This window comes from Hemitrygon akajei, chromosome 14, assembly GCF_048418815.1.
Source record: "Hemitrygon akajei chromosome 14, sHemAka1.3, whole genome shotgun sequence".
NCBI classification, from domain to species: Eukaryota; Metazoa; Chordata; class Chondrichthyes; order Myliobatiformes; family Dasyatidae; genus Hemitrygon; species Hemitrygon akajei.
This window is the reverse complement of record NC_133137.1, coordinates 36,718,623-36,862,801: the sequence shown is the minus strand read 5'-3', so window position 1 is coordinate 36,862,801 and position 144,179 is coordinate 36,718,623. Positions and strand designations below refer to the sequence as shown.

Sequence of the window (144,179 nt, the reverse complement as noted above, 5' to 3'; positions counted from 1 at the left end):
TTCAAACCTCCAAAACAAGTTAGAGTTAGTTGCAGAACTCTGTAGGTAAAGTTATACAAGAATAAAAATAGATTACACACACACCAAATCCCGGGAGAGATTGTCAACGGCCCTTAAAGTTTCAATGAATAATGTCCGAGTGATTCAAGTGAATTCCGAGTCCAGAGAAAGTAATTTTACTACGAGGAGTACTTATCCACCATTTTATGAGGTCCGATCAGATTCCGAAGATGGCTGGATAGCCGGAAGACTTGCCACAAACGCTTCAGCTTCCTTTGCTGATTTGAACCACTTATATTTCCCGGTATTAAGCTTGATTCGTAGATCAGCAGGGTTACGAAGGGAAGGTTTGAAACCACGATCAAAAAGCACTTTCATTGCGCCTTTAAACTCAGCGCGCATCTTTAAGGTCTGGGGTGCAAAATCTTCCACAAAGCGAATGGTTGTATCCTTGAAGGGAAGCGACCCCCTGCGACGCGCCTCCACAATCAGACTGTGTTTTACCTGGTATTGATGGAAACACAAGATTACTGGTCGCGGGCGGGAGCCCAGAATTCCGGGGGGAACGTAAACTCTGTGTGCCCGTTCGAGCTCGGGTGGCTTCGGAAGCAAATCTTTCCCGAATAACTCACAGAGAAACTCGGCGAAAAACTTCACAGTTGATCCCTTTTCAGTCGCCTCTGGTAATCCCAGAATTCTGATGTTACAGCGTCTGCTACGATTTTCGAGATCCACCATTTTGGAAAGAAGTTTATTAGATTTTTCCTCTAAGCTGGAACAGAGAGTCTCCAAGTATCGAACACGACTTTCTAAATCTTCAGAAGTCGAATCGATGCGAGATAAGTGTTCAGCATGTTTGTCCACTTTCTCGTTGATCCGATCCAGTTTGTCTTCTAACTGTTTGACAGCGGTTTTAAATTCCTTTAAGATTTCGTCTCGGAGCTTTCCAAGCGCGACCAGCGTCTCGTCCAACGGGGTCACGGCTTCTTTTCTCCCGGATTTAGAACTCTTGCTAGACATTGTAAGTTAGATATATTCACAGGCAAGTAAGAGATACCGAAATAATTCCTAACTAAGGTTTAAAAAATGGAGACATTTAGTGCAAAGGTAGCGACAGTAACGGAACAAAAGTTCGGAGCAGCTAAACAATCGCCATCTTACCGGAAGTCCCATTGTTTTCTAATTATTTTTTTAAACCCTCTATGATTGATGTGGCTTTTAAAGAATGGGATAGATTAGGTATTAAATGCTTTCAGGACGTGTTTGCAGAGGGAAGTCTCTTTTCGTTTGAACAACTGTCAACTAAATATAGTTTACCCAAAACTCATTTTTCTTGATACCTACAAATAAGAGATTTTTTATGGTCTCAAATAAGTACGTTTCCTCAAAGTCCTGATAAGAACTTACTAGATGTAATTTTTAATTTGAAACCTTTTTATAATGGATCTATATCTAATATTTATAATATGCTGTTGGGAATGAGAAGTGTTCCTTTAGGTGTAATTAAAAATCTTTGGGAACAAGATTTACAGACTTCAATTTTTGAGGAAACTTGGAATCAAATTTTTTAATTGGTTAACACTTCATCATTATGCGCCCGCCACTCTCTCTTACAATTTAAAGTGGTCCATAGGGCCCATATGACCAAGGATAAGTTGTCTGTTTTTTATTTAGATATATCTCCGTATTACAACAAATGTAATAATGGAGAAGCTTCACTCATTCATATGTATTGGTCATGTCCAAGTCTTGGAAAATATTGGAAAGAAGTATTTCAAACTTTCTTGATACTTTTCAAAGTAAACCTTAAGCCTAATCCTTTGACCGCTTTATTTGGTATTGTCGGAGGAAAGGATGTTATTTTGGAGTCATCTGACTTGCACATTTTGGCTTTTATTTCTCTTATGGCCAGACCGACGCTCTTGCTTAAATGAAAAGATGCAGCCCCCCCCCCCCCATGCAGGCCCAATGGTTATGTGATGTGATGTCATGTTTAAATTTAGAGAAGATTTGATCTTCAATCTCTGAATCTGCTCAAGACTTTCAAACATTGTGGGGACCTATTCTGAATTATTTTCAAAACCTTTGATTTGCACAGATGATGACTAATATATATATTTTCCTTTTTTTCTTTACTAATCAGCTTTGGTCTTGGTAGTGGGTTAGATTTTTTTATATAATAAAATTACTATATTTCAATGTTACGAACTAATCAACCTGTATGAATATAGGGTAAGGAGTCTTTATATGTGATTTAGTATAATGTATTGATATACAAACGTTTGTATATATATTTTTTTCTTGTACTCTGTAATCTTATATGTAAATTAATAGAAATATTGGAAAAGAAAAGAAAAAGAATGTTCAATGAGTCAAACTAGGAAAGAAGGACTTTTGTTCTGCAGTCATTCCATAACTGTTCAGTACACGTTTGATACTTGTTTGATCCTGAGGCGCCAGGTGTCTGCACCAGCGGTGCGTCGCAGGTTTTTGCCAGTCAGTTTACAATTGACACTCATGTGCTACAGAGTTGTGCTTTGTTCGTCCTTTGTGAACATTTGCAGTTCTGTACTTTTTTGAAAATTAAGCCTTGTTTTTACATTCAGTTACCCATCACAGTGCAAACGAAAAGCAGAAAGTGATAGTAAGCGTGAATTCAATGAACAGTGGGAAAATGAGTTCTTATTTATAGTGGGTCCCTCGGGAAAACCATTGTGCATTGTTAGTGAAAACACTTTCTCACATAATAGAACACATGATCTTAATAGACACTATAAGACACAATATCAGACTGAAATAGAAGGAAAACTGAAGCTAGTGTTTGGGTCTGAGTTACGGAAAGAATATGTGATTAAGAAAAAGGAAGAAATCAAAAGAAGACAAAATATATTTGTTAAAAGTCTCATGAAGGTAAGTAATGTTTATCTTGTTTTTATATTAAATCAATATATTGTGGCGGTCCGCACACACGGGACTCAGACCGCCATCGGGAGCCGCAGGCAGACGCGGGGCCTACACGGGGCGGATCTTCCGGGGACGGTCACGTCCGCTCTGGTGGTCGCAGGGACCCATGGGAGGGGAGATTTAAGCGTGCGAGTTTGAATCAGTAAAGTCATTCCGAGTTCAGCTCTCTCTGCCTCCAGTGTTCCTTTTGTAGCCCTTCGCGCGCGACTACGTTGGTGACCCTGACGTTCCAGACGGCATCTGGAACCAGCGACTCTGCAACCAGCCATGAATCTGAGCAATTCGCACAGCGCAGTCTCTCTGAAGCTCCCGACTTTCTGGGCCACTCAGCCCCACATTTGGTTCGAGCAGGCTGAGGCCCAGTTCAATATCAGAGACGTTACAGCCGACGCTACGCGGTACCACTACATGGTCAGCACGCCCAACCAGGAGACGGCAGGCCGGATCATCGACTTCCTACGCCAACCACCAACGGAGGACAGGTACACTAAGCTTAAGGCGCTCCTGATCCGTACCTTCGGACTCTCCCGCCGTGAACGGGCCGCGCGGCTCCTACACATGGACAGCCTGGGCGACTGCATACCATCCGAGCTCATGAATGATATGCTGGTGCTCATGGACGGCCATGAGCCGTGCCTTTTATTTGAACACTTGTTCCTCGAGCAAATGCCAGAGGACACTTGCCTCCTCCTCGCGAGTGAGGATTTCAGCGACCCACGCAGGGTCGTGGCTAAAGCAGACGTCCTTTGGCAGAGCAAGCAACGTGGAGCAGCCTCCATGGGCCTAGCCATGATTGCACGCCCCAAAGCACCAGCCCCACAACCGAAGCCGCCAAGACCCATGGGGGAAAATGACGAAAGTTCGGAACAATGGTGTTTCTATCACTGAAGATGGGGCTCAGGCGCGTGCTGTTGCCGTCCACCACGTGCTTTTCCGGGAAACGCCGGGGCCAGCCGTCGCTAATGGCTACGACGGCTGGCCACCGAGACAGCTTCCTGTACCTCTGGGACCAGCATTCCAGGCACGCGCTTCCTGGTAGACACTGGGGCCAAAGTCAGTGTACTCCCCCCCTCGAACATGGACACTCGTAACGCGGTCCCAGGCCCTGAACTCACGGCCACAAATGGCACCAGTATTTGGACGTACAACCTGCGAACTATCTCACTGTATTTCGGGTCCAGCCATTTCACTTTGACTTTCACGTTGGCAGCAGTGTCACAGCCACTACTAGGGGCAGATTTCCTATGAGCTAACTGCCTCCTGGTCAACTTGAAAGGCCGGCGTTTGGTCTACGCCGAGACGTTCCAGACTTTCCAGCTCGGAGAAGCCAAGCCTCCAGCCCTCCACCTGGACTCTGTGACCCTCTCGGGTAACGAATTTGCCAGGGTGTTGGCGGAATTCCCCTCCATAGTCATCCCACAGTTCTCTATGGCTGACCCCAAGCACGGCGTGCAGCACCACATCCCCACACAAGGACCGCCGCTGCACGCCCGAGCTCGCAGGCTCCCACCCGACAAGCTCCACCTCGCCAAGGAGGATGATGGAAGAGCTGGGAATCGTACGCCGCTCAGACAGCCTGTGGGCATCCCCGCTGCACATGGTGCCCAAGTCCGCAGGAGGATGGAGGCCCTGCGGAGACCACAGAAGGCTCAACGATGCCACAACCGCCGACAGATACCCGGTACCCCACATCCAGGACTTCACGGCGAACCTGCATGGAGCAACCATCTTCTCCAAAATCGATCTGGTCAGGGGATACCATCAGATCCCAGTGCACCCTGATGACGTGCCCAAGACAGCCCTCATCACCCCGTTCAGCTTGTTCAAATTCCTGAGAATGCCTTTCAGTCTCAAGAATACAGCCCAAACTTTCCATAGGCTTATGGACTTGGTGGGACGTGGCCTGGATTTTGTTTTCATTTACTTGGACGATATCCTGGTGGCCAGCAGTTCGCACCAAGAGCGCGTGGTACATTTGTGCCAGCTCTGCCAACACCTGAGCGACCACGGACTGGCAATCAATCCGGTGAAGGGCTAGTTCCAGCTGACGGAGATCGACTTCTTGGGTCACAGAGTCAACCGACATGGCGCAGTTCCCCTACCGGACAAGGTCCAGGCCATCTGCCAGTTCCCCAAGCCCAGCACGGTCAAGGGCCTGCAGGAGTTCGTAGGAATGGTCAACTTTTATCATTGGTTCGTGCCGCTGGCAGCCCGCATCATGAGACCCTTGTTCCACCTGATGGCCGGCAAGGCCGAAGGAGTGGAATGAGACATGGAGTCCACGGAGGCGTTCGAGCAGACCAAGGAGGCGCTGGCAAAGGCGGCCCTCCTAGTGCACCCGAGAGTCGATGTACCCACGGCACTCACAGTCAACGCTTCCGACACGGCAGCTGGCGGAGTCCTGGAGCAGCTCGTCGAGGATCAGTGGTGACCACTCGCTTTCTTCAGCCGGCACCTACGGCCACCAGAGGTGAAGTACAGCACCTTCGACAGAGTTGCTAGCGCTCTACCTGGCTGTCCGGTACTTCCTCGAGGGAAGGGAGTTCACCGTGTATACGGACCACAAGCCCCTCACTTCGCACTGGCCAAGGTATCGGACCCATGGTCGGTTCGGCAGCAGAGGCACCTGTCCTTTATTTCAGAATTCACCACGGACGTCCGCCACATTGCAGGGAAGAACAACATCATCGTCGACACACTGTCTCGCCCCTGCCTCCTGTATCGTCCTCAGGAATAGACTACGCAGCACTGGCGGAAGCACAATGGTCGGACACCGAGATCTCGGCTTACCGCACCGCCGTTTCAGGGCTCCAGTTGGAGGACATCTCCATCGGCCCGGCAGCGGATCAACTCCTGTGCGACGTGTCTACCGGCAAACCCTGACCCGTGGTACCAGTGGCATGGAGGCACTGGGTGTTCAACATGTTGCACGACCTGGCCCACCCGTCCATCCGGGCGTCCATCAAGCTGGTAGCAGACAGATTCATCTGGCACGGTTTGCGCAAACAGGTCAGACACTGGGCCAGGACCTGTGTACACTGCCAGACCGCCAAAGTCCAGCGGCACATGAAGTATCCCCTCCAGCAGTTCCAGCCGACGCACAGGAGGTTCCAACACATCCATGTGGACACCGTCAGCCCCCTGCCAGTCTCTCGGGGCGCCAGGTATATCTTTACCATGGTGGACAGGTTCACCAGATGGCTGGAAGCCGTACCGCTCACAGACACGTCCACTGAGTCCTGCGCCAGGACGCTCATTGCGAACTGGATCACCAGGTTCGGCCTCCCAACGGACATCTCCTCCGACAGAGGGGCACAGTTCACGTCTGGTTTGTGGACAGCTCTGGCGCAGCTCCTGGACACCCAGCTGCATCACACCACAGCGTACCATCCCCAGTCCAACGGTTTGGTAGAGCGATTCCACCGGCATCTCAAGTCGGCCCTGATGGTGTTGGAGTATAAAATATTATGGAGTATAAAACTTAATGCTGACAAACTATGTGGAATACTAGATAAAACTTAATGCTGAAAACTATGTGGAATACTAGATAAAACTTAATGCTGAAAACTATGTGGAATACTAGAGACAATGGTGTGTCTAGGGAGAGGTCGCCAGCTTTGAAGTTGGCTATGTGCTAAACTTGTCGGCTGTGTAACTACAGCTATGTAGGAGACAATATGTGTTAATAAAAAGTAGCTAAGAGATATTTTGCTTTGAACTTGTCTGCTGTGTAATTAAAGCTATGTAGTCAAGACTAGAACATGAATAAGTCAATAGGTAAAAACAATAGTAACGGATGTACTGTGATATGCACCGCTTGGATATGTTAATGCAGCTAAACCAGGTTTGCTTTAAAAAGCGGTTGTATCCGAGAATCGGGAGGCAGTCAGCGACCAGCTCAATGACTGTCTCAGCTTTGATTTGCAATTTAAAGTTTAACCCTTCTTGAAGAATCTTCTGCGTCTCCTGGTCATTTGAAAAGCACGAAAAACCACGACATAATTGGCGTCACGAACAGGATCGGGCAGAGACCCGCGGAAGGGAAACGGCAGATTGGGAACGCTTCCCGGTCCTCTAGGGACCCCCACAAGGCTAACAGAATTAAGGGTGCACCCAAAACAAAAGGAAAGCGCTTTTTGCGACAATTTGGACTAAGAATTCTGTTGGCTTTGAGGAGGTCTTGGAGTCTCGGAAGTGTGGAACCGCTGCCAAAGGGTCTCTCCGGTCCAAAGAATCTGGCAGAATTGGGGGTTAACGGAGGAGGCTCAGAGGATTGCTCAAGAACACTGCAGTGAGGGTAAGTACAAATAAGTTAATACGTTAAGAAAAAGTCCTCGCGGTTACCGCCTTAAGACAGAAGGGTCTGCTCGGGCGAGGTGTTAGAATAGAATTAAGAAAAAGTCCTCGCGGTTACCGCCTTAAGACAGAAGGGTCTGCTCGGGCGAGGTGTTAGAATAGAATTAGGGAAAAAGTCCTCGCGGTTACCGCCTTAAGACAGAAGGGTCTGCTCGGGCGAGGTGTTAGAATAGAATTAGGGGAAAAAAAGTCCTCGTGGTTACCGCCTTAAGAGAAGAAGGGTCTGCTCGGGCGAGGTGTTAGAATAGGTGTAGAATTAGAGTAAATAATATTATCCAGTAAACAAACTGTGAATCTCTGAAATACATTAACAAGAGAGAATAACATGACAGGTAAAGGAACAGCAGTAGAGATTCTGAGCAAAAAATTCCCATTTTTTCAAAATGAGATCACAAAAACTTCAGAAAAATGGGAAAAAAGAACCAAAAACCTGGTCACAAAGTGGCCAAAAGAAGGAACATTTGATGTAAGTTTGTGCGAAGAAATGGAGGAACTAATTAAAAAGTACAAATCAAAAGATAAATCTAAGAAAAGAGAGCAAAAAAGAGAACAAGAAATGGAAGTGCTAAAACTCTTTAGAACGGAGGGAGAAAGGCTGAGGAGGACAGGTAGAATATTGATTACAAGTGAGAAAGATACAGAGGTGCTGGAGAAACAGCCTGTTAGAGAGAAAGAGAGAGAGAGAGAGAGAGAGAGAGAGAGAGAGAGAGAGAGAGAGAGAGAGAGAGAGAGAGAGAGAGAAAGGTACAGTGAGAAGCTGGCTTCAGCTCCATACCCGGATGCGAAAGAAACAGAAAACCCTCCTCCCTATAATGAGGAAGGAACCCCTAAGCAGTGCCCCCTGCTAACGGGAACAGTAAACATGCAGGGAGAAGTACAGGTTTGGGATAATGAGGAGGAGAAAAAACGATATGAGAAGGAAAAAGCGGCGATATGGCAGGAGATACAGGCAGAAAAGATAAAGATTGAACAGGTACAGAGAGAAATGCAAGAACAGATTGAACGGATGAAATACTTGAGGGAGGCGAAGGAATATGAAGAGTATCGATTATACCATAGAAATAAACAGACTAGAGAAGGTGACTCATTGGAGGAGCAAGAGTTAAGTGAAGAGAGAGAGGATGCGAGAATTTATGGGGAAGAGGTAGGGGGCAGAAGCCTAGAAGGACAGAAGGAGGCAGTAGGGGAGCGGCTTGCGGAAGTAGAGAGAGAGAGGGTGTGAGAATTTATGGGGAAGAGGTAGGGGGCAGAAGCCTAGAAGGACAGAAGGAGGCAGTAGGGGAGCGGCTTGCGGAAGTAGAGAGAGAGTCAGGTAAGGTACAAAAAGGGGATTGCCAGGAGAGATGCGAAAAATATTCAAGGGGCCAACCAGGTAATGAATCAAGACAGAAAGGAAGGACTCCACAGGGAGACCGAGGGAAGAGCAGAACCCCAGAGACATTTGTGTGGGAGGCAGTAAAGACATACCCTGAGACAGATGGGGAGTCAGGTGAGGAGGAAAGCCAGGGCAGGTGGGAAGGAGGAGGAAGAATGATGCCGTTGCTAGTTAAAGGATCAGGACAAGTACAGTATATCCCTTGGGGATCCCAGGACCTAGAAGGGCTGAAAAACACTCTGCCCAATTTACATGAAGGAGCAGGGAAATGGATTAGAGCCTTTGAGGAAGAAACAGCAGGACGATTATTGGCTATGGGAGATTTGAAGGCACTGTTGATAAGGTTGATGGGAACCTCCAAATTTAACGAACTAATGGAAATGGCTGGCATAGTAAACTCGAACGACCCAAGAACTGATGGAGACGGGTTTGACAGAGTGAGGCAGAGGGTATGGCAGGCCCTCAGAAAGCTTTATCCACCCAAAGTGGACCCCAAAGCCTTAAAAGGGGATCCACTGGGAGACACTGAAAACTCAGCAGCCTACGTAGAAAACCAGTTGAAAAGGTGGAGACTGGAGACTGAGCAAGAGGTGGAGAACAGCTTATTTATGACCTCACTGTTCCGACATAGCATTTTGGATGCAATGCCGCCACAAGTAAAATCCAAACTGGAGGAGGTGGTTGGGCTAACGTCAAAGACCCCACAAGAATTTAGAGACCACGTAGTCCATGCGGTTGAGAAATACCGGAAAGACAAACAAAGGTTGGCTGAGCAGCAGGAAGAGTTGCAAAGAAAGTTAACACAAATGCAGCTCGAAGAACTCAAAAAGAAGGAAAAAGAGAAAAATAAAAAGATGCTGCCAACAACCACCGGTTCGAGTACAGCCATCGAACTGGACAAAACACTGCTATATGGAGGGGCCGATCATACTGTAAGACAAGGGCTGGAAAACCCCATGCCAATAATTAACTTTGAGGGAGCAGCCCCACAAATGTTCTATCAGGAACAAACTAAATTCAAACAGCCCAGACAGGACTGGAAGTCCCAAGGAGGGGGACAGAGGAGCTATGGGCAAAGGAGACCAGTGAGAAGACAGTGGGAAAGAGAGGTAGAGAGATTGTGCTGGGAATGTAATCAGCCAGGTCACATGAGAAGAGATTGTCCGTTTATACCATGGCCTGCCACATACCAGCAGGAACCGATAAGAAGGGAACTAAAGTTTAGCCAAGGACTAGCCCCCACCGGCCCAAGCGGACCTGTGAACCCCTATGCGAGGTATTAGGGGTGCCCCGAGAACTTGAGTGGGAAGGGACATTACCCAATGATAACAAGGGAGGCAGACGAGGAACCCATTGTTCAGGTTATGTTAGAAGGGCAACTGACACCAATGATGATAGATACTGGAGCCACGTACACTTGCGTACAGCCACAGTATGCCCTTCACCTTCCCATGTCAGGAAAGTTTATTAAGACGGTAGGGTTCTCGGGGAAAACACAGTTAACACAGTGCACGGCTCCAGTGCGGTTGAGAATGGGAAATAAAGAAATTGTTTTGCCGGTGCTAGTATTTAAAGGGACTCCGATTAATTTGTTAGGCAGAGATGCCTTGTTGAAACTGGAATTAAAACTAGAATGCACCAGAAATGGGCTGAGTGTGAAAAGAGCAGGGGCTCAATTGATAGTGCAAGAAGACAAGAAGGCTAATGTCTTTTGGATAGGAGACATCGCAGACCAGATTCAGGAAACCTGGGAAAAATGGAAAAAGGGCGTGCAGGCTGTATTACCTAGGGCTGTAATGCCCAAATCTGAGCTACATTGTACAGTGATTTTTGACGAGACTCAGAACAGGGAGAAATGGCACCTAGAGGCATGTACCCAGCAGCACCTGGAAGGGGGAGGCTGTGATAATTGGAAAGCAAGGGGCAGCTTTACAAGTTAAGTGGAACACCTTTTTAGAAAAATGGTACAGGATACCGGAGGCGGCGCCCCACGTAACGTTGGTGATAAATAAGGGACATCAGTCTAAAGACTTAGGACCCTTAGTTAAGAGTGCTGAAACCGTAACAGTGTGGAGAAAAATCACGCCAGAGGTGTGGATATCAGAAGACAACAATTGTATTAAAATAATGGTAAGTGTAGATATGGTAGGGACAGTGAGAGAGGTCGAAATAACTCCCCACCCACACATGCCCGTGCTGGGAAAGGAAAGAGGCCAGCAGAAAGATAAAAGGTTAGATGAGTTGCTGTCTATTCTGTGGTCACAGCATGACGCGGACGTAGGGAAAATAAAAACAGCTAGTCCGGTGGAAATAAAGCTGAAAAGGGGAGCAATTCCACCCAGGAGACCACAATACCATCTAAGACCAGAAAATAAAGAAGGAATAGCGTCGACAGTGCAGGGGTTGCTTAAAATAGGAGTGCTTCGGATTTGTTTGCATTTACCTACAGAGGTGCTCAGTATACCTATACCAGAATGCCGCAAGGATTTAAACATTCACCACACATTTTTAATCAGGTATTGAAGGCAGACCTAGAGGGCATGCCATTGGAAAGTACATTGTTACAATATGTGAATGACCTGTTGATTTGCTCCCACAGCGAGGAACAGTGTAAGCAGGACACTGTAACTCTGTTAGAGAAGCTAGCGCACGGAGGACATAAAGTATCCAAAAAGAAACTGCAATTTTGCACGCAGCAAGTGGAGTACTTAGGCAGGGTAATATCCAAGGGAGTGAAGGCGATAGCACCAGATCAGATTGAGGCAATAGCTAAGGCCCCAAAACCCCAGACTGTAGGGCAGATGATGACATTTTTGGGAATGGCAGGGTACAGCTCAGATTGGATAGGAGAATATGCTGAGATTGTGGCACCTTTAAGAAAGATAATGAAAGAAGCAGGACATACAAATTTGAAGAACGGCTTACAGTGGAATGGAGAGGCGGAGATAGCTTTCAGTACTATTAAGCAGGAATTGCAGTCAGCACCACAAAGTAGCAGAACTGCTGGACAAAGGGAAATTTGTGCTGACGCCAGCCAGGATAGCAGCGTATCAGATGCTATTGACATTTCCAGACATAACTATACAGAGATGCACTACCAGTAATATAGCCGATTTTATCCCTTTAGACTATGAAGGAGAACCCCATGATTGTGTAGGGAAGACGATGGCATTTGCAAAATTGAGAGCAGATTTACGGTCAGAACCACTAGAGGAGATGGATAAAAAGGTTCTGTTCGTGGATGGCCCTTGTTATAGGGATTATGATGGAAATCACGCAGGATTCTCAGTGGTGCAACAGGATCAGTCGAGCTATAAGGTTATTAGGATGGAGTCCTGTCCCCAACCGTGTTCCGCCCAAGAAAGTAGACACCTATACTGATTCAGCATATGCTCACGGAGTATGCCATTTGTTCGGGGCAGTGTGGAAGCAGAGAGGTTTTAAAAAAAAAGTAGCGGAGATCCCATACAACATTGTCAGCAAATTCTAGACTTAATAAAAGCCATAATGAAACCTAAAGTATTGGCTATAGTAAAATGCCAGGCACATAAAAAGGGAAATTATGTAATAACAAAGGGAAATCAAGCTGCAGACGAGGCAGCTAGAAAAGCGTCTGGATGTACATCAGCCGTCATTGCCCCCCAGGTAAGCCTAACTCCAGAACCTGACGTGGAGGACCTAATTGAAATATAAGGTAAGGCAACTTTGGCAGAACAGACAATGTGGAGAAAAAGGGGGGCCAAGCAGAACCCGGAAGGCTTGTGGAGCACAGAAGACGGTTTGTTGGTAGCGCCCACCCCTCTACTGACGATTCTGATTTCAGAAGCGCATGGGATGGACCATTGTGCAAAGGGGGAAGTGATAAGGAAAATAAAGAAGGACGGTTTTTGGTCACCTTTATTTACAGGCTTCAGTGGACTTTGTCTTATCACAGTGCGAGGTATGCGCACAAAATAATGTTCGGAAGGGAATTACAACCCCAATAGGCCACATTCCTGTACCTGAAGGACCATTTAAACATTTAGTGATCGATTACGTAGACATGATAAAGCCAGTGAGAGGGAAAAGATACATGCTGGTAGTAATTGATAGATTTAGCAGATGGGTGGAAGCGGTACCTTCAAGAGATCAAGGGGCAAAGACAGTGGTAAAATTCCTGACAAATGAAGTGATCCCAAGGTTTGGAATACCTTACAGAAGTTAGTTCAGACAATGGTTCAGCTTTTATCCAGAAAGTGGTCAAACTGGTACTACAGGCGCTGAGGATAAAGCAAAGGTTTGGATGTGTATACCACCCTCAATCGCAGGGCATGGTGGAGAGAATTAATGGAACCCTGAAAGCCAAACTAAACAAAATTTGTGCAGATACTAAACTTAATTGGGTCGATGCTTTACCGTTAGCATTGATGAGTTACCGCATGCAAACTAATCGAATAACATGCCTGACACCGCACGAGATGCTCACTGGGAAGCTATCATACCTGTGATAGGGGTGAGCAAAAATGTTGAATGGATAAACTGTATATACTATAATCAACAGAGGTTCAACAACTACACCGATGATGCACTGGAGGCCTTAGGGCAACAGCTAGATGCAACTAGCAGGGTGGCGTGGCAAAACAGGTACTGGTTTGGCTTATGGCAGAGAAAGGGGGTGTGTGTGTAATGTTTGGAGAACAATGCTGCACTTTCATACCGAACAATACTAGCCCAGAAGGGTCTTTCACCAGAGCAATGAATAAGTTAAGGCATCTGCGGACGGAGGTCAAACAGAATGCAGGGTTCGGACATCAGTTCTTTGATTGGTTAGAAAGTAGACTCGGAGGATGGGGAGCATGGATGACTAAAGTAGCAATAACTGTCAGTATTGTATTGTTGAGCTGTGTGCTTGTGCTGTGCTGTTTTCTTCCTTGTCTCAAATCTCTTGTAGTGCGTGCTGCAACCAAACAATTTCCGATGCTCGTGACGATTGCCGGAGCTAGCGTAGTAGAGACAGAAACACCAAAAATGTATCGTTACAGCCTACAACACCTGCAGGATGAACAGGAGCAAAACGACAGTGTGGGAGTAGATTGTACGGGCTTTTGAGTCTTTTTCCCTGTCTCAGGTACAAAGGGACAGGTTTTTGGCTCAGCGGCCCAGGGTAACAGGGAGAGAATACTTTGAGGTCTTGGCGCAGGAAATTTTAGTTTAACCCGAGATTTGGGAATAAGCTGACAAACTATGTGGAATACTAGATAAAACTTAATGCTGAAAACTATGTGGAATACTAGATAAAACTTAATGCTGAAAACTATGTGGAATACTAGAGACAATGGTGTGTCTAGGGAGAGGTCGCCAGCTTTGAAGTTGGCTATGTGCTAAACTTGTCGGCTGTGTAACTACAGCTATGTAGGAGACAATATGTGTTAATAAAAAGTAGCTAAGAGATATTTTGCTTTGAACTTGTCTGCTGTGTAATTAAAGCTATGTAGTCAAGACTAGAACATGAATAAGTCAATAGGTAAAAACAATAGTAACGGATATACTGTGATATGCACCGCTTGGATATGTTAATGCAGCTAAACCAGGTTTGCTTTAAAAAGCAGCTGTATCCGAGAATCGGGAGGCAGTCAGCGACCAGCTCAATGACTGTCTCAGCTTTGATTTGCAAATTAAAGTTTAACCCTTCTTGAAGAATCTTCTGCATCTCCTGGTCATTTGAAAAGCATGAAAAACCACGACAATGGCACGCCTCAGGGGCCCCAACTGGACAGACGAGCTTCCCTGGGTCCTACTGGGCATCCGCACAGCCCCCAAGGAGGACCTGGACACCTCCTCAGCGGAATTGGTCTACGGCGCTCCCCCCGACGGTCCCAGGCGAGTTCGTACCAGAGACATACCAGGCGAGGTTCAGAAGAAACTCCAGCAGTGGTGCTCACTAGGCTGTGGGACAAGGTAGGGACCCTGGCACCGGTCCCGACCTCCAGACATGGTCCCACGCCATCCTTCACCCCTAAAGACCTCCGAGACTGTGAGTATGTTTTTATTCACAGGGGCATGCACAGGTCACCTCTACAGCGGCTGTACGAGGAACCCTTCAGGGTGATCCGGCACAATGGAACCATGTGTGTCGTGGAGGTGGGTGGCCGGGAAGAGACTTTTACAGTGGACCGGCTCAAACCAGCGCACTTGGACATTGAGCAACCAGTGAGGGTACCCACACTGCGCTGGCGAGGCCAGCCACCCAGGCAAGCCATACAGACTGGGGGCTCCACTCCCCCGATGGATGTTTCTGAGGGAGGGTGGGGTGTGGCAGTTCGCACACACGGGACTCGAACCGCCATCGGGAGCCTCAGGCTCACATCTGCCTCACTGGTCGCAGGGACCCATGGGAGGGGAGATTTAAGCGCACAAGTTTGAATCAGTAAAGTCATTCCGAGTTCAGCTCTCTCTGCCTCCGGTGTTCCTTTCATAGCGCTTTGCGTGTGACTACGATAACATGTAAAAATGCTAAATATGTCTATATTAACATATTTTTACAAGAATTGAATGGGGGTACAAGAGTTGTACGGCACATCTGAACTTGTGTGTGAAAAAATTGACGCCTGGAATGTAAAAGGTTGGCCACCCCTGCCCTAAAGGTTAGTCTCCAGGTTGAGTCGGTGGTGAAGAAGGCAAATGCAATGTTGGCATTCATTTCTAGAGGTACAGAATATAAGAGCAGGGATGTGATGTTGAGGCTCTATAAGGTACTGGTGAGACCCCACTTGGAGTATTGTGTGCAGTTTTGGGCTCCTTATTTTAGAAAGGATATACTAGCATCGGAGAGGGTTCAAAGAAGATTCATGAGAATGATTCCAGGAATGAAAGGGTTACCATATGAGGAACATTTGGCAGCTCTTGGGCTGTATTCCCTGAAGTTCAGGAGAATGAGGGGGATCTCATAGAAATATTCTGAATGTTAAAAGGCCTGAGCAGATTAGATATGGCAAAGTTATTTCCCATGGTAGGGGAGTCTAGGACAAGAGGGCACGACTTCAGGATTGAAAGATGTCCATTTAGAAAAGAGATGCGGAGAAACTACTTTAGTCAGAGGGTGGTAAATCTGTGGAATTTGTTGCCATGAGCAGGTGTGGAGGCCAAGTCATCAGGTGTATTTAAGGCAGAGATAAATAGGTTCTTGATTAGCCAGGGCATCAAAGGGTATGGGGAGAAGGCAGTAGAGTGGGGATGACTGGAAGAATTGGATCAGCCCAAGACTGAATGGTGGAGCAGACATGATGGGCTGAATGGCCTACTTCTGCCCCTATATCTTATGGTCTTACTTTTCTCAAACCTAAGAGACCTGCTGTAGATATCCAGGTCTCAGTTTGGGTTCAGATCCTGCAGACCTTGTGCATTGTCTCCCTCCTGGCCTTTTTACCCACTACCAGCTTTGTTCTAATCACCATTTCCTGAGCCTTATCACCTGGGTTCACTTTAAAAGTTGATTTACACAAAGTCATTTTGTTTTGCAAGCATGTTCTGCCAATCACAGCTCACCTGTGTCTAATTCTTTTTCCCACATGCCTTAATCTATCACCTTCACCATTGAGAAATGAATTCTAGACTTTCTATTCTCCTGAAACCTGTGTTTTTAAGTTTCATTCATTAAAGACGTATTCTAATTTTTTGGCTTTTCCTTCTATTGTAGATTCCTTAATCAGCGCTTATCGTGTACATCTCCTTCATCGGTACCCTGTAATATTGAAATTGTTAATCTAATTTATTTTAATCTAAATTTAGTTATATAGAAAAGCAGTTGGATGGTAGGGTGGAGATATATCTCTACCAAAGGAGGTGTAAGGTGCTCCTTCCCTCTGCTACCTGGCAGGTCACCCGTGGACAAGGTGTAGCACCTGCTTAGCCCCCCAATTAGGGTCACATGAAGCCATGGGAGTAGGTGGTGGATGGTCGTATGTGCAGCCGGTGCATATCACAAGTCCTGGTTATGCAACCACTGATGCCAGGCAGACAGTCTCTGAAGAGTATTGATAATGACTGGGGTCACATGTCTGGTAAAGAGACTGCCAGGAGAAGGCAATGGCAAACCACTTCTGTAGAAACATTTGCCAAGAATAATCATGGTCATGGAAGGACTATGATCACCTATGTTATACAACAAGGTATATAATGAACGAATGAGAATGGCAAATTGGTCTTGTTACTGAACTAATAATTCTAAGGAATGAGCTAGTGATTCAGAGACATACGTTTAAATCCCATTTCGACATCCGTGAGATGTAAATTAAGTTAATTAAATAAACTGGAATGAAGTTGTCACTGAAAGACTGCAGGATTCTCATAAAAGCCCATCTGGTTCACAGCAGGATATTTGGAGAACAAATTTTCCACCTGTTCCTGGTCAGGCCTCCGTGTAATTCTGCAACCACTGTGGTTAGCTTTTAACTCACTGTGGAATTCCCTGGCAACCCACAGTTAAAGGAATGAACAATAAATTCTGACCTTGCATCAAGTTACAGAAATGTAGTCTAATTTATTCTTTGGAGCTAAGAAGGGAGATTCAGGAAGATATCAGGAACCTCGAGGCTGGAGAGCAGCAGTACATAAAGGCCCGGAGCAGAGGGAAGAGCACTCCACATCATTCACTCACCCGTCCCATGAATTACCACCTGCCCCATCTGTGGAAGGGTGAGCATTTCCCACACTGGACTCAATAGGAACCCCCAAACCCACAAAACTGAGTCTTCCTTAATTCCTGTGGTGCCACAGTAGCGTAGCCAGCAGTTAGCACAGCTCTATAATAGCTTCAGGCGTCAGAGTTCGGAATTCAATTCCAACGTCATCTGCAAAGAGTCTGTACGTCCTCCCCTTGGAATGTGTGGCTTTTCTCTGGGTGCACCGGTTTCCTCCCACATTCCAAAGACGTACCGGTTGGTAGATTAATTGATCATTGTAAATTGTCCTTTGATTAGGTTTAAATTGGGGGTGGCTTGGTGGCATGGATCTAAGGGCCGGAATGGCCTATTCTGCACTGTATCTTAACAAAAATAAATATTATCCTCTTGGTAAATCTAATCTGTTTTCTCTCTAGGGTTAATATATATATTAAGAAGTGGTGTCTAGAATTGTTCTCACCACCTCAGTTGCGGTCTACCCAGAAAGTGTCCTTATTTTCACACACTCATCACTCTTGATCACAATGCAGCTTTTTTTCACAACTCCCAGACATCTCCCAATACTCTACAATTCCCAGTTAACACTTTCTCAAGAACACCATCAGTAGAAGATTGCAACCTCTCAAAGCAATTAGGTACTCTAATTAAATGCATTGTTCATAACCCCAAAACAAATCATAAATAATAACCACTGTTTCCTCTAAGTTGCGTGGGTGCACGGCTGTGCAGCAACTGAAATGCTCCCATGCTGCACAACTGGAATTTTCTTTTAAATTATGCTAATATAATTTTGAAATCTAACTTAATATTGTGAAATACTCTAATTAATTGTGTATTAATGAATGTAATACACATAATGAATATAATATATAATGAATATAATCCACAAATTTTCTAAATAATAAACGTATCACAATCTTTACTTTGAAACATTTCAGAGCTTCAATGTATTTACATTGTCAGTGTTTCAAGCTACAACACTATTAAAAATTGGAACAATAGACACAGAATGGAAAGTAGTAGCTCATTATTAATGAACCGCCAGCCCACTAAACACTGGAGCTATCTAAGTGTGTGATTTTTCACTTTTCATTCTAAATGTTCATTCCGAAGTTCATTTGCTCCCACCAGATTTACAGTCTTGCTCTCCGCTCCACATTGACATATACATTACTGTGCAAAAGTCTTTGGCACCCTAGTTATATATATGTGCATCACAGTTTTGCACAGTACTGCAACTTTATGATTTTATGACTTGGTCTTGTCAGAATCCAGTCTATAATTTATAAAGAGTCTCTAAACCAAAAATTTCAGCTCAGCAACTCCAAAATAATTGTTGAGTTATTTTGGAGGAACTCAGCAAGTCAGCACCTGCAGGTTCTCTCGTGATTATGATTTTATGATTTTTTTTTGTGGAACAATTCAGAAATGCAGGTAATTATTTCTGAATAGAGAAGTTTTGTTATTTGGCTGCAGTGTTTTTTTTTGTTACGCCAAGAAGCATTAAACCCAAATGGCTTCCTGGGAAATGCTGCAATACTAAACCATGGAATTTGGAAGGCTCTCAGCTCCTCAATAGGAATCGGCAGGGTGGTGTTGTTATAACACTGCAAAGTTCAGTTGTGTAACCACAATGAGTTGGTTTTCAAATTACTTATCACAGTTCAATAATTTCTTTTTGGAAATGGTTGCGTGGACTCATGGATGAAGTTGGAGCAGGGGTTCCCAATGTGGGATCCACAGACCCTCGGTTAATGGTAGTGGTCCTTGGAATAAAAAGGATCGGGAACCCCTGAGTTGAAGCCATATTTTATAACAATTCAAAATTTGATTCAGAACATTTCCGATAATTCATTACAGCCTTTTGATGTAAAGGGAATTAAGAAAGTATATAATTTGTGTGGGAATATAATTTCCTGACGCTCAAAAATTAAAAGACATTGCATACTAAGTTGTGTCTTACCTGGCCTAAAGAGAAATATGTGTGGTTGTTGTAGGTCAGTTTTCACAACCAGTCAATATTCTATTGTAGATCCACAGACAGTGTACGAGACCAGTACCATTTTCAAATGTTTTTTCAATGAGCTGCCCTGTGTCACAGTGTCAGACGGGGTTGTCTGCCCTGCCCTGTGTTACGGAGTCAGACACGGGGGTGTCTGCCCTGCCCTGCCCTGTGTCACAGTGTCAGACATGGGGGTGTCTGCCCTGCCCTGTCTCACAGTGCCAGACATGGGCTTTTCTGCCCTGCCCTGTGTCACAGTGCCAGACACGGGGTATCTCCCCTGCCCTGTGTCATGCTGCCAGACACGGTGGTGTCTGCTCTGCCCTGTGTCACACTATCAGACATGGGGGTGTCTGCCCTGCCCTGTGTTACAGTGTCAGACATGGGGGTGTCTGTCCTGCCCTGTGTCACAGTGCCAGATATGGGGCTGTCTGCCTTGTCCTGTGTCACGGTGTCAGATACAGGCGTGTCTGCCCTGCCCTGTGTCACAGTTTCAGGCACTGGGGTGTCTGCCCTGCTCTGGGTCACAGTGTCAGGCACGGGGGTATCTGTGTCTGCCCTGTCCTGTGTCACTGTGTCAGACACGGGGCAGTCTGCATCTGCCCTGCCCTGCCCAGTGTCACAGTGTCAGGCACGGGGGTATCTGTGTCTGCACTGTCCTGTGTCACTGTGTCAGACATGGGGCAGTCTGCATCTGCCCTGCCCTGCCCTGTGTCACAGTGTCAGACTTCGAATGTCTGTTCTGCTTTGTTTTACAATGTCAGAAATGGGGGTGTCTGCCCTGCCCTGTGTCACAGTGCCAGACATGGGGGAGTCTGCCCCGCCCTGTCTCACAGTGTGAGACCCAGGGGTGTCTGCCCTGACCTGTGTCATAGTGTCAGGCTCAGAGGTGTCTGCACTCCCCTGTGTCACAGTGTCAGACACGGGGGTGTCTGTGTCTTCCCTGTCCTGTGTCACAGTGCCAGATATGGGGGAGTCTGCCCTGCCCTGTCTCACAGTGCCAGACACGGGGGTGTCTGCCCTGCACTGTGTCACAGTGTCAGACATGGGGGTATCTGCCCTGCCCTGTGTCATGCTGCCAGACACGGCGGTGTCTGCTCTGCCCTGTGTCACACTATCAGACATGGGGCTGTCTGCCCTGCCCTGTGTCACGGTGTCAGATACGGGTGTGTGTGCCCTGCCCTGTGTCACAGTGCTAGATGCAGGGGTGTCTGCCCTGTCCTGTGGCATGGTGTCAGACACAGGCGTGTCTGCCCTGCCCTGTGTCACAGTGTCAGACATGGGGGTGTCTGCTCTGCCCTGTCTCACAGTGCCAGACATGGGCTTTTCTGACCTGCCCTGTGTCACAGTGTCAGACATGGGGGTGTCTGCTCTGCCCTGTCTCACAGTGCCAGACATGGGCTTTTCTGCCCTGCCCTGTCTCACAGTGCCAGACATGGGGGTGTCTGCCCTGCCCTGTGTCACAGTGCCAGACACGGGGGTATCTCCCCTGCCCTGTGTCATGCTGCCAGACACGGTGATGTCTGCTCTGCCCTGTGTCACACTAGCAGACATGGGGGTGTCTGCCCTGCCCTGTGTCACAGTGTCAGACATGGGGCTGTCTGCCCTGCCCTGTGTCACAGTGCTAGACGCAAGGGGTGTTTACCCTGTCCTGTGTCACGGTGTCAGATACGGGTGTGTCTGCCCTGCCCTGTGTCACAGTGTCAGACATGGGGGTGTGTGCCCTGCCCTGTGTCACAGTGTCAGACATGGGGGTGTGTGCCCTGCCCTGTGTCACAGTGCTAGACGCAAGGGGTGTCTACCCTGTCCTGTGTCACGGTGTCAGATACAGGTGTGTCTGCCCTGCCCTGTGTCACAGTTTCAGGCACTGGGGTGTCTGCCCTGCTCTGTGTCACAGTGTCAGGCACAGGGGTATGTGTGTCTGCCCTGTCCTTTGTCACTGTGTCAGTCACGGGGCAGTCTGCATCTGCCCTGCCCTGCCCAGTGTCACAGTGTCAGGCACGGGGGTATCTGTGTCTGCCCTGTCCTGTGTCACTGTGTCAGACATGGGGCAGTCTGCCCTGTCCTGTGTCACGGTGTCAGATACAGGCGTGTCTGCCCTGCCCTGTGTCACAGTTTCAGGCACTGGGGTGTCTGCCCTGCTCTGTGTCACAGTGTCAGGCACGGGGGTATCTGTGTCTGCCCTGTCCTGTGTCACTGTGTCAGACTTTGAATGTCTGTTCTGCTTTGTTTTACAATGTCAGAAATGGGGGTGTCTGCCCTGCCCTGTGTCACAGTGCCAGACATGGGGGAGTCTGCCCTGCCCTGTGTCACAGTGTGAGACCCAGGGGTGTCTGCCCTGACCTGTGTCATAGTGTCAGGCTCAGAGGTGTCTGCACTCCCCTGTGTCACAGTGTCAGACACGGGGGTGTCTGTGTCTTCCCTGTCCTGTGTCACAGTGTCAGAGACGGGGCTGTCTGCGTCTGCCCTGCCCTGCCCTGCCCTGTGTCACAGTGTCAGACAGCGGATGTCTGCTCTGACTTGCGTCACAATGTCAGACACGGGGGTGTCTGCCCTGCCTTGTGTCACAGTGTCAGACACGGGGGTGTCTGCCCTGCCCTGTGTCACAGTGCCAGACATGGGCATTTCTGCCCTGCCCTGTGTCACAGTGCCAGACACGGGGGTGTCTGCCCTGCCCTGTCTCACAGTGCCAGACATGGGCTTTTCTGCCCTTCCCTGTGTCACAGTGCCAGACACGGGGGTGTCTGCCCTGCCCTGTGTCATGCTGCCAGACACAGTGGTGTCTGCTCTGCCCTGTGTCACAGTATCAGACATGGGGGTGTCTGCCCTGCCCTGTGTCATAGTGTCAGGCTCAGAGGTGTCTGCACTCCCCTGTGTCACAGTGTCAGACACGGGGGTATCTGTGTCTTCCCTGTCCTGTGTCACACTGTCAGAGACGGGGCTGTCTGCGTCTGCCCTGCCCTGCCCTGTGTCACAGTGTCAGACAGCGGATGTCTGCTCTGCCTTGCGTCACAATGTCAGACACGGGGGTGTCTGCCCTGCCTTGGGTCACAGTGTCAGGCATGGGGGTGTCTGCCCTGCCCTGTGTCACAGTGCCAGACACGGGGATGTCTGCCCTGCCCTGTGACATGCTGCCAGACACGTTGGTGTCTGCCCTGCCCGGTGTCACAGTGCCAGACAGGGGAGTGTCTGTCCTGCCCTGTGTCACAGTGTCAGACATGGGGGTGTCTGCCCTTCCCTGTGTCATGGCGTCAGACATATGGGTGTCTGCCATTCCCTGTTTCAGGGCATCTGACATGGGGGCGTCTGCCCTGTCTAGTGTCACAGTCAGACATGGGGTTGTCTGCCCTGCCCTGTGTCACAGTGACAGACATGGGCTTTTCTGCCCTTCCCTGTGTCATGGGGTCTGACACGGGGGTGTCTGTCCTGTCCTGTGTCACATTGTCAGACATGGGGGTGTCTGCTCTGCCCTGTGTCACACTATCAGACATGGGGATGTCTGCCCTGCCCTGTGTCACAGTTTCAGGCACTGGGGTGTCTGCCCTGCTCTGTGTCACAGTGTCAGGCACGGGGGTATCTGTGTCTGCCCTGTCCTGTGTCACTGTGTCAGACACGGGGCAGTCTGCATCTGCCCTGCCCTGCCCTGTGTCACAGTGTCAGACACCAGATGTCTGTTCTGCCTTGTGTTACAATGTCAGACATGGGGATGTCTGCCCTGCCCTGTGTCACAGTGTCAGACACCAGATGTCTGTTCTGCCTTGTGTTACAATGTCAGAGATGGGGATGTCTGTCCTGCCCTGTGTCACAGTGTCAGACACCAGATGTCTGTTCTGCCTTGTGTTACAATGTCAGACATGGGGGTATCTGCCCTGCCCTGTGTCACAGTGCCAGACACGGGAGTGTCTGCCCTGCCCTGTGACACAGTGTCAGACACGGGGGCGTCTGCCCTGCCCTGTGTCACAGTGCCAGACGGGAGTGTCTGCCCTGCCCTGTGTCACTGTGTCAGACATGGGGCTGTCTGCCGTGTTCTGTGTCACAGTGTCAGACATGGGGGTGTCTGTCCTTCCTTGCGTCATGGCATTTGACACGGGGGTGTCTGCCCTGTTCTGTGTCACAGTGTCAGACATGGGGGTGTCTGCCCTGCCCTGTGTCACAGTGCCAGACACGGGGGTATCTGCCCTGCCCTGTGTCATGCTGCCAGACACGGTGGTGTCTGCTCTGCCCTGTGTCACACTATCAGACATGGGGGTGTCTGCCCTGCCCTGTATCACAGTGCCAGATGTGGGGCTGTCTGCCCTTCCCTGTGTCACAGTGTCAGACATGGGGGTGTGTGCCCTGCCCTGTGTCACAGTGCCAGACACGGGGTTGTCTGCCCTGCCCTGTGTCATGCTGCCAGACACGGTGGTGTCTGCTCTGCCCTGTGTCACAGTTTCAGACATGGGGGTGTCTGCCCTGCCCTGTGTCACAGTGCCAGACAGGGGAGTGTCTGCCCTGCCCTGTGTCACAGTGTCAGACATGGGGCTGTCTGCCGTGTCCTGTGTCACAGTGTCAGACATGGTGGTGTCTGCCCTTCCCAGTGTCACAGTGTCAGACATGGGGGTTTCTGCCCTGCCCTGTGTTACAGTGCCAGACAGGGGAGTGTCTGTCCTGCCCTGTATCACAGTGTCAGACATGGGACTGTCTGCCCTGCCCTGTCTCACAGTGCCAGACATGGGGGTGTCTGCCCTGCCCTGTGTCACAGTGCCAGACACGGGGGTATCTCCCCTGCCCTGTGTCATGCTGCCAGACACGGTGATGTCTGCTCTGCCCTGTGTCACACTATCAGACATGGGGGTGTCTGCCCTGCCCTGTGTCACAGTGCTAGACGCAAGGGGTGGTTACCCTGTCCTGTGTCACGGTGTCAGATACGGGTGTGTCTGCCCTGCCCTGTGTCACAGTGTCAGACATGGGGGTGTGTGCCCTGCCCTGTGTCACAGTGTCAGACATGGGGGTGTGTGCCCTGCCCTGTGTCACAGTGCTAGACGCAAGGGGTGTCTACCCTGTCCTGTGTCACGGTGTCAGATACAGGTGTGTCTGCCCTGCCCTGTGTCACAGTTTCAGGCACTGGGGTGTCTGCCCTGCTCTGTGTCACAGTGTCAGGCACGGGGGTATGTGTGTCTGCCCTGTCCTTTGTCACTGTGTCAGTCACGGGGCAGTCTGCATCTGCCCTGCCCTGCCCCGTGTCACAGTGTCAGACTTCGAATGTCTGTTCTGCTTTGTTTTACAATGTCAGAAATGGGGGTATCTGCCCTGCCCTGTGTCACAGTGCCAGACACGGGGGTATCTCCCCTGCCCTGTGTCATGCTGCCAGACACGGTGATGTCTGCTCTGCCCTGTGTCACACTATCAGACATGGGGGTGTCTGCCCTGCCCTGTGTCATAGTGTCAGGCTCAGAGGTGTCTGCACTCCCCTGTGTCACAGTGTCAGACACGGGGGTATCTGTGTCTTCCCTGTCCTGTGTCACACTGTCAGAGACGGGGCTGTCTGCGTCTGCCCTGCCCTGCCCTGTGTCACAGTGTCAGACAGCGGATGTCTGCTCTGTCCTGTGTCACGGTGTCAGATACAGGCGTGTCTGCCCTGCCCTGTGTCACAGTTTCAGGCACTGGGGTGTCTGCCCTGCTCTGTGTCACAGTGTCAGGCACGGGGGTATCTGTGTCTGCCCTGTCCTGTGTCACTGTGGCAGACACGGGGCAGTCTGCATCTGCCCTGCCCTGCCCAGTGTCACAGTGTCAGGCACGGGGGTATCTGTGTCTGCCCTGTCCTGTGTCACTGTGTCAGACATGGGGCAGTCTGCCCTGTCCTGTGTCACGGAGTCAGATACAGGCGTGTCTGCCCTGCCCTGTGTCACAGTTTCAGGCACTGGGGTGTCTGCCCTGCTCTGTGTCACAGTGTCAGGCACGGGGGTATCTGTGTCTGCCCTGTCCTGTGTCACTGTGGCAGACACGGGGCAGTCTGCATCTGCCCTGCCCTGCCCAGTGTCACAGTGTCAGGCACGGGGGTATCTGTGTCTGCCCTGTCCTGTGTCACTGTGTCAGACATGGGGCAGTCTGCCCTGTCCTGTGTCACGGTGTCAGATACAGGCGTGTCTGCCCTGCCCTGTGTCACAGTTTCAGGCACTGGGGTGTCTGCCCTGCTCTGTGTCACAGTGTCAGGCACGGGGGTATCTGTGTCTGCCCTGTCCTGTGTCACTGTGTCAGACTTTGAATGTCTGTTCTGCTTTGTTTTACAATGTCAGAAATGGGGGTGTCTGCCCTGCCCTGTGTCACAGTGCCAGACACGGGGGTATCTCCCCTGCCCTGTGTCATGCTGCCAGACACGGTGATGTCTGCTCTGCCCTGTGTCACACTATCAGACATGGGGGTGTCTGCCCTGCCCTGTGTCACAGTGTCAGATACGGGTGTGTGTGCCCTGCTCTGTGTCACAGTGCTAGATGCAGGGGTGTCTGCCCTGTCCTGTGGCATGGTGTCAGACACAGGCGTGTCTGCCCTGCCCTGTGTCACAGTGTCAGACATGGGGGTGTCTGCTCTGCCCTGTCTCACAGTGCCAGACACAGGGATGTCTGCCCTGTCCTGTGTCACAGTGCCAGACACGGGGGTATCTCCCCTGCCCTGTGTCATGCTGCCAGACACGGTGATGTCTGCTCTGCCCTGTGTCACACTATCAGACATGGGGGTGTGTGCCCTGCCCTGTGTCACAGTGCTAGACGCAAGGGGTGTTTACCCTGTCCTGTGTCACGGTGTCAGATACGGGTGTGTCTGCCCTGCCCTGTGTCACAGTTTCAGGCACTGGGGTATCTGTGTCTTCCCTGTCCTGTGTCACACTGTCAGAGACGGGGCTGTCTGCATCTGCCCTGCCCTGCCCTGTGTCACAGTGTTAGACAGCGGATGTCTGCTCTGCCTTGCGTCACAATGTCAGACACGGGGATGTCTGCCCTGCCCTGTGACATGCTGCCAGACACGGTGGTGTCTGCCCTGCCCGGTGTCACAGTGCCAGACAGGGGAGTGTCTGCCCTGCCCCGTGTCACAGTGTCAGACATGGGGGTGTCTGCCCTTCCCTGTGTCATGGCGTCAGACATATGGGTGTCTGCCATTCCCTGTTTCAGGGCATCTGACATGGGGGCATCTGCCCTGACTAGTGTCACAGTCAGACATGGGGTTGTCTGCCCTGCCCTGTGTCACAGTGACAGACATGGGCTTTTCTGCCCTGCCCTGTGTCACAGTGCCAGACATGGGGGTGTCTGCCCTTCCCTGTGTCACGGTGTCAGACACCAGATGTCTGTTCTGCCTTGTGTTACAATGTCAGACATGGGGATGTCTGCCCTGCCCTGTGTCATGCTGCCAGACACGGTGGTGTCTGCCCTGCCCTGTGACACAGTGTCAGACACGGGGGCGTCTGCCCTGCCCTGTGTCACAGTGCCAGACGGGAGTGTCTGCCCTGCCCTGTGTCACAGTGTCAGACATGGGACTGTCTGCCCTGCCCTGTGTCACAGTGCTAGATATGGGGCTGTCTGCCCTGCCCTGTGTCACAGTGCTAGATGCAGGGGTGTCTACCCTGTCCTGTGTCACGGTGTCAGATACAGGCGTGTCTGCCCTGCCCTGTGTCACAGTTTCAGGCACTGGGGTGTCTGCCCTGCTCTGTGTCACAGTGTCAGGCACGGGGGTATCTGTGTCTGCCCTGTCCTGTGTCACTGTGGCAGACACGGGGCAGTCTGCATCTGCCCTGCCCTGCCCAGTGTCACAGTGTCAGGCACGGGGGTATCTGTGTCTGCCCTGTCCTGTGTCACTGTGTCAGACATGGGGCAGTCTGCCCTGTCCTGTGTCACGGTGTCAGATACAGGCGTGTCTGCCCTGCCCTGTGTCACAGTTTCAGGCACTGGGGTGTCTGCCCTGCTCTGTGTCACAGTGTCAGGCACGGGGGTATCTGTGTCTGCCCTGTCCTGTGTCACTGTGGCAGACACGGGGCAGTCTGCATCTGCCCTGCCCTGCCCAGTGTCACAGTGTCAGGCACGGGGGTATCTGTGTCTGCCCTGTCCTGTGTCACTGTGTCAGACATGGGGCAGTCTGCCCTGTCCTGTGTCACGGTGTCAGATACAGGCGTGTCTGCCCTGCCCTGTGTCACAGTTTCAGGCACTGGGGTGTCTGCCCTGCTCTGTGTCACAGTGTCAGACACGGGGGTGTCTGTGTCTTCCCTGTCCTGTGTCACAGTGTCAGAGACGGGGCTGTCTGCGTCTGCCCTGCCCTGCCCTGCCCTGTGTCACAGTGTCAGACAGCGGATGTCTGCTCTGACTTGCGTCACAATGTCAGACACGGGGGTGTCTGCCCTGCCTTGTGTCACAGTGTCAGACACGGGGGGTGTCTGCCCTGCCCTGTGTCACAGTGCCAGACATGGGCATTTCTGCCCTGCCCTGTGTCACAGTGCCAGACACGGGGGTGTCTGCCCTGCCCTGTCTCACAGTGCCAGACATGGGCTTTTCTGCCCTTCCCTGTGTCACAGTGCCAGACACGGGGGTGTCTGCCCTGCCCTGTGTCATGCTGCCAGACACAGTGGTGTCTGCTCTGCCCTGTGTCACACTATCAGACATGGGGGTGTCTGCCCTGCCCTGTGTCATAGTGTCAGGCTCAGAGGTGTCTGCACTCCTCTGTGTCACAGTGTCAGACACGGGGGTATCTGTGTCTTCCCTGTCCTGTGTCACACTGTCAGAGACGGGGCTGTCTGCGTCTGCCCTGCCCTGCCCTGTGTCACAGTGTCAGACATGGGGGTGTCTGCTCTGCCCTGTCTCACAGTGCCAGACACAGGGATGTCTGCCCTGTCCTGTGTCACAGTGCCAGACACGGGGGTATCTCCCCTGCCCTGTGTCATGCTGCCAGACACGGTGATGTCTGCTCTGCCCTGTGTCACACTATCAGACATGGGGGTGTGTGCCCTGCCCTGTGTCACACTATCAGACATGGGGGTGTGTGCCCTGCCCTGTGTCACAGTGCTAGACGCAAGGGGTGTTTACCCTGTCCTGTGTCACGGTGTCAGATACGGGTGTGTCTGCCCTGCCCTGTGTCACAGTGCTAGATGCAGGGGTGTCTACCCTGTCCTGTGTCACGGTGTCAGATACGGGTGTGTCTGCCCTGCCCTGTGTCACAGTGCTAGATGCAGGGGTGTCTACCCTGTCCTGTGTCACGGTGTCAGATACAGGCGTGTCTGCCCTGCCCTGTGTCACAGTTTCAGGCACTGGGGTGTCTGCCCTGCTCTGTGTCACAGTGTCAGGCACGGGGGTATCTGTGTCTGCCCTGTCCTGTGTCACTGTGGCAGACACGGGGCAGTCTGCATCTGCCCTGCCCTGCCCAGTGTCACAGTGTCAGGCACGGGGGTATCTGTGTCTGCCCTGTCCTGTGTCACTGTGTCAGACATGGGGCAGTCTGCCCTGTCCTGTGTCACGGTGTCAGATACAGGCGTGTCTGCCCTGCCCTGTGTCACAGTTTCAGGCACTGGGGTGTCTGCCCTGCTCTGTGTCACAGTGTCAGGCACGGGGGTATCTGTGTCTGCCCTGTCCTGTGTCACTGTGGCAGACACGGGGCAGTCTGCATCTGCCCTGCCCTGCCCAGTGTCACAGTGTCAGGCACGGGGGTATCTGTGTCTGCCCTGTCCTGTGTCACTGTGTCAGACATGGGGCAGTCTGCCCTGTCCTGTGTCACGGTGTCAGATACAGGCGTGTCTGCCCTGCCCTGTGTCACAGTTTCAGGCACTGGGGTGTCTGCCCTGCTCTGTGTCACAGTGTCAGACACGGGGGTGTCTGTGTCTTCCCTGTCCTGTGTCACAGTGTCAGAGACGGGGCTGTCTGCGTCTGCCCTGCCCTGCCCTGCCCTGTGTCACAGTGTCAGACAGCGGATGTCTGCTCTGACTTGCGTCACAATGTCAGACACGGGGGTGTCTGCCCTGCCTTGTGTCACAGTGTCAGACACGGGGGGTGTCTGCCCTGCCCTGTGTCACAGTGCCAGACATGGGCATTTCTGCCCTGCCCTGTGTCACAGTGCCAGACACGGGGGTGTCTGCCCTGCCCTGTCTCACAGTGCCAGACATGGGCTTTTCTGCCCTTCCCTGTGTCACAGTGCCAGACACGGGGGTGTCTGCCCTGCCCTGTGTCATGCTGCCAGACACAGTGGTGTCTGCTCTGCCCTGTGTCACACTATCAGACATGGGGGTGTCTGCCCTGCCCTGTGTCATAGTGTCAGGCTCAGAGGTGTCTGCACTCCTCTGTGTCACAGTGTCAGACACGGGGGTATCTGTGTCTTCCCTGTCCTGTGTCACACTGTCAGAGACGGGGCTGTCTGCGTCTGCCCTGCCCTGCCCTGTGTCACAGTGTCAGACATGGGGGTGTCTGCTCTGCCCTGTCTCACAGTGCCAGACACAGGGATGTCTGCCCTGTCCTGTGTCACAGTGCCAGACACGGGGGTATCTCCCCTGCCCTGTGTCATGCTGCCAGACACGGTGATGTCTGCTCTGCCCTGTGTCACACTATCAGACATGGGGGTGTGTGCCCTGCCCTGTGTCACACTATCAGACATGAGGGTGTGTGCCCTGCCCTGTGTCACAGTGCTAGACGCAAGGGGTGTTTACCCTGTCCTGTGTCACGGTGTCAGATACGGGTGTGTCTGCCCTGCCCTGTGTCACAGTTTCAGGCACTGGGGTATCTGTGTCTTCCCTGTCCTGTGTCACACTGTCAGAGACGGGGCTGTCTGCATCTGCCCTGCCCTGCCCTGTGTCACAGTGTTAGACAGCGGATGTCTGCTCTGCCTTGCGTCACAATGTCAGACACGGGGATGTCTGCCCTGCCCTGTGACATGCTGCCAGACACGGTGGTGTCTGCCCTGCCCGGTGTCACAGTGCCAGACAGGGGAGTGTCTGCCCTGCCCCGTGTCACAGTGTCAGACATGGGGGTGTCTGCCCTTCCCTGTGTCATGGCGTCAGACATATGGGTGTCTGCCATTCCCTGTTTCAGGGCATCTGACATGGGGGCATCTGCCCTGACTAGTGTCACAGTCAGACATGGGGTTGTCTGCCCTGCCCTGTGTCACAGTGACAGACATGGGCTTTTCTGCCCTGCCCTGTGTCACAGTGCCAGACATGGGGGTGTCTGCCCTTCCCTGTGTCACGGTGTCAGACACCAGATGTCTGTTCTGCCTTGTGTTACAATGTCAGACATGGGGATGTCTGCCCTGCCCTGTGTCATGCTGCCAGACACGGTGGTGTCTGCCCTGCCCTGTGACACAGTGTCAGACACGGGGGCGTCTGCCCTGCCCTGTGTCACAGTGCCAGACGGGAGTGTCTGCCCTGCCCTGTGTCACAGTGTCAGACATGGGACTGTCTGCCCTGCCCTGTGTCACAGTGCTAGATGCAGGGGTGTCTACCCTGTCCTGTGTCACGGTGTCAGATACAGGCGTGTCTGCCCTGCCCTGTGTCACAGTTTCAGGCACTGGGGTGTCTGCCCTGCTCTGTGTCACAGTGTCAGGCACGGGGGTATCTGTGTCTGCCCTGTCCTGTGTCACTGTGGCAGACACGGGGCAGTCTGCATCTGCCCTGCCCTGCCCAGTGTCACAGTGTCAGGCACGGGGGTATCTGTGTCTGCCCTGTCCTGTGTCACTGTGTCAGACATGGGGCAGTCTGCCCTGTCCTGTGTCACGGTGTCAGATACAGGCGTGTCTGCCCTGCCCTGTGTCACAGTTTCAGGCACTGGGGTGTCTGCCCTGCTCTGTGTCACAGTGTCAGGCACGGGGGTATCTGTGTCTGCCCTGTCCTGTGTCACTGTGGCAGACACGGGGCAGTCTGCATCTGCCCTGCCCTGCCCAGTGTCACAGTGTCAGGCACGGGGGTATCTGTGTCTGCCCTGTCCTGTGTCACTGTGTCAGACATGGGGCAGTCTGCCCTGTCCTGTGTCACGGTGTCAGATACAGGCGTGTCTGCCCTGCCCTGTGTCACAGTTTCAGGCACTGGGGTGTCTGCCCTGCTCTGTGTCACAGTGTCAGACACGGGGGTGTCTGTGTCTTCCCTGTCCTGTGTCACAGTGTCAGAGACGGGGCTGTCTGCGTCTGCCCTGCCCTGCCCTGCCCTGTGTCACAGTGTCAGACAGCGGATGTCTGCTCTGACTTGCGTCACAATGTCAGACACGGGGGTGTCTGCCCTGCCTTGTGTCACAGTGTCAGACACGGGGGGTGTCTGCCCTGCCCTGTGTCACAGTGCCAGACATGGGCATTTCTGCCCTGCCCTGTGTCACAGTGCCAGACACGGGGGTGTCTGCCCTGCCCTGTCTCACAGTGCCAGACATGGGCTTTTCTGCCCTTCCCTGTGTCACAGTGCCAGACACGGGGGTGTCTGCCCTGCCCTGTGTCATGCTGCCAGACACAGTGGTGTCTGCTCTGCCCTGTGTCACACTATCAGACATGGGGGTGTCTGCCCTGCCCTGTGTCATAGTGTCAGGCTCAGAGGTGTCTGCACTCCTCTGTGTCACAGTGTCAGACACGGGGGTATCTGTGTCTTCCCTGTCCTGTGTCACACTGTCAGAGACGGGGCTGTCTGCGTCTGCCCTGCCCTGCCCTGTGTCACAGTGTCAGACATGGGGGTGTCTGCTCTGCCCTGTCTCACAGTGCCAGACACAGGGATGTCTGCCCTGTCCTGTGTCACAGTGCCAGACACGGGGGTATCTCCCCTGCCCTGTGTCATGCTGCCAGACATGGTGATGTCTGCTCTGCCCTGTGTCACACTATCAGACATGGGGGTGTGTGCCCTGCCCTGTGTCACACTATCAGACATGGGGGTGTGTGCCCTGCCCTGTGTCACAGTGCTAGACGCAAGGGGTGTTTACCCTGTCCTGTGTCACGGTGTCAGATACGGGTGTGTCTGCCCTGCCCTGTGTCACAGTGCTAGATGCAGGGGTGTCTACCCTGTCCTGTGTCACGGTGTCAGATACGGGTGTGTCTGCCCTGCCCTGTGTCACAGTGCTAGATGCAGGCGTGTCTGCCCTGTCCTGTGTCACAGTTTCAGGCACTGGGGTGTCTGCCCTGCTCTGTGTCACAGTGTCAGGCACGGGGGTATCTGTGTCTGCCCTGTCCTGTGTCACTGTGGCAGACACGGGGCAGTCTGCATCTGCCCTGCCCTGCCCTGTGTCACACTATCAGACATGGGGGTGTGTGCCCTGCCCTGTGTCACAGTGCTAGACGCAAGGGGTGTTTACCCTGTCCTGTGTCACGGTGTCAGATACGGGTGTGTCTGCCCTGCCCTGTGTCACAGTGCTAGATGCAGGGGTGTCTACCCTGTCCTGTGTCACGGTGTCAGATACGGGTGTGTCTGCCCTGCCCTGTGTCACAGTGCTAGATGCAGGGGTGTCTACCCTGTCCTGTGTCACGGTGTCAGATACAGGCGTGTCTGCCCTGCCCTGTGTCACAGTTTCATGCACTGGGATGTCTGCCCTGCTCTGTGTCACAGTGTCAGGCACGGGGGTATCTGTGTCTGCCCTGTCCTGTGTCACTGTGGCAGACACGGGGCAGTCTGCATCTGCCCTGCCCTGCCCAGTGTCACAGTGTCAGGCACGGGGGTATCTGTGTCTGCCCTGTCCTGTGTCACTGTGTCAGACATGGGGCAGTCTGCCCTGTCCTGTGTCACGGTGTCAGATACAGGCGTGTCTGCCCTGCCCTGTGTCACAGTTTCAGGCACTGGGGTGTCTGCCCTGCTCTGTGTCACAGTGTCAGGCACGGGGGTATCTGTGTCTGCCCTGTCCTGTGTCACTGTGGCAGACACGGGGCAGTCTGCATCTGCCCTGCCCTGCCCAGTGTCACAGTGTCAGGCACGGGGGTATCTGTGTCTGCCCTGTCCTGTGTCACTGTGTCAGACATGGGGCAGTCTGCCCTGTCCTGTGTCACGGTGTCAGATACAGGCGTGTCTGCCCTGCCCTGTGTCACAGTTTCAGGCACTGGGGTGTCTGCCCTGCTCTGTGTCACAGTGTCAGACACGGGGGTGTCTGTGTCTTCCCTGTCCTGTGTCACAGTGTCAGAGACGGGGCTGTCTGCGTCTGCCCTGCCCTGCCCTGCCCTGTGTCACAGTGTCAGACAGCGGATGTCTGCTCTGACTTGCGTCACAATGTCAGACACGGGGGTGTCTGCCCTGCCTTGTGTCACAGTGTCAGACACGGGGGGTGTCTGCCCTGCCCTGTGTCACAGTGCCAGACATGGGCATTTCTGCCCTGCCCTGTGTCACAGTGCCAGACACGGGGGTGTCTGCCCTGCCCTGTCTCACAGTGCCAGACATGGGCTTTTCTGCCCTTCCCTGTGTCACAGTGCCAGACACGGGGGTGTCTGCCCTGCCCTGTGTCATGCTGCCAGACACAGTGGTGTCTGCTCTGCCCTGTGTCACACTATCAGACATGGGGGTGTCTGCCCTGCCCTGTGTCATAGTGTCAGGCTCAGAGGTGTCTGCACTCCTCTGTGTCACAGTGTCAGACACGGGGGTATCTGTGTCTTCCCTGTCCTGTGTCACACTGTCAGAGACGGGGCTGTCTGCGTCTGCCCTGCCCTGCCCTGTGTCACAGTGTCAGACATGGGGGTGTCTGCTCTGCCCTGTCTCACAGTGCCAGACACAGGGATGTCTGCCCTGTCCTGTGTCACAGTGCCAGACACGGGGGTATCTCCCCTGCCCTGTGTCATGCTGCCAGACACGGTGATGTCTGCTCTGCCCTGTGTCACACTATCAGACATGGGGGTGTGTGCCCTGCCCTGTGTCACACTATCAGACATGGGGGTGTGTGCCCTGCCCTGTGTCACAGTGCTAGACGCAAGGGGTGTTTACCCTGTCCTGTGTCACGGTGTCAGATACGGGTGTGTCTGCCCTGCCCTGTGTCACAGTGCTAGATGCAGGGGTGTCTACCCTGTCCTGTGTCACGGTGTCAGATACGGGTGTGTCTGCCCTGCCCTGTGTCACAGTGCTAGATGCAGGGGTGTCTACCCTGTCCTGTGTCACGGTGTCAGATACAGGCGTGTCTGCCCTGCCCTGTGTCACAGTTTCAGGCACTGGGGTGTCTGCCCTGCTCTGTGTCACAGTGTCAGGCACGGGGGTATCTGTGTCTGCCCTGTCCTGTGTCACTGTGGCAGACACGGGGCAGTCTGCATCTGCCCTGCCCTGCCCAGTGTCACAGTGTCAGGCACGGGGGTATCTGTGTCTGCCCTGTCCTGTGTCACTGTGTCAGACATGGGGCAGTCTGCCCTGTCCTGTGTCACGGTGTCAGATACAGGCGTGTCTGCCCTGCCCTGTGTCACAGTTTCAGGCACTGGGGTGTCTGCCCTGCTCTGTGTCACAGTGTCAGGCACGGGGGTATCTGTGTCTGCCCTGTCCTGTGTCACTGTGGCAGACACGGGGCAGTCTGCATCTGCCCTGCCCTGCCCAGTGTCACAGTGTCAGGCACGGGGGTATCTGTGTCTGCCCTGTCCTGTGTCACTGTGTCAGACATGGGGCAGTCTGCCCTGTCCTGTGTCACGGTGTCAGATACAGGCGTGTCTGCCCTGCCCTGTGTCACAGTTTCAGGCACTGGGGTGTCTGCCCTGCTCTGTGTCACAGTGTCAGACACGGGGGTGTCTGTGTCTTCCCTGTCCTGTGTCACAGTGTCAGAGACGGGGCTGTCTGCGTCTGCCCTGCCCTGCCCTGCCCTGTGTCACAGTGTCAGACAGCGGATGTCTGCTCTGACTTGCGTCACAATGTCAGACACGGGGGTGTCTGCCCTGCCTTGTGTCACAGTGTCAGACACGGGGGGTGTCTGCCCTGCCCTGTGTCACAGTGCCAGACATGGGCATTTCTGCCCTGCCCTGTGTCACAGTGCCAGACACGGGGGTGTCTGCCCTGCCCTGTCTCACAGTGCCAGACATGGGCTTTTCTGCCCTTCCCTGTGTCACAGTGCCAGACACGGGGGTGTCTGCCCTGCCCTGTGTCATGCTGCCAGACACAGTGGTGTCTGCTCTGCCCTGTGTCACACTATCAGACATGGGGGTGTCTGCCCTGCCCTGTGTCATAGTGTCAGGCTCAGAGGTGTCTGCACTCCTCTGTGTCACAGTGTCAGACACGGGGGTATCTGTGTCTTCCCTGTCCTGTGTCACACTGTCAGAGACGGGGCTGTCTGCGTCTGCCCTGCCCTGCCCTGTGTCACAGTGTCAGACATGGGGGTGTCTGCTCTGCCCTGTCTCACAGTGCCAGACACAGGGATGTCTGCCCTGTCCTGTGTCACAGTGCCAGACACGGGGGTATCTCCCCTGCCCTGTGTCATGCTGCCAGACACGGTGATGTCTGCTCTGCCCTGTGTCACACTATCAGACATGGGGGTGTGTGCCCTGCCCTGTGTCACACTATCAGACATGGGGGTGTGTGCCCTGCCCTGTGTCACAGTGCTAGACGCAAGGGGTGTTTACCCTGTCCTGTGTCACGGTGTCAGATACGGGTGTGTCTGCCCTGCCCTGTGTCACAGTGCTAGATGCAGGGGTGTCTACCCTGTCCTGTGTCACGGTGTCAGATACGGGTGTGTCTGCCCTGCCCTGTGTCACAGTGCTAGATGCAGGGGTGTCTACCCTGTCCTGTGTCACGGTGTCAGATACAGGCGTGTCTGCCCTGCCCTGTGTCACAGTTTCAGGCACTGGGGTGTCTGCCCTGCTCTGTGTCACAGTGTCAGGCACGGGGGTATCTGTGTCTGCCCTGTCCTGTGTCACTGTGGCAGACACGGGGCAGTCTGCATCTGCCCTGCCCTGCCCAGTGTCACAGTGTCAGGCACGGGGGTATCTGTGTCTGCCCTGTCCTGTGTCACTGTGTCAGACATGGGGCAGTCTGCCCTGTCCTGTGTCACGGTGTCAGATACAGGCGTGTCTGCCCTGCCCTGTGTCACAGTTTCAGGCACTGGGGTGTCTGCCCTGCTCTGTGTCACAGTGTCAGGCACGGGGGTATCTGTGTCTGCCCTGTCCTGTGTCACTGTGGCAGACACGGGGCAGTCTGCATCTGCCCTGCCCTGCCCAGTGTCACAGTGCCAGACACAGGGATGTCTGCCCTGTCCTGTGTCACAGTGCCAGACACGGGGGTATCTCCCCTGCCCTGTGTCATGCTGCCAGACACGGTGATGTCTGCTCTGCCCTGTGTCACACTATCAGACATGGGGGTGTGTGCCCTGCCCTGTGTCACACTATCAGACATGGGGGTGTGTGCCCTGCCCTGTGTCACAGTGCTAGACGCAAGGGGTGTTTACCCTGTCCTGTGTCACGGTGTCAGATACGGGTGTGTCTGCCCTGCCCTGTGTCACAGTGCTAGATGCAGGGGTGTCTACCCTGTCCTGTGTCACGGTGTCAGATACGGGTGTGTCTGCCCTGCCCTGTGTCACAGTGCTAGATGCAGGGGTGTCTACCCTGTCCTGTGTCACGGTGTCAGATACAGGCGTGTCTGCCCTGCCCTGTGTCACAGTTTCAGGCACTGGGGTGTCTGCCCTGCTCTGTGTCACAGTGTCAGGCACGGGGGTATCTGTGTCTGCCCTGTCCTGTGTCACTGTGGCAGACACGGGGCAGTCTGCATCTGCCCTGCCCTGCCCAGTGTCACAGTGTCAGGCACGGGGGTATCTGTGTCTGCCCTGTCCTGTGTCACTGTGTCAGACATGGGGCAGTCTGCCCTGTCCTGTGTCACGGTGTCAGATACAGGCGTGTCTGCCCTGCCCTGTGTCACAGTTTCAGGCACTGGGGTGTCTGCCCTGCTCTGTGTCACAGTGTCAGGCACGGGGGTATCTGTGTCTGCCCTGTCCTGTGTCACTGTGGCAGACACGGGGCAGTCTGCATCTGCCCTGCCCTGCCCAGTGTCACAGTGTCAGGCACGGGGGTATCTGTGTCTGCCCTGTCCTGTGTCACTGTGTCAGACATGGGGCAGTCTGCCCTGTCCTGTGTCACGGTGTCAGATACAGGCGTGTCTGCCCTGCCCTGTGTCACAGTTTCAGGCACTGGGGTGTCTGCCCTGCTCTGTGTCACAGTGTCAGACACGGGGGTGTCTGTGTCTTCCCTGTCCTGTGTCACAGTGTCAGAGACGGGGCTGTCTGCGTCTGCCCTGCCCTGCCCTGCCCTGTGTCACAGTGTCAGACAGCGGATGTCTGCTCTGACTTGCGTCACAATGTCAGACACGGGGGTGTCTGCCCTGCCTTGTGTCACAGTGTCAGACACGGGGGGTGTCTGCCCTGCCCTGTGTCACAGTGCCAGACATGGGCATTTCTGCCCTGCCCTGTGTCACAGTGCCAGACACGGGGGTGTCTGCCCTGCCCTGTCTCACAGTGCCAGACATGGGCTTTTCTGCCCTTCCCTGTGTCACAGTGCCAGACACGGGGGTGTCTGCCCTGCCCTGTGTCATGCTGCCAGACACAGTGGTGTCTGCTCTGCCCTGTGTCACACTATCAGACATGGGGGTGTCTGCCCTGCCCTGTGTCATAGTGTCAGGCTCAGAGGTGTCTGCACTCCTCTGTGTCACAGTGTCAGACACGGGGGTATCTGTGTCTTCGCTGTCCTGTGTCACACTGTCAGAGACGGGGCTGTCTGCGTCTGCCCTGCCCTGCCCTGTGTCACAGTGTCAGACATGGGGGTGTCTGCTCTGCCCTGTCTCACAGTGCCAGACACAGGGATGTCTGCCCTGTCCTGTGTCACAGTGCCAGACACGGGGGTATCTCCCCTGCCCTGTGTCATGCTGCCAGACACGGTGATGTCTGCTCTGCCCTGTGTCACACTATCAGACATGGGGGTGTGTGCCCTGCCCTGTGTCACACTATCAGACATGGGGGTGTGTGCCCTGCCCTGTGTCACAGTGCTAGACGCAAGGGGTGTTTACCCTGTCCTGTGTCACGGTGTCAGATACGGGTGTGTCTGCCCTGCCCTGTGTCACAGTGCTAGATGCAGGGGTGTCTACCCTGTCCTGTGTCACGGTGTCAGATACGGGTGTGTCTGCCCTGCCCTGTGTCACAGTGCTAGATGCAGGGGTGTCTACCCTGTCCTGTGTCACGGTGTCAGATACAGGCGTGTCTGCCCTGCCCTGTGTCACAGTTTCAGGCACTGGGGTGTCTGCCCTGCTCTGTGTCACAGTGTCAGGCACGGGGGTATCTGTGTCTGCCCTGTCCTGTGTCACTGTGGCAGACACGGGGCAGTCTGCATCTGCCCTGCCCTGCCCAGTGTCACAGTGTCAGGCACGGGGGTATCTGTGTCTGCCCTGTCCTGTGTCACTGTGTCAGACATGGGGCAGTCTGCCCTGTCCTGTGTCACGGTGTCAGATACAGGCGTGTCTGCCCTGCCCTGTGTCACAGTTTCAGGCACTGGGGTGTCTGCCCTGCTCTGTGTCACAGTGTCAGGCACGGGGGTATCTGTGTCTGCCCTGTCCTGTGTCACTGTGGCAGACACGGGGCAGTCTGCATCTGCCCTGCCCTGCCCAGTGTCACAGTGTCAGGCACGGGGGTATCTGTGTCTGCCCTGTCCTGTGTCACTGTGTCAGACATGGGGCAGTCTGCCCTGTCCTGTGTCACGGTGTCAGATACAGGCGTGTCTGCCCTGCCCTGTGTCACAGTTTCAGGCACTGGGGTGTCTGCCCTGCTCTGTGTCACAGTGTCAGACACGGGGGTGTCTGTGTCTTCCCTGTCCTGTGTCACAGTGTCAGAGACGGGGCTGTCTGCGTCTGCCCTGCCCTGCCCTGCCCTGTGTCACAGTGTCAGACAGCGGATGTCTGCTCTGACTTGCGTCACAATGTCAGACACGGGGGTGTCTGCCCTGCCTTGTGTCACAGTGTCAGACACGGGGGGTGTCTGCCCTGCCCTGTGTCACAGTGCCAGACATGGGCATTTCTGCCCTGCCCTGTGTCACAGTGCCAGACACGGGGGTGTCTGCCCTGCCCTGTCTCACAGTGCCAGACATGGGCTTTTCTGCCCTTCCCTGTGTCACAGTGCCAGACACGGGGGTGTCTGCCCTGCCCTGTGTCATGCTGCCAGACACAGTGGTGTCTGCTCTGCCCTGTGTCACACTATCAGACATGGGGGTGTCTGCCCTGCCCTGTGTCATAGTGTCAGGCTCAGAGGTGTCTGCACTCCTCTGTGTCACAGTGTCAGACACGGGGGTATCTGTGTCTTCGCTGTCCTGTGTCACACTGTCAGAGACGGGGCTGTCTGCGTCTGCCCTGCCCTGCCCTGTGTCACAGTGTCAGACATGGGGGTGTCTGCTCTGCCCTGTCTCACAGTGCCAGACACAGGGATGTCTGCCCTGTCCTGTGTCACAGTGCCAGACACGGGGGTATCTCCCCTGCCCTGTGTCATGCTGCCAGACACGGTGATGTCTGCTCTGCCCTGTGTCACACTATCAGACATGGGGGTGTGTGCCCTGCCCTGTGTCACACTATCAGACATGGGGGTGTGTGCCCTGCCCTGTGTCACAGTGCTAGACGCAAGGGGTGTTTACCCTGTCCTGTGTCACGGTGTCAGATACGGGTGTGTCTGCCCTGCCCTGTGTCACAGTGCTAGATGCAGGGGTGTCTACCCTGTCCTGTGTCACGGTGTCAGATACGGGTGTGTCTGCCCTGCCCTGTGTCACAGTGCTAGATGCAGGGGTGTCTACCCTGTCCTGTGTCACGGTGTCAGATACAGGCGTGTCTGCCCTGCCCTGTGTCACAGTTTCAGGCACTGGGGTGTCTGCCCTGCTCTGTGTCACAGTGTCAGGCACGGGGGTATCTGTGTCTGCCCTGTCCTGTGTCACTGTGGCAGACACGGGGCAGTCTGCATCTGCCCTGCCCTGCCCAGTGTCACAGTGTCAGGCACGGGGGTATCTGTGTCTGCCCTGTCCTGTGTCACTGTGTCAGACATGGGGCAGTCTGCCCTGTCCTGTGTCACGGTGTCAGATACAGGCGTGTCTGCCCTGCCCTGTGTCACAGTTTCAGGCACTGGGGTGTCTGCCCTGCTCTGTGTCACAGTGTCAGGCACGGGGGTATCTGTGTCTGCCCTGTCCTGTGTCACTGTGGCAGACACGGGGCAGTCTGCATCTGCCCTGCCCTGCCCAGTGTCACAGTGTCAGGCACGGGGGTATCTGTGTCTGCCCTGTCCTGTGTCACTGTGTCAGACATGGGGCAGTCTGCCCTGTCCTGTGTCACGGTGTCAGATACAGGCGTGTCTGCCCTGCCCTGTGTCACAGTTTCAGGCACTGGGGTGTCTGCCCTGCTCTGTGTCACAGTGTCAGGCACGGGGGTATCTGTGTCTGCCCTGTCCTGTGTCACTGTGGCAGACACGGGGCAGTCTGCATCTGCCCTGCCCTGCCCAGTGTCACAGTGTCAGGCACGGGGGTATCTGTGTCTGCCCTGTCCTGTGTCACTGTGTCAGACATGGGGCAGTCTGCCCTGTCCTGTGTCACGGTGTCAGATACAGGCGTGTCTGCCCTGCCCTGTGTCACAGTTTCAGGCACTGGGGTGTCTGCCCTGCTCTGTGTCACAGTGTCAGACACGGGGGTGTCTGTGTCTTCCCTGTCCTGTGTCACAGTGTCAGAGACGGGGCTGTCTGCGTCTGCCCTGCCCTGCCCTGCCCTGTGTCACAGTGTCAGACAGCGGATGTCTGCTCTGACTTGCGTCACAATGTCAGACACGGGGGTGTCTGCCCTGCCTTGTGTCACAGTGTCAGACACGGGGGGTGTCTGCCCTGCCCTGTGTCACAGTGCCAGACATGGGCATTTCTGCCCTGCCCTGTGTCACAGTGCCAGACACGGGGGTGTCTGCCCTGCCCTGTCTCACAGTGCCAGACATGGGCTTTTCTGCCCTTCCCTGTGTCACAGTGCCAGACACGGGGGTGTCTGCCCTGCCCTGTGTCATGCTGCCAGACACAGTGGTGTCTGCTCTGCCCTGTGTCACACTATCAGACATGGGGGTGTCTGCCCTGCCCTGTGTCATAGTGTCAGGCTCAGAGGTGTCTGCACTCCTCTGTGTCACAGTGTCAGACACGGGGGTATCTGTGTCTTCCCTGTCCTGTGTCACACTGTCAGAGACGGGGCTGTCTGCGTCTGCCCTGCCCTGCCCTGTGTCACAGTGTCAGACATGGGGGTGTCTGCTCTGCCCTGTCTCACAGTGCCAGACACAGGGATGTCTGCCCTGTCCTGTGTCACAGTGCCAGACACGGGGGTATCTCCCCTGCCCTGTGTCATGCTGCCAGACACGGTGATGTCTGCTCTGCCCTGTGTCACACTATCAGACATGGGGGTGTGTGCCCTGCCCTGTGTCACACTATCAGACATGGGGGTGTGTGCCCTGCCCTGTGTCACAGTGCTAGACGCAAGGGGTGTTTACCCTGTCCTGTGTCACGGTGTCAGATACGGGTGTGTCTGCCCTGCCCTGTGTCACAGTTTCAGGCACTGGGGTATCTGTGTCTTCCCTGTCCTGTGTCACACTGTCAGAGACGGGGCTGTCTGCATCTGCCCTGCCCTGCCCTGTGTCACAGTGTTAGACAGCGGATGTCTGCTCTGCCTTGCGTCACAATGTCAGACACGGGGATGTCTGCCCTGCCCTGTGACATGCTGCCAGACACGGTGGTGTCTGCCCTGCCCGGTGTCACAGTGCCAGACAGGGGAGTGTCTGCCCTGCCCCGTGTCACAGTGTCAGACATGGGGGTGTCTGCCCTTCCCTGTGTCATGGCGTCAGACATATGGGTGTCTGCCATTCCCTGTTTCAGGGCATCTGACATGGGGGCATCTGCCCTGACTAGTGTCACAGTCAGACATGGGGTTGTCTGCCCTGCCCTGTGTCACAGTGACAGACATGGGCTTTTCTGCCCTGCCCTGTGTCACAGTGCCAGACATGGGGGTGTCTGCCCTTCCCTGTGTCACGGTGTCAGACACCAGATGTCTGTTCTGCCTTGTGTTACAATGTCAGACATGGGGATGTCTGCCCTGCCCTGTGTCATGCTGCCAGACACGGTGGTGTCTGCCCTGCCCTGTGACACAGTGTCAGACACGGGGGCGTCTGCCCTGCCCTGTGTCACAGTGCCAGACGGGAGTGTCTGCCCTGCCCTGTGTCACAGTGTCAGACATGGGACTGTCTGCCCTGCCCTGTGTCACAGTGCTAGATATGGGGCTGTCTGCCCTGCCCTGTGTCACAGTGCTAGATGCAGGGGTGTCTACCCTGTCCTGTGTCACGGTGTCAGATACAGGCGTGTCTGCCCTGCCCTGTGTCACAGTTTCAGGCACTGGGGTGTCTGCCCTGCTCTGTGTCACAGTGTCAGGCACGGGGGTATCTGTGTCTGCCCTGTCCTGTGTCACTGTGGCAGACACGGGGCAGTCTGCATCTGCCCTGCCCTGCCCAGTGTCACAGTGTCAGGCACGGGGGTATCTGTGTCTGCCCTGTCCTGTGTCACTGTGTCAGACATGGGGCAGTCTGCCCTGTCCTGTGTCACGGTGTCAGATACAGGCGTGTCTGCCCTGCCCTGTGTCACAGTTTCAGGCACTGGGGTGTCTGCCCTGCTCTGTGTCACAGTGTCAGGCACGGGGGTATCTGTGTCTGCCCTGTCCTGTGTCACTGTGGCAGACACGGGGCAGTCTGCATCTGCCCTGCCCTGCCCAGTGTCACAGTGTCAGGCACGGGGGTATCTGTGTCTGCCCTGTCCTGTGTCACTGTGTCAGACATGGGGCAGTCTGCCCTGTCCTGTGTCACGGTGTCAGATACAGGCGTGTCTGCCCTGCCCTGTGTCACAGTTTCAGGCACTGGGGTGTCTGCCCTGCTCTGTGTCACAGTGTCAGACACGGGGGTGTCTGTGTCTTCCCTGTCCTGTGTCACAGTGTCAGAGACGGGGCTGTCTGCGTCTGCCCTGCCCTGCCCTGCCCTGTGTCACAGTGTCAGACAGCGGATGTCTGCTCTGACTTGCGTCACAATGTCAGACACGGGGGTGTCTGCCCTGCCTTGTGTCACAGTGTCAGACACGGGGGTGTCTGCCCTGCCCTGTGTCACAGTGCCAGACATGGGCATTTCTGCCCTGCCCTGTGTCACAGTGCCAGACACGGGGGTGTCTGCCCTGCCCTGTCTCACAGTGCCAGACATGGGCTTTTCTGCCCTTCCCTGTGTCACAGTGCCAGACACGGGGGTGTCTGCCCTGCCCTGTGTCATGCTGCCAGACACAGTGGTGTCTGCTCTGCCCTGTGTCACACTATCAGACATGGGGGTGTCTGCCCTGCCCTGTGTCATAGTGTCAGGCTCAGAGGTGTCTGCACTCCCCTGTGTCACAGTGTCAGACACGGGGGTATCTGTGTCTTCCCTGTCCTGTGTCACACTGTCAGAGACGGGGCTGTCTGCGTCTGCCCTGCCCTGCCCTGTGTCACAGTGTCAGACAGCGGATGTCTGCTCTGTCCTGTGTCACGGTGTCAGATACAGGCGTGTCTGCCCTGCCCTGTGTCACAGTTTCAGGCACTGGGGTGTCTGCCCTGCTCTGTGTCACAGTGTCAGGCACGGGGGTATCTGTGTCTGCCCTGTCCTGTGTCACTGTGGCAGACACGGGGCAGTCTGCATCTGCCCTGCCCTGCCCAGTGTCACAGTGTCAGGCACGGGGGTATCTGTGTCTGCCCTGTCCTGTGTCACTGTGTCAGACATGGGGCAGTCTGCCCTGTCCTGTGTCACGGAGTCAGATACAGGCGTGTCTGCCCTGCCCTGTGTCACAGTTTCAGGCACTGGGGTGTCTGCCCTGCTCTGTGTCACAGTGTCAGGCACGGGGGTATCTGTGTCTGCCCTGTCCTGTGTCACTGTGGCAGACACGGGGCAGTCTGCATCTGCCCTGCCCTGCCCAGTGTCACAGTGTCAGGCACGGGGGTATCTGTGTCTGCCCTGTCCTGTGTCACTGTGTCAGACATGGGGCAGTCTGCCCTGTCCTGTGTCACGGTGTCAGATACAGGCGTGTCTGCCCTGCCCTGTGTCACAGTTTCAGGCACTGGGGTGTCTGCCCTGCTCTGTGTCACAGTGTCAGGCACGGGGGTATCTGTGTCTGCCCTGTCCTGTGTCACTGTGTCAGACTTTGAATGTCTGTTCTGCTTTGTTTTACAATGTCAGAAATGGGGGTGTCTGCCCTGCCCTGTGTCACAGTGCCAGACACGGGGGTATCTCCCCTGCCCTGTGTCATGCTGCCAGACACGGTGATGTCTGCTCTGCCCTGTGTCACACTATCAGACATGGGGGTGTCTGCCCTGCCCTGTGTCACAGTGTCAGATACGGGTGTGTGTGCCCTGCTCTGTGTCACAGTGCTAGATGCAGGGGTGTCTGCCCTGTCCTGTGGCATGGTGTCAGACACAGGCGTGTCTGCCCTGCCCTGTGTCACAGTGTCAGACATGGGGGTGTCTGCTCTGCCCTGTCTCACAGTGCCAGACACAGGGATGTCTGCCCTGTCCTGTGTCACAGTGCCAGACACGGGGGTATCTCCCCTGCCCTGTGTCATGCTGCCAGACACGGTGATGTCTGCTCTGCCCTGTGTCACACTATCAGACATGGGGGTGTGTGCCCTGCCCTGTGTCACAGTGCTAGACGCAAGGGGTGTTTACCCTGTCCTGTGTCACGGTGTCAGATACGGGTGTGTCTGCCCTGCCCTGTGTCACAGTTTCAGGCACTGGGGTATCTGTGTCTTCCCTGTCCTGTGTCACACTGTCAGAGACGGGGCTGTCTGCATCTGCCCTGCCCTGCCCTGTGTCACAGTGTTAGACAGCGGATGTCTGCTCTGCCTTGCGTCACAATGTCAGACACGGGGATGTCTGCCCTGCCCTGTGACATGCTGCCAGACACGGTGGTGTCTGCCCTGCCCGGTGTCACAGTGCCAGACAGGGGAGTGTCTGCCCTGCCCCGTGTCACAGTGTCAGACATGGGGGTGTCTGCCCTTCCCTGTGTCATGGCGTCAGACATATGGGTGTCTGCCATTCCCTGTTTCAGGGCATCTGACATGGGGGCATCTGCCCTGACTAGTGTCACAGTCAGACATGGGGTTGTCTGCCCTGCCCTGTGTCACAGTGACAGACATGGGCTTTTCTGCCCTGCCCTGTGTCACAGTGCCAGACATGGGGGTGTCTGCCCTTCCCTGTGTCACGGTGTCAGACACCAGATGTCTGTTCTGCCTTGTGTTACAATGTCAGACATGGGGATGTCTGCCCTGCCCTGTGTCATGCTGCCAGACACGGTGGTGTCTGCCCTGCCCTGTGACACAGTGTCAGACACGGGGGCGTCTGCCCTGCCCTGTGTCACAGTGCCAGACGGGAGTGTCTGCCCTGCCCTGTGTCACAGTGTCAGACATGGGACTGTCTGCCCTGCCCTGTGTCACAGTGCTAGATATGGGGCTGTCTGCCCTGCCCTGTGTCACAGTGCTAGATGCAGGGGTGTCTACCCTGTCCTGTGTCACGGTGTCAGATACAGGCGTGTCTGCCCTGCCCTGTGTCACAGTTTCAGGCACTGGGGTGTCTGCCCTGCTCTGTGTCACAGTGTCAGGCACGGGGGTATCTGTGTCTGCCCTGTCCTGTGTCACTGTGGCAGACACGGGGCAGTCTGCATCTGCCCTGCCCTGCCCAGTGTCACAGTGTCAGGCACGGGGGTATCTGTGTCTGCCCTGTCCTGTGTCACTGTGTCAGACATGGGGCAGTCTGCCCTGTCCTGTGTCACGGTGTCAGATACAGGCGTGTCTGCCCTGCCCTGTGTCACAGTTTCAGGCACTGGGGTGTCTGCCCTGCTCTGTGTCACAGTGTCAGGCACGGGGGTATCTGTGTCTGCCCTGTCCTGTGTCACTGTGGCAGACACGGGGCAGTCTGCATCTGCCCTGCCCTGCCCAGTGTCACAGTGTCAGGCACGGGGGTATCTGTGTCTGCCCTGTCCTGTGTCACTGTGTCAGACATGGGGCAGTCTGCCCTGTCCTGTGTCACGGTGTCAGATACAGGCGTGTCTGCCCTGCCCTGTGTCACAGTTTCAGGCACTGGGGTGTCTGCCCTGCTCTGTGTCACAGTGTCAGACACGGGGGTGTCTGTGTCTTCCCTGTCCTGTGTCACAGTGTCAGAGACGGGGCTGTCTGCGTCTGCCCTGCCCTGCCCTGCCCTGTGTCACAGTGTCAGACAGCGGATGTCTGCTCTGACTTGCGTCACAATGTCAGACACGGGGGTGTCTGCCCTGCCTTGTGTCACAGTGTCAGACACGGGGGGTGTCTGCCCTGCCCTGTGTCACAGTGCCAGACATGGGCATTTCTGCCCTGCCCTGTGTCACAGTGCCAGACACGGGGGTGTCTGCCCTGCCCTGTCTCACAGTGCCAGACATGGGCTTTTCTGCCCTTCCCTGTGTCACAGTGCCAGACACGGGGGTGTCTGCCCTGCCCTGTGTCATGCTGCCAGACACAGTGGTGTCTGCTCTGCCCTGTGTCACACTATCAGACATGGGGGTGTCTGCCCTGCCCTGTGTCATAGTGTCAGGCTCAGAGGTGTCTGCACTCCCCTGTGTCACAGTGTCAGACACGGGGGTATCTGTGTCTTCCCTGTCCTGTGTCACTGTGTCAGACAGCGGATGTCTGCTCTGTCCTGTGTCACGGTGTCAGATACAGGCGTGTCTGCCCTGCCCTGTGTCACAGTTTCAGGCACTGGGGTGTCTGCCCTGCTCTGTGTCACAGTGTCAGGCACGGGGGTATCTGTGTCTGCCCTGTCCTGTGTCACTGTGGCAGACACGGGGCAGTCTGCATCTGCCCTGCCCTGCCCAGTGTCACAGTGTCAGGCACGGGGGTATCTGTGTCTGCCCTGTCCTGTGTCACTGTGTCAGACATGGGGCAGTCTGCCCTGTCCTGTGTCACGGAGTCAGATACAGGCGTGTCTGCCCTGCCCTGTGTCACAGTTTCAGGCACTGGGGTGTCTGCCCTGCCTTGTGTCACAGTGTCAGACACGGGGGTGTCTGCCCTGCCCTGTGTCACAGTGCCAGACATGGGCATTTCTGCCCTGCCCTGTGTCACAGTGCCAGACACGGGGGTGTCTGCCCTGCCCTGTCTCACAGTGCCAGACATGGGCTTTTCTGCCCTTCCCTGTGTCACAGTGTCAGACACGGGGGTGTCTGCCCTGCCCTGTGTCATGCTGCCAGACACAGTGGTGTCTGCTCTGCCCTGTGTCACACTATCAGACATGGGGGTGTCTGCCCTGCCCTGTGTCATAGTGTCAGGCTCAGAGGTGTCTGCACTCCCCTGTGTCACAGTGTCAGACACGGGGGTATCTGTGTCTTCCCTGTCCTGTGTCACACTGTCAGAGACGGGGCTGTCTGCGTCTGCCCTGCCCTGCCCTGTGTCACAGTGTCAGACAGCGGATGTCTGCTCTGTCCTGTGTCACGGTGTCAGATACAGGCGTGTCTGCCCTGCCCTGTGTCACAGTTTCAGGCACTGGGGTGTCTGCCCTGCTCTGTGTCACAGTGTCAGGCACGGGGGTATCTGTGTCTGCCCTGTCCTGTGTCACTGTGGCAGACACGGGGCAGTCTGCATCTGCCCTGCCCTGCCCAGTGTCACAGTGTCAGGCACGGGGGTATCTGTGTCTGCCCTGTCCTGTGTCACTGTGTCAGACATGGGGCAGTCTGCCCTGTCCTGTGTCACGGAGTCAGATACAGGCGTGTCTGCCCTGCCCTGTGTCACAGTTTCAGGCACTGGGGTGTCTGCCCTGCTCTGTGTCACAGTGTCAGGCACGGGGGTATCTGTGTCTGCCCTGTCCTGTGTCACTGTGGCAGACACGGGGCAGTCTGCATCTGCCCTGCCCTGCCCAGTGTCACAGTGTCAGGCACGGGGGTATCTGTGTCTGCCCTGTCCTGTGTCACTGTGTCAGACATGGGGCAGTCTGCCCTGTCCTGTGTCACGGTGTCAGATACAGGCGTGTCTGCCCTGCCCTGTGTCACAGTTTCAGGCACTGGGGTGTCTGCCCTGCTCTGTGTCACAGTGTCAGGCACGGGGGTATCTGTGTCTGCCCTGTCCTGTGTCACTGTGTCAGACTTTGAATGTCTGTTCTGCTTTGTTTTACAATGTCAGAAATGGGGGTGTCTGCCCTGCCCTGTGTCACAGTGCCAGACACGGGGGTATCTCCCCTGCCCTGTGTCATGCTGCCAGACACGGTGATGTCTGCTCTGCCCTGTGTCACACTATCAGACATGGGGGTGTCTGCCCTGCCCTGTGTCACAGTGTCAGATACGGGTGTGTGTGCCCTGCTCTGTGTCACAGTGCTAGATGCAGGGGTGTCTGCCCTGTCCTGTGGCATGGTGTCAGACACAGGCGTGTCTGCCCTGCCCTGTGTCACAGTGTCAGACATGGGGGTGTCTGCTCTGCCCTGTCTCACAGTGCCAGACACAGGGATGTCTGCCCTGTCCTGTGTCACAGTGCCAGACACGGGGGTATCTCCCCTGCCCTGTGTCATGCTGCCAGACACGGTGATGTCTGCTCTGCCCTGTGTCACACTATCAGACATGGGGGTGTGTGCCCTGCCCTGTGTCACAGTGCTAGACGCAAGGGGTGTTTACCCTGTCCTGTGTCACGGTGTCAGATACGGGTGTGTCTGCCCTGCCCTGTGTCACAGTTTCAGGCACTGGGGTATCTGTGTCTTCCCTGTCCTGTGTCACACTGTCAGAGACGGGGCTGTCTGCATCTGCCCTGCCCTGCCCTGTGTCACAGTGTTAGACAGCGGATGTCTGCTCTGCCTTGCGTCACAGTGCCAGACAGGGAAGTGTCTGTCCTGCCCTGTGTCACAGTGTCAGACATGGGGGTGTCTGCCCTTCCCTGTGTCATGGCGTCAGACATATGGGTGTCTGCCATTCCCTGTTTCAGGGCATCTGACATGGGGGCGTCTGCCCTGTCTAGTGTCACAGTCAGACATGGGGTTGTCTGCCCTGCCCTGTGTCACAGTGACAGACATGGGCTTTTCTGCCCTTCCCTGTGTCATGGGGTCTGACACGGGGGTGTCTGTCCTGTCCTGTGTCACATTGTCAGACATGGGCTTTTCTGCCCTGCCCTGTTTCACAGTGCCAGACACGGGGGTATCTCCCCTGCCCTGTGTCATGCTGCCAGACATGGTGGTGTCTGCTCTGCCCTGTGTCACACTATCAGACATGGGGATGTCTGCCCTGCCCTGTGTCACAGTTTCAGGCACTGGGGTGTCTGCCCTGCTCTGTGTCACAGTGTCAGGCACGGGGGTATCTGTGTCTGCCCTGTCCTGTGTCACTGTGTCAGACACGGGGCAGTCTGCATCTGCCCTGCCCTGCCCTGTGTCACAGTGTCAGACACCAGATGTCTGTTCTGCCTTGTGTTACAATGTCAGAGATGGGGATGTCTGTCCTGCCCTGTGTCACAGTGTCAGACACCAGATGTCTGTTCTGCCTTGTGTTACAATGTCAGACATGGGGGTATCTGCCCTGCCCTGTGTCACAGTGCCAGACACGGGAGTGTCTGCCCTGCCCTGTGACACAGTGTCAGACACGGGGGCGTCTGCCCTGCCCTGTGTCACAGTGCCAGACGGGAGTGTCTGCCCTGCCCTGTGTCACTGTGTCAGACATGGGGCTGTCTGCCGTGTTCTGTGTCACAGTGTCAGACATGGGGGTGTCTGTCCTTCCTTGCGTCATGGCATTTGACACGGGGGTGTCTGCCCTGTTCTGTGTCACAGTGTCAGACATGGGGGTGTCTGCCCTGCCCTGTGTCACAGTGCCAGACACTGGGGTATCTGCCCTGCCCTGTGTCATGCTGCCAGACACGGTGGTGTCTGCTCTGCCCTGTGTCACACTATCAGACATGGGGGTGTCTGCCCTGCCCTGTATCACAGTGCCAGATGTGGGGCTGTCTGCCCTTCCCTGTGTCACAGTGTCAGACATGGGGGTGTGTGCCCTGCCCTGTGTCACAGTGCCAGACACGGGGTTGTCTGCCCTGCCCTGTGTCATGCTGCCAGACACGGTGGTGTCTGCTCTGCCCTGTGTCACAGTTTCAGACATGGGGGTGTCTGCCCTGCCCTGTGTCACAGTGCCAGACAGGGGAGTGTCTGCCCTGCCCTGTGTCACAGTGTCAGACATGGGGCTGTCTGCCGTGTCCTGTGTCACAGTGTCAGACATGGTGGTGTCTGCCCTTCCCAGTGTCACAGTGTCAGACATGGGGGTTTCTGCCCTGCCCTGTGTTACAGTGCCAGACAGGGGAGTGTCTGTCCTGCCCTGTATCACAGTGTCAGACATGGGGGTGTCTGCTCTTCCCTGTTTCAGGGTGTCTGACACGGGGGTGTCTATCCTGTCCTGTGTCACAGTGTCAGACATGTGGGTGTCTGCCCTGCCCTGCCCTGTGTCACAGTGCCAGACACGGGGGTATCTGCCCTGCCCTGTGTCATGCTGCCAGACACGGTGGTGTCTGCTCTGCACTGTTTCACAGTATCAGACATGGGGCTGTCTGCCCTGCCCTGTGTCATGGCGTCTGACACTGGGGTGTCTGTCCTGTCCTGCGTCACAGTGTCAGACATGGGGGTGTCTGCTCTGCCCTGTGTCACAGTATTAGACATGGGGGTGACTGCCCTGCCCTGTGTCATGCTGCCAGACATGGGAGTGTCTGCCCTGCCCTGTGTCACAGTGCCAGACATGGGGCTGTCTGCCGTGTCCTGTGTCACAGTTTCAGACATGGGGGTGTCTGTCCTGCCCTGTGTCACAGTGACAGACATGGGCTTTTCTGTCCTGCCCTGTGTCACAGTGACAGACATGGGCTTTTCTGCCCTGCCCTGTGTCACAGTGCCAGACATGGGGGTGTCTGCCCTGCCCTGTGTCATGGCGTTTGACACGGGGGTATCTGTCCTGTCCTGTGTATCAGTGTCAGACTTGGGGGTGTCTGCTCTGCCCTGTGTCACTGTATTAGACATGAGGGTGACTGCCCTGCCCTATGTCATGCTGCCAGACATGGGAGTGTCTGCCCTGCCCTGTGTCACAGTGCCAGACACAGCGGTGATTGCTCTTCCCTGTTCAATCCTGCCAGATACGAGTGTGTCTGCCCTCCTCTGTGTCACAGTGTCAGGCTCGGGGTTGTCTGTGTCTGCCCTGCCCTGCCTTGTGTCACAGTGTTAGGCATGGGGGTCTCTGCCCTGCTCTGTATCACGGTGTCAGACGCAGGGCAGTCTGCGTCTCCTCTGCCCTGCCCTGTGTCACAGTGTCAGACACCGGATGTCTGTTCTGCCTTGTGATACAATGTCAGACATGGGGATGTCTGCCCTGCCCTGTGTCACAGTGTCAGACACCAGATGTCTGTTCTGCCTTGTGTTACAATGTCAGACATGGGGATGTCTGCCCTGCTCTGTGTCATGCTGCCAGACACGGTGGTGTCTGCCCTGCCCTGTGACACAGTGTCAGACACGGGGGCGTCTGCCCTGCCCTGTGTCACAGTGCCAGACGGGAGTGTCTGCCCTGCCCTGTGTCACAGTGTCAGACATGGTGGTGTCTGCCCTGCCCTGTGTCACAGTGTCAGATACAGGCGTGTCTGCCCTGCCCTGTGTCACAGTTTCAGGCACTGGGGTGTCTGCCCTGCTCTGTGTCACAGTGTCAGGCACGGGGGTATCTGTGTCTGCCCTGTCCTGTGTCACTGTGGCAGACACGGGGCAGTCTGCATCTGCCCTGCCCTGCCCTGTGTCACAGTGTCAGACTTTGAATGTCTGTTCTGCTTTGTTTTACAATGTCAGAAATGGGGGTGTCTGCCCTGCCCTGTGTCACAGTGCCAGACATGGGGGAGTCTGCCCTGCCCTGTGTCACAGTGTGAGACCCAGGGGTGTCTGCCCTGACCTGTGTCATAGTGTCAGGCTCAGAGGTGTCTGCACTCCCCTGTGTCACAGTGTCAGACACGGGGGTGTCTGTGTCTTCCCTGTCCTGTGTCACAGTGTCAGAGACGGGGCTGTCTGCGTCTGCCCTGCCCTGCCCTGCCCTGTGTCACAGTGTCAGACAGCGGATGTCTGCTCTGACTTGCGTCACAATGTCAGACACGGGGGTGTCTGCCCTGCCTTGTGTCACAGTGTCAGACACGGGGGTGTCTGCCCTGCCCTGTCTCACAGTGCCAGACATGGGCATTTCTGCCCTGCCCTGTGTCACAGTGCCAGACACGGGGGTGACTGCCCTGCCCTGTGTCATGCTGCCAGACACAGTGGTGTCTGCTCTGCCCTGTGTCACACTATCAGACATGGGGGTGTCTGCCCTGCCCTGTATCACAGTGCCAGATATGGTGCTCTCTGCCCTTCCCTGTGTCACAGTGTCAGACATGGGGGTGTGTGCCCTGCCCTGTGTCACAGTGCTAAACACAGGGGTGTCTGCCCTGTCCTGTGTCACGGTGTCAGACATGGGCTTTCCTGCCCTGCCCTGTGTCATGCTGCCAGACACAGTGGTGTCTGCTCTTCCCTGTGTCACACTATCAGACAGGTGGGGTGTCTGCTCTGCCCTGTGTCACAGTGCCAGACACGGGGGTATCTGTGTCTTCCCTGCCCTGTGTCATGCTGCCAGACATGGGAGTGTCTGCCCTGCCCTGTGTCACAGTGCCAGACATGGGGCTGTCTGCCGTGTCCTGTGTCACAGTGTCAGACATGGGGGTATCTGTCCTGCCCTGTGTCACAGTGACAGACATGGGCTTTTCTGCCCTGCCCTGTGTCACAGTGACAGACATGGGCTTTTCTGCCCTGCCCTGTGTCACAGTGCCAGACATGGGGGTGTCTGCCCTGCCCTGTGTCATGGCGTTTGACACGGTGGTATCTGTCCTGTCCTGTGTATCAGTGTCAGACTTGGGGGTGTCTGCTCTGCCCTGTATCACTGTATTAGACATGAGGGTGACTGCCCTGCCCTATGTCATGCTGCCAGACATGGGAGTGTCTGCCCTGCCCTGTGTCACAGTGCCAGACACAGCGGTGATTGCTCTTCCCTGTTCAATCCTGCCAGATACGAGTGTGTCTGCCCTCCTCTGTGTCACAGTGTCAGGCTCGGGGTTGTCTGTGTCTGCCCTGCCCTGCCTTGTGTCACAGTGTTAGGCATGGGGGTCTCTGCCCTGCTCTGTATCACGGTGTCAGACGCAGGGCAGTCTGCGTCTCCTCTGCCCTGCCCTGTGTCACAGTGTCAGACACCGGATGTCTGTTCTGCCTTGTGATACAATGTCAGACATGGGGATGTCTGCCCTGCCCTGTGTCACAGTGTCAGACACCGGATGTCTGTTCTGCCTTGTGTTACAATGTCAGAGATGGGGATGTCTGCCCTGCCCTGTGTCATAGTGCCAGACACGGTGGTGTCTGCCCTGCCCTGTGTCACAGTGTCAGACACCAGATGTCTGTTCTGCCTTGTGTTACAATGTCAGACATGGGGATGTCTGCCCTGCTCTGTGTCATGCTGCCAGACACGGTGGTGTCTGCCCTGCCCTGTGACACAGTGTCAGACACGGGGGCGTCTGCCCTGCCCTGTGTCACAGTGCCAGACGGGAGTGTCTGCCCTGCCCTGTGTCACAGTGTCAGACATGGTGGTGTCTGCCCTGCCCTGTGTCACAGTGTCAGATACAGGCGTGTCTGCCCTGCCCTGTGTCACAGTTTCAGGCACTGGGGTGTCTGCCCTGCTCTGTGTCACAGTGTCAGGCACGGGGGTATCTGTGTCTGCCCTGTCCTGTGTCACTGTGGCAGACACGGGGCAGTCTGCATCTGCCCTGCCCTGCCCAGTGTCACAGTGTCAGGCACGGGGGTATCTGTGTCTGCCCTGTCCTGTGTCACTGTGTCAGACACGGGGCAGTCTGCATCTGCCCTGCCCTGCCCTGTGTCACAGTGTCAGACTTTGAATGTCTGTTCTGCTTTGTTTTACAATGTCAGAAATGGGGGTGTCTGCCCTGCCCTGTGTCACAGTGCCAGACATGGGGGAGTCTGCCCTGCCCTGTGTCACAGTGTCAGACAGCGGATGTCTGCTCTGACTTGTGTCATAGTGTCAGGCTCAGAGGTGTCTGCACTCCCCTGTGTCACAGTGTCAGACACGGGGGTGTCTGCCCTGCCCTGTCTCACAGTGCCAGACATGGGCATTTCTGCCCTGCCCTGTGTCACAGTGCCAGACACGGGGGTGTCTGCCCTGCCCTGTGTCATGCTGCCAGACACAGTGGTGTCTGCTCTGCCCTGTGTCACACTATCAGACATGGGGGTGTCTGCCCTGCCCTGTATCACAGTGCCAGATATGGTGCTCTCTGCCCTTCCCTGTGTCACAGTGTCAGACATGGGGGTGTGTGCCCTGCCCTGTGTCACAGTGCTAAACACAGGGGTGTCTGCCCTGTCCTGTGTCACGGTGTCAGACATGGGCTTTCCTGCCCTGCCCTGTGTCATGCTGCCAGACACAGTGGTGTCTGCTCTTCCCTGTGTCACACTATCAGACAGGTGGGGTGTCTGCTCTGCCCTGTGTCACAGTGCCAGACACGGGGGTATCTGTGTCTTCCCTGTCCTGTGTCACAGTGTCAGAGACGGGGCTGTCTGGGTCTCCCCTGCCCTGCCCTGTGTCAGACATGGGTGTGTCTGCCCTGCCCTGTGTCACAGTGTCAGACACCGGATGTCTGTTCTGCCTTGGGTTACAATGTTAGACATGGGGGTGTCTGCCCTGCCCTTTGTCACAGTGTCAGGCATGGGGCTGTCTGTGTCTGCCCTGCCCTGTGTCACATTGTTAGTCACGGGGGTGTCTGCCCTGTCCTGTGTCATGGCGTCAGACATGGGGCGTCTGCCCTGTCCTGTGTCATGCTGCCAGACACGGGCAGTCTACATCTGCCCTGCCTTGCCCTGTGTCACAGTGTCAGACATCGGACGTCTGTTCTGCTTTGTTTTACATTGTCATACTCGGGGATGTCTGGCCTGCTCTGTCTCATGGTGCTAGACATGGGGAATTCTGCCCTGTCTCACAGTGCGAGACCCAGGGGTGTCTGCCCTGACCTGTGTCATAGTGTCAGGCTCAGAGGTGTCTGCACTACCCTGTGTCACAGTGTCAGACACGGGGGTATCTGTGTCTTCTCTGTCCTGTGTCACAGTGTTAGAGACGGGGCTGTCTGCGTCTCCCCTGCCCTGCCCTATGTCACAGTGTCAGACACCAGATGTCTGTTCTGCCTTGGGTTACAATGTTAGACATGGGGGTGTCTGCCCTGCCCTTTGTCACGGTGTCAGGGATGGGGCTGTCTGTGTCTGCCCTGCCCTGTGTCACATTGTTAGTCACGGGGGTGTCTGCCCTGTCCTGTGTCACGGTGTCAGGCATGGGGCTGTCTGTGTCTGCCCTGCCCTGTGTCACATTGTTAGACACAGGGGTGTCTGCCCTGCCCTGTGTCACATTGTTAGTCACGGGGGTGTCTGCCCTGTTCTGTGTCACTGTGTCAGACACGTGGCTGTCTGTGTCTGCGTCTGCCCTGCCCTGCCCTGTGTCACATTGTTAGACATGGGTGTGTCTGCCCTGCCCTGTGTCACAGTGTCAGACATGTGGTTGTCTGCCCTGCCCTCTATCACATTGTCAGACTCGGGGATGTCTATTCTGCTTTGTGTCACAGTGTCAGACACGGGGGTATCTGTGTCTTCTCTGTCCTGTGTCACAGTGTTAGAGACGGGGCTGTCTGCGTCTCCCCTGCCCTGCCCTATGTCACAGTGTCAGACACCAGATGTCTGTTCTGCCTTGGGTTACAATGTTAGACATGGGGGTGTCTGCCCTGCCCTTTGTCACGGTGTCAGGGATGGGGCTGTCTGTGTCTGCCCTGCCCTGTGTCACATTGTTAGTCACGGGGGTGTCTGCCCTGTCCTGTGTCACGGTGTCAGGCATGGGGCTGTCTGTGTCTGCCCTGCCCTGTGTCACATTGTTAGACACAGGGGTGTCTGCCCTGCCCTGTGTCACATTGTTAGACACAGGGGTGTCTGCCCTGTTCTGTGTCACTGTGTCAGACACGTGGCTGTCTGTGTCTGCGTCTGCCCTGCCCTGCCCTGTGTCACATTGTTAGACGTGGGTGTGTCTGCCCTGCCCTGTGTCACAGTGTCAGACATGTGGTTGTCTGCCCTGCCCTCTATCACATTGTCAGACTCGGGGATGTCTGTTCTGCTTTGTGTATCAATGTTAGTCACGGGGGTGTCTTCCCTGTCCTGTGTCACAGTGTCAGAGACTGGGCTGTCTGGGTCTCCCCTGCCTTGCCCTGTGTCAGACATGGGTGTGTCTGCCCTGCCCTGTGTCACAGTGTCAGACACGGGGGTGTCTGCCCTACTCTGTGTCACAGTGTCAGACATGGGGGTGTCGACCCTGCCCTGTGTCACAGTGTCAGACATGGGGGTGTCTGCCCTTCCCTGTGTCATGGCGTGAGACATGGGGGTGTCTGCCCTGCCCTGTGTCACAGTTTCAGACATGGGGGTTTCTGCCCTGTCCTGTGTCACTGTGCCAGATATGGTAGTGTCTGCCCTGCCCTGTCCTGTGTCACAGTCAGTCATGGGGGTGTCTGCTCTGTCCTGTGTCACAGTTTCAGACATGGGTGTGTCTGCTCTGCCCTGTGTCACAGTATCAGACATGGGGGTATCTGCCCTGCCCTGTGTCACAGTGCCAGACATGGGGGTGTCTGCCCTGTCCTGTGTCATGCTGCCAGACACGGTGGTGTCTGCTCTGCCCTGTGTCACAGTATTAGACATGGGGGTGTTTGCCCTGCCCTGTGTCACATTGTCAGAGACGGGATGTCTTTTCTGCTTTGTGTTACTATGTCAGACATGGGGATGTCTGCTGATCTCACATTTGAAACTATGTTTAAAAGGCATGAAACAATTTTCACCAAGTCTCAGCATATATTTAGATATGGTTTGAAAAGCGGCAAGTAACAACAGACTGTGTGATTTTTATGAATGACCTGGATGAGGAAGTGGAGGGATGGGTTAGTAAATTTGCTGATGACACAAAGATTGGGGATGGTGTGGATATTCTGGAGCGCTGTCAGAGGTTACAGCGGGACATTGATAGAATACAAAACTGGGCTGAGAAGTGGCAGATGGAGTTCAACCCAGATAAGTGAGAGGTGGTTCAGTTTGGTAGGTCAAATATGATGGCCAAATATAGTATTAATGTTAAGACTCTTGGCAGTGTGGAGGATCAGAGCGATTGTGTGGTCGAAGTCCATAGGACACTCAAAGCTGCTGCACAGGTTGACTCTGTGGTTAAGAAGGCATATGGTGTATTGGCCTTCATAAATCATGGGATTGAGTTTAAGAGCCGAGACGTAATGTTGCAGCTATATAGGGCCCTGGTCAGACCCCATTTGGAGTACAGTGTTCAATTCTGGTCACCTCACTACAGGAAGGATGTGCAAGGATGCAGAGGAGATGTACAAGGATGTTGCCTGGGTTGGGGAGCATGCCTTATGAGAATAGCTTGAGTGAACACGGACTTTTCTCCTTGGAGCATTGGAGGATGAGAGGTGACCTGATAGAGGTGTACAAGATAATGAGAGGCATTGATCGTGTGCATAGTCAGAGGCTTTTTCCCAGGGCGGAAATGGTTGCCACAAGAGGACACAGGTTTAAGGTGCTGGGGAGTAGGTACAGAGGAGATGTCAGGGTAAGTTTTTTTACGCAGAGTGGTGAGCGCGTGGAATGGGCTGCTGGTGGTGGTGGTGGAGGTGGAAATGATAGGGTCTTTTAAGAGACTCCTGGTTGGCTACATGGAGCTTAGGAAAATAGAGGGCTATGGGAAAAGCCCAGGTAGTTCTAAGGTAAGGATATGTTCGGCACAGCTTTGTGGGCTGAAGAGCTTGTATTGTGCTGTAGGTTAACTACAGTTATTCATCAAGGTTACTACCATAGTACGTCACAGTCCCCCAACCTCTACCAATGAGAGGAACAAGGAAGCAGGAATATGGAACAGAAACAGCAGCAGGATCCCTTTCAAGTAAAATATCATTCTAACTTAGAAATATAGAGGTACCTTAACTGCAAAGTCTGCAGAATTTAAGAAGTCAGTTTGCCTGCATTAGCTCAGTGAGTATTAGTGATGAGCAACAAGTAATGGCCAAATCCCATGTATCCTATTGAGAGGCTCACAGCTTGTTCACAAAATAATCTGAACCCACTTCAAATGTTGTCTATTGGAGACCTTTATAAAACATATTTATCAAAAACCACACTCAAGGCGGGTGTATTCAAATTACACTTTACATATAAAACACAAGGCTGTTGGAGGTTCACCTATATCTTACAACAGTGAGATATAACCAATTGTCACTACATTTTATTCTGTACTTTGGAATGTTGACAACAAGGGGAATGATAAGGTTTAACCAGATACAATCTTCAAAGTTACAAACATTATATCTGTTATCTTACAAAATCGTAGTTAAAAATAATCACAACCTTCGATGTTTCTTTAAGAACTTATTTGCAAAAAAACAGCATCTTACTTGTGTTAGTCTGTACAAACATGCACAAATACAATGTTTTGAACTTCGTAACTGTTTAGAGACTTTAAAATCATAAAATAAGGTACTTTGAACTCATTCAAATCAACAAGTTATATTCACTATATCCTTATTCCCCTTATTATTTGGATGTATTCGCAGTGGCTGTTAAAATGGGACTTCATGCTCACGTAGAGATGAGCACAACTTTACAATACCGGTGACAGTACCGCGCGCGGTTTGTACATTCTCCCCGTGACTGCATGGGTTTCCTCTGGGTGCTCCTGTTCCCTCACACAGTCCAAAGACCTACCATTTAATAGGTTAATTGGTCATTGTAACTTGTCCCATGATTAGATTAGGGTTAAATCGAGGTTGCTGGCCGGCATGGTTCAAAGGGCCAGGAATCTGTTCCACGCTGTATCTCAGTAAATAAATAATAGGTCATTTGTAGATTAAATATTTTAACTTTTATTATTCCTTCTTTCAGAACTTTTATTGGGTTCATTGATGCAGCATCTTACCCAAGTAGCTGTGTTTCACATCCGAATCAAAACAGGAACAATTTGATAACTAATTTATTTGGGAGCAAAATGCAAGAAACAAATCCTGAGGTTGTCTGATGTAATATCATTGTCCAACCACCAGGTGACAGTACTGTACTTTAAACCCACATTTTGAGGGCACTTGGCTCGGCTGTGGGTTTGAACTTTGGGGTCTGACGGGTTTTGGGGTCTGACTTCAACTTGCATTTCAGATTTCTCACTCAAGTTCTCTATGTGTGATTTGGGATTAGGAAGGAATGAAAAAGGCGGAAGGAAAATATAAGACAAAAGGACGTGGAAAGGATGTTTCCAACAGTGGGAGAGTCTAGGACCAGAAGGCAGAGCCTCAAAATAAAAGAACCCCCCCTTTAGAACAGAGGAATGTCTTTAGCCAAAGGACATAGAAAATAGAATAGTACAGAATGGTGAAACTGGAATTTATATTTAAAGTGGGGACTAATAGGTTATTGATTTGTCAAAGGTTACTGGGAAAAGGCAGGAGAATGGGGTTGAGAGAGAAAATAAATCAGCCATGATCGAATGCCGGTGGACTGAATAGCCAAAGTTTGCTCCTATTTCTTATGATCTAAAAGGAATAAGGATTTAAGGTTGGTAGAAGTTACAATAGAAAGAGCGAAATATCATTGGGAGAATAGGACAGTCTAGAAACAGACCTTAGCTCTCGTTTTATTCAATACATTTCACACAATTCTTCTTGGAAACTTATCTTGGGGTTTTCTTGTGTGGGTGCATTTATGTTTATAGTGTCAAAGCTTTCAGTCTCACGTGTCACAGTCAAGGGTGATTTGGTCTTCATTTGAGAACAAATTGTGTCCTTTGCTAATGGCTAGTGAATAGCCCATGAAGAGGTGGTGAAGTTTGGGTAGGGAAGAAGACTTCATCACCCTAGCTGAAATCAGTTAACCCACTACAGTTCAGGGATTGAATTTGGTATCTTCCTAGTTTCAATGGATCTATGTAACAAACTGAATGACTGAATCTTTTGAGAAGTTATCAGGGACCCCCACCACCCAGGTCATCCTCTTTTCTCACTGCTGCCATCAGGAAGAAGGTACAGGAGCCTCAAGACCCACACCACCAGGTTCAGGAACAGTTATTACTCCTCAACCATCAGGGTCTTGAACCAAAGGCAATAACTTCACTTGTCCCATTATTGAAATGTCCCTACAAACTTACTTTCAAGGACTCTTCATCTCATGTTCTCGATATTTATTGCTTATTTATTTATTATTATTTCTTCCTTTTAGTATTTGCACAGTTTTTTTGTCTTTGAACACTGGTTGAACATGGTTATTAGTATATGGATTTATTGAGTAGGCCCACAAGGAAACTAATTCTCAGGATTGTATATGGTTACATATATGTACTTTGCTAATAAATTTACACTGAACATTAAACACATTTTGAATTACTTCACTATATGCATCTGACAGTTTGGATCTGCAAGAGGTTGTCTTCAGTTGACAACACCAAATCAATGGCCCCTGGTGCATTAATGTCAAATCTAAATATTGTCAACTGAAAGACTTGTGTTGAATCCAAGTTATAAAGCATCTGTGAGCTTTACATTGATATTCGAAAATGAAACAAAGGAGAAAACACCAGCTGTCTGCTGAACTCACAGTCATCTGCCTTCCCTGCAAGCTCAGGACCAGTTCAGGTACTCCTTTCAGATAAACCGTTTACGAGGAAAAAAAACTTAGTGTTATTTGTATTGGAAGGTTTTGTTACTAAAAGCACTTCTACAGTATAACATGGTCTTTAAATTCTGTAATATTCAAATCTCTAGAGGAAGGATACTCTGATTTTAAAAAAGCTCAAGTGGCAAAAGCTATCTTAAATTTTGAACACTTGGTTACAAGTGAAAATTTTTCATGACACTTTCAGTTGAAATAGCAAAATATTCTTTTTTGCACCACGAAAATAACAAAGGGACGAGGTGAAAGGTCATGCTGTGTGAATTACTGGTAATGCATTCTTTTCTGAACCTTCTCCAGATTTCCGCGATCCACTTTATACTTTTGTTCTTACCGGAACTGGAGCGTTAACTGTAGTAACACTATTTTCCAAATCCCACAAGTCCTGTAATGGACTTTTAAACATTTCCATACAAATCCTAACACTAAGCTTTGATATATGTGTACAGGGAATTATGGAATGGTATTCATACAGAGGGAGTCAGGCTTCTGGTCTTTGACTGTCTTCTCTGGACGAATGCAGACTGCGAGGCGCTGTGTAGAGAAAATAATATTTAACTTATGATAAAAGTGGTAAAGTATCTAGAAGGTTTGCTTCTTTAGGTTAATATTAGAACCTTGTACAGAACAATGGATCATACAGTGCAAGTAGCTGACATTGGTAATAGGGATAGAGTTTCAGTGGAATAAGTAATTTTGGAAACGGGAGTAAATGTAAAATAATTTCCCTGTGGGCTATGAAAGCCATGTTTTTGGCTTGAAAATCTTCTACAATCTAGGGCAGGGCTGGTGAACATTTTTAAGAGCATGTGCCTAAATTGGCTATTCATTATGGTTCATTCATTATGTGCCGTGCCATGTTGTGTTGGTGATCGTGGTCCTTCCATGACCATGATTGTTCTTGGCAAGTTTTTCTACAGAAGTGGTTTGCCATTGCCTTCTTCTGGGCAGTGTCTTTACAAAATGGGTGACCCCAGCCATTATCAATACTCTTCAGAGACTGTCTGCCTGGTGTCAGGTATTGCATAACCAGCACCACCTGTCCTTACAACCATCCACCATCTGCCCGATGGCTTCACGTGACCCTGATCGGGGGGAAGGCTAAGCAGGTGCTTCACCTTGCCCAAGGATGACCTGCAGGCCAGTGGAGGGAAGGAGCACCTAGCATTTCCTTTGGGCCAGATGTATCTCCACCCCACCACCCTAAAAATCCTCTCATGTAGCAATGTAGTTTTGAACAGAGATTATAATTGATCAATGAATTAGTGACAATAATTATGGACTTTTTAAGGAAAAAAGATGTTTTCATTGTTTACTATTAATAAAAGTATAACAGAGACAGATTGAAATAAATTAGCCATTTAAGATCTGTTCAAAATTATTAATATTAATCTTTTTAAAATAAGTGTAAAATCATTTCTAAATAGTATTGTCACCGTGTGAGTTGGGGTGGAGATATGTCTCTACCCAAGGGGATGTAAAGTGTTCTTTCCCTCCGCTAGCGTGCAGATCACCCCTGGGCAATGTGTAGCACCTGCTTTGCCCCCATCCCCTCCCCACCGATCAGGGTCACATGAAGCCATGGGAGCAGGTAGTGGATGGTCATATGAGCAGCTGCTCGTATCACAGGTTCTGGTTATGTGACCACTGACACCAGGCAGACAGTCTCTGAAGAGTATTGATAATGGCTGAGGTCACCCATCTTGTAAAGACACTGCCCAGAAGAAGACAATGGCAAACCACTTCCGTAGAAAAATTTGCCAAGAACAATCATGGTCATGGAAAGACCATGATCACCTACGTCATACGACACGGCACATAACGAATGAATGATTTGTTATTGTTACTGTTTACTGTCCAAATACTGATGTGTACACCAGGTCTGTGAGGATTTCAAAACATATCATCCAAGGTCATGTATTCTTGTAAACATCTAGCTGCTGCCTGGGCAGCGTGAGGCATTTCCTGCAAAAGCATCTCACTCTTGGGTTCTACAAAATCACTCACTGCTTCATCTGGCAGTAAAGGCAATCATTATGTATCTTTTAATTATAATAGGGGGTTTAAAGAACTGAGGGCAACACTGCATGCCATGTGCCAACAAAATGTGTGCACATTGGGCACATATTCCATAGGATATTTGTGTTGTCTCTGTACATTTCCAATAGGAAAAGCTTGTGTGCAATAGAATAGAGTGAGGGGTAGAGTTTAAAGGTGAGTGGGGGGGGGGGCTGAGAGAGAGAAGCACAAGGTGATAAGGTGAATCTGGAAGTGAAGTAAAGAGCTGGGAAGTTGATTGGTGAAAGAGATACAGAGCTGGAGAAGGGGAGTCTGATAGAAGAGGACAGAGGGCCATGGAAGAAAGAAAAGGGGTTGGAGCACCAGAGCGTGGCAATAGACAGGCAAGGGATAAAACGAGAGAGGGAAATGGGAATGGGGAATGGTGAAGGGGGGCATTACCGGAAGTTTGAGAAGTCCATGTTCATGCCATCAGGTTGGAGGCTACTCAGATGGAATATAAGGTGTTGCTCCTCCAACCTGAGTGTGGCCTCAGTAGAGAAGGACTGACATGTCAGAATGGGAATGGGAAGTGGAGTTAAAATGGGTGGCCTCTGGGAAATCCTGCTTTTTTTGGTGGACAGAGCGTAGGTGCTCAGCAAAGCGGTCTCCCAATCTACTTTGGGTCTCACCGATATACAGGAGGCCACACCAGGAGCACTAGACACAGTATATGACCCCAACAGACTCACAGGTGAAGTGTCACTTCATCTGGAAGGACTGTTTGGGGCCCTGAATGGTAGTGAGGGAGGAGGTTCAAGGATAAGTGCCAGGAGGGAGATCAGTGAGTGGGGAGGGACAAATGGACAAGGGAATCACGTAGGGAGCGATCCCTGTGGACAGCAGTAAGTTGGCGGGAGGGGTAAGACATGTTTGGTTGTTGAATCCCGTTGGAGATGGTGGAAGTTACAGAGAGCAATGCGCTGGACACGGAGGCTGATGGGATGGTAGGTGAGGACAAGAGGAACCCTATCCCTGGTGTGGTGGAGGGAGGCTGGGGTGAGGGCTGATGTGCGCAAAGTGAAAGAGATGCAGGTGAGGGCAGCATTGATGGTGGAGGAAGGGAAGCCCCCGTTTTTTTTGAAGGAGGAGAACAGCTGGAATGAAAAGCCTCATCCTGAGAGCAGATGTGGTGGAGACGGAGGAATTGAGAGAATGGGATGGCATTTTTACAAGTGGTAGGTTGGAAAGAGGTATAGTCCAGGTAGCTGTGAGAGTCAGTTGGTTTATAATAGACATAAGTAGATAAGCCATCTCCAGAGACAGAGAGATCAAGAAAGGGGAGGGAGGTGTCAGAAATGGACCAGTTAAATTTGAGGGCAGGATGAGAGTTGGAGGCAAAGTTGATGAAGTCGACGAGTTCAGCATGGGTACAGGAAGCAGCACCAATGCGGTCATCAATGTAATGAAGGAAAAGTAGGGGAAACTTTAAATTTTGTTTATTTATGAAGAGTATAGGAGCTTAAATCAAATAAATATCTTACTTTAACACATATGATGTATTTCATATACAGAGACATTTTAAGTTACTCAAATGGGAGAAATAGTGGAAATTCTGATCAGCTTCTATAGTCTGCACATTGCATTGTAAATATTATATACATAGTATCACACATATTCTATATACATACTATTTCCTCTGCAGTAGAGCAGAGAATATATTTGATTGAAAATCCTCGCACTAATAAAGAGCACAGAAGCAGTATGAGTAATTGTGAATTTATGAATGATTGACTCTAAGATTAGTTAGGTTGGCTTGTGTGCACCAGATAAGACCGATCGAAGAAAGTTCAATGATGTTCAGGTCCAGGGGGAGAAAGGAACATAGAAGTCTCAGTTTTATCAATCTGAACAAGGTGAACTTGGAGTTTGTGCATTTTGCTCACTTTGAGAGAACGGTGATAAGGACTTTCAGGAGCTTGTTGTTGAAAGAATACAGAGAAAATTGACAACGATGTTTCTGGGTCTAGGCGTCCTGAGTTATAAGGAAAGATCAAATAGAATTGGACTTTATTCCTTGGAATGTAGAAGATTGAGAGGAGATTTGATAGAGGTATATAAAATTATGTATTATAGGAGAGTAAATGCAGGCAGGCTTCTTCCACTGAGGCTGGGTAGGAGTACAACTAGAGGTCATGAGATAAGGGTGAAAGGTGAAAAGTTTAAGGGAAGCATGAGGTTAAAATGCTTTACGCAGAGGGTCATGAGAGTGTGGAACGAGCTACCAGTGCAAGTGGTGCATGTGAGCTCAATTTCAATGTTTAAGAGATGTTTGGATAAGCACATGGATGGTAGGGGTATGGAGGATTAATGTCCTGATAGAGGTCAATGGGAGTTTAAATGGCTCAGCATGGACTAGATGGGCAGAAGAGCCAGTTTCTGTGCTGTACTTTTCTATGACCCTATGACTATATTTGCCTCAGTATAAAGAAAGAGCAGCAAGTGAGTTAGAAGCTTATGTTTGATATTCTTACCTGCTTAAGAGATCCCGGTGTCCACACCAGTTTATACACCATGTATATTGGGATCCATATAAAGGATGAAGCTCCAATCAGATAACCCACTGTTATACTCCAGTTCGGATAATCATAGCCAAATAGACTGAGAGGGGGCTGGTACACAATTGAGCTCACTGTGATGAACTGAAATCAGATAGAAAATGGATGTGGTAGATCCAAATTATTTCAATAAATACATGTCAATAGCAAGGTGCTTAGGGTTTTCTTGTTTTACTGCTTTATAGATCTTTTTAAGCAACTTCTCTTTCAGACAAAGAACATCATCTGCTGTTCCTAACCTGCCAGCAATTGCTCTTTCAAATGGACTCTCCTGTGGAGTGACCCTTTGTGGATATATTGGAGTTGGACGCTGGACAATAAATACTGGAGTGGAGTTAAAGCTTTACTTGCTGCTCAAAATGAGGTAATGCATGGATGAGTTCCCTACCTGAACTTCTCTAACATTGAATTTATGTATAAAACTGACCACCATGTACGAGTAATGCATCACAACCTTGCTATTACTGCCTAGCTGTCTAGAATGATTTTTGAACAGTCTGGTGTGATCTGCTGTCTCATCTTTCCCTCAAATCTGTGCGGAGTTGCTGACCATTTTCTTGATTTCTTTGAGACTTTGATTATAAACAATACTATAGTTGACTTAGAAAATCAATTTAATAGGAAGCACATCAATAACTTAAATATGAAAAAAAAGAAATTTGATTTTCAAAATTGTTTATTCATTCTCTGTGAGGTTTTGCATGTGTCTCCAAGCCCAGTATCCATACCCTGGTTTCTGACTTTGCAATAAATAGATCCTTCAGAAAGGTGGAAAGAAAGGGTTTTCTTCCTTTATAGGAAGTACAGTGCATCCCTGTTAATTGTGACACCTCCAGGACCAGGACATTTGGCCCAATTGACTCTCTGTCCCAATTAGCTGAAGTTTCATGAAAATAATTTAAAAAGTAAAAAAAGACAAACTACCATTTAACTGAGTAACAAGTTATGTATTTAAATAAAATACGGAACAAATTAGAATACTATTGACACTACTACAGAACTATAAAAGTATATATTAGTTCCTAATATAGTTATTGACGGAGGAATTCAGTGTATGTTGCTGTGTTGACTGTAAAATGAACAAAATCAGTGCAAACACCTTGTGTAGATAATGGACTGCCTTCATACAATGCTATCAATGATTGCGTCCTCCAAATCTTCATTTTCATTTTAACATTCAAAATGATTTTTGATACCTTCAAATTCTTTGTAGTTCGCAACCTGTTGAAGTAGTGAAATTGTTTTCATTTTCACTCCCAGCAGTGTCTATCATCTCCATGACTTAAGATATAGGAGCAAAGTTTCCAAGTTTGAATGCTTGAAACCACAGTGAGCAAAACAGTTGTGGAAAACTGTTTTTTCTCGCCAACTATCAGTGTCAAAAATCACTGACTTTTGAACACAAGCACATGCAATTGACACTGTTTAATAACTGTTTGCTCTGGACAGTGTCATATCTAACAGCCACACAAGTGCACATGTCTGACGCTAGTTAGAAACTGTTCCGCAACAGTTTTCTGCCCCAATTAAGCGGCACAGTGTCCCAAATAAACAAAGTGAATCCGGGCTATTTTCCCAATAAATTTTTGTTCTTTAAGAGTTGGCCCAAACAAGCAGCTGTCCTGATTAACCAATGGCCCAATTAACCAGAATCCTATATATACACACATACATACAGTGCCTAAAGAAAGTATTCACCACCCTTGGAAGTTTTCACATTTTATTGTTTTACACCATTAAATCACAGTGGATTTAATTTGGCTTTTTTGACACTGATCAACAGAAAAAGACATTTTCGTGTCAAAAGTAAAAACAGATCTCTACAAAGTGATCTAAATTAATTACAAATATAAAATACAAAATAATTGATTGCATAATTTGCCCTCGTCAAGTCAATATTTAGTAGATGCACCTTTGGCAGCAATTAAAGCCTTGAACCTGTGTGGATAGGTCTCTATCAGCTTTGTACATCTGGACACTGCAATTTCCCCCCATTCTTCTTTACAAAGATGCCCAGCCTCTGTCAGATTGCATGGGGATCATGAGTGAACAGCCCTTTTCAAGTCCAGCCACAAATTCTCAAATGGATTGAGGTCTGGACTTGGCCATTCCAGGACACTAACTTTGTTGTTTTTAAGCCATTCCTGTGTAGCTTTGGCTTTATGCTTGGGGTTATTGTCTTGCTGGAAAACAAGTCTTCTCCCAAGTCACAGTTCTCTTGCAGACTGCATTAGGTTTTCCTTCAGGATTCCCTGTATTTTGCTCCATTCATTTTACCCTCTACCTTCACAAGCCTTCCAGGGCCTGCTGCAGTGAAGCATCCCCACAACATGATGCAGTCACCACCATGCTTCATGGTAGGGATGGTGTGTTTTTGATGATGTGCAGTGTTTGGCTTATGCCAAATATAGTATTTAGTCTGATAGCCAAAAAGCTCAATTTTTGTTTAATCAGATCAAAGAACCTTCTTCCAGCTGACTTCAGAGTTTCCCACGCAAACTCTAGCTGAGATTTCATGTGAGTTCTTTTCATGTGGCTTTCTCTTTGCCACTCTCCCATAAAGCTGTGGTTGGTGAAGCACCGGGCAACAGTTATTGTATGTGCAGTCTCTCCCATGTCAGCCGATGAATCTTGTAACTCCTCCAGAGTTGTCGTAGGTCTCTTGGTGGCCTCCTCAGTAGTCCCCTACTTGCACGGTCACTCAGTTTTTGAGGACGACCAGCTCTAGGCAGATCTACAGCCGTGACATATTCTTTCCATTTCTTGATGATTGACAAGGGATATTCAGTGACTTGGAAATTTCTTGTATCCATCTCCTGACTTGTGCTTTTCAATAACCTTTTTATAGAGTTGCCTGGAGTGCTCTTTTGTCTTCATGGTGTAGTTTTTGCCAGGATACTAATTCACCAGCAGCTGGACCTTCCAAATACAGGTGTATTTTTACTACAATCAATTGAAACACCTCAACTGCACACAGGTCTCCATTGAACTAGTTACGTGACTTCCAAAACCAATTGGCTGCACCAGTAATGATATGGTATCATCATTTTAAAGGCGGGGATGGATACTTATGCAATCAATTATTTTGTGTTTTATATTTGTAACTAATTTAGATCACTTTGTAGAGATCTGTTTTCACTTTGACACAAAAAAGTCTTTTTCTGTTGATCAGTGTCGAAAAAGCCAAATTAAATCGACTGTGATTCAATGTATTGTAATTTATTGTAAAACAATAAAACATAAAAACTCCCGGGGGGGGGGGGGTTGATACTTTTTTTTTATAGGCACTGTATATAATATAGTAGTGGTTTCTAGTAGTTATGTATCTGCAGAATATACCTGGACCTGGTTTAGAGGGCATGTACAGTCATGAGAGGCTGGATAAACTTGGGTTGTTTACTTTGGGGCGGTGGAGGCTGAGGGGAGATCTGACAGTGGTTCATAAGATTATGAGAGGCAGGATAGAGTAGACAGGGAAAACCTGTTTCCCAGGGTAAAAATGTCTAATACCAGACAGCAGGCATTAAAGATGAGAGGGGGTAGGTTCAAAGGGGATATTATGGGTAAGTATTTTTACTCAGAGAGAGGTGGATGCCTGATATGGTGGTAGAGGCAAATACATTAGAGACTTTTTAGAGACATTGAGATAGGCACGTGAATGTGAGGAAGATGGAGGGATATGGGCATTGTGCAGGTAGGAGGGATTAGTATTGGGGGGTTTGATTCACTTTTAAACTGGTTTGGCACAACTTTGTGGGCTGAAGGGCCTGTTCCTGTGCTGTATTGTTTATGTTTGTAATGCCCTGGGAAAGGTTTCACTGCTGATGTTATGGTTTCTGTGTAGCAGCGGTGTTTGGGTTGTGACTAGAGATAACAGGGGCTTTGGAACGTGTGCCGTTGTGAGGAGGATGTTTTTCTTTCTTGTGTGCCCGAGAGCGAGGAATTTGCGGGCTTTTGTTGGCGGAAGATGGAGAGAGAAGATGCCAGAATGGAGAGATTGTAGATCACAGGACTGAGTGGATGAGAATGGGGTTGAGAGTTGGGGGGAAATCAATGAAGAATGAACAGACAGGAAAACCATGAGCTCCAATGTGCACTTTAGACTGATTCATTAAAATGGGTCTTTTTTTGTTTCTTTTACTAACCCAATAGTCAAATAAAGAATTATAAAACTAAATTGTTTGATTGCGTATTGTGTACTGTTTGTTATTTCGTGGTACTGATTTGTAACGGGAAAACATCACGCAGCATCCACACAAACGAGATTTCACAAGTTTGGCGGGCCAGTGAGGGTCTTCCCCTCTAACGCCACCAGCCAAACTTAGGGTTACATGTTAAATTACCATGCTTTGAATAGCAGTGTCATGTTGTGTGCCTACTTTGTAACAATTTAACAATGATACTGACTGAAACCAGCGGTATTGGCTTTTCAAGTAAGATTCTCTCTTGACTTAATATACTGTAACCTTAGATATTTAAAATTGGTAATAGCCCAAAGTACTGGAGGAGAAAATGAACAGTCAACGTTTCAGGTGAAGACCCTTCATCATGAGTCTTGTAACATTAATTGTTCATTTTCATCAATAGGTGATGCCTGACCCGCTAAATTCCTCCAGCATTTTGAGCGTCACTCCAGATTTCCAGAATCCGCAGTTCTCTTGTATCTCTAGGATAAAACTATATTGATGGACCTTGCTGTTATAATTTGTAACTCCAAAACACAAAACTAATTGAAAGCTAATCACAAAGTCAGGAATGCATGTCTAGTTTCATTCTTACTTCTAACAAGACACACGTGTATAATGTGGTGTTGTGCTGTCTTATGCCATTCACATACTATTAATTATAACCCATAATGAATCATTTAAACAAAAAATGCTTAATCAAACAGTATATTTACAATATTATTAAAATATTAAATACACAACACTCCTCCCTACAAACTCCAACTCAATATAGAATGTATCTCAATTCAAATATGTAAGATATTGTTTTGTATTAGTGTGCGTATGTGTGTGTGTACACACAAATACACAGACACGCGTGCACACACACATGCAGTACACTACATAATACAAGGATTATATACAAATATCCACAGCATGGTAAATTTTACATCGTCCCATTCAGGCTTAAAGATTTAATTGCTGTGGAGGATTTCTTACTTTTGTGTGGTTACGCCTTGCCTGATTGGGGGGGGAGGGGTCACTGCTTGGCAGGTGAGACTCATGGCTGTGAAACAACCTCAGGTTCCACGGCCTCCTCCATGGTGGTTGCAGAAGTTGACTCTGGGACTGCAGGATGTGGTTCTGACAGCACTGGACACCTTTCTTCTCTGACACTTGACTCTGCTCTCCTCAACTGATCGATGTGTCATTTCCAGATGACACTAAATCCAATCTCCATCGTGTAGGATAGTGGTCTAGTTCTGTCTTTAATCTTTCCAAGTACCCCCTTTTGATTATCCCTCTGTAGTCCCTGTTTGTCCAGCAGTGAAACATTAAACCTCCTTGTTTGAAGAGCCTTCAACTCGTCTCAGCTGTTTGTCCTGAGTACTCCTTCTGAGATTGGGTTTGAAGAGATCCAAGCGTGAGCGCAAGGGACAACCCAGTGTGGTGAACTACATATACCTGTCTGGACACGCCCCCCGCTGACTGCTCCTGTGGCTCCTCCCACAGACCCCCCGCTGACTGCTCCTGTGGCTCCTCCCACAGACCCCCCCCCCCGCTGACTGCTCCTGTGGCTCCTCCCACAGACCCCCCCCCCACTGACTGCTCCTGTGGCTCCTCCCACAGACCCCCCCCCCCCGCTGACTGCTCCTGTGGCTCCTCCCACTGACCCCGGTATAAAGGCGATTGGGGCCTCTCAGTCTCCAGGATGTAGCATGGTGGTCAATTGCTGCTTGTTCTTTCTTCCAGTCAATAAAAGCCGATATCTCGCCTCCCGTCTCGGAGAGTTATTGATGGTACATCACCCAGGAACATTGTCGTTGGTGAGTTGTTGGTTGTGGAGTGTGCTGCATTGCAGTGGAATTGGAGAGCTTCTGACTTAGCATTAGTGTAGCGTGTTCTGCTGACATTGTTCGCAATGCATTCTTTGGGCTTCGGACAAACCTCTCCACCAAGCCTTTTGTAGCTGGGTGGTACGGTGCAGATGTAATATGTCTTATTCCATTCATTTTCAGGAATGACTGAAACTGTTCCACAACAAACTGTGATCCATTGTCACTGACTAAGTGATCTGGAACATCAGTCCTTGAGAAGAGGCTTCTCAACACATCAACAGTGTGCAGAGTTATGGTGGAGGCTGTTGGGAACACTTCTGGCCACTTTGTAGCTGCATCCACTACCACCAGGAAACTTGTGTCCATGAATGGTCCGGCAAAATCTACATGAATCCTCTGCCAGGACAATGCGGACCATTCCCAGGGATGAAGTGGCATTGCTCTTGGCATCTTCTGCATATGTTGGCATCTCAAACAGTGCATGGCAAGCTACTCAATCTACTGATCTATGCCAGGCCACCAGACAAAGCTTCAAGTCAATGCTTTCATTTTGACTATGGCATGTAGCTCCTCCAACACTTTATCTCTCAGCCTGGATGGTACAACAACTCCCAATCCCCTCATGAGGCAACATCTGTGAAGGGTCAGATCACCCTGGGCTGGTAAAAATGGGGGAACTGGAGTTTCTGCTGCTCATTCCAGCCAATTTTGGTGGCCATCTACACCTGAGACAGTGGGATCATTTCTGGTTTCTCTTTGGATCATTTCTGCCATTACAGGAAGATTTTCGATTTGCATTTAGGAGAATACTTCAAGAGGAGTGTCCTCTATAAATTTTTCAGGTATTTCCTTTTCCAGGGGTAAACATGACAGTACATCAGCATTTCCATGATTAGTCCTATTGAATTTGATCTTGTAATGGTGTCCTCTAAGCAACAGAAACCATTTCTGTATTCATGCTGCTGCTGTTAATGGAATGCCCTTCTGTGGATTGAAAGTGAATACCAGTATTTGATGATTAGTAATGAGGGTAACCTCTCTCTCATGTAGGTATTGGTTGAAATGTTTTACACCCCAAACCAGACTCAAGGCCTCTTTGTTAATTTGTGCATGTTTTCTCTGTAGCAGTAAGGGAACATGATGCAAAGACTATGGGGTGTTCACTTCCATCACTCATAACACTTGGCATGACTGCACCTATACCATAAGCTGAGGTGTCAGAGGCAAGCTTCACTGGATGATATGGATCACAATGTGTGAGTACGGTGTCTGACATCATTGCTTCCTTTGCTCCCAATCTGTAGTAATGAGTTCAAGGGGTTGATCACAGTAGTCAGGTATGTCAAGAACCTACTATGGTAACTGACAGATCCTAAAAAGAATCACAACCCATGACAGGTCCTTTGACTTGGGGCTTCCACCACTGCTTGAATTTTCTCAGCACACTCGTGTAATTCTTGTGCATTAATGGTGTGACCACAATAAGTGATGTTTAGTTTAAATAAATCACACTTGTTGCATCATGCTCATAATCATTTTAACACTGTCTTTAGATCATCCTTACCGGGTATTGCTAAGTGCCTGAGCAGCCTTGCAGCACTTGGTCTGTAGCTTTCTGCCAGAGTGCGGGTGCAGATGCTGCTCCAAAAATAAACCGATTATTGCAATAAAGCTCTTAATGAATGTTTATGGTGAGAAGCAATCTTCATCTGTAGGTAAGCCTTGGCGAAGTTAATTTTGCTGAAGTGTTTCCTTCCAGAAGGTTTTGCAAAGATATCCACTATCCTGGACAGAGGGTGTTGATCTACTTTCAGTACTGGGTTGATCATGACCTTAAAATTACTATAGATCATGACAGACCCAACCTTCTTGGCTTCTGCCTGAAATGATCTTTGTATGCGTCCTACCTTATTGCAGTTTCTGCTAGTTAACCTTTAAACTTGCATTGGTCTAGGATACGTGAACCCCTGCCACAACATAAATTACCAGGCTTGGCAAACCTCCATCTAGAAGCTGCAATTTTGCTCATGCTCACTTTTATTCCTGAACACAACTCAATTGCATCCCTGGCTGCTGTTTCCATCGATACAGCAATTTCAACTGCTCTTTTAAATGTGAGTGTGCTTCAATGTGCAGCCATCTTTGAATGCTTTCTAGTAAGATTCCACAAACTAAACAATCTCTCAGTGTATCACTAGGACCATCGCTGAACTGACAATGCTCAGACAATCCCTCAAATTCAGCCACATATGCTGAAATGGACTCCCCTTTCCATTAGATATAGGAGCAGAATTAGGCTATTTGGCCCATCAAGTCTGCTCCACTGTTTCATCATGGCTGAAAAAGCGCCATTCTCCTGCCTTCTCCCCATATCCCTTCATTCCCTGACTAATCAAGAATCTATCAAACTCTGCCTTAAATATACCCAATGACTTGGCCTCCATAGCTGCCTGTGGCAGCAAATTCCACAGATTCACCACTGTCTGGCTAAAGAATTTTCTCCTCATCACTCTAAAAGGATGTCCTTCTGTTCTGAAGTTGTGTCCTCTAGTCTTAGACTCTCCCAATATAGGAAGCATCCACATCCACTCTGTTGAGGCCTTTCAACATTCAATAGGTTTCAATGAGGTCACCAATCTTCTGACTTCCAGTGAGTAGAGGCCCAGAGCCATCAAATGCTCTTCATATGCAAGCTTTGCAATCCCAGAATCATTTTTGTGAACGTCCTTTGAACCTTCTCCAAAGTTAGCACCACCTTTCTTAGATAAGGGGCCTAAAACTGCTCACAATACTCCAAGTGAGGCCTCACCAGTGCCTTATAAATCCCCAACATTACATCCTTGTTTTTATATTCTAGTACTCTCAAAATGAATGCTAACATTGTATTTGCCTTCCTCATCACAGATTCAACTGCAAATTAACCTTTAGATATTCCTGCAGAAGGACTCCCAAGTCCCTTTGCACCTCATATTTTTGAATTTTCTCTCAATTTAGAAAATAGTCTACCCTTTCATTTCTTCTACCAAAGTGCATGACCCTACTTATGACACTGTATTCCATTTGACACTTCTTTGCCCATTCTTTGGGCAATCAGCCACTGCTTTATACATGCTAGTATCTTTCCTGTAATTCCATTGTCTCTTAATTTGTTAAGCAGCCTCATGTGTGGTACTTTGTCAAAAGCCTCCTGAAAATCCAAGTACACAACATCCACTGAGTCTCCTTTGTCCATCCTACCTGCTATTTCTACAAAGAATTCCAACAGATTTGTCAGACAAGGTTTTCCCTTAAGGAAACAATGCTGACTTCGGCCTATTTTATCATGTGTCTCCAAGTACCATGCAACCACATCCTTAACAATTGACTCCAACAGCTGCCCAACTATTGAGGTCAGATTAGCTGGCCTATAGTTTCCTTTATTCTGCCTCTCTCCCTTCTTGACATTTATAATTTTCCATCCCATCCATACTATCCTATGGTGTTAACAGTCACATATTTACAAATATCGATTGCAATGTTGCAATCAATATCAGTTAGTATGTGACTGTTAAGACCAAAAGATAGGATGGATAGATTTGTTAACTAGTCATAAAGCTTCTGTAGTCAATTTTCCATTCCTCCAGAACCATGCCAGAATCAGCTGGTTCTTGAAAGATCATTACTAATACCTCTACAATTTCTTCAGCCACTTTTTCCAGAACCCCGGAGTGTACACCACCTGGCCCAGGTGACTTATCTACCTTCAGACCTTTCAGTTCCCCAAGAACCTTTTCCCTAGAAATGGCAATTTCACACACTTCTGCCCCCTGATACTCTCGAACTTTGGGCATGCTGCTCGTCTCTTCCACAGTGAACACTAATGCAAAATACTTATTCAGTTCATCTTCCATTTCCTTGTCCCCCATTACTGCCTCTCCAGCATAATTTTCCAGTGGCCAATATTTGTTTTTACCTCTCTTTTACATTTCATGTATCTAAAAAAAACTTCTGGTATCCTCTTTAATATTATTGGCTAGCTACCTTTGCATTCTATCTTTTCCTTCTTAATTACTTTTTTTTGTTGCCTTCTGTTGGTTTATACAAGCTTTCTAATACTCTAGCTTCCCACTATTTTTTGCTGTATTATATGTTCTCTCTTTGGCTTTTACATTGGCTTTAACTTCTCTTGTTAGCCATGGTTGTGTCCTCCTGCCTTTAGAATGCTTCTTCCTCTTTGGGATATATATATCCTGCCCCTTCCAGATTGCTCCCAGAAATTCCAGCCTTTGCTGCTCTGCTGCCTTTTCTTTTGATTCCACTCATGAAACCTAAAGTGTTCTCCAATCAACAATGGTTTGGGTTCTAAGTGTTCCCTCATTAATAACACAATATCAGCAAAGCACATTTCAGTTGGGTTGGCTGGAGCAGTTAAACTTCTAAGCAAACTGTATAGTCTTCCACCCAATGCACTTGGCAGAACTGGCACTTGCTTCTCATTGGCTATTTCATTTGCTTCAAAATACCACTCAGTATACAATAACCTGATATTGCTTGTGCAGTTGAATTCATCTATTTTTCAATGTAGCCAGCCGTTTTTGATTTTTTTAAGTTTATGATTATCATCAGTCAGTACTCACCATTTATGAACCTGTGAATTCAACAATTTCCTGCCTTTTTTAAAAAAGCTCAAATGCCTCACTACATTAAAAAAAAATTTCAATGTCTCTCTGTGCTTCAACAGGTAGGTAGTTGTCTCAGGTTCATTTTAAACTTCCTCATCACCACTGTTATGTTTTGTAACTCCTAATCATAAAACTAATTGAAACACAGCCGTGAATACATGTCTAGTTTTGTTTTTACTTCTAGCGAGATGCGCATGTATAACTGTATAACCGTGGCGTGATACCGTATGTCATTCACGTACTATTAGATAAAAATGAATTCTTTAAACAAAGAATGCTTAATCAAACATATTTACAATATTACTGAAATATTAAATACACAACAATTGCTGAGTGTAAGTTGACAAATTTTTGATGCTTTTTATACCAAAACTTTTTCCACAATATTTTCCTGCAGCCATCCACTTGAAACCTTTTTGTATGCTTTTGCAGATTCCAGAGAAAATGCAGAACACATCTAGATAAGGCAGCAAGAGACAGCATTCCATTGCACGTACTGAGTTCAGCTTTCACTTTTGAATGCGAATGGAACAACATGTTGCCCCAGCAGCCTAAATGATCAACTTCAGAATGCATTACGTAACTACGTAGTATATCAAAATGAATTGATAAGATATTCACATCATTGTGGATGCTGAAGGAGAAGATTATTACACAAGAGACTAAAATGGGATATGTGTGCACTACTGACATCAGAAACCTATGGCACTCTGTCAAGTCTTAACAAGCTGGAAGTTTTATTTAATGCTGTTTATTTATTAATGTAGAGTTACAGTTCAGTAACAGGCCCTTTCAGGGTGGTATGGGCTTGTCAGGCTGTCAGCCTGTGGGGTTGTCAGCCTGTGCTGCCCAATTATATTAATCTTAATCACACCATGCAACCAATTAACTTACTAACCTATCCACCTTTGAGATTTGGGGAGAAACCAGTGCACCCGGAGGAAATCTGTGTGGTCACGGGGAGGAAGTACAAACTCCTCACAGATAGCAGCGGGAATTGAACCTGGGTCATTTGCACTGTAAAGCGTTACGCTAACCACTATGCTACCGTGCCACCCTGTGCAGAAATTATAAGATAAAATGAACCCAAAGTTGTTAAACATTGTTGAAAGCTATTTATTGAGTTCAACAGCCAAAAGCAGGATGAGGCAATTAATTAATGTATTGTTTAATTAAGGAACTTGATCTTGCTTGGCTATTTTGGTGCCTTTTGAGATTGTACCTAATGAAAATAGTTTGCTTGGGACTTGATGATCAAGAAAATCAGTTAATGCTGTTAAGCATTCAGAAGGAGACATCCAAACTGGTTTGTAAAATTGCTGTCTGAGTAGTGTCTGAGAACAGTGTTGGAATAGTGTCTGAGAATTCCACCAAATTTCATCCACCTCAAACAACTACCGTAGTATAGTTGTGGTTGACCCGTCGGAGCCAAAGGGAAGTGTAGGATTACAGAACTATGACTAAGACTAAAACTATGACTGGTTGCAGTTCGGTCAGTTGCTATTGTTGTAATAGCCACCACTCACCACATCCTTCAGTTTGCTACAGCCCAGGGTATCTATTGCTAAGGGGAAGGTTACATTTCAACAGCCTGCAAATTCAAGGAACCAAAGCAGTTTCAGTGACAATTTTGAACAATAGAGAGGAAGATGTCATAGTTTTGAAGCCCATTCAGACAATGAGGAAATGGGAAATTGATGCCTCTAACATTAATGGCAGCAAAGAGACAAGCCAGCATATTCACATACAAATTAATGTTCGTGTAAACAACTTGAGAATGAGTTATGAGATTCAGCCTGATATCATCATCACTCTGAAAACCTGTTCTACAATCACTAGGGTAAATGGAGGACATGAAAATAGTTCAACTTTAATGAGAATGGAAGTGTGTCTGTGCAACTACGTATCACCTAAATAAAGGCACGCATGCAGAGGTGGCTTTAACTGGCATATTCACATTGCAGAGAGAGAGAACAGATGAAAGCGCATGTGTAGACGACAGATCATTGCACATCGGTACGTTCTCAGTCCATAATTAGTGCTAAGGGGAGTCATTGCTCCAAAAGAAATAGATCCATGCATTACACTTCATGCTCCTTTAGATTAATGTAACATAAAATTGTATATGTAACAAAACTATTTCCCTTTAACAACCCATATTCAAGTAAATGTGCTTTCACAATAACAGTCTGTAACTAAATTCTATTTCCTAAAAATTCAGTCTTTTGAGTACAGCTCTGTTTCTTTCAGAATCAGTGGAGTGGCATCAGGTTTGGCAAGTGTCTTGTGAAAGACAACTTCCTCTGTTGGGTCATTTCTTGGTTCTCGTAGTATTTCAGAATTTGTTACCAGCAACTGGCCCACCAATGCTGTGTGGAACACCTCTGCTGGGTCACAGTATGAAGACTTTTCTTCTTCAGTTGCCAACAGTGGAAGACATGAAAAGCCATCAGCATTGGTTTTTTTTTGTGCAAAGTAAATTGTAGTTACCCTGCTGACTAGCATTTTTATTTTGTTTGGTTCCCTTGAGCTCTATGTCACAAGAATGGGCTCCTAGGCAAGGTGCTCAATGTTGCAACCGTGTAGCAGACATCACTGGAATGAAAATGGACACAAAGGGCTGGGGGCCTGTCACTGGAGTAATTTTTTGTCCATGGAGGTAATGGTGGAACTTCTTTATTCCCTATACTAGAATAAGGGCCTCTCGGTCGGTCTGTGCGTAATTGCGTTCTGCGCTCATTAGTGATCTTGAAGCAAATGCAATCAGATGGTCAGATCCATCTTCCATCGTGTGTGACAAAATGGTTCAATTGCCATAAGAGGACACATCGCATGCCAGTCTGGTGGACAGAGACGGATCATAATGGGTGAGCAATTCATCGGATGTTATTTCCTTGAATGCTCCTTCAGATCTTTCTGTCCATTCCCACTTTGCTCCTGTCTGTAACAGTGCATTCAATGGGTGCAGCACTGCAGCACTGTTTGGGAGAAACCGGTAGTACTAGTTTACAAGGCCCTAGTATGACCTGAGTTGCAACACATTTTCTGGTTTGGGCGCCTGTGGCGCTGCTTCAGTCTTCCTTTGTGACTTATGTAAGCCAGGCTTTCATAACATCTCCATATTATGAAATTTCATTCTTGAAAAACTCATTTGTGTCTTTGCAAGCAGACCGTACTCCCTCAGCCTGATAAACACTTTACCAAGTTTCTGGAAGTGCTCTTCATCACTCTTGCCAGTCACGATGATGTCATCAGGGTAACATTGTTTTCCTGGGATATCTTGGAGCACTTGGTCCATTGCTCTTTGCCAAATTGCTGGAGCTAATGTGACACCAAAAACGAGACGATTTTACTGGAACAATCCTTTGTGAGTGTTGATTGTGAGGAACTTCCTGCTTGACGACTCAATCTCCATTTACAAATAGACTTGTGACAAATCAATCTTTGAAAACCTCTCCCCGCATGCCAAAGATGCAAAAATGTCTTCTGTTCGTGGCAGGGTAGATCGTGGCTGCATAGTGTGCAGCACTGGGATGATGCTCACCTTGAAATCCACACAAATGAGAACGACTCTGGCCTACTCTTTCTTGATCCCTGGGACATTGGGCATGGCCCAATTATTCTACTCAGCCTTGGAGAGAATGCCAGATGCCTCCAGGCTCTGCAGTTTAGTATCCACTTTAGGATGTAGTGCGTAAGGCACTGGGTGCACTTTATGGAATTTTAGTGTTGCTGTTTCATCCATTTCAGTTCTGGCCTTCATGCCTTTGAGTTTACCAATCCACTTCTCAAACACCTTCTCATTAATATTAAGCAGCTGTGATAGTCTGTGGTTAGTGACTGCAGTTGCCTGTTGATGACACAGTGAGAGCTTTGATCGTTTGCCAGTCCAGTTGGATTTTTCTTAACCATTCATGTCCAATAAGTGTTGGCCCTTCACTTTTCAACACATAGAGTTCTAACTGCTGTGTTTTGCTTCTGCACATCACATTCACTTTCAGTTTTCTTTTCGGAGACACTTTTTTGCCTGTGTAGGTCTTTAGGATCTCCGACGTCTTTTCTTATGGTAGCTTAGAAAACAGTCTGTTGTAGTCAGCCTCTGAAATTATAGACAAAGTTGACCCTGTATCCAGCTCCATTTTCGGTTTTGCACCAGACACTTCCATTGTGATCCAGATGATTTTGTGATCTGCTTCAGTTATACTGTACAGCTCGAGGCATGACAGCTCACCTTTGTCAGGCTCTGTGTTACCTGATTCTGTCACTTTATGCATTTGTGCGGTTTTGTGTTTGAAACTTTTCACTCTGTGCGGTTTTCCTTTTCTGGTTGTGCTTTTTAATCTGACTTGAACACTCTCTCTATGTGGCCTTGCTGTCACACTTTCTGCAAACTTTTTCTTTGAACCAACAGTCATTTGCATCATGGGAGAATTTGCCACATTAATAACTTTTTTGGCTTTTTACACCATTCAGGGACATTTTGTGCGTTTCACATTCTAAGCTCTTGCTGTAGTTCTACTGCATCCTTTGCTGCAGCCTCTAACGATATTGCAATAGTTAATACCTGTTCTAAGGTTAGGTCTCTTTCTGACAGTAGCCTCTTGGGTGCTTTGAATATGCATGGCACACACAAGCCTGCCCCTCAACGTATCAGAAAGTCCGTCTCTAAGGTCACAGTATTGGGAAAGTTTGTTCAGTTATGCAATGTATTCAGAAACACTTTCATCCTTTGACTGGTTCCTTTTGTGAAATCAAAATCTCTCAGCTATTTCTAGTGGTTTTGAGCTCAAGTGATTTCGTAAAATTGCAACAACTTCATTGAACATCTTGCTTGCTGGCTTTTCAGGAGTTGCGTAAAAGCCTGTACATTTTAGCACCTATTAAACTAAGAAGCGTAGAGGCTTTCTTTTCCTCATCGACATCATCTGTATTACAATACAGCTCAACACTCTCAATATGTGGCTCCCAGTCCTCATTAGCACGATCAAATTCATCAACTTTCCCAACTAAGGCCAATGTCACATTACTTTCACTTTAACTTTGCTAGTCGTGTGACTCTCACTGTGTACCGTGCACTATTACTCACACATCCCTTTGTTCGTGTGTGTGTGTTGGCCTTCTCCATACTGTTTAACTCTTTTCTCTCACCGTCTCTCTCCCTTCCTCTGAATTCTGTGATCCCACAAATGTCAGCGCAGTTGGTGATATCCCCTGACATTCAGGTTCATACTCATCACCAGTTTGTTGTGTCTGTGCATCTACATATCAAATAAAGGCACATACACAGAGGTGACTTTAACTGGTGTATTCGCATTGCAGCGGAAGAGAACAGATCAACGCACATGCGTAGACAACTGATCATTGCGCATAAGTAAGTTATCAGTCCATAATCAGTACTAAGGGGGGTCTAAAAGAAACAGATGCATACGTTACAGGAGTGACTGAGGTAACCCAAGTTTAGATTGAAAGGCCATTCACAGAGTTGAAAGTTCAAAGTTACATTTTGTAATATTATTAGAAAGGTAATTTGTTGGGAGACAGTTTCACCAAGTGTACACATTGGCATCAGACCAGATGCAAAGCCAATGGATTTCAAACCTGAATCAGTCAGACCAGATGGTAGTTGTTGGAATTATCTGCATCCGTGGATGCAAAAGTATAATCAATGTTTTGGGCCAAGCATCAGGATCTGTCTTGACCTGAAATGTTAACTATCCCTTTTCCTCCATGGAGCCCTCCTGACCACTGAGTTCCTCCAGAAATTTGCATTTTACTTCAAACCAGTCCTTAGGGCCAAGGAAAGGAACTGGACAGTCTGGAACATCACAGTGAAAACCATCAAGAATTGAATGATTCATGTCAATAGGATGTCAGCAATACAGCAGGGGAATTGCCCTTAATAGGAAACAAAAGGACACTTTCTTGTGATATATAAACCAGTTTGACAACAGCATTGTTACTCACAGCAAGAAAGGCAGGGCTAATGCCCACCCAACAGACTCTCCAGAACAGCCCCGGAGCAAATCCCAACATTGTCCGGATATCATTGCAGAATTGCTGGACTCCTGGAAGTAAATCAAGGAGAAAGAGTTGTAATTACAAGAACAAGAGAGAATAAAATATTCTCAGAGCTTCTGGGCAATGGTGATGTGCATTTTGAAACAGCTTCAATGAACTAAATATATACTTAAGTTTTGTACATTTGTTTCAGGGTAGGGGTGGAAATGGGTCTGAATCTTGCAATATTACATGGCATAGATGTATGGGAAAATCAGAGTAATCTCACTTTGATATGTAATGGGCATATTCATATCACTTGTCATGAATTTCTGCCCTGTATTAATATTAATCTAAAACCATTTTTTAAGATTATACTTTCTCCTTTATATTTTCCATAGCTCAAATACTTGGTGGAGTCAAGCCAACAATATCTTTTGGTGCTTTATATGTGTGGCCAACTTTCATGAGGTCAATTGAAATGAATTTTTTGTTGTACAAACGAAGAGCATCTAACACAGCACAGAATGGTGATCAAACAGAAACAGAGGAACTAGACTTTAATTACTTGTGGAAGTATAATTATACATTTGGAACAATTTTTAAGAGTATTGTTTTCATTTTTTTTTCAAAATTTCATTTTGTGGTTCATGATAATAGTTGAAAAATTAATTAAAGTTGTATTTTATGCTCTTCCTCTCTCATGGTTAATTGCCTCTCATTATTTCTCTCTCCCCTTCCCCCTCCCCCTCCCTGCTTCCCCTTCTTCCTCCCTCTCCCTCTCTCCCATTGAATAATTCTGTCCTCACTCAGACAATATAAATCAAGGCAATAGAAACTGATGTACAATAAGGCCAATTGGATGTAAAATAGGCACACACTAACAGGTTTAGTGGTAGGACAATCAGATTGGTGTCAGATCACAAGAGAGGGAATTTGTTGAGTGTCTACCAGATGGCCTTTTAGAGCAGCTTGTGTTCAAGCCTACTAAGGGAAAGGTTATTCTTAGATTAGGTGCTGTGTATTAACCCAAATTTTATTATTCAGCTTAATGTAAAGGAACCCTTAGGAGGCAGTGATCATATCATGATTAAATTCATGCTGCAGTTTGAGAGGGAGAAACACAAGTCACATGTATCAATATTGCAATGGAATAAAGGGAATTACAGAGGCACGAGAAAAGAGCTTGCCCAGGTGGATTGGAGGAGGATACTGGCAGGGATGATGGCAGAGCAGAGGTGGCTGAAATTCCTGGAAATAGTTCACAAGGCACAGAATAGATTGGTGCTACAGAAGTAGTTACTCTCAAATGGCTGGGCTAGACAACTGTGGCTGATAAGGGAAGTTGAGGACTATGCAAAAGCCAAGGAAAAGGCATATAAGGTAGCAAAAGTGAGTGGGAAGTTGGATGATTGGGAAGCTTTTAAAATCCAACAAAGGTAACTAAAAGCCCTAGAAGAAGGGAAAAGATTAAATTTGAGGGCAAACTAGTCAATAATATAATCCGTTATATAAAGGATAAAAGGGAGGCATGAGTTGATATTGGACCACTGGAAAATGGTGCTGGTGAGGTAGTAATGGTGGACAAAGAAATAGCAGGTGAACTTAGTAAATACTTTGCTTCTGTCTTTACTGTGGAAGACACTAGCTGTATGCCAGAGGTCCGTGACTGTCAGGAAGCAGGAGAGGGTGCCATTGCCAATACAAAGGAAAAAGTGTTATACAAACTCAAAGGTGTTAAGCTGGACAAGTCACCCAGATCAGATGGATTACATCCCAGCATCCTGAAAGAGGTTGCTGAAGAGATAATTGGTCATGATCTTTCAAGAATCACTTGATTCTGGCATGGTCCCAGAGGACTGGAAGATTGCAAATGTCACCCCACTCTTTAAGAAGGGAGGAAGGCAAAAGAAAGAACATTATAGGCCAGTTAATCTAACCTCAGAGCCTGGGAAATTATTGGAGTCCATTATTAAAGATGAGGTTTCAGGGTACTTGGAGACCAATGATAAAATAAGTCAAAGTCGGCATGGTTTCTGTAAAGGGAAATCTTGCCTGAAAAATCTGTTAGAACTCTTCAAGCAAGTAACAAGCAGGGTGGACAAACGAGAGGCAGTGGATGTCATTTACTTAGATTTTCAGAAGGCATTTGATAAGGTGCCTCACATGAGGATGCTTAACCAGATGAATTCTATGGTGTTACAGGAAATATTCTAGCATAGATAGCCGAATAGCTGAAGAAAGGAGGAAATGAGTGGGAATAGAGGGGTCCTTTTTTGGTTGGCTGCCAGTGATTAGTGATGTTCCTCAGGGGTCAGTACTGGGACCGCTACTTTTTACATTGCTTGTCATTGATTTAGATAGTGGAATTGATGGCTTTATGGCAAAGTTTATGGATAATACAAAGATAGGTGGAGCAGTAGGTAGTGCTGAGGAAGCAATGCAATTGCAGAAAGACTTAGACAAATTGGAAGAGTGGGCAAAAAAGCGGCAGATGGAATACAGTGTTGGGGAATGTAAGACAATGCATTTTGGTAAAAGGAACAATGGTGCAGACTATTACCTGGGGAGAAAAGTCAAACATCAGAGGGGCAATGGGACTTAGGAGTCCCAGAAGGTGCAAGACTGCCAGAAGGTTAACTTACAGGTTGAGTCTGTGGTAAAGAAGGCAAATGCAATGTTGCCATTTATTTCAAGGGGAATAGAATATAAAAACAAAGAGATAATGCTGAAGCTTTATAAGACACCAGTCAGGCAGCACTTGGAGTATTGTTAACAGTTTTGGGCCTCTTATCTCAGAAAGGATGTAGTGTCATTGGAGAGAGTCCAGAGGAGGTTCATGAGGATGATTCTGGGAATAAAGAGGTTAACATATGAGGAGCATTTGAGCCTGTACTCACTGGAATTTAGAAGAATGCATGGGGACCTCATTGAAACCTACTGAATGTTGAACGGCAAACACGAGGGAATCTGTAGATGCTGGAAATTCAAACAACAACACACACAAAATGCTGGTGGAACACAGCAGGCCAGGCAGCATCTATAGGGCGAAGCGCTGTCGACATTTCGGGTCCTGACGAAGGGTCTCGGCCCGAAACGTTGACAGCGCTTCTCCCTATAGATGCTGCCTGGCCTGCTGTGTTCCACCAGCATTTTGTGTGTGAATGTTGAACGGACTAGATAAGGTGGATGTGGAGAGCATGTTCCCTCTGGTGGGGGTGGGGGTGTATCCAGAACTAGAGAGCATAGCCTCAAAATTGAGGGGTGACCTTTTAGAACAAAAGTAAGGAGGAGTTTTTTTAGCCAAAGAGTGGTGAATCTATGGAATGCTCTGCCACAGACTGCAGTGGAGACCAACTCTGTGGGCATATTCAAAGCGGATGTTGATAGACCCTTGATTGGTTGGAGCATCAAGGGATATGGTGAAAGGGCAGGTATATGGGGTTGAATGGGATCCGGGATCAGCTATGATGAAATGGCGGAGTGGACTCGATGGGCTGAATGGCCTAATTCTGCTCCTACATCTTATGGTCTTATGGACAAGCTGCTTCTATCAGTGTATTGCAATTTAGGAGCCTAATATCAGCCCTGAGAACTACCTGGTCAGTTCTGCTGAAAAGGACATTCTTTTGGCTTCACAAGTGCCACTATTGAAGATATTAGCATTATATTTTAATAGGCCAGTAGTCTTTCTGCCAGTTCCACAGTACCCCTAATAACATGCATGCGTGCTCCCTCCCTCCTACTCGAGGACAAAACAGTATGTGCAAGAATCAACTTCCTGCAACATTTTTCGCATCGCTTCATAAACTTTTATCTAACGTAACGAAGAATGTGGCTACCTTACCATAAAACCAAGAAACTGCTATAGATTCTAGTAATACCACAGCAATAAGGCAGGAACCAGATCCAAAATCTTCCATCAGCTTGACCACATATGCTCCTCCCTGAAAGATTGAAAAACATTTCATATCAGCCAGTACTTCAAATAACAATCTCAATAAGGGATTGAGAGACAGTTTGTTAATGCACTGTTATTTCTACTGAGACGAAACCTTGAATGCAGCGCATTCTGACAGCCCTGTGTTGTTGCTGCTGGCTATAAGTGCCCCATGTGGAAATATTTCAATACTTTTGGCACAAATACAGTATAGTTGTAGCTAGTTCCACACTAATTGCCAATCCCACACAAGAAGCCTTAAAGAATGAATATTGTTGGAAACTAAAGATGGCACAGTGATATGGAAAAATAAAGACACCGAGTTATGCAAATGGTCAGCTTTCCTGTAAACCTTACTAGGACTAGACCTGACTTGACAGTGGTTTAGATTTTCACTAATGTGAGTGTTAGGCAAGTTATCAGTTTACTGCAACTGCCAGTTGTCTGAAAATCTTAGCCCAAGACCACTTCTGTGTGTATTTCATTAGAGGGTGGTGAAATGGATGACCTCAGAGATTGCTCACTGCTGCAATATTGGGAAAGTGTCTAACTCACTTCCAAGTCAGAAGATAGATCCATGAGGGAGGTGAACTATCCTGAGTGACAAGGGGACCATAAACCAGAAGAGTAATGGCCTGGAGTTGAGTGTTAAGTGTTTTAATTGTCCACAAGAACTCTCCTGCTCTTTCCATTAGCCATTTCTGCCTCTTCAACAGTGCCCATCCAAAATTCTCACTCATTGGTGGGGAAAAAAATCACCTTTTGGTTGTTAGAACAAATCCATGTGAGACCATTGCACGTTGGTAGCACTTGTGTCCCAGCAGTCAGTTCTGTTTCAATAGAACTGAATGGAAAAGGTGAATAAACTGTTTGTAATTACCTCAATCCTCCAGGAGGACCTCAAACTTGTCATAGGGTTTGGAGGCTTGCATGCCTCAATGAGCTATGTTGGCTGGAGTCAGGACTTTATGCTTTGGCTCTTGGTAGGGTCACCCATGCAAAACAGGTCAAAGGATAGAGGCCAAACCAAGGGTGGTCCACCAGTCCTCCAGGATGAGGGGTTCAGCCTAGAGCCAACAACCCTGACTGGACAACACAATTTGTTACAGAAACAAGCAATGAAGAATCCTATATCTGTGTGAGACAGACAAAGATGGAGAACCTTCTTTGCTGCCCTAAACGCCAGCAGCAGAACAGCCTTTTAATGATGAAATTTACCCCAATGTGGGTAGGTGACAGGGATAGTTATGGGACGAATGTTGATGGTCATGTGAAAGAAAGCAGCTTTTGGATAGTTACTGTAGGAGAGGTGAAAAATCTGTCTGTTTCCTCCTATGGGAATGATGCACCATCAATAACACACTCTGAGACGTAAAGGCGAGGTATCGGCTTTTATTGACTGGAAGAAGGAACAAGCAGTGATTGACCACCATACTACATCCTGGAGACAGAGAGGCCGGGCTCAGACCTCCATCACCTTTATACAGGGGTCTGTGGGAGGAGCCACAGGAGCAGTCATCAGGGGGCGTGTCCAGACAGGTATATGTAGTTCACCACAGGGAAACATAGTTATTTATAGCCTACTGAATGAATCAACTTGAATCAGGAACAGTACTCCTATCTTTGGGACATAAGATCTTTTGTTCAGTATGATTGGTGCTGAGATACATCCTAGGATGCGCAGGGGCACATCATCAGTGATGTAACCTGGGTCATCAGCTGTTTCAAGTCTTTCAACATCAGACGCTCTCGCCCAGGCGACCCAGCCAGGGTTGACCGGGACCCGGCTTGTGTCCCAGCAGCATCGGTCCACGGGTCACACCACTTGATCCACAGCCATCTGGAGGCTCACTCAGCAATCCTGATGGGTCAGATAATTTGAAAGTCATTTCCTTACGGGAGTGAGAGAGCGCTTAATTTGGGGAGTGGCATTTTTTAGACCACAATTAAACCAAGGTCCTATTTGTCTTTACATATTGTCTTTAATGATCCAACAGCAATATTTGAAGGAATACAGTCATGTCTTGATTTACAAGCTGGCATGCATCCTTCTACCACTAAGTTAGATCAGCTGGACATTTATCACATTGCTGTTTGTGAAAACATTATGCCACAAATGCATACATAAAAATTACTACATTTGACAAGTAATTCATTGGCTGTGCAGATAACTGAGAAGCCCAAGGTCTTGACGGGTATTATAACAATCTAGATAGCAACCTTCCAAAAATCTACACACACACACACACACACACACACACACACACACACACACACACACACACACACACACACACACACACACACACACACACACACACACACACACACACACACACACACACACACACACACACATATACTTACGTTGGTTAGAGTACTGAGAGAGCCCACAAAGCACACCACGATTAGCCCCAGAACAAACAGTTCCCTCCTTTCAGCAAACAGATGAGGATACTCGTCTATTACTGCTGTGATGATAGACTCCAGACCTCCATACTGTTAACAAGAATAACACAAACGTCAAGTGCATCTCATTTCTGAGTATTATCAAATGCACAATTATTTCTATTTAGAAAATGGACAAACATGACAACTTCTACACCAGGAAATATGTATGCTGGAAATTCAAAGCAACACACACAAAATGCTGGTGGAGCACAGCAGGCCAGGCAACATCTATAGGAAAACATACTGTCGACGTTTCGGTCTGAGACTCTTCGTACTGTCTCGGACCGAAACATCGACATGACAACTTCTAAGTACCTTTAGGATTTCAAAGATTCATTTCATATCAGAGTACGTATACAGTAAACAACCTAAAATTCATCCTCCTCACAAACATCCACAAAACAAACAAACTCCACAGAATGAATGATAGAAACATGGAAACCCCCTTCCATTTGCACAAACAACAGCGAAAGTATCGACCTCCCCAAACTTCACACCATGCAAGCAACAGCAGAAATCCCAAAGAATCCTTGATCAAGAGTCCATCATAACTACAGCCCACAAGCCAGCACCTCGTTATCTCAGACAGACTCTCACTCCCTCCACACTCCCTCTAACACCCCCATGATAACTACAGTCCACAAACCAGCACCTCGGGATCTCAGACAGACTCTCAACCCCTCCACACTCCCTCTACTCCCCCCCCATCATAACTACAGTCCACAAACCAGCACCTCGGGATCTCAGACAGACTCTCACCCCCTCCACACTCCCTCTACCCCCCCCATGATAACTACAGTCCACAAACCAGCACCTCGGGATCTCAGATAGACTCTCTCCCCTCCACACTCTCTCTACCCCCCCATGATAACTACAGTCCACAAACCAGCACCTCGGGATCTCAGATAGACTCTCTCCCCTCCACACTCCCTCTACCCCCCCATGATAACTACAGTCCACAAACCAGCACCTCGGGATCTCAGATAGACTCTCTCCCCTCCACACTCCCTCTACCCCCCCATGATAACTACAGTCCACAAACCAGCACCTCGGTATCTCAGACAGACTCTCACCCCCTCCACACTCCCTCTACCCCCCCATCATAACTACAGTCCACAAACCAGCACCTCGGTATCTCAGACAGACTCTCACCCCCCTCCACACTCCCTCTACTCCCCCATGATAACTACAGTCCACAAACCAGCACCTCGGTATCTCAGACAGACTCTCTCCCCCCTCCACACTCCCTCTACCCCCCCCCCCCCCCATGATAACTACAGTCCACAAACCAGCACCTCGGTATCTCAGATAGACTCTCACTCCCTCCACACTCCCTCTACCCCCCCCCCATCATAACTACAGTCCACAAACCAGCAACTCGGGATCTCAGATAGACTCTCACACCCTCCACACTCCCTCTACCCCCCCATCATAACTACAGTCCACAAACCAGCAACTCGGGATCTCAGATAGACTCTCACACCCTCCACACTCCCTCTACCCCCCCCCATCATAACTACAGTCCACAAACCAGCAACTCGGGATCTCAGACAGACTCTCACCCCCTCCACACTCCCTCTACCCCCCCCCCCATGATAACTACAGTCCACAAACCAGCACCTCGGTATCTCAGACAGACTCTCACCCCCTCCACACTCCCTCTACCCCCCCCCCCATGATAACTACAGTCCACAAACCAGCACCTCGGTATCTCAGACAGACTCTCACCCCCTCCACACTCCCTCTACCCCCCCCATGATAACTACAGTCCACAAACCAGCACCTCGGTATCTCAGACAGACTCTCACCCCCTCCACACTCCCTCTACCCCCCCATGATAACTACAGTCCACAAACCAGCACCTCGGTATCTCAGACAGACTCTCACCCCCTCCACACTCCCTCTACCCCCCCCCCCCATGATAACTACAGTCCACAAACCAGCACCTCGGTATCTCAGACAGACTCTCACCCCCTCCACACTCCCTCTACCCCCCCCCATCATAACTACAGTCCACAAACCAGCACCTCGGGATCTCAGACAGACTCTCACCCCCTCCACACTCCCTTTACCCCCCCATGATAACTACAGTCCACAAACCAGCACCTCGTTATCTGAGACAGACTCTCACCCCTCCACACTCCCTCTACCCCCCCATCATAACTACAGTCCGCAAACCAGCACCTCGGTATATCAGACAGACTCTCACCCCCTCCACACTCCCTCTACCCCCCCCATGATAACTACAGTCCACAAACCAGCACCTCGGTATCTCAGACAGACTCTCACCCCCCTCCACACTCCCTCTACCCCCCCCATCATAACTACAGTCCACAAACCAGCACCTCGGTATCTCAGACAGACTCTCACCCCCCTCCACATTCCCTCTACCCCCCCCCATCATAACTACAGTCCACAAACCAGCACCTCGGGATCTCAGACAGACTCTCTCCCCCCTCCACACTCCCTCTACCCCCCCCATCATAACTACAGTCCACAAACCAGCACCTCGGTATCTCAGACAGACTCTCACCCCCCTCCACACTCCGTCTACCCCCCCCCATGATAACTACAGTCCACAAACCAGCACCTCGGTATCTCAGACAGACTCTCACCCCCCTCCACACTCCGTCTACCCCCCCCCATGATAACTACAGTCCACAAACCAGCACCTCGGTATCTCAGACAGACTCTCACTCCCCTCCACACTCCCTCTACCCCCCCCCCATCATAACTACAGTCCACAAACCAGCACCTCGGTATCTCAGACAGACTCTCACCCCCTCCACACTCCCTCTACCCCCCCCATGATAACTACAGTCCATAAACCAGCACCTCGGTATCTCAGACAGACTCTCACCCCCCTCCACACTCCCTCTACCCCCCCCATCATAACTACAGTCCACAAACCAGCACCTCGGTATCTCAGACAGACTCTCACTCCCCTCCACACTCCCTCTACCCCCCCCCATCATAACTACAGTCCACAAACCAGCACCTCGGTATCTCAGACAGACTCTCACCCCCTCCACACTCCCTCTACCCCCCCCATGATAACTACAGTCCACAAACCAGCACCTCGGGATCTCAGATAGACTCTCTCCCCTCCACACTCCCTCTACCCCCCCATCATAACTACAGTCCACAAACCAGCACCTCGGTATCTCAGATAGACTCTCCCCCCTCCACACTCCCTCTACCCCCCCCCATCATAACTACAGTCCATAAACCAGCACCTCGGTATCTCAGACAGACTCTCACCCCCTCCACACTCCCTCTACCCCCCATGATAACTACAGTCCACAAATCAGCACCTCGGTATCTCAGACAGACTCTCACCCCCTCCACACACCCTCTACCCCCCCATGATAACTACAGTCCGCAAACCAGCACCTCGTTATCTCAGATAGACTCTCACCCCCTCCACACTCCCTCTACCCCCCCATCATAACTACAGTCCACAAACCAGCACCTCGTTATCTCAGACAGACTCTCTCCCCCCTCCACGCTCCCTCTACCCCCCCCCCCCATGATAACTACAGTCCACAAACCAGCACCTCGGTATCTCAGATAGACTCTCACACCCTCCACACTCCCTCTACCCCCCCATGATAACTACAGTCCACAAACCAGCACCTCGGGATCTCAGACAGACTCTCACCCCCTCCACACTCCCTCTACCCCCCCATCATAACTACAGTCCACAAACCAGCACCTCGGTATCTCAGACAGACTCTCACCCCCCTCCACATTCCCTCTACCCCCCCATCATAACTACAGTCCACAAACCAGCACCTCGGTATCTCAGACAGACTCTCACCCCCTCCACGCTCCCTCTACCCCCCCCCCCATGATAACTACAGTCCACAAACCAGCACCTCGGTATCTCAGACAGACTCTCACCCCCTCCACACTCCCTCTACCCCCCCCATGATAACTACAGTCCGCAAACCAGCACCTCGGTATATCAGACAGACTCTCACCCCCTCCACACTCCCTCTACCCCCCCCATCATAACTACAGTCCACAAACCAGCACCTCGGTATCTCAGACAGACTCTCACCCCCTCCACACTCCCTCTACCCCCCCCCCATCATAACTACAGTCCACAAACCAGCACCTCGGTATCTAAGACAGACTCTCACTCCCCTCCACACTCCCTCTACCCCCCCCCCATCATAACTACAGTCCACAAACCAGCACCTCGGGATCTCAGACAGACTCTCCCCCCTCCACACTCCCTCTACCCCCCCCCATGATAACTACAGTCCACAAACCAGCACCTCGGGATCTCAGACAGACTCTCACCCCCCTCCACACTCCCTCTACCCCCCCCCCCCCATGATAACTACAGTCCGCAAACCAGCACCTCGGTATCTCAGACAGACTCTCACCCCCTCCACACTCCCTCTACCCCCCCCCATGATAACTACAGTCCACAAACCAGCACCTCGGGATCTCAGACAGACTCTCACCCCCCTCCACACTCCCTCTACCCCCCCATCATAACTACAGTCCACAAACCAGCACCTCGGTATCTCAGACAGATTCTCACCCCCTCCACACTCCCTCTACCCCCCCATCATAACTACAGTCCAGAAACCAGCACCTCGGTATCTCAGACAGACTCTCCCCCCTCCACACTCCCTCTACCCCCCCCCATCATAACTACAGTCCACAAGCCAGCACCTCGGTATCTCAGACAGACTCTCTCCCCTCCACACTCCCTCTACCCCCCCCCATCATAACTACAGTCCACAAACCAGCACCTCGGTATCTCAGACAGACTCTCACCCCCCTCCACACTCCCTCTACCCCCCCCATCATAACTACAGTCCACAAGCCAGCACCTCGGTATCTCAGACAGACTCTCACCCCCCTCCACACTCCCTCTACCCCCCCATCATAACTACAGTCCACAAACCAGCACCTCGGTATCTCAGACAGACTCTCACCCCCTCCACACTCCCTCTACCCCCCCATCATAACTACAGTCCACAAACCAGCACCTCGGTATCTCAGATAGACTCTCACCCCCTCCACATTCCCTCTACCCCCCCATCATAACTACAGTCCACAAACCAGCACCTCGGTATCTCAGATAGACTCTCACCCCCTCCACATTCCCTCTACCCCCCCATCATAACTACAGTCCACAAACCAGCACCTCGGTATCTCAGATAGACTCTCACCCCCTCCACACTCCCTCTACCCCCCCATCATAACTACAGTCCACAAACCAGCACCTCGGTATCTCAGATAGACTCTCACCCCCTCCACATTCCCTCTACCCCCCCCATCATAACTACAGTCCACAAACCAGCACCTCGGTATCTCAGACAGACTCTCACCCCCTCCACACTCCCTCTACCCCCCCATGATAACTACAGTCCACAAACCAGCACCTCGGTATCTCAGACAGACTCTCACCCCCTCCACACTCCCTCTACCCCTCCCCCATGATAACTACAGTCCACAAACCAGCACCTCGGTATCTCAGACAGACTCTCACCCCCTCCACACTCCCTCTACCCCCCCCATGATAACTACAGTCCGCAAACCAGCACCTCGGTATATCAGACAGACTCTCACCCCCTCCACACTCCCTCTACCCCCCCCATCATAACTACAGTCCACAAACCAGCACCTCGGTATCTCAGACAGACTCTCACCCCCTCCACACTCCCTCTACCCCCCCCCCCATCATAACTACAGTCCACAAACCAGCACCTCGGTATCTAAGACAGACTCTCACTCCCCTCCACACTCCCTCTACCCCCCCCCCCATCATAACTACAGTCCACAAACCAGCACCTCGGGATCTCAGACAGACTCTCCCCCCTCCACACTCCCTCTACCCCCCCCCATGATAACTACAGTCCACAAACCAGCACCTCGGGATCTCAGACAGACTCTCACCCCCCTCCACACTCCCTCTACCCCCCCCCCATGATAACTACAGTCCGCAAACCAGCACCTCGGTATCTCAGACAGACTCTCACCCCCTCCACACTCCCTCTACCCCCCCCCATGATAACTACAGTCCACAAACCAGCACCTCGGGATCTCAGACAGACTCTCACCCCCCTCCACACTCCCTCTACCCCCCCATCATAACTACAGTCCACAAACCAGCACCTCGGTATCTCAGACAGATTCTCACCCCCTCCACACTCCCTCTACCCCCCCATCATAACTACAGTCCAGAAACCAGCACCTCGGTATCTCAGACAGACTCTCTCCCCTCCACACTCCCTCTACCCCCCCCCCATCATAACTACAGTCCACAAACCAGCACCTCGGTATCTCAGACAGACTCTCACCCCCCTCCACACTCCCTCTACCCCCCCCATCATAACTACAGTCCACAAGCCAGCACCTCGGTATCTCAGACAGACTCTCACCCCCCTCCACACTCCCTCTACCCCCCCATCATAACTACAGTCCACAAACCAGCACCTCGGTATCTCAGACAGACTCTCACCCCCTCCACACTCCCTCTACCCCCCCCATCATAACTACAGTCCACAAACCAGCACCTCGGTATCTCAGATAGACTCTCACCCCCTCCACATTCCCTCTACCCCCCCATCATAACTACAGTCCACAAACCAGCACCTCGGTATCTCAGATAGACTCTCACCCCCTCCACATTCCCTCTACCCCCCCATCATAACTACAGTCCACAAACCAGCACCTCGGTATCTCAGATAGACTCTCACCCCCTCCACACTCCCTCTACCCCCCCATCATAACTACAGTCCACAAACCAGCACCTCGGTATCTCAGATAGACTCTCACCCCCTCCACATTCCCTCTACCCCCCCATCATAACTACAGTCCACAAACCAGCACCTCGGTATCTCAGACAGACTCTCACCCCCTCCACACTCCCTCTACCCCCCCATGATAACTACAGTCCACAAACCAGCACCTCGGTATCTCAGACAGACTCTCACCCCCTCCACACTCCCTCTACCCCTCCCCCATGATAACTACAGTCCACAAACCAGCACCTCGGTATCTCAGACAGACTCTCACTCCCCTCCACACTCCCTCTACCCCCCCATCATAACTACAGTCCACAAACCAGCACCTCGGTATCTCAGATAGACTCTCACCCCCTCCACACTCCCTCTACCCCCCCATGATAACTACAGTCCACAAACCAGCACCTCGGTATCTCAGACAGACTCTCACTCCCTCCACACTCCCTCTACCCCCCCCCCATGATAACTACAGTCCACAAACCAGCACCTCGGTATCTCAGACAGACTCTCACCCCCTCCACACTCCCTCTACCCCCCCCCCCCATGATAACTACAGTCCACAAACCAGCACCTCGGTATCTCAGACAGACTCTCACCCCCTCCACACTCCCTCTACCCCCCCATGATAACTACAGTCCACAAACCAGCACCTCGGGATCTCAGATAGACTCTCTCCCCTCCACACTCCCTCTACCCCCCCATCATAACTACAGTCCACAAACCAGCACCTCGGTATCTCAGATAGACTCTCCCCCCTCCACACTCCCTCTACCCCCCCCCCCCCCATGATAACTACAGTCCGCAAACCAGCACCTCGGTATCTCAGACAGACTCTCACCCCCTCCACACTCCCTCTACCCCCCCCATGATAACTACAGTCCACAAACCAGCACCTCGGTATCTCAGACAGACTCTCACCCCCTCCACACTCCCTCTACCCCTCCCCCATGATAACTACAGTCCACAAACCAGCACCTCGGTATCTCAGACAGACTCTCACCCCCTCCACACTCCCTCTACCCCCCCCCCATGATAACTACAGTCCACAAACCAGCACCTCGGTATCTCAGACAGACTCTCACCCCCTCCACACTCCCTCTACCCCCCCCATGATAACTACAGTCCACAAACCAGCACCTCGGTATCTCAGACAGACTCTCACCCCCTCCACACTCCCTCTACCCCCCCCCCATGATAACTACAGTCCACAAACCAGCACCTCGGTATCTCAGACAGACTCTCACACCCCTCCACACTCCCTCTACCCCCCCCCATGATAACTACAGTCCACAAACCAGCACCTCGGTATCTCAGACAGACTCTCACCCCCTCCACACTCCCTCTACCCCCCCCCCATGATAACTACAGTCCACAAACCAGCACCTCGGTATCTCAGACAGACTCTCTCCCCCTCCACACTCCCTCTACCCCCCCCCATGATAACTACAGTCCACAAACCAGCACCTCGGTATATCAGACAGACTTTTCCCCCCTCCAGCGTGGGAGAGAGAGGACTCTTCGGAAACAACGACAGCAGAGACTGGCAGTTCACTGTTCCGATACTACAAATTTAATACATTTACAGAAAAATTGTTTAAAGAAAAGAATGAAAATAGGGAAAACATTGAACAAACCAGATTGACCTTTCTCTTTGTGTACAGCCCGACTCCCAACATATTTGTAAAATATAAAGTGAGGGCTCCTGCTAATGCTGTACACGGATGTGGGAAAGCTGCAGCATTGCTTTGTCAGGAGCTGGGCCTACTCTCTCTGCAATGTGTCCAAGCCATATAATGTGGCTCTTAGCCAATCACCAGGGAGAGCGTGCATGAATATTCAATGCAACGTTCTAACTAGTGACAAGCACCTTAACATACAGTAGCTGTTGGTTGTTTGTAATGCTGTCTTCAAATCTGGTGAACCTCTAGGGGAGCCGAACAGTGCACTGTTATTTCTTGTCAGGGTTTCGCATGGTTAGCAGACCCTATCTTCTTTCAATTAGATCATATGTCTGCTTTAGTGGGTGGCCCTCTAGAGAGACCAACTATACACTCGTCCCTTTTGAGTACTTGAACATTTCTTGTGACAGAGTCATAACATGACCCTCAAAAATAACAGATGTAACTGGCACCCTTTACCTGTTTGTCCTTGTTTCCAACCACAGCCAAAAGCGGTATTTTTACATATTGTGACTCAAGAGACAGGAATACCATGCAAACATAATGTATCTGACTTATTCTGAAAAAGAATTCCTTGCCCATGGTCCTTATTTCTCGTGGACACTAATGTAGAGTTCCAGTTTCAAAGGCACAGACTACCATTCAGTATAGAAATGGGCCTTTCAGGCCTATTTCCATCACATGTAGATTACATGTGTGAGGGATGTCCATAAAGGAAAATTATATACAATACCATCAAAGCTTGCCAAGAAACAATACACTCAACAAAACTGAGGAACACACACAAAATGCCAGAGGAACTCAGCAGGCAAGGTAGCCTCTATGGTAGAGTACATTCGATGTTTTGGGCTGAAACCCTTTGGCAGTACTCTTTTCCATAGATGCTGCCTGGCCTGCTGAGTTCCTCCAGCATTTTGTGTGTGTTCCTTGGGCTTCCAGCATCTGCAGATTTTCGCTTGTTTGTGACTTAACAAAACTGGATTGATTTCTGGAAATGGAGTTTACACATTTTCTTTCTTTCCTTTTTAATCTGCTATTATATAAATTGATTCCTTGATGATCCCTGAATATTGGGTAGGTTGTAATGCCTCTCTCAGATAGTCTTCAAATGTTGTTTTTTATGTTAACAGACACTTTGATAATTCCAACAGAAAAGTTGCATCCACATCTAACCTGACTTCTACACAAGTTTTGAGAAATATTATGCAAAAACAGAAAATATTGGCAAAACTCTGCAGGTCAGGCAGCATCTGTGGAAAGAGAAGCAATTAACATTTCTGGTCTCTGGAAAGAAAGAGAGAGAGAAACAGAGAGAGGAATGCTAATGGGATTATGTAGAGAAGGTGGAGGATGAATGTGTAGAGCGAAGGGTGTGTTTGTGATAGGATGAGGCAAAATAGCTTAATGGGGGCAGTTTCTCTTCTCACATATGCTGCCTGACATCCTAAGCTTTTCCAGGATAATCTATTTTCCACGTTTGTCTTCATTCTGTGAAATATTGTTTCTTGAATTGGAATTAATTTTGTGTAATGATGATGGAAGATGTTTTACTGAAGGTTTTACTTGCCGTACTGTCCAAGCCCAGGGTTATCACCATAAGAAAGAAGAGAATTGCCCAGAAGGGAGAGCCATCCATGTTAGCAATCGCTTCAGGATAGGTTATAAACAGGAGACCAGAACCTGCACAGGCAAAATAACATACATATTAATGTTCTATAAAGATAAAAAGTCTGAAGGATTCAAAGTACATTTATTATCTGTGTATGTACGCAGTATACAACCCTGAGATTCATCTTTCCACAGAGAGCCACGAAACAAAGAAAACTGTTCCAAGAAAAACATCAACCCCCCGCGCAAACAAATCATGCAAATGGCAACAAGAACATCAACAACTCCCCCCACACACAAAAAACAAATCGTGCAAATGGCAACAATAAAAGTCACCCAAAATAGAGAATACATTGTAGTGCTGAAGACCCTAAAGTACCGTACTGAATGGAAATGGTATTCTCATGTTGAATTTGCATCTGACCCATGGGCAGGAGAGAAATGGAATACAGTAGAGTATTGGTGAATGAAGAGGCACGGCCAAGGGTAAGTGCTTGTGCTTACATGTAGGAAAAGAGAGAAACTGGAAGCAAGCAGTGGGTAGGAGAGATCAGTCTGGGAGAGTAGAATCAGAATAGCCAAAATATTTCACTGTGAAAGGGGGGAAACAGAGAAAGCATGAAAGTTTGGATCTGAAAGAGTAGTGTCAGTAGGAAGGGCAAGATTGGGCCAGAATAGGAAACTAAGGTTGAGAAGTATAAATCTGGAGCTGAGAGCCTCTGAAAGAAGTTGAGTGGAGAATATTGCCTCTGTGAGTTGGCTACACTGGATATTTTGTAACTAGACATTGACAGAATGAATGTATGGGAGAGACTTCTGAGGTTGCTTAACAGAACTGAGTTAGTCTCAATATTTAAAGGGCAAATTTTTAACTTGTGTGGTGGGGTGGAGATACGTCTCTACCAAAGGAGGTGTAAGGCACTCCTTTTCCTCTGCTGGCCTGCGAGTCACCCTTGGGTAAGGTGTAGCACCTGCTTAGCCCCTGATCATGGTTGCATGAAGCCATGGGAGCAGATGGTGGATGGTCATATGAGCAGCTGGTGCATTTAACAACCCCTGGTTATGTGACCACTGACACCAGTCAGACAATCTCTAAAGAGTATTGATAATGGCTGGGGTCACCTGTCTTGTAAAGACACTGCCCAGAAGAAGGCAATGGCAAACCACTTCTGTAGAAAACTTTGCCAAGAATAATGCCATACTAGATCTAGTATTATGTAATGAAATGGGTCAGGTCACAGATCTCTCAGTGGGTGAGCATCTGGGGGACAGTGATCACCGCTCCCTGGCCTTTAACATTATCATGGAAAAGGATAGAATCAGAGAGGACAGGAAAATTTTTAATTGGGGCCATAATACTAGAACTCGCGGGTGTGAATTGGGATGATGTTTTTGCAGGGAAATGTACTATGGACATGTGGTCGATGTTTAAGGATCTCTTGCAGGATGTTAGGGATAAATTTGTCCCAGTGAAGAAGATAAAAAATGGTAGGGTGAAGGAAACATGGGTGATGAGTGAGGTGGAAAATCTAGTCAGGTGGAAGAAGGCAGCATACATGAGGTTTAGGAAGCAAGGATCAGATGGGTCTATTGAGGAACATAGGGTAGCAAGAAAGGAGCTTAAGAAGGGGCTGAGAAGAGCAAGAAGGGGGCATGAGAAGGCCTTGGCGAGTAGAGCAAAGGAAAACCCCAAGGCATTTTTCAATTATGTGAAGAACAAAAGGTTGACAGGAGTGAAGATAGGACCAATTAGAGATAAAGGTAGGAAGATGTGCCAGGGGGCTGTGGAAGTGAGCGAGGTCCTCAATGAATACTTCTCTTCAGTATTCACCACTGAGAGGGAACTTGATGACAGTGAGGACAATATGAGTGAGGTTGATGTTCTGGAGCATGTTGATATTAAGGGAGAAGAGGTGTTGGAGTTGTTAAAATACATTAGGATGGATAAGTCCCTGGGGCCTGACGGAATATTCCCCAGGCTGCTCCACGAGGCGAGGGAAGAGATTGCTGAGCCTCTGGCTAGGATCTTTATGTCCTCGTTGTTCACAGGAATGGTACCGGAGGATTGGAGGGACGCGAATGTTGTCCCCTTGTTCAAAAAAGGTAGTAGGGATAGTTTGGGTAATTATAGACCAGTGAGCCTTACGTCTGTGGTGGGAAAGCTGTTGGAAAAGATTCTTAGAGATAGGATCTATGGGCATTTAGAGAACCATGGTCTAATCAGGGACAGTCAGCATGGCTTTGTGATGGGCAGATTGTGTCTAACAAGCCTGATAGAGTTCTTTGAGGAGGTGACCAGGCATAAGGATGAGTGTCTTGCAGTGAATGTGATCTACATGGATTTTAGTAAGGCATTTGACAAGGTACCACACAGTAGGTTTATTCAGAAAGCCAGAAGGCATGGGATCCAGGGAAGTTTGGCCAGGTGGATTCAAAATTGGCTTGCCTGCAGAAGGCAGAGGGTTGTGGTGGAGGGAGTACATTCAGATTGGAGGGTTGTGACTTGTGGTGTCCCACAAGGATCGGTTCTGGAACCTCTACTTTTTGTGATTTTTATTAACGACCTGGATATAGGGGTAGAAGGGTGGGTTGGCAAGTTTGCCGACGACACAAAGGTTGGTGGTCAAACACGAGGAAATCTGCAGATGCTGGAAATTAAAACAACAAAAACAAAATGCTGGTGGAACACAGCAGGCCAGGCAGCACCTATAGGAGAAGCACTGTCGACGTTTCGGGCCGAGACCCTTCATCAGGACTAACTGAAAGGAGAGATACTAAGAGATTTGAAAGTAGTGGGGGGAGGTGGAAATGCAAAATGATAGGAGAAGACCGGAGGGGGTGGGATGAAGCTGAGAGCTGGAAAGGTGATTGGCGAAAGTGATACAGAGCTGGAGAAGGGAAAGGATCATGGGACGGGAGGCCTCGGGAGGAAGAAAGGGGGAGGGGGGAGCACCAGAGAGAGATGGAGAACAGGCAGGGTGATGAGCAGAGAGAGAGAAAAAAACAACTAAATATGTCAGGGATGGGGTAAGAAGGGGAGGAGGGGCATTAACAGAAGTTAGAGAAGTCAGTGTTCATCCCATCAGGTTGGAGGCTATCCAGCCGGTATATAAAGTGTTGTTCCTCCAACCTGTGTGTGGATTCATCTTGACAGTAGAGGAGGCCATGGATAGACATATCAGAATAGGAATGGGACGTGGAATTAAAATGTGTGGCCACTGGGCGATCCTGCTTTCTCTGGCGGGCCGAGCGTAAGTGTTCAACGAAACGGTCTCCCAGTCTGCGTTGGGTCTCACTAATATATAAAAGGCCACACTGGGAGTTGGTGGTGTTGTGGCAGATGGAGTTCAACCCGGAGAAATGTAAGGTGGTACACTTTGGAAGGACAAACTCCAAGGCAGAGTACAAAGTAAATGGCAGGATACTTGGTAGTGTGGAGGAGCAGAGGGATCTGGGGGTACATGTCCACAGATCCCTGAAAGTTGCCTCACAGGTAGATAGGGTAATTAAGAAAGCTTATGGAGTGTTAGCTTTCATAAATCGAGGGCTAGAGTTTAAGAGTCGCGGGGTAACGATGCAGCTCTATCAAACTCTGGTTAGGCCACACTTGGAGTACTGTGTCCAGTTCTGGTTGCCTCACTATAGGAAGGATGTGGAAGCATTGGAAAGGGTACAGAGGAGATTTACCAGGATGCTGCCTGGTTCAGAGAGTATGGATTATGATCAGAGATTAAGGGAGCTAGGGCTTTACTCTCTGGAGAAAAGGAGGATGAGAGGAGACATGATAGAGGTATACAAAATATTAAAAGGAATAGATAGAGTGGACAGCCAGCGCCTCTTCCCCAGGGCACCACTGCTCAGTAGAAGAGGACATGGCTTTAAGGTAAGGGGTGGAAAGTTCGAGGGGAATATTAGAGGAAAGTTTTTTACTCAGAGAGTGGTTGGTGTGTGGAATGCACTGCCTGAGTCAGTGGTGGAGGCAGATACACTAGTGAAATTTAAGAGACTACTAGACAGGTATATGGAGGAATTTAAGGTGAGGTGGGGTTATATGGGAGGCAGGGTTTAAGGGTCAGCACAACATTGTGGGCTGAAGGGCCTGTACTGTGCTGTATTTTTCTATGTTCTAACAATGACGGTCATTAACCATGTTCAGCCACATCACACAACACGGCACATAATGATGATGATGAATTTTTAACTATGGGCTGTTTATCTAAAGTAGGTTACAGTGTAAATTGGAAACTCATTGGATACTCCAGTAACTAGATCCTGGAGTGGTTCAGTTAAATGAATAAAGCACATCGTCAGAGTTGAGAAAGAACATAAAATTGTTCAGAACAAGAATCTACCATTGGCATGAATACAGTTTCCATCTCTGCTCCAAATTCCTTGTTGGTTCAAAGTTCAAGGTAAACTTATTATCAAAGTACATACATGTCACCATATACACCCCTGAGAAAGATTATTCTATGATAGTTTAAGGGGTTCCCAACCTGGGGTCCATGGATCCTTTGGTTTATGGTGGGGGTCCATGGCATTTAAAAAAAGGTTTGGAACCCTTAAGGGAAGTGCTACTTTGCAATATTTTTTTCATGATTTCAACTATTGGTTGAGATGATCTTTGTTAAGAAATAAATCAAGCTCATATACCTTTGTCTTTTGCCACATCCTCCACTTCAACATTGCGCATCTCTGCCATATATCCCAACACTGTGAAAATTACAAATCCTGACAGAAAGCTAGTCAGACAGTTCACTGAACAGGTGACAATTGCATCCCTGTAAGGAAAAAGCAAATTGACATATTAATGACATGAAGTTTTTGATCCTTAGGGTTGGGGGGGGGGGGGGAACCATTTTATGAGGCAAAGATCAAGTTGATGTGCCAGTCAAAGAAAGTGGGAAGAGTATGGGTAGCTTCCATCTTTTGTTTGCAATGTACATCTGATATGCACAGCCAACCAGAAAGATCACTATGGCTCAGCACAAAGTATTGGAATATTTCCTCCCATGAGGAAATGATTCTATTAAAATTCTGATTGACGGAAGAAGTAGGGCTGGTTAACCCCTCTGCTATCACAACAATACACAGGGTGACAGTCCCTACAAAGGACTGTGAGAACGGCCGAGAGGATCACAGGGGTCTCCCTACCATCCATCAGGAGCGCTGCGTACACAGGGCCCTTAGTATTATTGAGGATCCCACCCAGCATCCTCTGACCATCAGGCAGGAAACTCCTAAAAATTGCATAAAAACAAGAACAGTCCGGACAGGAAACTATTTCTTCCCTGCCGCATCGCACTCAAAATGTCACTGGTTAATCTGTTCTTTACCTTACGTTATTTATTTATGCACTTTAGCTTGTTTATTTATGTGCAATCCATCTGTAGATTTCATCCTTACTTTCATAAGTTATTATGCGTTATGTGTACTACTGTGCTTTACACCTGGTTTGGAGAAACATTGCCTCATTTGACAGAATAAATGTATACAGTTAAATGACAATAAACTTGATGACTTGAAACCTACAAACATATCAAGACTTGTGGGGGCCCAACAACTCATGCTGACAAATATGCAGTTGACCATGAATTTTAGTCAAATACTGAAGAATATTCAATGACTAAAGCGGACAAAGTGCCACCCAACCACTCTGAATTCAAGAGGATCCACACCCTAGCTCCCAGCCCCAGTGTCCTCGGTTTCTGCTTTCTTGAAATTCTGATGTGTCGCATTAAGTTAGAACAGGGGTTCCCGACCTGGGGTCCATGGACCTCTCAGTTAATGGTAGGGGTCCTTGACATAAAAAAAAGGTTGGGAACCCCTGAGGTAGAGGAACAAGAGATGAACCTGCAGAGCATTCCTACTCAAATCATCAATTCCCTTACATCTCATGCCATGTTCAGAGGATGGACTTGCAAATTGTCAAACTCTGCCACCAGCTTCCACGGTCCAGGCTATCCAAACCCACCTAGTTTAGGTGGGTTGTAGTAACGAGGGTGGTCAAGGACTCTATCAGTTCACAAGACCATTAGATATAGGAGTAGAATTAGGACATTTGGCCCGTTAAGTCTGATCTGCAATTCATCATGGCTGATTCCAATTTTCCTCTCAACTTCAATCTCCTGCCTTCTCCCCATATCCCTTCCCGCCTAGAGCAATCAAGAATCTATCAACCTCTGCCTTAAATGTACATTAAGACTTGGCCTCCACAGCTGTCTGTGGCAAAGATTTCCACAGATTCACCACTCTCTGGAGGAAGAAATGCCTCCTCATCTCCATTCTAAAAAGGACACCCCTCTCTTCTGAGGCTGTGTCCTCTGGTCTTAGTCTTACCCACCATAGGAAACATCCTTTCCACGTCCACTCTATCAAGGACTTCCACCATTCAATAGGTCTCAATGTAGTCATCCCTCATTCTTCTGAATTCTAGTGAGAACAGGCCCAGAGCCATCAAATGCTCTCATATGACAAGCCATTCTATCCTGGAATCATTTTCATGAATCTTCTTTGAACCCTCTCCAGTTTCAGAACATCCTTTCTAAGACGTGGGGCCCAAAACCACTCATAATACTCCAAGTGAGGTTTCACCAGTGCTTTATAAACTCTCAATATTATGTTCTGGTTTTTATATTCTAGTCCTCTTGAAATGAATGCTAATGTTGCATTTGCCTTCCTCAACACAGACTTAACCTGCAAATTAACTTTTAGGGAATCCTGCACAAGGACTCCCAAGTCCCTTTGCACCTTTTTTTTTAGTATTTTCTCTCTACTTAGAAAATAGCCAACCCTTTCATTTCTACCAAAGTGCATGGCCATACATTTCTCAATACTGTATTCCATCTACCATTTATTTGTCCATTCCCCTAATCTGTCTAAGTCCTTCTATAGCCTCTCTACTTCCTCAAAGCTACCTTCCCCTCTACCTGTCTTCATATCACCTACAAACTTTGCAACAAAGCCATCAATTCCATCATCCAAATCATTGACATATAACGTAAAAAGAATCGGTCCCAACACAGATCCCTGTGGAACATCACTGGTCACTGGCAGCTAACCAGAAAAGACTCCCTTAATTCCTATTCTTTGCCTCCTGCCAATCAGCCACTGCTTTATCTATGCTAGAATCTTTCCTGTAATACTATGGGCTCATAGCTTGTACAGCAGCCTCATGTGTGGCACCTTGTCAAAGGCCTTCTGAAAATCCAAGTACACAACATCAACTGATTCTCTTTTGTCTATCCTGATTGTTAATTCTGCAAAGAATCCCAACAGAATTGTCCACCAAGATTTTCTCTTGCGGAAACTATGCTGACACAGTCTATTTTATCATGTGCCTCCAGGTATCCTGAGACCTCATCTTAATAATTGACTCCAGCATCTTCCCAACCACTGAGGTCAGACTAACTGGCCTATAATTTCCTTTCTTCTGCCTCTCTCCCTTCTTGAAGAGTGGAGTGACATTTGCAATTTTCCAGTCTTCAGGAACCATTCTAGAATCTAGTGATTCTTGAGGGATCATTACTAATTCCTCCATGATCTCTTTGGTCCCTCTTTCAGAACTCTGGGGTGTACACCATCTGGTACAGGCAACTTATGTATCTTCAGACCTTTCAGTTTCCCAAGAACTTTCTCTCCAATTATGATAATTTCACACACTTCATGATCCCTGACAGCCGGAACTTCCATCATACTGCTAGTGTCTTCCACCGTGAAGACTGGTACAAAATACTTATTCAGTTCGTCTGCTATTTTGTTGCCCCCCATTACTACCTCAGCATCATTTTCCTGCAGTCCAATATCCACTCTCACCGCTCTTTTACACTTTATGTATCTGAAGAAACTTTTGATATCTTCTTTAATAGCAGCTTACTTTACTATAGCTTCTTTAATAGATAGATGGCTAGATTATTTTCATATTCCATCTTTATCTTCTTAATGGCTATTTAGTTGCCTTCTGTTGCTGTTGCTTTTGAAGTTTCCCAATCCTCTAACTTCCCACTAATTTTTGCTCTATTATATGCCGTCTATTCGGCTTTTAGGTTGGATTTGACTTCTCTTGTTAGCCATGGTTTTTCGTCTTTTCTTCAGAATATTTCTTCCTCTTTGGGATGTACATATCCTATACTTTCCAAATTGCTTCCAGAAATTCCAGCCTTTGCTGCTTTGCTGTCATCCCTGCCTGTGTTCTTTTCCAATCAATTCTGGTTAACTCCTCACTTATGCCTCTGTAATTCCCTTTACTCCACTGTAATACTGATACATCTGACTTTAGCTTCTCCTTCTCAGATGTCATGGTGAATTCAATCATATTATGATCACTCTCTCCTTAGTGTTCTTTTACCTTAAGCTCTCTAATCAATTCTGGTTCATTGCACAACACTCAGTCCAGAATAGTTGATCCTCCAGTGGGCTCAGCCACGAGCTGCTCTAAAAATAATCTAGTAGGCACTCTAGAAATTCCCCCACCAACCTGATTTTCCCAATCTACCTGCATACTTGTCCCCTGTGACTATCGTAACATTGCCCTATTGGCATGCATTTTCTATCTCCTGTTGTAATTTGTAGACAACATCCTTACTACTGTTTCGGGTCTGTATACAACTCCCATCAGGGTCTTTTTACCCTTGCAGTTCCTTAGCTCTATCCACAATGATTCAACACCTTCCAACCCTGTGTCACCTCTTTTTAATGATTTGATTTCATGTTTTACCAACAGAGCAACCCACCCCTTCTGCCTTCCTGTCTGTCCTTTCGATACAATGTGTATCCTCGAACCTTAAGCTCCCAGCTACAATCTTTCAGCTTTCAGCCATGATTCAGTGATGCCCACAACATCACACCTGCCATTCCTTAACTGTGCTACAAGTTCATCTACCTTATTCCATATACTGTGCACATTCAAATATAACACCTTCAGTCCCACATTCACCCTTTTTGATTTTGTCTGCCTTTTACATTGCAGCTCATGCTGTTGGCTGCAATTTTGCCCTATGACCAGCCTCTCCCCACTACACATCGCCTCTGTTTGTAAATCCGCTACCTCATCTTCAGCACTATTACCTGCCATTCCTCTGATATTTCTTGCATTGAAATTTACGCAGTTCAGGACACCAGTCACACCATGCTTAACCTTTTGACTGACTTTGTCTGAGGTCTTACCAACATCTGTCTCTGCAAACTCCCCACTAACTGTTCTGACACTCTAGTTCCCCTCCCTTTGCAACTCCAGTTTAAACACCACCATGCAGCATTAACAAACCTTCCCACTAGGATATTAGGCCTCCTCCAATTTGGATGCAAGCTGTCTCTCCTATACAGGTCCCAACTTCCTTGGAAGAGAACTCTATGATCCAAAAATCTTATGCCCCCCTTCCTACACCAACTCCTTCACCATGTACGAAATTGTATAATCTTCCTAGTTCTCACCTCACTAGCACGTGGCATGGGTAGCAATCCTGAGATCACAACCCTAGCGGTCCTGCCCTTTAACTTAGCACTTAATTCCCTGAACTATGCAGAACCTTGTCATTCATCCTACCCATGCCATTGGTACCTACATTGACCATGACTTCTGGCTGTTCACCCTCCCACTCAGGAATGCTGAGGACTCGATCTGAGATGTCTTAGCCCTGGCACCCTGGAGGCAACATACCATCTGGGAGTCTCGTTCTCACCCACAGAACCTCCTGTCCGTTCCCCTATCACCAGAGCATGCCTCTTCTTGCCCCTTCCCTTCTGAGTCATAGAAGTAGACTCAAAGCCAGAGACCTGACCACTGTGACTTTCCTCTGGTAGGTTTCTGCAATTCTCCTCCTGACAGTATCCAAAGTGATATACTTGTTGTTGAGGGGGATGGCCACGGGGGTACTCAACACTGGCTCCTTAATCCCTTTCCCCTTCCTGTCTGTCATTCAGTTTCCTGTGTCCTGGGGGTAATTACCTCTCTATATGTCCTATCTATCAACCCCTCAGCCTCCCGAATGATCTGGAGTTCATCCAGTTCCAGTTCCACTCCTTAATGTGGTTTGTTAGAAGCTGCAGCTGGATGCACTTCTCACAGTTGTAGTCGTCAGGGACTCTGGAGGTTTCTCTGCCTTCCCACATCCTGCAAGAGAAGCATTCCACCATCCTGCCTGGCATCTCTACTGTCTTAGCTGAGCAGATATAAATAAGGGTAGTTAAAAACTTGAGATTTTCTTTCCTTTGTTTTCTCTTGAGTGAATCCCTGAGGAAGTAAAGCCTCAAGATCACCACTCTGACTCTGTCCACTCAGATGATGGCTGCTGCAACAATGGCCACTGCGCTTGTCCCTGCCTTTCTTTAATTTGCTCTTACTAATCAATCCCAAACACCAACTAGTCAATAGTCAAAGCTCTTTTACTCTGTACCATCTCGCTGCTGCCTTTTATCCTTGGGCAGTGGACCTGCTTGAAGTCTCCTCCTCTCAAAATCTCCGGTGTCTGGATTGGCCGCTGGTCAAAGCTTGTCATTCATCCTGCCCATTTCATTGGTAACTACATGGACCGCGACTTCTTCCTCCTAACCCCAGACATATTTCTGGCATTAGACATGAACACTTCCTTTATTTGTGGACTATGAGATCAGCTAATTGAGTACAATTAATGCATTATATCTTGAACCATCATAATCTTTTTGGAACAATATTGGCAAGGGGTTAGGAAAGTGTGCAATATTATTTTGAATTTGTTTGAACATTATTATATGGACCATAAGACATTGGAGCAGAAATAGGCCATTCATCCCATCGAGTCTGCTCCAGCATTTCATCATGGCTGATCAATTTCCCTCTTAATCTCATTCTTCTGCCTTCTCCCCATAACTTTTCATGCCCTGACTAATCAAGAATGAATCATTCTCCACCATTAATGCACCCAGTGACCTGGACTTCACAGCCACCTGTGGCAACGAATTCTACAGATTTACCACTCTCTGGCTAAAGAAATTCCTCCTCATCTCTGTTCTAAATGGACTTACCTCTATTCTGAAGCTGTGCCTGTGGTCCTAGACACCCCCAACAAAGGAAACATCCTCTTCACATGCATTTTATCTAGCCCTTTCAACATTTGATAGATTTCATTCCCTCCTCACCCCCATCCTTTTAAAGTCCAGTGAGTGCAGAGCCAGAGCCTTCAATCGCTGTTCATATGCTAACCCTTTCATTTCTGGAATCATTCTCACAAACCTCCTCTGAACCCTCTCCAATGTCAGCACATCCTTTCTTAAATAAGGGGTTCAAAACACATATTACATAGACCTACCGGTAACAGTTATTGTTGAACTGGTTGTAACTTGCTAAAGCCATGATCACACCAAATCCAGGGCCCATCGAGAAGAAAATCTGTGTAGCTGCATCCACCCAGACCTAAAAAAGAAAACGAATCATATTTTATCTCCACAGGTCAGAGAATAGCTTGACTCATATTCAACCTAAAGTCAACTTGGTTCTGGATGAAATTGACTGACTTGTAGAGATTTAAGCATTGCTGGTTTGTGCATTGGGTGTATTGAAATCTCTGCTTACTTTTTCCAATCAGAAAAGCAGCATACTTTTGTTCAGGAAGTTTTATCATTTCATTTTGCATGGTCCATGTAGATTTAAGGTGTCGGGCAACCATAAAAGGGACTCCCAGCTTAAATAAGGGTGAAGTCTAAAAGTGAAAAAGAAGCTTGTATCATCTATCTAATTTTGCTTGAACCAGAACTCTTACAAAGGAAGAAACAGTTGCACAAACTCTTCAGTGTCCTTCCTTTCCAGCTCAGGCCTAAGGCCTGTGTGTGCTACAGTCTGTGTATTCCATGACTCCTTCCTCATGAACTTTAACCTCCTCAAAACAGACCATATCACACAGGATCACAATTAGCCTATTTGGCTGATCAAGTTTGCTCCACCATTCAATCATGGCTGATTTATTTTCCCTCTCAATCCCAGTCTTTCGCCATCACTCCCTAACCTTTGATGCCCTTATTAAGAACCCATCAAACTCTGTTTTAAATATACCCAATAATTTGATATCCACAGCTGTCTGAATTCCACAGATTCACTACCAAAGAAATTCCTCCTCGTCTTTGTTCTAAATAGACGTCACTGTAGTTTGAGGTTGTGCTCTCTGGACCTAGACTCTCTGCCTGTTAAAATACATCCTCTTCACATTCACTCTAATTAGGCCTTTCAGTATTCGGTAGATTTCAATGACATTTCCCCCCTCCAACACTCCTCATTCTTCTAAACTCCAGCCAGTACAGGCCCAGAGCCATCAAGTGCGCCGCCTCATTCACGAACCCTTTCATTCCCGGTAACATTCTCATAAACCTCTTCTGGACCGTCCGCAATACCGGCATATTCTTTCTCAGATATGGGATCCAAAACTGCTCATAATACTTCAGATGTGGTCTGACCAATGCCATTTAAAGTTGAGGCACAACATCCTTGTTTTTATATTCTGGCCCTCTCAAAGTGAATGCTAAAACAGGAATCAGGTGGCCAATACTGTGGATTCCTTTTTATTTGGCCATTAGTTAATTGGGGCAGCCACTTATTTGGGACAACTTTTAAAGATAAAAAACTAATCAGGAAAATAGCTGGGAGTCACTTTGTTTAGTTAGGACACTATACCAACAGGAGACTGTTGCTGAACAATTAGCATCAGACACATGCACTTGTGCGGCTTTTAAACACGACACTGCTAAGAGCAAACGGTTTTTTAATAGCATCAGTTGCATTTGTTTATATTCAAAATGGAGTGATTTTTGTCACTGCTAATTGGCAAGAAATAAGTATTAAGACAATTCAGAACTGTTTTGCTCACTGTGGTTTCAAGCATTCAAAGCTTGGAGGTGCCAGAAACTGCCAGAAGTAAAAATGAAACAATTTCACTACTTCAACATTAGGAACTGCGAAGAATTTGAGGGTATTGACAATCATCTAGAATGTTACAATGAAAACAAAGATTTGGAGGATGCAATCATTGTATGAAGGCAGTCCATTATCTGCACTAGGTGCCTGCAATGATTTTGTTCATTTACAATCAATTAAAAACACAGCAGTGTACATTGGATGAATTCTACTATTGATAACTTTTAGGAACTAATCCACAGTTTTATAGTACTGTAGTAGTAATTATAGTGTTCTAATTTTTCTGTACTTCATTTAAATACATAATTTGTTACTCAGTTAAAATTAGTTTGTTGTTTTTTTACTGTTTGAACTATTTACATGAACCTTCAACTACCTGGGGCATCCCTAAATGTACTGGTGCTGATGTGTCCCAATGAACTGGAGTCCATTAGCCGTATGTATTACCTTCAGTGGACAGGAGGACCATATTCATTTGAATTTGGAAAAGAAGTCAACTGACATCGCTGTTATAAGGATTTAGAGGAATCTTTAAAAAAGGACTGCAAGAATGCAAATGATGTTAGCTATCAGGAAATGAGGAAAGGTGAGTGGAATTAATAAGATTGCTCCTTTGGGAGCTGGCAGGGAGTAGAGGGACTGAAAGGCCAATCCTGTGTTGTTATCACATCGATGATCAAACTAAACACCAGCTTTAGTGGTCCGGAACAGTCTTCAGTCAATTGAGGAAAAGGTATTTAATAATCATTCAGCTCAGTGATTCTCTCCCTTCCCGTATTCATTTACTTATTGAGAGACAGCACGGAATAGGCACATCGGGACCTTTGAGCCATGCCATTCAGCGACCCCCGATTGAACTCTAGCTTAATCACGGGACAAATTACAATGACCAATTATCCCATCCAATGCATCTTTGGACTTTGGAAAGAAACCGGAGGACCCAGAGAAAACTCACACATTCCACGGGGAGGAATAGGCTTATTTCATATGTTTAATTCCATATGATTCTGAGACATGGAATACCAACAGCAGACATTTCACAGCATTGGAAAAATACCACCAACACTGTCTCCACAAAAACCTCCAAATTCATTGGAAAGGTACATGAACCAAAGTCATTGTAATCTCCCAACATTATCGATGTGAAGCCCTAATTACTCATTAGGCAAGACCAACGATGAGCTTCCAATACAGTCACCCAATTCTGATCTCTAGGAGGAGAGTCTCTTGTGGATTTAACTAGATCTCCGGTCCCATGACTGATCATAGTGGGGAAGGAGCATTCAGGTTGGTACTGAGAACCTCAGGGCTGTGTATAAATCCTGCAAAAACGATGCACTACCTCACTCCACCAGAACTCCCCATCCCATCAGTTACCTCAGAACTAATGTTCCCTCTAAGGTGTGTACGAGCATTCCTTTTGCTACTAACGCACAGAATAATTTAAACAGCACACAAAAGGTTGTCACCCTCTACCTCATTGGCTTGTTAAGTATATTTCATGATTGTACACAAGCACATTTCCTCTTCTGGTTTCTGATGCGGATGGTGTCGACAATGTGAAGTTTGCGATGATTTGCAGATTTTAGAATTGGCTTATTTACACTGTCTTTATTGAAGAAATTGTTCAATGTGCACATGTTGTTGTATAAAATTGTAAAACACAAGATTTTTGTGCAGTGACCATTACAAATTAGAGAGAACATTGCTGAGAACCCACAAAACTGGGGTGGAAACAAGGCATCCTCATTCTGCCAAGAAGATCAAATTATTAACTGATATATAATGATCTGGCAACATCATAGATATGTTGGATATTTTTGCATCAGAAATAGAAAATAAAGAATAGTCTCTCTTATGTTTATATGTAATTAATCACCAGAGATAATCTAAAATAAAATTTCCCTCCTATCTCTCTGTACTTCTCTCTCTCAGCTACAAAGCTGCTGTTTGTCACTGCATGATGGTTTCATAATTGTTAACAGGTCTCTAAGGCCAGCCCAGCCAGCACTCTTCAGATGTGAGCATGGACAGTGAGCACTGGCAGATTATGGAAAGGCCCCGTAGCTGAGCCCAAACCTGTTCACAGCTGATGTTCAGTCCTACAGAATTTATTCGGCTCCTTTTCAGCTCACAAACAGTTCTGGCTAGTGATCAAACACAAGAACATTGCCTAATTTTGCAAAGAGATTTTCCAGTCAGGAAGCTGAAAGTGGCATGATTTTAAAGTGATCGGAAGAAAGAATAGAGGGGATGCCAGAGGCAAGTTATTTTTAAACGGAGAGTGGTCAGTGCATGGAATGCCCTGCCAAGGGTGACAGCAGAGGAAAATACATTAGAAATATGTAAGAGATTTTTAGACAGGCACATGAATGACAGAAAAATGGAGAACTATGTGGGAGAGAAAGGTTAAATTCAGCTTAGAGTCCAATTGATCGTTATGTGCTGTGTTGTATGACCTGGGTGATCATGGTCTTTCCATGACCATGATTGCTCTTGGCAAATTTTTCTACAGAAGTGGTTTACCATTGCCTTCTTCTGGGCAGTGTCTTTACAAGACGGGCAACCCCAGCCATCATCAGTGCTCTTCAGGGATTGTCTGCCTGGCATTAGTGGTCATGTAACCAGGACTTGTGATATCCACCGCCTGCTCCCATGGTTTCACATGACCCTGATTGGGGAGCTAAGCAGGTGCTACACCTTGTCCAAGGGTGACCTGCAGGTTAGCAGAGGGAAGGAGTGCCTTATACCTCCTTTATTAGAGACATACCTCCATCCCGCTACTCCAATATTAGAGTATGTAGGTTAAAAGGTCGGCACATCATAGTCAATGGGTGCTGTAATATTCTATGTCTATGTCTCTATATCTACGCCTTCCAATTTTGATCAATCAATCAGCTGTTATTTCCTGATGGATACATCTTCATATTGTCCCATTGCAAAGTTTAAGACAGAGTTCAAGTCATGTTCACAAATTAAAATTTTTTTGTGGCAGAAATCCAAGAAAATGGAGGCTTTTGGTTCCAAAAAAACTTGAAATAAAGCAAAAAATAGATGCAATTAACTGGAAATGTTAATTAACTGACATTGAGTTTATGTTTTAAGCGCCTGTATAATTTGTAGACTGTCCAAGGATGGAAACTCTCAGGTCGCAGTCTTTAATTACAGAAAGCAAGTCTATTATTAAAATGATGCTCACAAAGCAATAGATGCATAAATAAAGGCTGTGCATAAACCAGATGGGTGTTTAAATCTATGATTTACATTTGCAAGGGCTTCTCTCTTGTTCCGTTGGAATAATAAACTCATTTTCCTTTTAGAGGCCCCGTTCACCTGGAGATGAGTATTTGTCTGTAGCTAAGGTTGTGGCTAATGGATGCAAGAGCCAGCTGTCTGCAAGGATGAGGAACGTACTAATGTGTGTGAGGCAAAGAGTACTATTGCAACAGTTATTCAAATCACAAAATGATACCTTCCAAATACAATCCTATGATTTGGCTTTACTTACGTTTGTCTAAAAATAAAAATATTTGGTAGAAGTGAATACCAATACTGAAGAAGGGTGGCAAGGAAAGATGCTGTAAAGATTTTGGTAGTCAACATTTCACAAAAGATGAAATTTTCAGATATTATCAGCAATACTGGGGCTGTTAGCAACATTCAGCAATTTAAATGAATCTCTAGTGAATTAATATCAACTTCAGAAATGGTCATACCTTCAGTAAACAGAACTGGAAAAAGGAGACATTATTTTTTCATACGGCATTAAGATTAAGCAATATCTTTTGATTTATTATAAATCCTAGAGTTATAGAAAAATACAGCACAGAAACTGGCCCTTTGGCCCATGCAGTCCATGCCAAACCATTTAAACTGCCTAGTCCTATTCACATGCACCTGGACCATAGTCCTCCATACCCCTGCTATCCGTGTATCTATCCAAACTCCGCTTAAACATTGAGATTGAGCTCGCATGCGCCACTTGTGCAGGCAGCTCATTCCACACTCTACGACCCTCTGAGTGAAGATGTTCTCCCTCATATGCTCCTTAACCCATGACATCCAGTTATAGTTCTACCCAACCTCAGTGGAAAAAGCCTGCTTGCATTTACCCTATCTATACCCCTCATAATTTTGTATACCTCTATAAAATCTCCTCTCAATCTTCTACGTTCCAAGGAATACAGTCCTAACCTATTCAATTCTTCCTTATAACTCAGGTTCTTCAGTCCCAGCAACATTCTTGTAAATTTTCTCTGCTTTCTTTCAAACTTATGTACATCTTTCCTGTGGGTAGGTGACCAAAACTGCACACGATACTCCAAATTAGGCTTCACCAATATCTTATCCAACTTCAACATCTCATCCCATCTCCTGCGCTTAGTACTTTGATTTTTGAAGGTCAAAGGGGAAAAAGCTTTCTTTATGATCTATCTGCTTGTGATGCCACTTTCATTGAATTATGGACCTGTGTTCCCAGATCCCTTTGTTTCACAGCGCTCCGCAGTACCCTACTGTTCACTGTGTAAGATCTGCCCTGCTTGGTCCTCCCAAAGTGCAACACTTGTCTGCAGTAAATTCCATTTGCCATTTTTCAGTCCATCTTTCCAGCTGTCCAGATCCCACTGCAAGTCATGATAGTCTTCCTCACTGTACGCTCCACCCCCAATCTTGGTATCATCCACAAATTTGCTAATCTAGTTAACCACATTATCATCCTGATCATTGCTATAGATGACAAACAACAACGGACTCCACACCAATCCCTGTGGCACTCCACTAGTCACAGGCCTCCAGTCAGAGACGCAACCATCTACTACCACTCTCCAGCTTCTCCCACAAAGCCAATGTCTTTTTATATAAACTCAATACAAAGTGCTGCGCAGCTTTCAGGCCCAGTAAAAATTTCCTGCTGAGAAAAATGGTTGGTCCACACAACTTTAAAAAAAAATTAGAGGGTATGTTGCAGTTGATCAAAGATTTGGTTAAACTTTAGATTGAAGGGAGCATATTAAAAGATAAAACACCAAACAAAACAGGTATATCATGACATCAGCCAGCATGTCTTTCTGCTCCGATCCCAGCATTTCTGTTTTGGACCCCATCCAGGACCATTGTCAACTTCACGGTGGATCACACTATAAACAACAGGAAGGATACTTCAGAAAAGACAAGTCAGTCACCTTCCATTGATTTAATCTGGTTACATACACTTAGCCTGACTATGGCAACCTGGCATCAGATCCAATTCCTGAAGGATGGATTCCTGGAGTCCACCTCTAAAGCTACCTGAGGAGCCTGCAGTCCCACAGTTGATGCAGGACATGCTTCCAACGTACTGCATCAAGACCATGAGTGCAACATCCGAACAGCCAAGCCTTCTCTCTTCCCTGCTGTGTCATTCTTCACTGTCTTCCAATCAGATTTGCTTCCTCCAATCCTACTCAACCCATAATATACCTTTAACGGGTACAGACTATAACCAGACAGGCTAGCTTCAATTTGTGCTGGTAACTTGCTGAAATCCCTGCTGGATCAATAGTATCGTTTGTGCTGGTTACACGTAAAGATCGAACTCAAAGTTAGGATGTTGCCTCTACCATAACCAATAAATCTCTGCTGAATATGTGTTTCCAAATCTAAGCTCATATTCAGTGACTGTTTAGTTCAAAGTTTCAAAGTGCAAAGTAAATTTATTATCAAAGTATGTATATGTCACCACATGAATTGAATTGAATTGACTTTATTACTTACATCCTTCATATACATGAGGAGTAAAAATCTTTACATTATGTCTCTGGCTAAATGTGCAATGTGCAATTTATAATTAATAGTATGTACAACAGGACAGTCAATATAACAGAGAAATACAATTGTATCAGCATGAATTAATCAGTCTGATGGCCTGGTGGAAGAAGCTGTCCTGGAGCCTGTTGGTCCTGGCTTTTATGCTACCCGGAGATTCATTTTAAGACCATAAAACCATAAGATAAAGGAACAGAAGTAGGCTATTTGGCCCATCAAGTCTGCTCCACCATTCAATCATGGGCTGATCCCATTCTTCCAGTCATCCCCACTCCCCTGTCTTCTCCCCATAACCATTGATGCTCTTGTTAATCAAGATCTAATCAAGATCCATTTTCTTGAAGACATTCACAGTAAAACAAAAATACAAAAGAATCAGTGAAAAATTGACCACAAACAACCAATGTGCAAAAGAAGACAAATTGCAAATAATTTTTAAAAAGTGTAAATAGATATATAATATTGAGAACACGAGTTATGGAGTCATTGAAAGTAGTTTGTGGAATCAGTTCAGTGTTGAGGTGAGTGAAGTTACTCAAGCTGGTTCAGGAACCTGATGGTTGAAGGATAATAACTATTCCTGAACGTGGTGGGTGTGACCTAAGGCTCCTGTACCTCTCCCCTGATGGCAGCAGTGAGAAGAGAGCATGGACAGGATGGAGGGGGTCCTTGATGAGGGATGCTGCTCCCCTGCGGCAGCACTCTTTGTAGATGTGCTCAATGGTATCAGGTCAGAATACTGTGATGTTAAAATAATTATTTCATTAAATCGGATCTTACTGTTATTTGCACTCACATTTGTGTCCAGCAGCTTCTTCCAGTTTGGTTTGAGGTAGAAGGCCACACCTCGCCATGCTCCAGGTAAAGTGGCTCCTCTTATCAAAAGGACAAAAAGCACCAGATAGGGCAGTATGGCCGTCACCCAGACTATCTGCAACAGATACATCTTGTTAAAATCTTTCAGTAACATGCCTTTTTCTATCATATTACACTGTATCTCTATAATCCATTTTCCTCTAAAGCACAATCCATACAATATCAAACACGAGGAAATCTACAGATGCTGGAAATTCAAGCAACACACACAAAATGCTGGAGGAACACAGCAGGCTAGGCAGCATCTATAGGGAGAAGCACTGTCGACGTTTCAGGCCGAGACCCTTCGTCAGGACTAACTGAAAGGAAAGATAGTAAGAGATTTGAAAGTAGAAGGGGGAGGGGAAAATGCAAAATGATAGGAGAAGACCAGAGGGGGTGGGGTGAAGCTGAGAGCCGGAAAGATGATTGGCAAAAGGGATACAGAGCTGCAGAAGGGAATGGATCATGGGATGGGAGGCCTAGGGAGAAAGAAATGGGGAGGGGAGCACCAGAGGGAGATGGAGAACAGGCAGAGTGATGGGCAGAGAGAGAGAGAAAAAAAGAGGAGGAAAAAAACTAAATATGTCAGGGATGGGGTAAGAACGAGGGGCATTAACAGAAGTTAGAGAAGTCAATGTTCATGCCATCAGGTTGGAAGCTACCCAGCCGGTGTATAAGGTGTTGTTCCTCCAACCTGAGTGTGGCTTCATCTTGACAGTAGAGGAGGCCATGGATAGACATATCAGAATGGGAATGTGATGTGGATTTAAAATGTGTGGCCACTGGGAGATCCTGCTTTCTCTGGCGGACAGAGCGTAGGTGTTCAGCGAAATGGTCTCCCAGTCTGCGTCGGGTCTCACCAATATATAAAAGGCCACACCGGGAGCACCGGACGCAGTATACCACACCAGCGGACTCACAGGTAAAATGTCGCCCCACCTGGAAGGACTGTCTGGGGCCCTGAATGGTGGTGAGGGAGGAAGTGTAAGGGCAGGTGTAGCACTTGTTCCGCTTACAAGGGTAAGTGCCAGGAGGGAGGTCGGTAAGAAAGGATGGGGGGGGGGAGGTGAATGAACAAGGGAGTCGCGTAGGGAGCAATCACCACGGAAAGCAAAAAGAGTGGGGGAGGGAAAGATGTGCTTGGTAGTGGGATCCCGTTGGAGGTGGCAGAAGTTACAGAGAATTATACGTTGGACCCGGAGGCTGGTGGAGTGGTAGGTGAGGACAAGGGGAAACCTATCCCGAGTGGGGTGGCGGGCGGATGGAGTGAGGGTAGATGTGCGGGAAATGGGAGGGTTGCGTTTGAGAGCAGAGTTGATGGTGGATGAAGGAAAGCCCCTTTGTTTAAAAAAGGAAGATATCTCCTTCGTCCTGGAATGAAAAGCCTCATCCTGAGAGCAGATGCGGCGGAGACGGAGGAATTGTGAGAAGGGGATAGCATTTTTGCAAGAGACAGGGTGGGAAGAGGAATAGTCCATGTAGCTGTGAGAGTCTGTAGGCTTCTAGTAGATATCAGTAGATAGGCCGTCTCCAGAGATGGAGACAGAAAGATCAAGAAAGGGGAGAGAGGTGTCGGAAATGGACCAGGTAAATATGAGGGCAGGGTGAAAGTTGGAGGCAAAGTTAATGAAGTCAATGAGCTCAGCATGCGTGCAGGAGGCAGCGCCAATGCAGTCATCGATGTAGCAAAGGAAAAGAGGGGGACGGATACCTGTATAGGCTTGGAACATGGACTGTTCCACAAAGCCAACAAAAAGGCAGGCATAACTGGGACCCGTGCGGGTGCCCATGGCTACACCCTTGGTTTGGAGGAAGTGGGAGGAACCAAAGGAGAAATTAGGAGGAATTAGAGTAAGAACTAATTCCGCTAGATGGAGGAGAGTGGTGGTAGAGGGGAATTGGTTAGGTCTGGAATCCAAAAAGAAGCGAAGAGCTTTGAGACCGTCCGGGTGAGGGATGGAGGTATATAGGGACTGGACGTCCATGGTGAAAATAAGGCAGTGGGGGCCAGGGAACTTAAAATCATTAAAAGAATTCAAAGCGTGAGAAGTGTCATGAACATAGGTGGGAAGGGATTGAAGAAGGGGGGATAAAATAGTGTCAAGGTATGCAGAAATGAGTTCAGTGGGGCAGGAGCAAGCTGAGTCAATGGGTCTACCTGGACAGGCAGGTTTGTGGATCTTGGGTAGGAGGTAGAAACGGGAAGTGCGGGGTGTGGGAACTATGAGGTTGGTGGCAGTGGATGGGAGATCCCCAGAGCTGATAAGGTTGGTGATGGTATAAGAGACAGTGGCCTGGTGCTCCGTAGTGGGGTCATGATCAAGGGGTAGATAAGAGGAGGTATCAGAGAGTTGTCGCTATGCCTCGGCCAGGTAGAGGTCAGTATACCAAACTACAACAGCTCCCCCCTTATCAGCGAGTTTTATAGTGAGGTTGGGGTTGGTGCGGAGGGAGTGGAGAGCAGAGCGTTCGGAAGGAGTGAGGTTGGAATTGGAACACTGTGTGGTGAAGTTGAGACAGTTGATGTCCCGTTGGCAATTAGCAATAAAGAGATCCAGAGCAGGCAGAAGACCAGAGCTGGGTGTCCATGAAGAGGAAGAGGGTTGAAGACAGGAGAAGGAGTCATTGGTAGGGGTGGGAGAGTTCTTGTCAAAGAAGTAAGCTCGGAGACGGAGCCGGTGGAAGAAGAGTTCGGCATCATGGCGTACGCGGAATTCGCTGAGGTGTGGGCGAAGGGGACAAAGATGAGGCCCTTACTGAGGACAGAGCGCTCTGCCTTAGAGAGTTGAAGGTCGGAGGGAATGGTAAAGACCTGGCACGGATGAGAGATGGGATCAGAGGAGGGAAGGAGGCTGGTGGTGTCGGTGGAGAAGGGAGGGCTGGGGTGAGAGGAAGATGGAGCCTCTGAGGGCCCAGGAGCTGACGATGGGATCTGAGGGAGAGGGGATTGCCGATCCAAACAATATGCCCTCTTTCGTAGGGTTGTTTGCCAAGCCTGGAGCTTAGACCACAAACATTTCATCACCAGTCGAGGTGACATCATCACATGCAATTGAGTGTTGTTAATGCTGAGTGCTGGCGTTTAAATTGGTCCAACTTGTTGTTTTGATTGGGCGGCTAACATAATATTATGGGTGTTATTTGCTCGTTTTTTTGCCATTTCCACAATTTGTTCTGTTTTTTTTGCATGTTGGATGTTCCATGGTGTTTCTTTATTTTCACGGCTGCCCTTGAGAGGACGGATCTCAGGGTTGTGTACTGTATACATACTATGATAATAAATGTATTTTGAATCTTTGAATAGGCACTTCCAGCCCAGCAGCTCCTGACAAACTTAATTCGACCCTGACCTAATCACGGGACAACTGACAATGACCAATGAAGCTACCAGGTACATCTTTGGACTATGAAAGGACGCTGGAGAGCCCAGGGGAAACCCACACATTGCATGGGGAGACATACAGAGGACACTGAGATTGAATACCGCCTCGAGCTGTAACAGCGTTGTGCTAACCACTATGCTGCCGTGCCACCCTTTATCATGTATAGGGCCTTTATCATTGTATGCAACTTTATTAAGATATCTTGGATTATATTGTTGCCAAAGAAAGATGTTTCCTAATGTTTTGAAACAAACCTTTCCGGACGTTTTAACCCCCTTCCATAGACTGAAGTAAACAATGGTGAAGATGACGAAGAGACACAGAAGAAGCTGCCAGCGGATCACACCCACATAACGTAACCCCTGGGATTTGTGGATCTCCAGAACATTCCGTCTAAGCATAAAAGAGAAAGGTAAATAAAGAATATATAGTAATAATAGAGGTTGAACAATAATCATGCTTCAAAAATCATTCATTTCCTGGTGGCAGTTTAGCAAAAACGTTTTTCTGCCTCAGCAGGTTACAGTATCTAGGCCCCTGCTCAACAAGCAAAAACCTCCTTTGAATTTTTAACACACTTGGATTGTTAATGCAATCTCAGTGCTGTTGCCTTCTGTGTGAGGTGCAGCATCATCTGCTACCTGAGATTATTTTGGAAGATCCTCTGGAACTATGCAGTAAGGTTATACAATTGCCCTGGACAACACTCAGGCACCTCGGCCAAAGCAGTTTGCTATTTTGCTAGTTTGTTCAGATTTACTGCCATATTTGTCTACATGATAGTGACAACACCTCAGGTAGTACAATGAATTCTGGTTAATTGGGACATATCAGGACCAGTACATTGTGCCCCAATTAAGTGGCTGCCCCAGTTAGCTGAAGTTTCATGAAAATTGTTTAAGAAAGACAAAACGCCACTTAACTGAGTGGCATATTATGTATTTAAATGAAATACAGAACAAATTAGAACACATGCAATATTATTACAATATTATAAAGCTCAATTAGTTGCTAATTGTTATCGACAGAGGAATTTATCCAGTGTACACTGCCTTGTTCTTTTCATTCACTGTAAATGAACAAAATTAGCACAGGCACCTAGTGCAGGTAATGGACTGCCTTTGTTATTTTCTTGCATAAGGTCGTGTCAAAAATCACTGCTTTTTAATTTGGTGTAGATCAGCCCAAATGAATAACATAACACAAGTATATGCAACACTTGCTATTTAAAAACTGGTCACTCTAAGCATGGTGTAGTGTCTAACATCCACACAAGTGCAATCAACTGGCACTAGTAAGAAATCTTCATTTTCATTGTAACGTTCAGGATAAATGCAACTAGAGGTCAAGGGTTAAGGGTGAAAGGTAAAAAGTTTAAGGGGAACGTGAGGAGAAACTTCTTCACTCAGAGGGCTATGAGAGAGTGGAACAAGCTGCCAGTGCAAGCGTGCTTGCAAGCTCAATGTCACTGTTCAAATGAAGTTTGGATAGGTACATGGATAGCAGTGGTATAGAGAAACATAGACTGTACTCTTTTCCTAGATGTTGTCTGACCTGCTGAGTCCTCCAGCATTTTGTGTGTGTTGCTCATTTTCACACCCGGCATTTCTGGAATCTCCAAGGCTCAATGCTTGAAACCGCAGTGGTAAAATGGATTTGAATTGTCTTACTGCTTATTTCTCGCCAACTATCAATGACAAAAATCACTGCTTATTGAACACAAACTCATGCAACTAACGCTATTTAAAAACAGATTGCTGTAAGCACTGTGTAGTGTCTATCAGCCTTGTAAACGCACGCAATTGACCCTAGTTAAAAACTTTTTGGCAACAGTCTCCTGTCCCAATTAAGCAGCATAGTGTCCCAAATAAAGGAAGGGAATCCTGGCTATTTTCCTGATTAGTTTTTGTTCTTTAAGAGTTGTCCCAATTAACTAGAGTCCACTCTAATTGGCTTGCTGTAAAATCACCCTGACAAGTCCTGATAACATTAAAGTATAATAAATAAACTGCAAAAGATTTGCATTGAAAGTGAAACCTATTGGGGCATCATAAATCATGTGATAAAGTGCAATTTAAATCAAAATGGTATCCAAGAGATGGACTGTGCTTGGAATCTACCTCCTGGGTCACCATCATCATTATGTGCCGTGTCGTATAAAGTCGGCGATCATGCTCTTATCCATGACCATGACTGTTCTTGGCAAATTTTTCTACAGAATTGGTTTGCCATTGCCTCCTTCTGTGCAGTGTCTTTACAAGACAGGTGACCCCGGCCATTATCAATACTCTTCAGAGATTGTCAGCCTGGTGTCAGTGGTCACATAACCAGGACTTGTGATGTGCACCAGCTGCTCATACGACCATCCACCACCTGCTCCCATGGTTTCACGTGACCCTGATCAGCAGGAGGAGGTGGCGGGGTGAGTTCCCGGCAGCTGCTACACCTTGTCCAAGGGTGACCTGTAGGCTAGTGGAGTGAAGGAGCACCTTACACTTCCTTTGATAAAGATGTATCTCCACCCCACCACCCAATCTCTAGGGTAGCATTTGTATTTGTATTATGTTTTAATGACAGAATGCGTATACTGTAGTGGAAATAGCAAATAACCACTACAATGCTGTTATTTAAATCTAGGCTCTATTTCACCTAGTTTGCATTAGTGGCTTCACTCAACACTGAGTTATATCCAGACATGGCACATTGCCATGTTCCAGTAATGGATTACTGGTGAGACAATGTATGTAGCATTACAGTCCAAATTTAATTTCTAATTTGCGCTAAGTTTGTTGATCCTTGTCAAAAAACTGTTCTAGCATTAGAATTGCTTTCTTACTTCCAACCGGTAAGTGAACATGTATGCTGAGTAACAGAAATATACTCAGCTGTGAGGACCCATTGGCAACTTGGCATTCTTTACCAGTACATGGCTGAATGTTTCACACTGGCATAGAGTATTAAAGACAGAAATATTATTTCATTAAATACAACAACCTGTTGTATCCCTCCTCCACCAACCACCTCCTCCCCGTTCAACAACTCATCTCTTTGAAGCTACTGACCATAAGACATAGTAGTTTAACACTGGTTAAACATAAGCCACTTACATAAAAAATTCTTCTGCTGGAGACTTGGAGAAGTTATTCCAGGAGACATTATTTTTGCCAAAGTAGTTGATACAGTTGGGTGTGTTCCAAGAATTGTCACAGTTGGTCCATGGCAAGGTGGCCGTGAATGAACAGTAGAAATAGTAGAGAGCCCATGATATGATGGTATTGTAATAGAAAGAGACGTACAGAGAAATGATACAGATTGCGTATCCAATCCCTAGAAAAAGTTAGACATTTGAATTTAAGCATAGTTCTAAGGTTGTTATCTTGAAGCCATTTGCTTCCCTCTTTGATCTACACAACCAGCATGTCTTTAGTTTCATGATACAACCCCTAACTGGCTCTTCATTCATGACTATGCTTAAAGTCAGTACTGTTTCTTATCCTTTACTGCTTTTCAGCAAAATAAGACAAGTATTATAAGGAGATGGGTTTTCCCTCTATCCTAATTACCATATAGGATGCTCAATACCAAACCTCCCCTAGCACCCCCTCCCCACAGTATCTGGTGCCTCACAGTTCCAGTGGTCCAGGTTTATTCCTGACCGCTGGCTTTGTTTGGGTGGAGTTTGCTAGTTCTTCCTGTCTCCAATTTCTAATTTCTTCATGCATCCCAAAGGTGTGGTGGTTAGTACATTGTTTGGGCACCATATATTGTCCCCCATGTGTAGAATGAGTGGCTGAATCTTGGGGGGGTTGATAAGAATGGGGGGAGAATAAAATGATTTCAGTGTAGATTCCAATGGTCATTGTGGACTCAGTGGCTCAAAGGTTGTGTCCCTGTGCCTATGATTAAATGTGTGAAACCTTCAATTCCTGTTAACAATTCAGTATTGGTGAAAAGTTTTTGGTATTTGTTCTTTTCTTTGCGACTAATTTGTATGCAAAGCGGTATGCTGTGACTTTTAGTATTGTATACTATAATGACATCAGCACCTTTAAATATTGGACATATCCTCTTCCAAACAGGAATAACTCCTGTTCTCTGATACTGTCCCAATGCCAACTCCATGTAGAACAAAGGAATTCCGCCAAACATTGCCATTAAGGTGTAGGGAATGAGAAATGCACCTGAAATTGAGAAGAGAAATTAAAGCTGTGAAAATGATGGAAAATAATTGGGTTACAAAACATTAACCTCAGGTACTTTTAGGATACACCTTAGATAAATACAACTTCTTCATGTACAATGACATGTCATTTAAGGTACAGTGTTCAAAGAGACCCTTATATAATAATTATTCCATTCTGTAATAAACTACCACACAATATGCATTGACAGGAATCTTATTGTGTTGATATATAAGCATCTAATGTACAAAGCAAGCAGCCCAAAATACAACGACATCTGGCCAGTACACCTATGTGACCTTATGTTCATTGACAATCTCCAGTGTACACTGGAAATCATTACAGAAAAAAGTTCCAAGAATGTTGTCAGAACTCGAGGTACTGAGTAATAGGGAGGGTTTGGACAGGATAAGACTTTTTTCTTTAGAGCGTAGAAGTGCCATTGACTACTCATTTCAGTTCATTTCCACCGGGCTCCTTGATTAGGACACATGATCTTCATCTGAAGATAAAAACCCCAGCTTACAGCTACTCGGGGCTGGTCCGTCACCTTAGCCAGTGCGGTAATGCATCTTCCAAGCCATCAAGAATAAGGGACTGGCTTCAGAGCCTGTCATCCGCAGTTTCTGGGTCGAGTCGAGAGCTTGCCATCAAGCTGAGTTTTGCTGGCCATTTGCTGCTTCATGTGCTACCCAGAGTCGAGCTGCAAATGGACTGTTGTTGTTTGTTCTGAGTATTGCTGGCCATTTGCCGCTGCTCTGAGCCGCGATACGAATTGTCTAACGTTGTTTGTTTTTGTCGTCCCGTGTCCATGTCTAGTTCCTGGCTCCGTGTCCCAGTCAAGTCCAAGTCCAGGCTCCAAGTCCAAGTCCGTCTCCGTGTCAAGTCTCCGTGCCTGTGTCCTGCACTTGGGTCCACTCCCTACGCTCCATTGCAACAAGAAAGCTAAGGTGTGATCTTACAGAGGTGTATAAAATCTTGAAGGTCACAGATAAGGTAAACACACCCGGTTTTTTCCCTAGGAATGGGACATCAAGGACTGGTGGCCTTAGGTTTATGGTGAGAAGGAAATGTGTTAGGGCGTGCACTAGCAATGATGGAACTCGAGTGCGGAGGAAAGACAGACTCCCATGTAGAGACGGCGAACAGAGTTTATACATAGAAATTGCAACAGAACATTGGTGCTTGACCGAGCGACACCGTGAGGTGAAACATTCTCAAAACTTGGACCCTGCAATAAGCGCTAATAAAAGTCTGCTTAAGTAATACAGGTGCACGGAATCCCTGAGCATAAAAATATAAACTTTGCAAGGTTAAAGAATTAACAATTCTTGTTAAACAACAACCAGCCAATTAAGGAGCTCCAGAAACCTCAGCACCCAATGCTCTCTGGCTCGCCACACAGGCCCAAGAGCTCAACACAGAAATGATTTAATTGGAGTTTGAGGAAGACTGTTTTTTACAGAGAGTGGTACATATATGGAATGAGCTGCCAAAAGAAGTGGTTAAGGTTGGTACAATAAATTTTTAAAAGACAGTTTTACAGGTAGATAAGTAGGAAAGGTGTAGATTAGGGATTCCCAGCCTTGTTTATGCCTTGTACCAATACTATTAACTCCTGGTTTAGAGGAATATGGGCCAAAAAGTGGGCAAATGGGGCCAGTTGGATAAGCATCTTGTTTGGCTGAAGGGCCTGATTTTCTGCTTTATGACCTCTATCACTCTGCAACTTCATGACTTTCCAGAAAAAGACCTACTAACTTTAAAACTTATTTTTAAAGTTATTAATTTACTTTGCTAATTTTATATAGTGACAGTTCAATTTTAACACTGGAAAGATTTAGCACTGTAATTAAAACTGATATGTATCAAAGAATTCATGCACAAGCTTTTATAGAGTTCTTCAGTTTTATTTAGATTTGCTACCTCTGAATCATAGACTTATTTTGGTGCTGTAGGAAACTGTTCAGCCATTGAGTCTGCCATCTGTCCTAGCTCAGTGCAATCCCATATTGCTCTTTTTCATAGCAAAGCAAATTATTTCCTGTCAAAAGTACATTTGATTACCTTTGAGTGACTCCATTCCTATCACATATACAGGAAGTGATGTATACTAGTAGACTGGATACTGGGGGCTACAGCACAGGATTGAAGTAAGCTGCAGAGAGTTATAAAATTAGTAATCTCTATCATGGATACTAGCCTCTATAGTATCCAAGAAATCTTTAAGGAGTGGTGCCTCAGAAAGGTGGCTTCCATCATCAAGGACATGTATATACTCACTGTAATTCAGCTTTTTCCTGTATTTACCATCTATCTCATTGCTGCCACAAAGTTAACAAATTTCACAACATATGCCAGTGATGTTAAACCTGATTCTGATTCTGAAATCATAATTATTTTCTGAATGAAAATGATTCCCAAACATGCCCTTGTAATTTTTGCCTTTTCCCCCCCTTTAAATGCATGTCCCTTAGTTCCGGAACTATCTGTTCATGGAAATGTCTTTCCTCCATGCACCTGATTTTCAACAACACCATGAAATCTCCTGTCACTCCTTGTTTCCTAGAGAGCAAACTGATCTTTTGTATTGTTATTTGATTGGTGAAATCCTAGTCTTTGATCCATTCTAGTGAATCTTCTCCAATCTTCACTATCTTCCTCAAGCTTGATGATTAGAATTAGATACAACATTCCAGTTGTGCCCTAGCCAGTATTTCTTTTAACATAAACAGTTAAACATAAATTCTCTGTTTTGTACACTACATTTTTACTTATGCTTTCTAAGATTCTATATGCTTTGTTTTCACTCTCTCTGCATGTCATTGTACCCAGCTCCTGTGCACAGTTAAGAACCATGCATTTTGTCTGTGTGCTGTCCTTTCCATCATGTTATATTTGCTGTGCCACAATTCGCCTGCTATTTGACTGTTCATGTCCATGTCAGTCTTATTGCTTTCAATTTTCATCTTCCTTACAGTTTACCACATGTCCATCCTTTGTGTTATTCATAAGCTTTGAGATTGGCCTTAAGTCTAAAAATCCACTCTCCACACAAAGTCCAGGGGAGCATCAGTCTTCCATTCACATAACTATCTCATCATCACCATCTTGATGTGCCCTGTTCTATGCCATGGGTGAACATGCTCTTCCATCTGTTGTTCTCAACCATGATTGTCATTGGCATTTTTTTCTACAGAAGTGGTTTGTCATTGCCTTCTTCTGGGCAGTGCCTTTACAAGATGGGTGACCCCAGCCATTATCAATACTCTTCAGAGATTGTCTCATAACCAGGACTTGTGATATGCACCGGCTGCTCATACCACCATCCACCACCGGCTCCCATGACTTCACGTGACCCTGATGGGGTGGGGGCTAAGCCGGGGCTACAGCTTGCCAAACACTTCCTTTGGTGGAGACTTATCTCCACACCCCGCCACCAAACAACTATCTAACTCTAGTCAAAGCACTCACTGGTAGACTTCAGACAGGCAAGCGGCATCGATGGAAATAAAAATCGGTCAACGTTTGGAGTCGGGAATCCTTCTTCAAACATCGATCAGTTCTCACTTTCCACGGCAACCGTTCGACTGGCAGAGATCTTCAAAAATGTTCTGTTTTTGTTTCAGTTTCAAGCACGTTTCCATCTACTATTACTATCTGCCTTAATCACCAATTTTCACCAGTGGCTGCAAGCGACCTTTTCTCCGGTATTCCGCCGTGAAAAACGTTACCGGAAAAGTTTTGACAGTATAACTTGATTAATAGAACCCCATGCATGGTACCTTTGATATGAGCATATACTCTGGCTGGAACGTAGAATGAAACGTAGAAAGCAATAATTTGCGATATAATTTTGATTATTTCCTCAACGAACGTGTTTAAAGATCAGGGCATTGGGCATTAGTATTTGGACATTTAGGATTTGACAAAACCGCAGCTGGAAACAATTAAGAATTTTTAAAAGTCTTAAAGTATATCAGAAGAAAATGAACAATACTGCATTTTACGTCGTCAGAAAGGCAAATTGTTGCTATTAAGGAGTTTCCAAATTCATGTCTAACTTTGCTAATGGTATACTATGCATAATTCAGCCCATCTATGAGGGAATATGGGCAGAAAGAACAGCAGTTGGCAAGATTTGTACTCACTTTCAGTGCGGTGTAGGATGTCATAGCAGAGCTGTGTAACCAACATCTCAGGAGAGTCGGTGACGAAGTTGTGAAACTGACATTTCAGGAGAGTCATTCGAAACAAGTAAATTGCGTGTGTGTGTGTTCCTTTGGATTTCCAGCATTCGCAGACTTTCTCGTGTGTATTTATTCTTTGACTGTGTGCGGATCTGTTCTCTTAAGCATTACAAGTCTCTTGGGAATTATAACGGAAAGGGTTTTGCTGGCAGGTTAATGGGGGGAGAATTGAAGAGAAAAGTTGGGCAGGACGCCCAGGAGACGAATAGTAGAATTCAGGCTGTGAGCTTTCATAACCAGTAACATCACATGAGTTCACAAAGATTCTTCCCCCATCCCCACGCACTAGAATATAAACGTGTAATTTTATTGATGTTTGTGTGTACAAATCGTATAAGATGCAACATGCTGAAATTGCCATATTTATAACTGCAACATGTGAGGTTACAGATGTGGCAAAAGGCGTTGAATGGCGACAGTTAAATGTACCCTGCATATAGCAACTTGCGTGTGTGTAAGCGAGGCGAACCATCCACCTCAGGTACTGCATTATTCTATCAGTAATGTTGATATCCTAGTTTCCCAGAACTAACGCTCCTGTTTCATCAACTATAATTTTATAGTCATAACGCCACCTTAATCATTGAGCATTCTTTTCTTATTTGGTTGGCGCATTTTCCTTTCTCTTGGAACAAAACTAGTAACAATGGAATCGGTACTCAGAAATGTGCTTTCTCTGTGGCGTTGGAGTTATGGCCCCAATCCTCAGTCTGCTCAAACATTCCCTTGTCTCAGTCCCGCAGTCTACCCGCCCCCCAGTCTGCGCTCACGGATCAATTTAACATACGATATTCAGTCTACACATCTGAACCATCTACGTTACCAACAGTCTTTTTCCGGTGTGCTTAGCCAATGGAAAACTATACTGGAGACACAAGAGGCAGCCTCCAGTAACACAGGATCACCTGGGAGAATTCAGAGGCCGACTGTTGGAAACTGTCTTTCACCGTCAGCGGGAGAACAGCTGCCAACCACATTGGATCTCCAAGACTTGCAAATTTGTTGCGGGTGATATTGAACGAACAAAAATAAAAGTACCTGTACTACGGATGCTGGAAATGAAAATAAAAGACAGAAAATGCCAATTGGAGAGCAAAATCACAGAAATAGGTTTCAGGTCGATTTCCTTTCCAGAAAGTGTGGTTCAGGTGTACTGATACACACTCGCTGTCTGATTTAGTAATTCCCAAGGATTTTGCCTTGTTCTGCTTCGGACAGCTTCATTGCTGGTTAGTCCGTGTGGCATCGGGAAAGCACAATAACAAAAGAGAAGTCGGCTGCGCAGATTTCCAATTCATGGAGGGGCACGGGGATTCTGGAAATCGGTGAACGAAGAAGATGGTAGTGATTGATTATGGTGGGTGGAGATTCCTGGCCATTTTCATCCTATCAGATACACCACCATCATTTTCAACTTAAATATGATGCATACGGTTTTCTGCAATTAATTATATTTAACCAAGATACATTACATTCAACATCGTTACTTTTCAAATTGTTAAGATACAAGGGACATAAGCATGTTTCTCCCAAATGTTTTAAAATGTTGTAGTGTGGGAATCGGGCTGAAAATGAAACGAAATTACAATTTTCAACCAAAAGCAAAACATTTTGGGTATTTCCATGGGCTTATCATGTCTCTTGGCCCAAGGTGTTAGATCAATTTGTTTAATCACTGCAGGTAAAAATTATTCGTCAAACTCTTTTGTTTAGGCATAGTAGTAGGATGCCCGAGACATTTGAGGACAAATAACTTGATGCACAATATATAAACCAGAATCTTACCGCCACCATTTTGATAGCAAATATAAGGAAATCTCCAGACATTTCCCAAATCCACAGCAAACCCAATAACTGACAACAAGAAGTCCATTTTTTTGCCCCACGTGTCCCTCTGGTCTGGGGCTCGGAACGGCGTGGCTTGTTGGTGATAGCCCGGACTGGTGGCGCTCTGGACTCCAACATTGTCAACAATTGCCGACGAGTCCTTGTGCGAGAGCACCACGTAACTCCGAGACAGTCGGCGCTCGGCACAGGGAAATTCGGTGTCCCCGACCGCCACGCAATCCCTTATCTTCTTGGCCGGCATCAGGAAACCGTTCTCACCCGGACAAATCTTGCCCAACTCCGTGCGACCGTTGGCTAACACCTTCCCCTTTGGGGTGGAGCCACTTTGGATAAGGTGCAGCGTGTTGCTGTGTTTGTTGCTCTCCATAGGGACTCGCTTGCCACCAAGTGTCTGTTGACCTAGAGGAAGCAACCAAGTGAAAATCTTAATGTTGGAAGATGAACCAAGCAGACTAAACCCTCTCTGTGAAAGATGCAAATTCACCAGTTTCAATCCAGCTCCCAGGAAAATGCAAGATCCAGTCCCAACTCTTACAGGTGGCCCTTGACCCGTAATTAAAGCGCCAAGAGGAAGGGGCAAACACAAATACGGCTTGTTGCAAACATATTTGAGAAGTTTCCATGACGATGTGACGTAAATGATCTAATGAATCGAACACCTGGAGCGAATCTAGGAAAATGGACATTCATGTGTGTACGAGTCAGATCAACCAGGGGAGTAGAGTCCTGTGGCAATTCAAACAGAAAATGGCGGTAAACTGTATTAAATCCAAGCCTTTGCGTCATATCATTGCTGAAAGTAGGCGGTAAGTTAGTAAATCCTATAAGAAGGAGTCACCTCCACAAAAAATTATCAAAACAAGTGGAAGTGGTCCCTTCAATTCTGTAGATGACAACATGGCAATTTATGCTCCAAATAAAAGCGGCCCAGAATGTTGCCCTTCCTATATTTTACCGTCACACCCTTCCAGTAGAACTTTGACGGGATTTCGTGAGGGTTTAAAAAATATATATATTCTTTGAGATTTACACTTTTGGTCTAGATTTTTCCCCACATTTTTATTCTTCTTTCGAATTATTATAAATACGCGCTTTTGGTGTATTTATATATATATAATGAACTGAAGCTGGGACATTCTCTCACGTTAACCGTCTGTTTCTGTTAATAACATTGTTCCCTATTCAATACTCATCGTTAACAGATAATGAACGGATCGATGCTCGAACCAGCCAGGACAAAGAACTCAGACAAGAATAAGTCCTAATACAGTTCTTAGAATTTACCAGTCATTAAACATTTCAGAAATTGTAGAAAAACGCATATTGAATTTTATATCGCTGGTGCTAAGTAAAATATGCATGTGTAGTTACCATTTAAATTTGTTTATCCCAAATTTCCTTCCTGTCAAATCTCACGCATTTGAAGCGAGTTTCACTCCCTCAAATCTAAAAACATATATAACCGCTTTCATCGGTTTTTATTGTTAAGAAACAGTTCTGTTGGATTTGTGACCTGCGTAGCTTTATTAAAAAATGCTTTTCTTGCCATTTTTAGCATGGTGTCCAATACATAAACATATTTACTAAGTGCAAGTGCATTTCTGTTTCTGGGAGACAATATTTCATATTCTCAAACGTTAAGCGCAATTGTTCAATATATTCACGTTGTCGCAATCCAAATCACAGTCCCCACACACCCAGCCCTAAGATAGTCCTGTACTACCCAATGCCTCTAAATCTAATAAATTGACAGGCTAAAATATCTAATCTGGTACATTTTAATTATACAATTTATCGGATATATATTGAAATTCGCATAATATGCAGAGCTGCACGGCTAACGTTAAGTGAATTTAACCTGTCGAAGACGAACACAATTTGGCAGCCAATAAACCTCCTTAAGTGGATATTCGTAAGCCGAATCCGCTCTTGGTCTCATTCGGTGTGGCCATACTTAATCTTTACGTCACAGTGTGTAACTGCTGTCCCTATGTGCCCGCAATAAAGCGACTACAATGAAACCCTGGCCACTTTGCTAGGTTGAGCCCTAAGCATAGATACTTGTATTGTTACAAGGCTCCTGTATCATTTATTCATTCATCCCAAGCACTCATCCTTGGCGTTAACTTTTCTTGTGAGCATTGGGAGCGTGTTGGTATTGTCTCTGAGTCTGCAAAATTGTTCACCTTTCGTTCCACTGGACTCACGAAAACTGACCTAACCCACAGATCTGCAGACTACCCAGCCGTTGCAGACAGGAAGAGCCGCCGCGCTGTTAATAGACGTGTTCGTGTCCGCATGAAGCGAGATACAGTCACGAACTTTGTTTTGCGTGTTACCCAGACACATCAATATAGACACAAGTTGAAGGGGGCCCTCCATTGATCGGGGTCGACCGTGGATGTTGTGTCCCAGCCGTCTACTAGATACGCAAGCCAGGACAGTACGATATGAAGAGCACGCTGTTGACCATGTTGTAGGCTACCCCTCTCCATGAAGGAACGGCAGAGACCGATACATTTTGGCATCGGGGGCGTCGCAGGAGCTGACAGCGTTGAACTCAACATAGGACTGCTTAGGGACTCCTGCTCCGACTGTTTACACGGGGTTTACTCCCGAAGCCTCCGAAGGCAGCGGAAGTTTGAAATCAGTATTTTCCTCCTCCTAGATGAGCTGCCAGCCACGGCTGATAAGCCCCATCTGCCCGAAGCGACTAGTTTTAAGGCGCCAGTTACCCACCTTTGCTCCTACTCCTGTGGGTAGAAACGGTTCGCCGGACTTAGTAGCTTAGTAACTAGCATGGATCGGGAGGGTTTAAACTAATTTGCAAGGGGGATGGGACCCGGAGCGATAGAGCAGTGAAAGAAGTGCATGGAGTAAAGCCAGATCTAACATATAGAGAGGCTTTGAGGAAAGAGAAGCAGAATAAAGGGTGTAAAGGTAGTAAGGTAGAAGGGCTAAAGTGTGTGTACTTCAATGCAAGAAGCATCAGGAACAATGGTGATGAACTGAGAGCTTGGATACATACATGGAATTATGACGTAGTGGCCATTACAGAGACTTAGCTGGCACCAGGGCAGGAATGGATTCTCAATATTCCTGGATTTCAGTGCTTTAAAAGGGATGGGTGGGGGGGGAGGGGAGGAGGGGTGGCATTACTGGCCAGGGATACTATTACAGCTACAGAAAGGGTGGGTAATGTAGCAGGATCCTCTTTTGAGTCAGTATGGGTGGAAGTCAGGAACAGGAAGGGAGCAGTTACTCTATTGGGGGTATTCTATAGGCTCCCTGGTAGTAGCAGAAATACCGAGGAGCAGATTGAGAGGCAGATTTTGGAAAAGTACAAAAATAACAGGGTTGTTATCATGAGTGACTTTAACTTCCCTAATATTGATTGGCGCTTGATTAGTTCCAAGGGTTTAGATGGGGCAGAGTTTGTTAAGTGTGTCCAGGATGGATTCCTGTCACAGTGTGTTGACAGGCCGACTAGGGGGAATGCCATACTAGATCTAGTATTAGGTAACGAACTGGGTCAGGTTACAGATCTGTCAGAGGGTGAGCATCTGGGGGACAGTGATCACCGCTCCCTGGACTTTAGCATTATCATGGAAAAGGATAGAATCAGAGAGGACAGGAAAATTTTTAATTGGGAAAATTATGAGGCTATAAGGCTAGAACTTATGGGTGTGAATTGGGATGATGTTTTTGCAGGGAAATGTACTAGGGTCATGTGGTCGAAGTTTAAGGATCTTTTGCAGGATGTTAGGGATAAATTTGTTACAATGAGGAAGATAAAAATGGTAGGGTGAAGGAACCATGGGTGACAAGTGAGGTGGAAAATCTAGTCAGGTGGAAGAAGGCAGCATACATGAGGTTTAGGAAGCAAGGATCAGATGGGTCTATTGAGGAATATAGGGTAACAAGAAAGGAGCTTAAGAAGGGGCTGAGAAGAGCAAGAAGGGGGCATGAGAAGGCCCTGGCGAGTAGGGTAAAGGAAAACCCCAAGGCATTCTTCAATTATGTGAAGAACAAAAGGATGACAGGAGTGAAGGTAGGATCGATTAGAGATAAAGGTGGGAAGATGTGCCTGGAGGCTGTGGGAGTGAGCAAGGTCCTCAATGAATACTTCTCTTCGGTATTCACTACTGAGAGGGAACTTGATGATGGTGAGGACAATATGAGTGAGGTTGATCTTCTGGAGCATGTTGATATTAAGAGAGAGGAGGTGTTGGAGTTGTTAAAATACATTAGGATGGATAAGTCCCCAGGGCCTGATGAAATATTCCCCAGGCTGCTCCATGAGGCAAGGGAAGAGATTGCTGAACCTCTGGCTAGGATCTTTATGTCCTTGTCGTCCACGGGAATGGTACTGGAGGATTGGAGGGACGCGAATGTTGTCCCCTTGTTCAAAAAAGGTAGTAGAGATAGTCCAGGTAATTATAGACCAGTGAGCCTTATGTCTGTGGTGGGAAAGCTGTTGGAAAAGATTCTTAGAGATAGGATTTATGGGCATTTAGAGAATCATGGTCTGATCAGGGACAGTCAGCATGGCTTTGCGAAGAGCAGATCGTGTCTAACAAGCCTGATAGAGTTCTTTGAGGAGGTGACCAGGCATATATATGAGGGTAGTGCAGTGGATGTGATCTACATGGATTTTAGTAAGGCATTTGACAAGGTTCCACACAGTAGGCTTATTCAGAAAGTCAGAAGGCATGGAATCCAGGGAAGTTTGGCCAGGTGGGTTCAAAATTGGCTTGCCTGCAGAAGGCAGAGGGTTGTGGTGGAGGGAGTACATTCAGATTGGAGGGTTGTGACTAGTGGTGTCCCACAAGGATCTGTTCTGGGACCTCTACTTTTTGTGATCTTTATTATCGACCTGGATGTGGGGGTAGAAGGGTGGGTTGGCAAGTTTGCAGATGACACAAAGGTTGGTGGTGTTGTAGATAGTGTAGAGGATTGTCGATGATTGCAGAGAGACATTGATAGGATGCAGAAGTGGGCTGAGAAGTGGCAGATGGAGTTCAACCCGGAGAAGTGTGAGGTGGTACACTTTGGAAGGACAAACTCCAAGGCAGAGTACAAAGTAAATGGCAGGATACTTGGTAGTGTGGAGGAGCAGAGGGATCCGGGGCTACATGTCCACAGATCCCTGAAAGTTGCCTCACAGGTAGATAGGGTAATTAAGAAAGCTTATGGAGTGTTAGCTTTCATAAATCGAGGGCTAGAGTTTAAGAGACGCAATGTAATGATGCAGCTCTATAAAACTCTAGTTAGGCCACACTTGGAGTACTGTGTCCTGTTCTGGTTGTCTCACTATAGGAAGGATGTGGAAGCATTGGAAAGGGTACAGAGGAGATTTACCAGGATGCTGCCTGGTTTAGAGAGTATGGATTATGATCAGAGATTAAGGGAGCTAGGGCTTTACTCTTTGGAGAGAAGGAGGATGAGAGGAGACGTGATAGACGTGTATAAGATATTAAGAGGAATAGACAGAGTGGACAGCCAGCGCCTCTTCCCCAGGGCACCTCTGCTCGGTACAAGAGGACATGGTTTTAAGGTAAGGGGAAGGAAGTTCAAGGGGGATATTAGTGGAAAGTTTTTCACTCAGAGAGTGGTTCGTGCGTGGAATGCACTGCCTGAGTCAGTGGTGAAGGCAGATACATTAGTGAAGTTTAAGAGACTACTAGACAGGTATATGGAGGAATTTAAGGTGAGGTGGGGTTATATGGGAGGCAGGGTTTGAGGGTCGGCACAACATTGTGGGCCGAAGGGCCTGTAATGTGCTGTACTATTCTACGTTCTATGTTCTAAGCCACACGTGAAGGCCAGGAGCTTGACGTGGTTGTCAGAGGCTATTTGAGACGCACGTCTTTGGAAGAATTTAATAAGTAGTGGGAGCTTATCCCCACTATCACCACCGGCTATGGCAACTTTAAGGAACCAAACATAAACAGAAGCACACGTAGGTATATAAAAATGTTTTTCACTGTGTCTAGGTACATGCAACATAATAAACTAATTACCAATTCTAAACTCCAAGTAGTGCTTTTAACTCAACTATTTAATGCAAGGCCAATCAAAGTCCCTATCGTGAGAGGTGGTAAGGGTAAGGCCGGCCAGTGGGGCTCTGGTGAGGCAGTACAGACCAATCTCTTGTACAGTGGATACAATGGATTAGAAACATTGATGAACTCCAAGCACAGCATCGACTTTAGAGTGCAATAGAGACGGGAGGTCATCGATGGCCTATACTCCACATGGAGCTCAGGGCCCAAGAAGAAGAAGAACTTAAAGCAATAAAGTAGGCCCCAGACTGATTAAAATGCACCTTAAAGCTGGCGGGTTCGCTCACCAGCTGACAGCAGATATCTGGGGAAATCTTTCCATGAAATGTTTGTACCCCAAATACCGACATGACTTCCTTTCTCTGCGGTTCTGTTTCATTTTGTGTCTGATGTACAGCGGCCCTGGATTCTGGTCATTTATGCTCTGATTGAATATCCATTGTCTCTCTCTTATGTCACCCACTATCAAGAAGCGAATGCCACAACCTCGGGTGGCCGGTAGATTATTCTGAGGGCTCTGATATTTTATTTTTTGCTTTTTTAAATTATCTGCGTTTTATTAATTATATTATAATGTATTGTTGCGCTTGGAGATTTTATGTGTTATTGTTGAGTCTTCTTCAGGTTTACTTTGAAGTTGCAATTGTCCTTGGATACTTCCAATTAATGCTCCTCCAGACTTTGCAGGTATCCAATTAAGTAACCTTAGGCATTCTTTCCTCTATCAGAATGGTTGCTAGTAACCTTGCAAAGAGTCTGGAGTTTTAATAAACTGGAGTGTATTTAAAGGGGCAGGACGAATCCCTCGGGTCTCGGCCGGCCTGATCCTTGCCTAGCGAAGTTGTGACCGAGTTATCCAAGACCTTGTAAGTTCTACTGTTTTGTATTGTCAATAAAATTTCTGGATTTGTTTAACCATTCTGAGCCTTTGATCCTGTGCTTGCTCGGAGATGCAGCAAGACTGGGAATGACTCCTTAATCAAACTTTTGGTTCCTTCAGTCGGCTTTTCCCGTGACTGACACTGAATGTTCACACGCGTGGCGTCACTAATAACGCAAACATATAAAGAATACAATGCGAAATACAACTAGGTTCTTCCCTAACGTTAGACCCGCATCGCAGGCCACTGAAGTTTGAAAATACTTGGATTTTTACTTGTCTTGTTTGCATGGCTGTTCAAATGGATCAGTAAGTCAGCCACGGACGGTCGCAGTCTCGGCTGCGAAAAGAGGGTAGCAACCCCACCCGATAAAGACCCAGAGCTGCAGGACCGCCAATAGAAGCTCCAAGGACCTCATCCTTGGGATGGGAAGGGGAAGACGGGCTGGTCCAGGACGGAGGACTCTGGCGAGCTGTTGTGGCGGTCAATATCCCTGTAGGGGTGACAGGCGAAGGAGAGGGTGGACAGCCTCCCAGCTCCAGCGTCTCAGGCGCCATCCCGATCTCCAGCGCTGTCGTTTCCTCCGAGTGCTCTGATTTCCTCCAATTGCTTCGAACATTAGGCCATGCGCCGTAAGGCCAGGCGTGCTGCGAGACAAAACCTACCGTGAATTACCCCGAGTGTATGTGGATGCTGGGAATGTGAGGAGAACAGCACAAAGAGGAAATTAACTGGAGGGACAGGGGTCTCCAAACCTTTTATGCCATGGACCAGGAGAAGCAGACATTCTGTTTGAATGTCAAGCGTTCTATGTTCAATTAGTGCGCTGTGAGCTATCAGGTAAAGCACCATGTTCGGAAATTATGTGAACAATTCCCAACCTGGCATGCAGGGTTATTGGCTTAAAAAGGGTTGGGAACCGCTGCTAGATCAGGTTCTTCACCAGATCTGAAAAACACGAAGTCGCTATTTATGTTTACTAAACCCGAATTTTGTGTGTGTGTGTGTGTGTGCGTGTGTGGTGAAAACCACGCGCGACTGACGAATCCCGGCATTGCTCCTCTTCCTGGCTCGCTCACTCCTTCTAAGGCCAAACACGGTGGGCATAGATCAGCTCAAAGCCGAACCGCACCATGTGGATTCGCAATAAAACACTGTCTACACAACGCCAAGGGAACAAACATTGGGTGAAGGACGTGGAAGAAACTGGGTTTCTCGGCTTGGATAACTAATATGCGTCAGCACTAAAGCATTTAAATAAGAGAACTATAGAGCAAAAACACGTTGACAAGGGCGGACAGTCAATGGCCACTTTATTAGGTTCCTCCTGTACCCGATAAAGTGGCCACTGAGTGTATGTCTGTGGTCTTCTGCTGCTGTAGCCCATCCACTTCAAGGTGTGACATTTGTGCATACAGATTTGCTCTTCTTCACACTGTTGTTGAACTCGTGGTTATTTGAGTTACTGTCAGCTTGAACCAGTCTGGCCATTCTCTGGTACTGAACAACAAAGGAACCTTTTGGTCATGTCTGCACGCTTTTGTGCATTGATTTGCTGCCACATGATAGGCTGATTAGATATTTGCATTAACGAGCAGGTGTACGTAATAAAGTGGCCACCTAGTGTATAATGGGGAGGGAGGATGAGATATTTTTGCACAGAATGATTAACTGCCATTTACAATCTTCACTCACATTCACAGTTTAGGTCTAACCCTCGGATCCTTGAAGAATCCCAATAAAACAGTAAATCCCAATAACCCTCTATAAGTAGATTCATGGCCATGACGAAGAGGACTACGGATATAGTGCAGCCAGTCGCAATACCCGTCTCTACTCGCTGCCATGATGTTACGTAGTTCTGCACACTGAACCTTAGGTGAATCCCCTCGAAAGAGCTTGCCAGGATCTTGGTGACCTTCTCCGGGATATGGTAGTGTTTCAGTGCTGTCTTGATGAGCTTGTGTGGCACTGTACCATAGGCATCGGCTAAATCTGACCACACAACCGTCAGGATCCCTTTGGTTGCCTTGGCCTCCTTTAACAGCTGGGTTATAACACTTGTGTGTTCCACACATCCTGGGAGTCCGGGAATCCCTCTCTTCTGCACTGCCATATCTATGTATTGGTTTTCTCCATGTATGATGTCAGCCTTCTTGCTAGAACAGTGAAGAAGATTTTCCCTTCGATGTTGAGGAGGGAAATGGTTCTGAACTGCTTAATTTCAGTTGAGTTTTCCTCTTCTGGCACAAAACATGCTGGAAGATCATAGCAGCTTTAGGAATACAAGGGAGAACCAGGAAGAGAGCCGTTAACACCAGGGCACAAGCAGCAGAGAGAGAATCCAGCTGGCTTTGACTGCGAAGGGACGATAGTAGCTGGAAGTCTGACTGTCGGGGGTAGAATATTGATCACCTTCTGCTGTCCCACCATCCCGAGGATAGGGGATGAAACATCTGGAGATGGATGGACCTGGCTGATGACTCGACGGTCCAGCTGTTTAAGGTCTAGATCTTAAACACAGTCACATTCACAGTCTAGCTCTAACCCTCCCATCCATGAGGAATCCAATAAAACAGCAAATTACTCTTCAGATAAGGGAAGTACAGCAAGATGAACTGGCCACAAGTCTATTACCTTACCTAGACATAAGAGATTCTGCAGATACTGTAAATCCACAGTAAAACACACACACACAAAGCTGGAGGAACTCAGCAGGTCAGGCAGCATATATGGAAAAGAATAAAGAGTGGATGTTTCAGCCCAAGACCCTTGATCAGGTCCTAACCTGCTGAGCTCTTGCAGCATTTTGCGTGCAGGTACCTTGCCTGTCTGCAGAAAGAGACAGTATTCTGTAATGTACTGCACAAATTCATAGGGTTTACTTACTAATAATTACAATGATAAAGTTATATTTTGACAAATTACTGATGATAAATTGCAAATCAAATTATTCCCATTAACACTCCATTGTAAATATTGTTAAGCATCTCTTGGCATTCACTCAAGGCAATTTTTTGAATAAAACTTGAACTCAGACAACAAATACTTCTCTGCAGTTGGTCTAGGGGCTTTGAGCAGTGAGGAGATCAGTTAGAGGGTTATGAACTAACCATGCCATTTCATGCCATTTCAAAATTGGTTTTGCTGAAGAAACAATTGTAATGATGTTTCGATGTACAGCACAGTGCAAGTCTGAGGCACGTAAAAAGATTCTATAAAGTGACGATGCTTTCAAAAGTAATGAAATGAAAAGTTTCTAAATATCAGAAAATTTACTATAGAGAGCAGTAAACAGTAAAGGAAAACTAAATCAATATTTGTTGTGACCACCCTTTGCCTTTAAAATTGCATCAGTTCTCTGAGGTACACTGTCGTGCAGTTTTATTAAAAAAATCAGCTGGTAGGTTGTTCCAAGCATATTGGAGAATTTGCCACAGTTCTTCTGCAGGCTATGGCTGTCTTGCTTGCTTCTGTCTCTCCAGGTCATCCCAGGCAGCCTCAATCAGGGCTCTGTGGAAGCCGTACCATCTGAAACCATATAAAAATCTAGCATGCCTAAGAATTTTGCACTGTGCTGTATGTATAAACTAAACCAGGATATTCACTGCATTTACAGAAACAGAATCAGGTTTAATATCACTAGGATATGTCATGAAATTTGTTAACTTGGTGGCAACAGTACAATGCAATACATGATAATACAGAGAAAAAATAAATGTCAATTACAGTAAGTATATATATTAAATAGCTAAATTAAAAATAGTGTAAAAACAGTTTATTCCTTCATGGATCTGTTCCAGGATGGCCAATTGATGTCTTTTGAGAAATTAGTAACTAAATACACTCTCTCGTATTCACATTTCCTGCAGTATCTTCAGGTCAGACACTTCTTACAAAAAAACTTAAGTAATTTTCCATATATACAAGATTCTGACCTGTTAGATATTATTTTTAAAATGAATCCTTTAGTGAAGGGTTTTATTGGGTAAATTTATAATTTATTGTTACAACAGCACAATTACCCTGATTAAGATTGGGAGAGAAAGCTTAACATGACCCTGATAACTGAAGATTGGTTGCGGATTTTGAAGTTGGTTAACTCTTCTTCGATCTGTGCCAATCACTCTCTAATTCAATTTAAAATTGTACATCGTTACTATTTGACAAAGGAGAGACTGTCTAAAATGTTTCCTAATGTCGATAGTCAGTGTGACAGATGTAAAACCGAGACAGCCACATTGACACATATGTTTTGGTCGTGTTCTGTACTGAAACATTTTTGGAAGTGTATTTTCTCTACAATTTCTAAAGTTTTAAAAATTAATTTACAACCTAATAAATTGACAGTTTTATTTGGTATAGTCCCTCAATATATTCATGGTATTTCTCCACCAGACCAATGTGTAATTGCATTTGTTACATTATTGGGCAGAAGGGCTATTTTGTTGAAATGGAAAGATGCTTCTGCTCCGACTTTGATACAATGGTTCTCTCAGGTGATGTTATGCCTTAGTTTGGAGAAAATCACAAGTCGAACTTTCGATCCTTGATTTAATTTTGAGAAAAGTTGGGGTTCATTCGCCCACTACTATCATTTGATTTGAGTTAATTAATATGGTTTCCTTCCGATTTTTGAGTTGACGGATTGGTTTTTTTTTCTATGGAAGCTTGTATGACGTATAGCTCCGGGGTTGTGCTCCCAATGGTTTTTTTTTGTTCGTTTCTTTTTCAGTTACTAGGGGTTTTTTTTTGTAGTTAGTAGGGGTTCTTCTTTTACCTCCTTTTTCTTTCAAAAAATATTCTTAACACTTTATTTCCTCTTATTATTGTTGATATATTGCTTAGCTTTGTTAATCGGTTATTTGCTAATTTAATTCTTTATTATACATAATGACATATTGACAATGTATCTTTTTTGTTAATCTTCAATAATAATTAATAAAAATATTTTAAAATGAAATGAAAAACAGAAAGAATATATTTTTAAAAAGTGAGGTAGTGTTCACGGGTTCAATGTCCATTTTGGAACTAGGGATATTAAAGTGCAGTAAGATCCCTGATTCCAATCAGATTTTGGAGCTTTAAACTTTTGTTTCTGATCCTTTTATTATTTGATGCCTCTTTTCTGAAAGAAAAGTACATTGCAATTATTTAGTGTCTTACTTTTTAAGTATTTTAAATCTTAAGGCAGTGGGTGTAAATACTGAATCATAAAGACATACTGCAGACTGAAAGTCCATGACGAACT

General features: G+C 47.9%; 1 protein-coding gene across 1 annotated transcript; it reads right to left on the bottom strand.

Moving 5' to 3' along the window:
* Positions 1 to 58,482: 58,482 nt before the first annotated feature.
* On the bottom strand, positions 58,483 to 132,479 carry slc6a4b (solute carrier family 6 member 4b). Its single transcript, XM_073065838.1, has 13 exons — positions 131,920 to 132,479; positions 125,750 to 125,884; positions 124,811 to 125,030; positions 121,958 to 122,096; positions 118,259 to 118,393; positions 110,063 to 110,166; positions 103,431 to 103,558; positions 98,737 to 98,849; positions 88,637 to 88,768; positions 86,177 to 86,276; positions 82,297 to 82,397; positions 65,584 to 65,751; positions 58,483 to 61,585 (listed from the first exon to the last, which is right to left on the bottom strand). Exons 1-13 carry the CDS (start codon positions 132,347 to 132,349, stop codon positions 61,505 to 61,507), a joined length of 1,986 nt encoding a protein of 661 aa, XP_072921939.1. The 5' UTR covers positions 132,350 to 132,479; the 3' UTR covers positions 58,483 to 61,504.
* Positions 132,480 to 144,179: the final 11,700 nt, after the last annotated feature.

What these genes read in the sequence shown, in the direction of transcription:
- slc6a4b (XM_073065838.1), bottom strand. Translation starts at nt 132,349, where the DNA reads ATGGAGAGCAACAAACACAGCAACACGCTGCACCTTATCCAAAGTGGC. An exon ending in GGATGTGGCAAAAGACAAAG is followed by an intron (nt 98,850 to 103,430) that starts GTATATGAGCTT and finishes TTGCCTGTGCAG; the next exon opens with GTTCTGGTCTCCTGTTTATA. An exon ending in CACCGGGATCTCTTAAGCAG is followed by an intron (nt 61,586 to 65,583) that starts GTAAGAATATCA and finishes TTCTCTACACAG; the next exon opens with CGCCTCGCAGTCTGCATTCG.